This window comes from Acanthopagrus latus, chromosome 20, assembly GCF_904848185.1.
Source record: "Acanthopagrus latus isolate v.2019 chromosome 20, fAcaLat1.1, whole genome shotgun sequence".
Taxonomy (NCBI): Eukaryota; Metazoa; Chordata; class Actinopteri; order Spariformes; family Sparidae; genus Acanthopagrus; species Acanthopagrus latus.
The window spans coordinates 20,308,591-20,433,993 of record NC_051058.1 but is presented as its reverse complement, the minus strand read 5'-3'; the positions used below and the strand labels follow the sequence as shown (position 1 = coordinate 20,433,993).

Below are 125,403 nucleotides of genomic sequence, written 5' to 3'. Positions count from 1 at the left end.
GACAGTCGGGAAGAATGTGCAGCTTTGGCGCTGAAGCAGCACCAGATTCTTCATTCACCACCTTCATATATCACAGCATGCTGATATTTACACAAGCTGGGCTTTGGTGAGATTTTTTTTTATTTTTTTTTATTTCAGCTTGCAAAAACACTTTTTTCGTCTTTGCACATGACAGAAAGCTGTAATGTATAACCACCATACGTTAAAGCTTATATGAATCATGGCTCCAGCTCTGTATTAAAGTGGAGTTAAAAGGTTAAATCTGACTGCAATTTACAGAGCTGCTAATGGAAGAGTTCAACTTTTTGGCGAGTACGCATATTTGCTTTGGTGCTGAGAGGGACTTAAGAAGATTAATACCACTCTCGTGTTTGTGCGTACAGTATGAAGCTATAGCTGGGAGGCTGTTAGCCTAGCCTAGCATGAAGATTGCAAACAGAGGGAGGCAGCTAGTCTTGTCCAAAGTTCAGACATACACCAACCAGAACCTCAAAACTAACTTGTTTCTTTATTCTGTAATGTAAAAATATCTGTTTGTGGTTTCAGTGGTTGCCTTGTGTTGTCACTGGGAAGCTAACTGGCAACTAGCTGATTAAATCTTGTTCCTCAATGTTAGCTGCTAAAGGAGACTGTTTCTGCCCTAGCAGTTCTGTTCTATGGCTCAGGGGTTGTGTGCTTTGTGCTGTCATTAGCTGCTAAAAGAGTGTGTTGCAGCTAATGTAGCGGCTCTTCTATTGGACTCAGGGGTTGTGTGCTTTGTGCTGTCATTAGCTGCTAAAAGAGTGTGTTGCAGCTAATGTAGTGGCTCTTTTATTGGGCTCAGGGGTTGTGTGCTTTGTGCTAACATTAGCTGCTAAAAGAGTGTGTTGCAGCTAATGTAGCAACTCTTTTACTGGGCTTAGGAGTTGTGTGCTTTGTGCTAACATTAGCTGCTAAAAGAGTGTGTTGCAGCTAATGTAGCAGCTCTTCTATTGGACTCAGGGGTTGTGTGCTTCTGCTACACAATTAGCGGCTGAACGACAGTCTGTCACTGCTGCTGCTGGCTCAGAGAAACTGCGTCACCTACAGTTAAAAGAGTTATATACAGCACGTACCTACCCATAAAAATGAAAAATGTTGTTTATACATTTCTGTTTGAGTATATAAAAAATAAATAAGTAAATTCTTGAGCTTTAGAGGTGTTAGTAGAGGTAGTTTCTGAGTTTATGACAATCAAAAAGAAGACAGTCGTTCATCTGCCGGCCTCAGCAGCAGTGGTAATTACCCTCTGTGCTTCCACGTCTGCTGCAGGTTATATTTAGACATTTTATGGTGCTGCTGTTTGACAATTTACAACTCAGATTGAAGGGAAGGTACAGGATGCAAAGTGAGATCCTGAGTCAGCAAATTTCAGCTAGCTTCTCAAGAGACACAAAGAGACAGACAGAATGATGGTACGGTATTAAAAACCTGCAACTGTGATTTAACACATCAGTGTTTTTGCACAAATGTGCATTTTATGTAACTTATTTATCCTGCAAAGACAAAATGTTGTGCTTGCGGCGGGATGATGACCATCTTCTGTGACCTACAATCAATCTTTTCTGTGGAGGTATTTATATAAACAGCATCCTGCAGTGGTTTTCAAAACCAGAGTACTATGGTTTAAACTCTGGTTGGTTGAGTCAGGGTCTGATTTACACACATGGATGTATTATAAGATCTGGATGCTGGACCCACAGATGGAACCTGTTCAGTCTTACAAAAGTTGCTTGCAAGCCCCAAAAAAGTAGTCTTCTTTGCAGTTTGGAGAATCCTGGCATGGCCAAGTGGTGGCGCTGTATCCAGGTTTTATTATACATCCATGTTTACGCATTAGACGCTGGTATTTAGGGGTTAAATATTTTGCTTTTTTGCTGAGAGGGAGACTCAAAAATTGACACCACTCAAAATCTGTACTCTTATATGTAGCTAGAGCCAGGAGGCGATTAGCTTAGCTTAGCGCAGACTCACTTTACAGTTAAAAAGCAAAGCAGTCGGGTTTGGTTCAGCTCATCACTGAAGAAATGGTTATTTTTGTGTTGCCATTATCAAAAGATTTGCACGTATTGAAAGAAATGCTCTGTGACATCCTGTTTTTTGTGTCACACCTCTGTTGCAGTGTCTGGCAAACTGATCTGAACACTTAAAGGTGGAGCTGAAACACATCAGACCAAAACACTGGTTTTGGCTTTCAGCAATCTTTGCCCAAGTAAAGTTTGTTTCATGCAGCAAACACAAGATCGACGGTTTGGGTACATTAATTATGGGTTATGCATGAGGAAGCGTACCGAAAAGACTTTGGTGGAAACAAAGCTTAACTATTCAGTTGTGTTACAGAAGTGAGCTTTAGAGGCGGCTGATTAAAAACTCCAGACAGAGCTAGGCTAGCAGTTTCCCCCTGTTCTCAGTCTTTATGCTAAGCTAGGCTAAAATCTTTCTGGCTGCAGCTCCGTGGTTAATGCACAGACTCAAGAGTGATTTAATTCCTGTTATCTCTCTGCAAAAACTTCATCTAAAAATGTGTTTTATTAAGATGTGCTTGGTCCTGGGTGTCATGAGGGTTAAAGCACATGATGTACACGGCTCAGAGATGCTACTGTGTGTCTGTATGTGAGATAGCAGTCTGCTGTGCGTGGTGAATAATTTGTTGGGTCATTTCTCTCACTGCTAAGAAAAGCAGCTGTGGCCGGCTGGCAGGCAGCGTGCTGGTGGTGAGCGGTGTGCTGAGAGGCTCGGGCTGGTTAGCAAACAGCTTCGTGTGGTCTCTGAGGTCCGGCCAGGAGAGTTCCCACAGCTCCTGCTGCTTGGCTGCGAGGCTGTTTCGATGGGCGTACTTTCTATTTTGACGATTGTCTGAAAAAGCCTTAAGGCAAACAATGGGGATGGCTGGAGTCTGATTTACAACAGCCAGGGTTAAATCTCCTGTTTTCATTTCGCTGAAACCACATGAAGGATCAGAGTGGAAGAGGAATCCCACTTTGGACTTCGAGGCTTATCATGTCTCGGGCCGGAGCGGTACCGTCACCTCCCAGTGACCTCGAGAACGCGTCGCAGGCTGCCAGCAGACAAACAAGTTGTACTCTGAGTTCGAAGTCAAGAGAAGGAAAATACAAATCACCATCTTCAGTGCCCTTCCTCTCTCTCTCTCTCTCTCTCTCTCTCTCTCTCTCTCTCTCTCTCTCTCTCTCTCTCTCTCAAAGCCATGTTTAATCCAGCGAGTGCTATTTTATTCTCCTGCGAGATTGTTCGGCTCAACGGTGATTAATTATTTTCATTACACGCCCCGTGTACAGATATGGTTTGGAAAGAGCTGTGTGTATATGAGCGGCTGATAAATCAACGGGACGGAGCGGGGAGAGTCAGCTCTGGTGTCGTCCACGGTGGGATATACAAAGTGATGCAGAGCAGAGCCGCTGTCAATAATGAAACACTTTCAAACACGTCCAGGGTCAACGCGCCGCAGTTGATCAACATCACGGCGGCTCTTTGTAGTCGCCGCCGCCGTTGGATCCTTCGCACGTGTATGAATCATGAGGGCAGCGGGGAATGTAAGCAGGAGATGTCGTGTTTCTGATCAACACTTCAGCTTCCTCGTGTCAGTCGGTGGAGTTTTGTTTGGAAGACTAATGTGAGGTTTGAAGAGAAAACACATACAGTGTTAAAGTCAAGTTTACAGATTTGCTTGATGAAGAAGAAGAAGAAGAAGAAGAAGAAGCTTCCAGGAGCCGACGCTGAGACACGACAGCAGAAACGCCCTTTTGTCATTCACACCTTTCTTTCTGATGCAACTTTATGTTTCTTTAGGTTTTCAGGTTTCTGTTTCTCTTCTGTCTCAACACTTTGCTTTTACTCTGATTAAGTTTCAGCACAAAAAAACACATCTGAAGGCTGAAGAAAAGATCAGTTTGGCTTAAAATACGGGTTTTGCTCGTCACTAACATGGCTGAAGATGGTTTTTGACTTCCCGGATAGAAATAGCTGGAAAGAAATGTATGGAAATTGATAAGATCTCCTTAAAAAAACCTGATATTGTCTCTAGAAATATCTCGAAATGTCAGCAGGTCCCCATAAAAAAAAACAAAACAAACACCAGTCTTCTCTTCACCAGAACAGCTGGAAATTTTCAATATTCCCTTTAAAAAGACTGCAGATTTTGTCGCCACACGAACAGCTGGAAATGTCAGTTCTGTCGCCGCAAAAACTGCAGATTTTGGTAAAAATGGATTTTTAGTGTTTCTGATTCATAGAGTGATAAAAGAAAAGAGATGTCTAAAATCCCCTCTGTAGAAATCTTTTCCTCGATCGTGTTGACAAAAAGAAACAAGAATTTTGTACCTGGCTTTTGTCTTTAATGTGAACTTTATCACGCTGGTATCTGTCAGTGATTCATCCGCCGCGTCTCGGCACTAATTACATCCAGATGTGCAGCGACGCGACATGCAGATAACGATACGATCTACGTCTCCAACGCACAAACACTGATGAGTATCTGCTCTTACGCACAACTGCTGTCACAAGCGATGGATTCTTGTCGTTCTGAAGCCCGAATATTCTCACACAGGAATTTTTTTCCCCCTCCCGTCTGTTCTCGGATACACAGAACCTGACAGCTGTTCAACTGGAATAACATGCAGGAATTTGTTACGCTGAACCGTCAGAGAGTTAAACACCGATCCAGGAGTCCACAGTAACACGTCGTGGACTCAGAGGCCCTTTACTCGTCGCGTCACACCTTTGTCTTCAAACAAGTGTCACATGTAGTTAAAGAATCATCTTCTGTTGTATTTTATGTGGCAAGCATAAAACAACGTGTTTCTCCGGCTTTGTTTCTTTGATTTATGATCGTTCTCGTAAAAAAAGACGTCAGTGAAAACGCCAAAACGTCTAAAACAAAACAAAAGAGTAGGTGGAGAAGTTTGCGTATCGATTGAAACAAGATGTGACGAGCAGACACAGATCGAGCTGACGAATATCACTTCATTAAGAGTGTCGAAATCCACCGACGCAACTGGAAACAGACGAGACATCAGATCCACGTGGGAAGAAGAAGAAGAAGAAGAAGAAGAAGAGGAGACCGTCACGCTCCTGGAATTAGTGCCGAACAAACAACGTAAATATTATCGCAAACTTTCATTAATTGACAACATGAGAAATAAATAAATCACCACAAATGCTTCAGAGGTGGTCCGGCTGCAGATCAGATCCTGCAGATACAAACAAAAAAATCACATCGTCATAATTCGTATCACAATAATCACGATGTGACTTTCTGTGCGTCGTGTTCATCACGTCCTCTTCATGTTTCCACTGTTTGATGATTGACTGACACTTTATTGATCCCAGAGGAGAACGTGTTGTGTTCCAGTTGATCCTTTTATATATAAATATCTCACTACAAAGAGAGTCGGGTAAAATAAAAATAGGAAAGACGATTAAATCTAAAATGACAGAACAGAACTACTACTACTACTAGAAAGAGAAATAGTTATAAGATGTGCTAATGGTGCATTAATTAATATTTTCTCTTGTGGTTTATGGATATTCTGGTAAAATTTCCACTAAATTTGGATGAAAACTGATGTGGGAGAGTCGGACTCGAACCCTCTCGGCATGATTGTGGCCGACACATTATGAATAATTCACTCCGGCAAACAGAGTTAAAGATCACAGCCTGAAACACGCAGCCGTGTAACACTATCTCCTTATTTACTTCCACCGGCCTGAAACTGTGTTTGGAAAAAGGGAAAATGTGTCTCCGACCTGTGTGATCGAGTGCTTCACAAAACTCGTACGATGAATCACGACGAGCGAACGCAAAGGTCGAAAAACACAGTTTTTCCTCCAGTTCCATAAAGACTGCGCTCCGCTCGTCCTCCTCTGCAGTGCTGGAGGCTTTTTCTCGCAATCTGGTGAGCATCTGATTGTTATTTGGGACTCATTGTGCTGTTATCATGATAAAAAACGCAGCGACGGGGCCTAAGGGCTCTTTAAAGAAACCCAGAGAGGTCTAAATTGAGACTGTGACTGACATCGGTCACGACGAAGGCTGTAATCAGAGCTGGCTTTGTGTAGACGGAGGGACCATCCATCGCTCGCTTGAAAAAATTCTGGCACGGCCTCAGAGCTGAAGGCTTACACACAATGGGAGGACGAAGCTGTCCGCTCCGGTTACTTCAAGACCTCTCGGCTTGTGCAACGAGAATCATGTTCGACTGCAGAGTTCAGAGCTGCTGCGACACACCGGCGGCACTGGACATGTGAGCAACACTTTCTGAGATCCAGACGCTGGTGGAGTCCTCAGTTAACAACCTCACCACCGAATTAACTCTGTTCTACTCAGGAATCTTGTATCCATCCTGTTAAATCTGCTTCTGTGTTTGTTTGAAACACGCTTCAGAAATAAAATGCTGTGAGCAGAGCTGTTGTCGTGGAGGACGCGTCATCAACGGGAGGGTTGTTGTTGTTCCGATATCGATGCCAGTATTGGAAACTGCAGCGAGTATAAAAGTCTCAAGATTCAGATTTAGTGCGCAACTGGACAGTTTGTATCAACAACGAGCCACTTGTGAAACCTCAGACACATCCGTAACATCCACACACGGTATTTTAACACGCTGGTTTCAGATCGGCACTCTGTGTGTTCAGGACGTAAACACGGTATCAGAACATCTTTCAACCAAACGACCGAGTTGCACAATCCAGAGAGAGCTGCTGAACGTGACGCGTCCAAGGAAAACAGCGAGGAAACAAAATGTTTTGTTCTGTGTGCGTTTATATTTTTGGTCAGAAGTCGCCTCGCAATCATGTCAACAGGAACAGAACTGGTTCAGAATTCACTCGAAGCTGCGTTAGCAATGATTTTACATCAGGACTGTTACGTTACCAGTCATCATACTGTCGACTGTTATCAGCCAAAACTTCAACGCTAGCTTCACTACTTAACTGATGCCCCGAACGACTGAAGGCTGACTTAAAGAAACGTTCACAGTAAAACACATAAACTCTCCCTTTTGCTCGTGTGAACTTTGCGTTCCCCCTCAGTGCCACGAAGCATTTGGCTTGTTTTTAGCTCCTTGTTTTCCAGCATAAAAACCCTCTAAAACACAGATATTTTCACCAAAAACACTCAAATAAAAGTTTATATTCTACTTGCAGATTTCAGTGATAACTAGTTGAACATTCAGCGGAGCTTTTAGCAGCTTCAGAGCCAGATGTTCCCCTCCAAACAACTGGACTTACATTCATCATCCAAAGAAATGCTAACGTAGCTCCGAGTCTGCTTGATGTTTAAACAGGCAGCTGTTTGCTAGCACGTTAGCAGTTTACAAGGTGCTAAAAGTCGAATCGATTGATAGTGTGGATGTGATATTATAGTCAAAACCACATAAAGTCCCAGAAAACAATATTTTGCATTCACTCTACGTAGAACAATCACAGATGTTGTAGCTGCTCGTAGCGTGTTAGCCGAGGCTAAACTGTCAAATTTAGCTGTAAAATTATACGATTTCAACATTTACACAAGTATATGGTGTTAATTAATATATTGTAAATGCAAATAATTATCGTGGTGAGACTTTAAAAGAGTTCATAAGTCAAATCTGGTAGTTTTGACTTAATGAGACGTTCACACAGGCTGTAATAAAAGTCTCAGGGGAAAAGATGTGATGTTGTTGACGGACCGCGTTATATAATCCTCATCTCACAATGTCAGTATTCTAATTTAGACTTGTTGTGTCTGTTCACGTACGCAGCGGACCACAAAGCTCTGCAAACCCTGATTTACGGCTTGTGCAAAAGCAGATGGACCGTGAGGAGGACGTGTGTGATTATGGACGCTGCTGCCTCCCTCAAATGAACGGGTACAGGAACACGTCAAACCGGAGATATCGACCGAGATTTAAGGGATTTTCCCCCAATTTTTCCATCCTCTCCTGACTTGCCTCCACATGCCTGTCCCCCCTTAAGAAAGAGGGGGGCATTTAACAAAAAAAAGAAAGGACATGTGTGATGCTAATGAGGTCTAATCCCATCTTTCCTGCCTCCACCAGACTTGTTTATTCTCCCTCAAGAGGGCAGTGTTTGAGTGAGAGAGCCTCCATCTGTCAGCACTCGTCAGATCACCGGGGCCGAGAGAGCGACGCCAAGAAACTCAGAGGAGAGCGAACATGCAGCCCTCGGTCCGGATTATTATTTTATTTAAACCAGAGAGATGATCGGACTCTGCTGTAAATCATTTGGCAAAAAAAAAAAAAAAAAGGAAAGTTTCAGTCCTGTGCAGAACACATGAAGGTGCTGAAGGAGTAAATGAAGGTCGGTGGATCTGATCCGATCCGATCGGTTTGATCGCCTCCACTGAGAGCTGTGACGATGGATAATTAATGTGAGAAATGAATGATTAAGGGGAAGATGGAGGAGGAGGAGGAGGAGGAGGAGGAGGAGGAGGCAGTGGAACAACTTCATCGAGTCCAAAGTAAACCTCCTCAGCTCCCAACGACGCCTGAATACTTCAGAGACACGTCATGCAGCGGAAGTCGTTAGAAGGAGAGACGAAGCATTTTGTTCTCTTCATTACAACAACAACAACAAAAACAACAACAACAACAACAACAACAACACATCAGCTGACTCACTCAGCACCACAACATGTGTCCTCTCCTCTCCTCTCCTCTCCTCTCCTCTCCTCTCTCCTTCTTCACTGGTATCCTCCTCTCCTCATCACCTCCTTTTTCTTCTCCTCTCACTTCCTTTCCTCTCTCTGTTTCCTCACTCGCCTTTTTCCTCCATCTTCCTTCTCCTCCCTTCCTTTTTATTTCTCCCACATTTTCTTTTCTTTCCATCTCTCCTCTTTCCTCTTCTTTCCTTCTCTCCTTCTCTCTACGCTTCCTCTCCTCTTTCTTCCTTTCACCTTATTTTTTCCTCCTTTCCCTTATACAGTGACTTTCTCTTTCTTTCCTTCCCTTGTTTCCCTTCCCCTTGGCTTTTCCTTTCCTTTCCTTTCCTTTCCCACCTTCTCCTCTACTTTCTCTCGTCTCTTCTTTTCTCACTTCCTTTTTGTCCTTTCCTTTTATTTCCTCCTCTCCTCTCTTTTCCTTTCTCCTTTACTTCTCCTCTCATTTATTCTCCTTTCCTGTCTCTCATTTCTCGCCTCTATTCTTTCCTCCTCTTTCTCCACTATTTTGTCTTTCCTCCTCCTCTTCTTTTCCTTTCCTCTCTCTCTTCTCCTCTCACTTCTTCCTCTTCTCTTTTTGTCTCCCCTCTTTCCTTTTTTCTCCTCTCATCTTCCTTTCCTTTCCCTTGCCCTTTACTTCTCCCCTCATTTCTTCCCCTTTCCTCTTTTCCTCTTCTCTTACCCTCCCTTCCTTTCTTGTCCCTTTTTTTTAATTTCCTCCTCTCCTCTTTTTGGTCTGTTCTCTTTCCTTTCCCCTTCCCCTCCCTTCCTTTCCTTTCAATTTCTCTCTCTTCTCTCTCCTCCACCTCCTGTTCTTTTTTATTTCCTCCTCTCCTCTTTTATTTCCCCCATCCTTTCTTTTCCTCCTCTCCTCCCCTCGCCCTCTCCTCTCCTCTCCTCTCCTCCTCTCCTCTCCTCCTCCCCTCCTCCAGTTTCTCAATGAATCTCTCAGGTCGGACCCTCCCACTCTGTGTAAGCTCTTAATTGTCAGTCTTGACGGAAACTCTCGTAGCTTTAAATACCGTGTGCGCCTCTTCCACCGAGGATCTCACCAGCGTCTCTCAGTCTTCCTCTCTCTCTCTCTATCTCTCTCTCTCTGTCTGTCTTCTCCTCCTTCCTCTCCTTCCTCCTCCTCGTGCACCTTTTTGGCTCTCCCTCCTCGCGGTCACCTCTCAGCAGCATGCAGGTGTCTGTGGCGCTCCTCGTCTCCAGCTCGGCGCTCCTGCTGCTGCAGGGATGCTGCACGGCCGTGAAGGGATGGAAGGTACTGAAGAACGACGCCACGGAGATTTTACCGGAGTACAGAGAGGAGACGCGGAGTCCGCAGGAGGCGATCACGCAGGCGACCAACGGCAGCAACAACATCAACACGAACAGTATGAACAACAGGGCGAAGAGCGGCGGGAGGACGGCGAGCACGGTGTCATACAGTAAGTGTTGGAACAACAAATACAGGTGAAATTTCATCCTGAGGAATACGATTGTTTAGTATTTAGATTATTATTCAAGTCAAACTAGATTTTTTTTTAAAAATGCGTAATTTCACGGAGGCCTGGTGCGTAAAAGTGTGGAGACGTGCGTAAAAATGCGTAAAACGGTTAAAATTAGGTGTTTATGTCACGTTTAAAGTCAAAACACAAAAGAGATGTGAGTAAAATCTCGTGAGAATTTATCATTTATACACGTAAAAACTTGTATTTTATTATTATTTTTTTGGTGCTAAGATCATATTTTCCTTTTTGGGGGATTTTGGTTGTGCGTCAAACCACAAGCGTCTTTATTTGATACCTCCAGAAATTAAATCCGACAAGTGACCTTGTTATGGAAATCTGTCTCTATTCTAAAGAGGTAAATTATTCACCCATCTTGTTTTTTCCAATTCTTAAAAAAAAAAAAAAAAAAATCCAATATAATCCTTTCCAAATTTTGCCCAAATTCGTGGATCTGACTTCCAGCTCCCTTTTTTAAATTTCCACACTGGCTCCCTGATTAAAAGCAGCATCTGCTGTGTGGGAAGTTGTGTTTTCTTGCTTCATCCTCAGTCGAGGGTGATGAGAGCGGCACAGACGCGCATTCTTGCGGTTTCTCCCCCCAACAGCCTCCACAAAGTGAAGTGGAGCATTCAGAGAGACAAGAGGGCTTTTTTTTTGTTTCACATTGTCTTCCAGGTTGTTTCCTGCTCTCCTTATACTATTAGTCAGGCTCTACTTGGGCCATAACGATTTGATTGCAACAACATGTCTCCCAAATAGAAAGAAAAAACTCCACAGTGGGGGCTTGACTTCTTCTTCTTCTTTTTTTTTTTGGTGGGAAATTGCTTTTTAAATGCAACATTGCCTTTGAGAATGATTTCCACCTGTGGCCCTGCGAAGGTTTCCCATCCTCTCGCTCATGTTCCCACAATTTTCACTTAATCATCGCTGATCAGAGAAGATGAGGATTGATCAGATTAGAGGATCAACAGCTGACGGGAGGAATTAGCCAGTCGAGATCCGTTAGTGTGACTGATTTTTGTCTCTGGAGGAGAAAACAAACTCAAACGTTTTGAAGTAACTTTTATCCGGCTCCTAAAAAGGGGTGGAAAAAAAACAAAAAACCCCCCTCATCCCCTTGTTTTCACACGGATCGGAAAGCATGCGTGTTGCATTTCACACAGAAATCTCCTGGATTATTCTCCTCATCCATCTCTCGGTTTTCATCCTGGGACGGCTCCTCTGGGTCTCAGTGGGGTCACGGCAGAGCTCCGACCACCGCCTGGCCTCCCTCCAGCCCTTCACCTCCCACCGCCTGCAGGAGAGACGAGCAGCTCAGGCAACTTTACAGTAGTCTGCTGGGGTGTTTTTTTTGTTGTTTTGTTTCCAGGCCACCATCATTAGTAATGATTTTTTCAGCTTGACAGTGGAGGGGAAAACAGGAAATGTAAAAGGTCGTACCGCTCATTGGAGCTGACTTTTTTTTGGGTGGTAATTTGGTGCAAACCGCCTGCCCAGCGCGCTGCAGACACTGTGTACCGCTGCGGTCCCTCCAGCCACAGAATAACACCAGATCAGGTTCTCCAGGGGGAGGGAAAAAAAAAAAAAAAAAGGAAGTCACCTCACATAAATCCTTTTGTTCAGCCTTTTTTTTTTTTTTTTTTTGCAAAGAAAGCCACAGAGGAAAACAGATCCCTCTCTGAGTGTATCATTTCTTAACCGACAGTTTCTTTTACACGCTGCTTGAAGCAAAAAAAAAAAAAAAAAAAAAAGGAAAGAAAGAAAGAAAGAAAGAAACACAACACAGGACGATAACTCAGGCGCACGGCTGTTAAAAAAAACATGGGATTACAGGCTCAGATCAGTCTGGCAGATGTCCAGCTTGTGCAGAATCGTACAGTTGCAGAGCTGCCTTAAAATAACCAGACAGCTATTTACTCCTCCATCACCACATACGTTTCCTGAGGGCCGCCGCTGTGTGCCAGCTTTTCCCTTCCAGCTCAGACCTCCATTAGGTTTGATTGAGCTGTTTAATGGCCCTCTGGTCTGGATTTGCTATCAGCTGATTGCTGCCAGCTGGATTTTCTTTTGTCAGGACCCGTCGTCGGCTAATGATCGGACCGCGAATCAAATGCAGAAACTCTGATCAGATCTCGGGCTTAATGTGCAAATTGTTGCATTAAAGGTTCATTCTGTAGTGTTGGAGAAGAGGAAGATCTTCACTGGCTGGTATTTTTTTTATGCCTAAATAAACTAAACAAACAAGCTCCTCTGAATAAACTGAATATACAAACTGAAGGACGACACAATTTCATACTGTTTTACTTTGTTTATATGTGGCGGACCCTGCCAACTCTCTAGCTTTAAACAGTGTTCTAGGACCTTATTTTCCTCTGAGAACAGTTTGTTTATTCAGTTATGGAAATGGTATCATGGAGTCATTACCTCAGTCATATTGTAAACATGTATACTTTCTGTATTTCTTAATTTCTTTAACTGAATAAACAAGCTGTTCTTATGCTGTGTGAAGCTCATGAAGATCGTTCTCTTCCGATGACGTGTTGACCTTTTACGTTGAATCTATAAAGCTGATGTTTTTCGGCTGCACTTCTGTGTTTGAAAATGTTCTGAGTCCACGTTGAGACAAAGCAGAATCAGAGAAATCAGCACAGACCGAGTCCGACGCAGCTGCAGCACCGAAGCAGTTAACCTGCTGTGTGTCCACTCCGTCGGGGCGGCGGCACTTCAAAGTGTGTGTTTTGGGCCGAAGCCACGAGTGTAACTGTGATATCCTGCTCTTCCACCCAGGTGCGTCGGAGCTGAGCTGCAGGGAGCTGCGTTCCACACGTTACATCACCGACGGATCGTGCCGCAGCGCCAAACCCGTCAAGGAGCTGGTGTGCTCGGGCCAGTGCATGCCCTCGCACCTCATGCCCAACTCCATCGCCCGCGGGAAGTGGTGGCGGAGCAACGGCTCGGAATACCGCTGCATCCCCGCTCACTCCCGGACGAGGAGGGTGCAGCTGCAGTGTCCCAACAACAACAGCACTCGGACTTACAAAATCCGCGTGGTCACCTCCTGCAAGTGCAAGCGCTTCAGGCCCCACCACAACCAATCGGAGGCCAAGGAGGTTCCGAAGAGGCAACGCACGAAGAAGAACAGTCGTTTGTCTCAAGACCGGAACAAGAACAACACGCCGTTGATTGGCAACTCGTACTGATGCTCCTCTCCTCACCAAAGCGCACTCACACACACATGCACATGCTACATAACACACCGACCAACATATCTCCTTCGAGCAGGGAGGAGACGCAATAAGAAAATACAAAGAGCGAATTCATAAGCTAATTGCTGGGCTGGTTTTACGTCATCAGTCTTTTTTTTTTTGTTTTTGTTTTTTTTTTGTTTTTGTCGGCATATTTGTGAACTTTGCGTACTTGCATGACAAAAATGACGGTCAGGAGACGAGTGTCTGATCATCCCAGCAGCTCAAAACCTCCCTGAACTTGTGTCTCAAACAGATTTCATGTAAGCATAATGAGAAGTCCTCCCCGAGGCCTCGAGCCCATCTGTACAAACATCCAGCGGATGCAACGCTGCAACGCACCGCAGCCCTGTTTAAAGCTGAAAAGGTGCGTCTTCGCTCCAAAGTGGTTGTAATCCGTCTCCTTTCGGCCGTGTGTGGAGGAGACGGCGGCGGCTCTGGGGGCTCTGACGGCGGGATGTCGACAGGTTTCTGAGAGGCCCTGGCTCGTACGGCGGTCCAGGCATCGCTCTGACAGCCCGTTAAGAGGCTTCACTCGTCACGACAGCGCTCCAGGCCTGTCAGTTACAGTAGCGCCTTTCCCACGACATATACAGCGAAAGAGAAATGGCGGGTGAAAGCAGTTTTGTGAGGACCAACACCACTCGGGCACTGAGGAGTCCTGTGACCCCTCTTTAATTACCAGATGAGTCCATTCCCAGTCATAAAAGCATTTCCTCTAGACAGAGTCGGTTCCTGTTTGCTGGAATCGCACACAAGAAAAGTGCACATGTGTGTAGGAGGCATCAGAAAATGTGTGCGTGGTTGTCTTGTTACCTAGGGGCAGAGCGCTCTCCAGCTCGCCCACACCGGAATTCTTTTGTACCGGGCCAAATAGAGCAGCGATCGACCATCCGCAGCCAAAAAAAACAATCCATCGTGCAGGATTTCAAGACACCTCCAGTCCCCTTCACTCTCTGCTCACATTCTGTAAATAGCTCCAGCAGGAAAGATGGGAATAAAAATAACACAGTCAAAACAATAATCCAAAAGTTTTTAACCTGATAGAATCGGGGGCAGGAAGAGGAAGTGGTGATGCCCAGTTTGTCCGTCGGTCGACCTCCTTCCTCGGACGGGACTTGAAACCTCCACGAAGAAGGGAAAAAAAAAAAAAAAAAAAAAATCTCTCACCATGTTTCCACTTATTGTCAGCACCCCGCTGTTTTTCCGCTCGTATTGCTTCCTGATTTTTTCGGTTGTCTAAACTGTACTGACAAATGTTTGCTTCTTTTTCCGACTGTGTGTTTGAAATAGCAACTGGAAGTGGGGTTTGTGGTGTAAGCTGAGAGTCGTGATGCATAACGTGACTGTACATATCATACCTGTGTGGTCTCCTGCGGTGGTGCCCCCCCCCCACCACCCAGCTCAATGACGGGGCGGTAAAGAGAAGCAGGCTGTTTCCTACAGACACAAAGAAGGACTGTTATAAAGAATGAACTGCATATTTATTTTTTATTTCCACATTTAAATTATTTATGCAACTTTTTTTTTTTTTGTAGTAAATGATAGCCATTATTGTCATATAGTATGATAGAGACTTTGGAAATGAAATACTGTACAGTACATGAATAAAGTAAAGGAAGATATATTTGAAAGAGCCGGCGTACTTGTTATTATTCTTACACGGATGTTTGACACTTTAAACCCACCAGACGTTTAAGAAATGGTTTATAACATGGACGGAGTTTATAGAGTCACACAAACAAATTTGAACAAAAGTTGCATTTCTTTGCAATTTTCAGGAAATGCAGTTTTCTGGCGATCGAGCTATAAGATGATTAAAAGTCTGTAATCTCAGAAAACTCTGAAAAAGTGTGTGATTGCTGCTTCTGTATCAACCACACAGACACGTTTCCTCTCTGGTGACTGATGTGTTATTAATAGTTTCAGTTGCAGTTCACACACTTTTAAAGAAAGTGTAGCTTTCTGGCGATCGATCTACACGATGATTAAAAGTCTGTAAACTGTAAATTTGTCAGAAAAGTCTGAGAAAAGTGTGTGATTGCTGCTTCTGCATCAACCACACACACACTTTTTCCTCTCTTGTGATCGATTGATTGCTCATGGAGAACTCCCGAGAAAAGTTTGTGATTGATGAAGCAATCACAAACTTTTCTGATTGATGTGTACGCTATCTGAAGTTCCATAAATGGTAAATTCTCCACCAAACTCTTTGCTAGCAAAGTAAGTTCAATTATATTTGTGCTGTAACACCATCTAGAGATGGATCACATCATATTTCACAGCAGTGTTGGAAATTTACAATGATATTCTAGATTTGTGGGAATCGAATTTCGCACTAGAGATACAGCAGCGTTTTGTTCTCTCCTCCTCCTGCAGCAGTGTGTACATTCAGTACGTACAAGTTTATGTACATTTAACTTAAATTGCATTTCCTTTGCTGCATCAATCACGCAAACACTTTCCCCCGATCGGTGATTGATGTGTGAATAAAGGGTTTCAATAACGGTGTTTTTTTTTTTTTAAACTCACCTTTTACCGTCCTGCTCTCATGGAGGACTCGTGAACCAAGTTTCATTTTCTTAAAAACAACAATGTTACACTCTTGTTGAATGCGGCTGTATTGACGACATACCCCGATTTAGTTTCAGTCAAATTTATTTTTAAGAGTTATGGCTCTTTAACTGCAACAGGCCGTGGCTTCAAAGTGTAGATTATAACCAAATGTTGAGCAATACAAAAATAACTATCTCATAAATTTAGTTTGGGGTTATTTTATGTATCAAATTTGGATGAAATATATGCGAATAGAGGCAAACATTTGATTTAAAAAATATGTATTGATAGACGTTATTACTGTTGGCAAATGATGTACCTTCATAAACAGTGAACATGTAATTATCTCAGCTTACAAGCACTTTAATAAATATTAAATATAGCACTTAGATATGAGTTTAAAGGTCCAATTTAAACTCAACAAAGCAGATCTTTGAGTCAAATTCTGACGCTTTGGGATCTGAAGAGCTGAGACTTTGTACAAACTGGACCTTTTAAATAAAGTATGACTGCGTTGCCTTTACAGCATGTACTCGTGTGGGAAATCTCTAAATTTGGATGTCTGACATCTGTGCAAAGAAATTAAGGCAACAAGGAATTTCATGTCCATCGCCGTTTTGGACTGTGCTCAAAAAAAAAGAAGAAGATGAAGAAGACGACGACGACGACGACAAATCGCCGCTCTTGAGATTTCTGCCCAGTCGCAGCATCAACAGTTCTGTTTATGAGGTCGGATCGGAGCCGCAGTCATCATTCAACATCATTCCTCTCCGCCTCTCCTCCCTGCAGGCTTCAGGCTTGATCCACTGCGAGTCTGGGAGTTCACAACGCATCCCAATTCGCTTTATTTGAGAGCTCTGCGGATGCTTGTCATATCTGGAGCACGAAGTACTACCGCAGCGCTCGCTGAACCTCGCCTCGGACTTTTATGCAATCCAGGCACAGAAAACGTTCTCGGCAAAAATGAGGTGTTTACGCGGAGATTTATCTGCAGTGTGATTCTTAATTACCGGGACAAGAGCTCCCTTAATTAACTTAGCGTAAACACAAAACAGAAAGATCTCTGTGGAAACTGCAGGCCGAGCGCTCGTCTTTAGTCGTGCCAGTGGAGAACAGTAGATATTAGGTTTCACGACGTCATCCGTAATGTGCAGTCATTATGTCATTTTCAAGTCCTGTTTTCCAGGAGAGAACAGACATGCCAAGCTTCCACTCAGGCAAAAGAGCGTGGAACGGCTTTTTCCTGAGAAAGTCAAGAACACATACGTCAGAGCGTCGCCTAAAGATATCGACGCTGACAAAGCATCTGCCCCGCGTTACTGTGCGCACACACGGCGACCTGCAGGTGACCCTCACCGGCCGGGGGAATACTGCGGTGCACGAGGAGTCAGGGATGATCTATTCCCAACAAACGCATCGAGTCCACGACACGTCGTTCAGGCCTCGATGTCATCAATGAACTTTTGGATACCAGGTGCAGGAGTCCCCGGAGGTCCCCCCCCCCCCGCTCTGTGTAGGAAACCGGACTCGATGAGGTACGTACAACACCACCAGGTCCCAAACTGACTCATGACCTCTGTGAGGAATATTTATAGAACCGACACACTGACCACAAGGAATAAACACTTCCTTTGTTTTAATGTGGGGAAAGAAATAATAAGACGGCACCGTTCTCTGTGCAAACTCTTTAAACCTTATCGTTCAATTTGGAGGTTTCTTCAAGTTCCTTCCTTGAAAATCGACGTTTAAGTATCAGGTCCAAACGTTCTTGTCTTCTGGCTGAACCGATGGCTTCACCTGTTGCTAATGTAACTGCTAACCACAAAAAAATGAACAATGGACGCCAGCTGCAGTACCTGAGGTGATTTATGGAGTTTCATGATGAGCAGATAGCGGCGGCTTTGTTTCTAAAATAACCGCTTACTGCTGCCAAATGTCGGCTTTGCTGCCGTTGGGTAGTTTGCTCCATTAGACGTGCAGGTACACTGAAAATTTTAAAAAAGTTGGATTTACTTAAAATAAGAAAAAGGCAGGAAACTGATTACACCAGAATAACCAAGTAAAGTAGACAATTACATTTAAGTTGTACGAGTTTAAAAGTTATTATCAGTCTACTTTTAGTCCACCCCGGCGTGCCAACAGCCAAACCACCAAAATCGCCTCGGTACTGTCGTCCCTCCCATCAGAACTGGACTTTGTGTTCTTGGAAGCTGTGTTGCTCGGTCCTGGTTCTGGGTTTGTTCACTACTGGGAGCCGTCAGTCCACAGAGTCGGACAAATAGCGCTGATAGTTTGGGAGGTGCAGGCGTGTGATTGTCTGCTGTTAAACGCAGAACAATATCTGTGACGGATCGCTCCTTAACGGCCCGTTTTACAGGAAACACACAACTATTCTGACAACCAAGCTGACAGAGAGAAGACACAGATGAGCTCGAACTTAACCTTCGTTACCGTCCAACTTATTTTCAATCCCTCTCTCGTGACATGTTGCTCTGATTATGCTCCGGTTAGGTGTAGGCACAAAATCCACTTGGTAAGGGTCCGGAAAACACAACTCTTTGTTGCCACAAACACAGCTGGAAGTCGTCCTGAGGTCTCATTAAAAATATCCAGTGGTGTCACACAAATGTTAAAACGCAGACGCAAACAGCGGTCACTGGCTTGGCAGCCTCGTCGCTATGACTCCACAATGATCCCCTTCTACATTCTTGACATTAAAGACCGGTCACAAACATGCAACGCGAAGGTGATATGAAGAACTTTGTGTCACATTTCGTCCTGGCGATCTCGTCTTGAGGATTTCTTTAGATATTCACTGTTTCTGTTCAAACCTCTTCGTCCTCTCAGCGCCGTGAGTCTCCTTCAAACTCTACCGACTGAAAAAAAAAAAAAGGACCTGCCTGGATTAAAAGTTGGGATACCGCTCCAAAAAAATGCATGTTTTTTTTTCGGTTCCCTCCTTTTGATCTCACAATAATGGCTCATCAAAATATCTCGTTTCAGCTTTGTGCGTTTGCGAGACTTATTGTTTAGCACGTTTAGCCAGAAAGTTTTCAAGAAGGCAGCCACTTGAAGGGCTTAAGCTCTGTCAACACAGACGTAACTGATGTTCTGCCAAACGCAGAAGAGACAGTCGAATAAAATAGTTTGTTTATCATCTGCAAATAAAGAGATTGTTTGACTGATGAGTGTTTTTGCCAGTGGTATCTGTCTCGCATAAGCAGGCGAGTCTCTCTCTGTCGACTTGCAGAGAGCAGCAGTGGAAACTGACTTGAGGTGACATTCATAGCATGTGAGGCACTTTGACTCACATGCCAGAAACTAACCCCTATAAAAGTGTTTAAAGTGCTGTGTTTCTGGTCAGCTGCCTGTGCAGTTGGATTGCTTGACACTGTTGCGGGCTGTCCAAGACGTTTATTGAGATGGAATATATATCGGCCGAACACAAAACATTCAGGCCTTCGTCGAGGATTACATGAAATCAAAATGCTTCTACACCCCGGTAGTTTCACCTCCGCTCCTTCGAGCCAGTCTCTTCCAGGAGCGGATATTATTGCTCAAGTCAAACACATGTGGACGATGACGGATGTACTCGGAGACGGATGTTTGTGCTCCTCCAACCACTCCCTTATCAGGTCATGAGCGCTAATAGCTTAAAACCAAATGGAAACCAGAAGACGTGTCTGGCGGCCTACAGGACTGAGGAACGAGGAAAGTTCAACTAATTTTGTGTTCCTGCAACGATGTGGGGCTTTGGAAGGTGGATTGTGTTTCCCACGGGCCGAGAGTGTAATTCTCAGCGGGGAGGGGGGAAGAGAGAAAGCTTGGGGTTCCGACCCAAAGACGTCCTCTGATGTTCACCTCCGCCGCATCTCAGAGAGTTGTCGTTTTCGTAATTCACAGTTTCCGAGCGCGCCTGTGACGAAGCAGACCACCTGTACGTCTGTTAAAAAAAAAAAAAAAAAAGACGCAGAAGTTGGCGACACTCTTCCAGAGATGGACGGTAGCACTGCACGGGTCAGGGGCTTCCACTGAGCCATGTAAGCCTCGGTCTCTCAGCTGAGGCCAGGCATGCAGAGAGGCGAGCCAACCATATGGGCTCAGGACAACAGGAGGTGCAGGGGATAGGAAACAGGGCTGTCAACAAACAATTCTAAACAACCACAGCAAGCCCCAAGGTTCTGGAGGCAGAATGCATTTCCTTGCCTAATCACCACCTTATGGGCTCTGCATCTTGTAGAAAGGTCAACAAAAATTTCACTTCAGCGACGTGTTGTAACAGGAAAAAAAGAGGTGTCAGCTTATCCAGAAGGATTCAGACTTTTAAAAGCTGCTAGACTGTGTCGTAGGTGTGTGTGTTGTGTTGTGTGATTGAGGGGGCACGTAAAGGCCAAGCCAACGCGTGTAGCATCAGGAGTTTACACGACCTGTCAGCCGCTAATTAGCTTGAGGTCGATGGAAGTGGCGACTCGAGGGAGGCTGACGCGAGCAAGGTCGATTCCCCCCAACATCCAAAAGCAATTAAAACGTCTGTACGCGGTTGACGTGTCGTAAACTGTTAGAACGGTGAAAACAGCAAATCTTCATTTAGAAAGCAGTTATACGGCTTGTACGGTGAAGAGATCTCCTCCTGCCAATCCTGACAGCCCCTCTGGGTTCAGTTACAGAAGTGAGAAAACATCATTCAGAGTCAGGCTGACATTTATAAATAACCACGAACTGGAGCGGAGCATTTTTCTCAGCATCGTGTCATGCGGTTTGCTCCATATGTCGAGATATGGATGGCAATTTATAGTTTATATGTATAAGTCCTGATTTCAGGGCCTTCTAACAAACAACATTTCCCATAATTCCTTGACTTTTTTGTAGGAAAAAAACGACAGCTCAACAAAAAGTCCAGCTTAGGCGGTTAAAACATGTCTGTAATGACAGCAGGACAGAGATGAGCAAGTGATATGAATTTTTAGAAAGCTGAAATTATAAAAAGCTTTGGTGGATTTTGTGCAAAACCAAGTTATGATGATGTGAAAAGTTGTAATTCTTCTCATCAACTCTGCAAAAATCATAATGGTTTGAAGGTGTGACATGTAAGAATTAGCATCTTCTTGAATATATACTTACAACAAACAGGTGGCAGCATATCACCTGAATAACCGCTTTAAACGCTGCCAGCTTCATCTGCTGTTAGCGAGTTAGCACAGTTAGCCATGCAGCTAGCAGGCTGGGAGCTCGAGCTACCGAGAGTATGTTGGTGTTTACATTGTTAGCACAGGTGTTTTGGAGCAGAATGCTAACATCTCTACTACACAGTATGTCACAATGTCAATACTGTGTAAAATTACTATATTAACTGATTTTTGGCCACTAAGGGAGAGAAAGACTTATTATGGCTAACATGCTAGCGATGAATTAGCCTACCTACTAGCACATCCAGAAGACATGCCATTTGCAGTCCGTCTTGTCCGTCTTGACACCCATCGAATGTCAGTCTTATCTTTACTTTTTATCCCTGGTTTTATTCCGGCAACTTAGAAAAACAAATCTAGCTTGTTGGAGAAGTTGCTAACGTTGACTATTTGTCTGTAGCGAGCTAGCTAAATGTTCCCCTTTAGTTAACGCCGGAGAGCTAGCATGCTCTGGGTTTGTATTTTATTTGGAGAAGCCGGACGTAGTTTAACGTCACTCATGAAGACTGATGACCAAGAATAATGAGACAGAAATGTCTAAAAGCTGAAGAGAAACGAAGGTGTTTAATCTCAGAAAGTCCGGTAGCGTTAGCGCTTCTCTGCTAATATCCAGCAGTTAGCTTCTGCCACGTGTTGAGGTCCGTTTTAGTATCGACAAGACTGCTTTCTGTTTAAAAAAAAATGATTTAAATGAAATGTTAATGGATGAAATATCTTTAAATTAAGACTGACAGAAGAAAACCACAGAAAAAAAAAAACACAGTTTGCGGAGCTTCGACAGTTACAACAAACCCCGTCGATCTTCCACACATTTAATCAATTTGCTTAAAAATCATTCAAATGAGCTGACTCACTTCACCCCTCGCTGTCTACTGATCATTCTCCAAAGACAGCGAAACCAGTTGACAGGCCCGCCGCGTCCTCCCAGGGCGGAGCACAAAATGGCTTCGAGGTACCGAAAATTGCTGCTTCTCATCATGTCTAAAAAATGTCTGTTTTGTTCTGTGACATTAAGGAGTTTTCTATCAGCAGCCATGTCATCTCCAGATGGTGCTGGAGCAGCCCAGATGAATTTACTGAGCAACGGGTCGGAGTTGTCTTTTCAATTTCAGCTGCACACACTGGCACATGGACCCTAACCTGCACACACACACACACACACACACACACACACATATGCACACAATATCGCATTGGAGGCTCACACATGCTCACATAAAACTGGCGGTCACCCAAAGCACTTGAGCGAACGCATGTTTCCAATAAGGCGAGCTAATTCAGCAGGCATTTCTCGAAAAATACAGCGGAGTGGAGGGGGATCGTTAAAGCCAGCGTCCTTTAAGAGCGCAGAGAAACAATTAAATGTGCTGCGGATGATTTTTAAACGGGAGCAAAGTATTTGTGTGGGTGGTAGACATGGCAAGTCTGGGGTTATGCAGCCCATGAGAAACAGATTTATGACAGGCAGTAGTCAGTCTCTAACCAAAACCTCCCCTCGCCTCTCCGATCATTAAATACAGAGTGAATCAAACCAATTTTACTTGATGTCATCGTCGCCGACCACAATGATGCTGATTGTATTAATGTGGCGGTGCCAGCCAGACCATGACTAGCGATCCGTCCCCTCCCTTCGCCTGCTCTCACAGCTGATTCTGATCATGACGGCGCTCTCTGGACAGGAGCTCGCCGATGACAACAGCGTCTCTGTCCCGTCAGAATTAGATTAATTTCTGTGACATTGTTTCACCACGCTGGCTTAGAGGAGCTGAGCCGTGAGTCAGCGAGGAGGATATCATATCTACTGCAGCCTATCTTGGAGAAAAAAAACAACAAAAAAACAACCCACAGACACCATGCTCAGTTCACTGGCATTGCAAAATAGTGCTTGTGCAGGATTGAGAAGTAAACAGTGGCGTATTCTCGGTCCTAGAACAACAAACTGGAGTTTCTTCCCGGAGGGCTTATGGCTACTTCCACAGACAGGCCGGTGCCTTTGTGCTTGTTTGTATGTTTATGTCATAGTTCCTCAGCTGAGGAGGTTAGTTTAGGGCACAAGCGTAGCATTACATCGCCTCATCTCTCAACCCTGAACTTGATAATATTCCTCTGAAAGAAGTAAATCAGCAAATTCAGCTCCCCCCCCCACATGGAAGCTGTTTTATTTTCAAGGCCTGCTGCTGATTAATCAGGCGTCGGTTTCTTTTTTTTTTTTTTTCACTCTGACCCCCATTGGACCAGCTCAACGCAATCAGCTCCAAGTGCAGAGGAAATTGCTTCCTATCCCGTGTGGCCGTGGGTGCGCGACCCAGAGGAGGCTCAGCCAGATATCGCCACAATCTCCTCCAGCTTAGGAGAGTTTAAGATCAGGATCAATTCAGCTCTGCAGCCCTTATCAGATGTCAAAGAGCCTCTGGAACTGTAGGCCCAACTCAGTGTCCCAGTCCTGACCCAGGGCTGGAAAGAAGGTCTCCTTGAAAGTACGTTGTTTCATTGTGGTCAAATCAAGTTGTTTAGTGAAACAGATGCTTGTGGGAGGACCCGTCACCCCTTAACCCGAAAAAGTTATATTTTCCTTTTCCTTTTTTCGTTTAAAGCACAATATGTAGCTTCTGCCATGAGGGGTCTCTCAATCAAAACTAAAGATGTTGTTGTTCCCCAGACTCGTTCCCCATAAGCTCGTCATCGTGAAAGAAGTGTCTCCAAAACATATAGCATCCATTTTTGTTTCGCAGCACAACCCCTTAGAAATGACTTGTTTCACTGTCAGAATCTGGTCCGATAAGATTTGGAAAGTCTAGAAGAGCCGCATTTATTTTATCCAAGATAGCCGATGGCTAAACTGGAAGTTAGCCCACTCGAACAGCGGCCTCTAGTGCGCACAAGCCATCCACAACGTAGAAGATCTGGGTTGTTTTATGATCTGGAAGACGAGGCTTCATGGCTTCATGTAGGAACGTAATATCCATGGGTGGAGGGAAAAGCTGCTGAGAGTTTGGTGCGGAGCTTCTGGAGGAGTAAACACCAGGAGTCTTGTTGCATTCTGCTCCCATCCTGAGCTCACAGATTATCTTCACTCCTATTTATCAACCCGACTGCAGCAGTGATCCACAGACCTCATTTGTTGGGCTATGTGGTTTAAATTCTGAGTTTAAAGTCTTAAGAACAAAAGTCAGAGCTCAATTTTAACATTTTCTTTACAGTGGATGTTATCCTCTCCTCAATACGCTGCTGGATTTCCCTACCCCGGAAGTATCGACAGCTAATTCTTGGAAACACTGTGGATGATGTAAGAACAAGTAATATTTAGATGTTTTATTGCTGAATTCCTTCATATTATATCTTTAAATAGTCGCTCGTCAGCCCACACTTTCCTCATTGAAAGCCGGGCGTGACGATTGAAAGCTTTAATCATGGAAACTCTTCTTCTTCTTCTTCTTCTTCTTCTTCTTCTTCTTCTTCTTCTTCTTCTCAGGGAAATGTGTGGTGTGGGAGCAGAGTAGTCTGATTCTGGGGCGTGGGCCGGATTATTGCTGTTATGACAGCTAAAGCTAATTGTTCGAGAAACAGTCGTATGAGAAAGTGTCTCTCGCTGTGACTCACGCTCCACCATCTGTCTCTCAGCGAACTTCTTTTTCCATTTAGAACATTAAGTGTTTGCATCATCTCCAAATTCTCGCTGAGATCAGTAGAAGCCCGGGCCCACGCTCAAGAATAACACACAGCGTCTTTTTTTTTTTTTTGCTGTTTATGATGATATATCACTCTCGACCCCTTTGACATCTGCAGTGAAGTGCTTCTAAATACTGAGGGCGACGATCTCTTCCTGCCTCTCAGCCGGATTCACAGGGCCTGGGTTTCACTCGAGCTCGGAGAGGCCTTGGATTCGTTTCGTGTCGTTATCACAGTGTGCTGAGATCGCTTCCTTAGTCAGCGAATCTGACCCAGCAGGAAGGAACGCGGGGCAAACACGGGGTTCGTTCTCTACCTCCGCCGGAGAGGAATAGACGAGGAGAGAGTTGATTCACGCAGCAGATGCCTCTGGGTCCTCTCGCGGACAGGCGAAAGGAGAAGAATATAGATAATTAACCGCATTACAAAAAACCCATCTCAGGCTACTGTGTGTGGCGCCTCGATCGCAGGACGTCAGGGAGCGGCTCTTTAAAAGGGAAATCTCACGCCGTATAATCGACTTTGGCGGGAAGCTCTCACGTCTGCACCGTTCTGGAGATTGATTCCAACAAATCTGAATAACACTGCGGTGCCAAATGAAATATGGCTGCCAGACAGCAAGGCCAAACACCTTCTTGAAAGATGGCTGCATCAATGAGGATGAGGTTTTTATGACACGATCGATCATATTTTGGAGCTGCTTGCCAAGGACAAATCACATTCAGAGATACGTCTAATAAATAAAGCCTGATTGCTGTTTCGTCGACAATTAATCACCCGGCGCGGTCGCTGTGTTTTCTCTCCAATCTGTGATATAAATGTTCTGTCTGGTTTCGAACTCAGTCTCTCTCAGGCTGGACGGCGATGAAACACTCATCGAAGCGTTCGACTGAAACGAAAAGAAAAAACACATAAGCAAAGTGCCGAAGAATTTACAATTCCAGTCATACTTTTCTGATTAGCTCAAAGTGTTTGGAAATCTCGAACCCTCCGACGTTGAAAACAAAAGTTGTTTTTTTTTTTTTTTTTATGTGAGAGGAATTCCAGCAGTGGAGAGCCACTTGTGCACACTAGTGTGTGGTTCCTTAAAGGCACCACACTTGTAAACTCTTGTTGCCGCCAACAGTCCAGACCCCCGTCAGGCTCTTTAACCAGACTCCAGGTCTGAGATGGCTCAGGTCACAGTTTGAGGCACCGGTGGGCCACCCAGGACCAGCACACCACCCGTACTGGCCAAAAGTATGTAGAGACCTCTCAGTTGAGGTCTAATGCTGCAACATCTGTAGACTAAAGCGTGCAAAGCAGCAGAGTTCAGCGCCACCCGGCACTGTTTGGGATGAGCTGGAACACCAGCAGTGGTACCGGGCCTCGTGAATGTGCTTGCGGCAGAATGGGAGCAAATCATTGTGGAAAAAACCTTCCCCATAAAAACCCGATCACACGTATAAATCAGTGAAATATCGCCGCAAAAACATTTCGTTTTAAAGGATCAGTGTGGATTTGGTCTTTGGTGAGTTTTAACTCGTAAATCAGTGCCCTTGACCCGGCAAGCCATCTGGACAGAGCTGGCTCGAGAGGAAACAGAACCGGAGCGTCCAAGATGGAAGAAGCAAGCAGTTAGCGAGCTCGTTACCAGAGATTTTCTCCCTTTTTCAAAAACCCTTTACAGACTAAAATGAGGACATAAAAAGAACGTGATGGAGAAAATGGAAAAGAATCTCAGTACGCAGTACTCCAGTAACTTTCTAATTCTTTCTATTTTCTCTGCAGTGACGCAGAGAAACTTCAATGTTTTTAGGGCCACCTTGAAATATTTCCATCCATTTTTTGTGGCGTGAAAGTGTGTTTTGTTAATGAGCCCAGAGGACCCTTCTGACGGTTTTTCAGTGGATCAAAATCGACTATTTCTCTCGGGAGGTCGGACATTTTCTGTCCTTGAACGTGGCGACCAGAACGGGTGTCTTAAGCCTCGCCACGATGTTTTCTCACCCTAAACAAGTAGTTGTTGTGCATGAACCTAACCGGAAAGAAGAAGAAATAAACGTACTTAGCAAACATTTATTCTGCAGAGTTGCCCCATCAGCTGACCACCAGAGCTGTTACCGTGTCATCAGGGGAAGTGAACATCTCAGTAGAAACAATTAAAAGGATTTCAGGGAGCGTTTCCTTTGTTGCTGACATTCTTCTTTATGTGGAAGCCTCCAACCGTTGACCCGCTCCTATCAGCCCACTCGGTGCCACCGCGGAGAATGTCGCAGGTCAACAACCCTCCAGAGATCTGGATCAGCAGCCGCGTGGACGCTGATGGACGTGATCGGAACAGCAGACCGGCTCGGGTTCGTTCTGGTGGTCTGCCTCGCTTCCACCTCTGGAATGTCCATATTACAAACTGCAATCACTTCCTATCTGCAGAGGAGCTGTTACAAGCGTGTAGTTCATTTCAATGTCAGATGTCTTTTTTTTTTTTTTTCTTCCCCCACCATGTAATGACATTCACTGCGCCGTGTGCGGACGGACGGGGAGAACGCTTTCTGCTCCCATAAATAAGTCCGAGTTAGGCTCCGGCCTGTTTCATCCATCACTGGTCTGGAGCTGTGTTTGTAGAGCAGGAGGGAGCGAGGAGGAGGAGGAGGAGGAGGAGGAGGAGGAGGGAGGGGATCCAGATTCATCCGTGTTCCCAGCAGCCGTTCCCCTGTGGGAACTTCACACAGCCATTAAACACCTCATGGCAGCCCGTTAGCTTTCGGGCCAGCTGAGCCGAGGAGAGAGCCGCGGTCCCACAAGCTCTCGTCCCGTCCCCGCGGACGTGTCAACAGGTTTTTCATTTAAAGTTTTAGTGCACATCTCGGTCACATAAGTCTGCTGATATAGGAGAAATGGAGGCGCATAGATCGTCAGACGTACACAGAGTCACACGGGTGTTAATGCAGGATGTGGAATACCGTGAAGTCGGTAAAAATGCTAAAAATAATTGCACGGACGGCTAATTTGACATCGTCAGTGAGCTGGCTCAGGATCGTAATGAGGCTATTGAGGAGAATTACGGTACAGCTGAACTGAACTTCAGAGCAGGTGTTCAGAAATGATCCAGCATCGACTCCGATGGCTGTTTGAACTCAGTTTTATTGTCCGCCGAACGCAAATTGACAGCTTTTAACAGCGAAACGTGGAATTGGTTTACAACAGTTCAGGCGTTCAAATATTTATCGCATTAAATCAAAATCGCCTTGATAAAAAAATAACGTTACACAATCAGCGGCTCTGCTCGAAAGCTTTGAGCCTTTTTTTTTCAGCCCGCATCTCGACGGTTATCGTGAGGTCATCGCAGAGTCCGCTGGATCCATGACGACGGCGATCCTCCGATAAACACAGATGACTTTTGAGATGTCAGCAGGTTGCTGAAACGAAAGGGGGATGCGATGGCGTCTAACGTGCCCTTAAGTCACCCTCGGGAGGGAGAGGAGGTGGTTTTTATGAGGGAGTGGAGCGCAGGTGTTGAAACTGACGGACTGCGCTGTAGATTCCCAAGCTTTTTAAAAGCGTGCATCTGGCCTAATAAAGCCCTCGCCAGTCCTAATGCGAGGGCAGGACCCAGATATGAGAGTGTTTGGTTATCATCACTTTTCACTTTATTAAGCATCTAAATGAAAAACATAATCACAAGCAAACCAAACAAACATTTTCTCCGTGCTACAAAATCCCAGTTAAATTCCCGTCAGCTCGAGGAGGCCTCCCCCTCCTCCTCCTCCTCCTCGACTCCTCGTTTGATCTCACCTCGCTCTGATTAATTAAAGGAGAATGCCGCAGACTGTCGGTGTCTCCATGGTGTTTCACGCAGCCATCCCAGAGAGTCACGTCGGATCATCGAGGCATTGTGTTGTTGAGCAAGACTGAAGAGGTGGCTGCTTCCAGCACTCCTTAAAACCACACTCCACATGCCAGGGATTCCTCCTGACCGCACCGCTGGGCAGAGGCAGATGCTTGATTGATGAATAGACTTCACTAAGTGTGTTTTCTTCATCAAACAACTGCAGCGTCTTTGAACTTCCTGACATTTATTATTGTGGTGATTTTTTTTTTTTTTTTTTACTTTTCAGCACCAGGCCATGAAGTTATACAGTCTGTAAAAAAGCTGATTTACACCCGTGACGAGTGTGTTTATCTCTGTTTTTACAACTGCTTTTATAACGGCTTTTATCTACCTGCCTGTCCAGAGACCACTTTCTAACATGTCACTCTTTACAAAGGTAAAGGTTTAATAAATAATATACATCGGCTATAAGCCATTAATGGGGTTGCCAGGTTGTGAACAAAACCTTAAGTTAAATGTAGATATTAGGATACTTTAGTGTTTTACTTGTTTATTCTGGGACGTATCTATATCTTTATTTGGAGTTTTGTGTATATTTTTGTTCCCTAAAAAATAATGCGACACATCTAGTTTTACTTTTATTGCCTAAATGCATCCCAACATCCCAGCCTCATTCTGTGTAGTATAAATCATTAATCAACCATCGATTCGAAGTATTTGGTAAAGGTTCAAAATGTCATTGATCTCCCTCTTGAATCACTCGTCGCACTGAAGGGAATGAAAACACTTTGCCTGCTCGGTGAGGGAGTGAGCCTGTCTGCAGGATGGACTGCCCGATCCTGAAGTATCTCTCTGGGCTCCATCATGCAGCGTGACAGTAAGGACATGGCCCTGGACCGGTGACAGCACCCATAAGTCTCCATCGGGGCCCCAGGCCGGCTGTCTCATGACTCTGTGCAGGTGCCTCCTGTTCCTGACGGAGTCGCCAGCCAGTCAGCCCCTAAATGGCTCTTCTCCTCCTCCTCCTCCTCCGCCTCTTATTCTCCTTAAGCTGAAGTCCATCACGTCACTCAGCAAGATGTTCCCCAGCCGCGGCGGGGCTTAGTGTACGACGCCATGTTTAGTCATTAGCGAGCGGGAGATCTTGCGAGCCGGGGCCGGACGGCGTATCAAATGTCACATCTGACAACAACTAGAGAGAGGAGCCGCATGTGTGTGTGTGTGTGTGTGTGTGTGTGTGTGTGTGTGAGCGAAGGATCAAAGAAGAAACTCGTAGTGTTAAATTACACTGCGGTGATCGAGAGGACGACGCTGAAACAGAGATACACTCGTAAAACGGGAGAGATTTAAAAAACAGTCGGTGGTCTCCTGAAAGATGCTGCCGCTCCGAGCTGTCAGGGAAAGTTTGACAGTTTGGGACGTGAGATAAGAAGAGTGATACCAAGCTCACATTTCTATGTTAAATTAACCTTTATAGTTTTAGCCAGAAGCAGTTAGCTTAGCTTAGCATAAAGACTAAAAGGAAGTCCAAAAATCCAGCCTCTTTAATTTGTACAAAAACCCTCAGTGTGCAAACTAGTTGTGGTTTACGGAGCTAGCAAATGAGCTAACTGTCATTTAGCTTGTGCCTAGTGTATTAGCTGTTAGCCTGCCAGCTACACTGTAGGCCAGTTGACCATCAAGTCCTATACAGTCAGTTTTAGTCAACAACCATTAGCTTAGCTTAGCATAAAGAGTGGGCTCAGGGGGAAACAGCTAGCCACTAGAGCTAATTTGTTAAAACAAACAAACCAACAAACAGAAAGAAAATGTTGAACCCGTCTTTTAAAACAAAAACCACGATGTTGATGTGCAAAAAAAATCCTGATGAAAGTGGCAACAATAAAAACAAAAGAGTAACTACGATTAAATCAAATATAAAAGGCGAAGTAAACGGAGGCTAAATGACTTTTCCAGTGTCTGTTTTCTTTCTCCTTCGTGTGTGTGGCCTGTGACCCATTTACCATCCCGCCTCCGTCATTTGATTGATATTTGATCACCTGGCAGTGACGGGCGTGCTGGTGAGCCCTCGGTGTACCCGACACTCTTTTCCGTATTGCTGTCAGCTGTCTGACGAATAAACGATCGCTCTCTCACTCGATGCCTCCACAGCTGCGATTTTCTCCGAAACAGCAGGGCTGCGATTAAAAGTAAATAACTCGACAAACAATTAGCGTGTTTCATAGCTTTCCAAACACCAGGCATGACACACACACACACACACACACACACACACACACACTTATAAAGGCACTGGCATGGCATTTGTCTGCGTGAGCCAACTGGGCTCAGGTTGTTGCTGCAATTCGGTTTGTTAGGAAACAGACTAAACACTCGGCAGACAAACAGCCGAAGGTCCCACTGAGTCTGTAAAGACCTGCTCAGAAAATCACAGCTTTTCCCAAAAAATGCTAACAACACGAGGAGGTTCTGGGTACTTACATAGCTGCAGCATGAGAGAACAAACCGCTGCTAATTAGCAAGTAATGTTGATGACCCGACGGAGAAACGAGACGAGAGGCTGAAAATAGCTGATGTTCAGTATGGCGTTATTTATTTCAGCCTATAAAGTTTTTACTGGACTGTGAAACAGCGAAAATAGTATTTGATTGTGATCACAAGTCAGAAAAGGGCATATTTTATTATAATGATATAAAAATATAATTACATTTTTAGGTACATAGTGACCTGACTCCAGACCAGGTGTTTCAGGTAGTGTAGTAGCATAAATTACCTCTTTAAAAGATCAAGAAGGCCACAGATTGTTATAAATAAAATAAATCTCCATCTTAGTTTTGTGTTGAACCGCTCAGCACAAATGGCCGCCAACACAAGAGCAGCTCGATGATGTTTAAGCGACGGGTTTTGTGAGCATTCAACGAGACAGCATCGTTTACATGAGCCATTAAAATGTGACAAACCGCAGCTTTCTTTACTTGGGAATATTATCCTTTGAACTGACGAACATCAGATGTGTGATTCATGACACATTTGTCTCTCTCTGTTCACTTCCATCCAAACTTTTCCCGAAATAAAGCCCAATGGAGCAAACCAGAACTCCAGCTCTACTTCTTTGTGCTGGTGTCCTTATCACTGTTCTTTCTGTCCTCTGTTTTGTGTGACTCCATGTCAATATGAGTGCAGTTTACATCTCATTGATCTCTGGGGTGTAAATAGAGGTCGATCAGTCACAAGTCAAAGGAACGGCTCACAGGTTTTTCTACAAACATGTTCTGTATTTGAGATATGTCTTGTTCCGCTCTGCTGGGAGGATATTTTTGCTCTCGAGCCAGCTGCAATCCAAATATTTTCTGAGAGATTTCATTGCCCAGAGGCATATCTCTGCTAAATCACCAAACCCCCGGCGGACTAAATTAGCACAATTTAACAAATCTTCGCTGTAATTACACATATTTGCATTACGTACTGGCCCTCGAACGGCAACGGAACCATAGATCTAGTTGAAATACTACATGCAAAAGATCGTTGCGGCCAAAAACCAGCTGACATACGCGGCGAACATTTGACTTCACGTTACAAGTTCAACGAGCGCGGGGTGGAAAGCAACATGCTGCAGGATTCCACTGATGTTTGCGCCATTAAAAACATGCGTCCTCTGGTGAATAACAACAGAGCGCCGTCCAAATGGGCTGTCGTGTCGAAACCTTAGCTCACCGAGGGGAGAAAGAAAAAACTTTTTTTTGCAAGTTAATGTCTTCCTTTTGGAACAACTATCACACAACGTATCTGTGTCTTGAGAAATACAGTGCCATCTGACTCCTGTTGTATCTACAGTACCAGTGAACAGAAAAAAAAAAAAGAAAAAAAAAAGGCGAGAGCGGGATGAACTCGGGGATGGGTCAGATGAGTTTATGTGTTTTTTAACGGTGGTCATCAGTAGGCGCTGTAATATCCATTATGGGATCCACTGTGGACAAATAGAGCGGGGTGTCTCCGAGGTGCTGATTGAGTCGGCAGATGGAGTTTAAATTATGATGAAAAGGCATCAGCAAGGTTGACCCCCCTCCATCTACGCTTAATCTGCAGCCAAGGAGAGATTTTATTTTCCTTGCAAGATCGGGGAAAAAAAAAACGGCCGGGGAATCATTCTGCTAAACCCCTCGGTTGGCAGGCTGCGTCTCGGAGTGGTTCAGCATCTGTTGCTTTATTTTCCGATGGAACTCTCAGCTCTTTTTTTTCTTCTTCTTCTTCTTCTTCTTCGCCTAAATGATTTCTTGCACCATGTGAAATTGATTAACGCTTTGTAATAGCAGGACTTTAGCTTTAACTTTTCTGAAAACGTCCCACATCTTGAGTCCAGTTTATTTTTTTTTCATGAAACGCTTTGGCAACCATCAGAAAACAATCCTGAGGTGCTATCAGTGTAATGGAGTTTGTTTAAATAATAGCTGGTCCTGGTACGAGACGGCCTGTTCCTGGTAGTAAAGTTTAGTCTGGTATCGCGGCAATTAAATAAAGGAGTCGTAAAAACTGAGAAATGATTAAACCCCGTTAATAAAATAAGAAGAGACAAATTTAGACAGGGCATTAATATAAGACAGCTGGTCCACTGAACACTATTTCACTCACCACCAAAGTTCACACAATCTTCTAAATTTGTTACTTTAATAACTGTTTTTTTTGGGTAACACTTTATATTAAAGTACACGTGTCAGGCTAACTGTTAACTAGTTGCTTTTTAGCATCATTATTCTGCGTGAACATGTTCTGTAACTACACATTTTCCCTCGATTAACCGTCTAATTACTGCTTTCTGATGGTGAGGAAGTCCTTGTTGGTGACTTTTTGGCTGATATCTGACGTCCCTCAGATAAGCAAATTATACAATCAGTGCACGAGAAGAGGAAAGGGAAACGGAAGGGAAAGTGTCCAGAGATCGACTTTAGCGTTGACTTTATTCTTTTTTTTCAGACATATCCTGAATAAAAAGTGGTCTCAAAGATCCCTGCTTTATCGTAACGTTGTCCTGTACATCTACTGTTTGCTGTTTTAATCGTTAGCTGCCGCCTGTTGTTTTTGTGATTTGTTCATGTGCAGCTTTTTGGCTGAGAAACAACAGTTGCTGTTAGTTATTTGTCGATGGTTTGGTGTGTTTAGGCCTTTAATCAGAGGTTAAAATCATTTTTCTTGGCTGCACTGATCAATTTTCTGATTTGCTATCATATCATGACTTCTTCTTTTAGCCTCGTGGAAAGGAAACATCTACAAAACACATTTATAGGTTCTTATTTTAGTTATGATCTCTGTTCTGCACAGTGGTGCATATTTGATTAGATAATGCCTCATTTACATATTTTAACATAAGATGTGCGATGTATCTATTTACACTCAATTACCGGTTGAGTCTCTCTTTGATAAAACTTCATAAATATGGTTATGCATGCAGAATTTGGCACGTATGCAAATATGCTTCCAATACATATGTTTATAAGCAACCAGTCAACAGTTAAGATGTGTATCCTGATAACTTTTGCAGATCTTTAAGCTAACTAAAAGATAAAGAGACCAAAAAGGACCAACAACCCTTCCCCTCCCCGGCCGTGGTAACAGCACCGGTCGGTGGTCACAACTGGGGGATGACAAAACTCTTTTCACATCCACAACTTGACTCAGGAGAAAAAAAACAACCCAAAAGAGCAGAAACCATTTCCGATCCTGCACAGTCAGTTGCAGTGAAGCCTGACCTCTTTCCCTGTGACTCCATCATGCACCTGTGCAGGCGAGGACCTCGGGGACGCTCCCTGCTCCAACCATGCACGGGGCCCGGGGCCTCCCTGTCGTGCCTGATGTATGTCGGAGTGTCCCGGGGTCCTCTCCCCGTAGGTGCGGGTCTCCCTCCAGAGGCCCGATTAAAACGGCCTCGCTCTCTCAGCTGTGTTTGCCGCTTGTCAAACAGTCTGGTTTACGGGCTTCATTAGCGGAGGAGGTGGGTTACATATGGGGAGTGTGTTTTACTGCCACTGGCTGTCTGTAAAGTCCAGAGATCACGACTTGTCTGACACTCAGTAAATCAGCAGCGCTCTCTCACACATTTCTGTACAGTCGTGGAAAACACAAGAGCAGACCGGTTGAGAAAGAGAAAGAGGAGAAGAGAGAGAACGAACACAAGACGTGAAAAAAAAAAATGCTTAAAAGTTCTGCCAATACAAAACACAATAATGAAAGATTTCATGACATGTAATCAATGCCTGACTGTGTTTATGGGAACCGGAGCTCAATAATTAATTCAATCTGATTTCTCTCTGCAGCTCCGAGTCTTGAGGGTGTCCTGGTGAATGTCTCAGGTTATGCTCTGTGTTGCAGGACATTTGCATGTGTGAAGCCAGAAGTTTGAAGCTTTTTTTTTTTGTATATTTGCAAATGTTGTGTAATCGTACAAGAAAAAGTCTTTGCAAACTTGTGTAGAGGCAGTTTCACAGTAGAGTAAAGTATTAATAGCAAAAAATCATCTTCTGCACACTGGGAACACTTTTAAATAGTTAAATTAATTGGATACATGACGCTCAACTGGCTTGTTATTAAGATTTTTCTGTTTGATTCTTGATTATAGTTTCACTCAAATGCATTGAGCTGAATATCCAACATGTTGTAAGACACACAAGAACTGTCCTTGGTATAAAAATGTGTCTTTTGTATGTTTAAAGACTATTATTACCTTTTCAACTGAATTAAATAACTTATAATGAAGAAGACGGCAAATATGCATATAAAGAAAGTATAACATACATAATCTAAGAATATGGGCAATATGAAACCTGTTGATGAAACTCAACACCCAAGCAACACTTAACCTTAAGCTTCGCATCCTGTGAGAAACATTAGTGGATGACAGAAAGTTGTGGGACACTCAGTATCCACCGGAGTCTGTGGATGACATGTTAAAATCAGGTGATAATGGTTTCACAGCGTGTTTGGAGCATTGAGACGATACTGATGACACTCGCTGACATGTAAGACAAAAGAGAAGAAGAGGAGGTGCTGATATTTTTAAATTATGGCTGCTCTAGATTTACTCCTACGCTGTGATGAAACATTTGATTTAATAGTTTAAACACTGGATGCAACAGAAATCAGCACATAATATGTTTTAACAGTATAAAACAGTAGATTTGTAGGTGTAGGTGTAGGAGTTTTGAGCCATCTGAATGTAACTAAGTACATTTACTCAAGTACAAGTTTGACATATTTGTACTTTACTAGAGTATGTCCATTTTCTGCTATGTTATACTTTCACTTGACCACATTTTTTTCTAGTAACTTTGCAGAATACATGCAAAAGTAGTTCTATAGTACATTTTTAGCAATTTGATACAAAAAAGGGTTCTTCTAATTAGAAAATGCTAAATAAAGTTCAGATAATCAGTCCACCGCTGATATACAGTATATAAATACATGTAAATATATGTGTAAGTTACTTTTACTTGTGTTTTTGATACTACTACTGCCAAAAAGTTACTTTTTTAATGAAAGTATACGTAATCTCAGATACTTTTACTCGAGTACTATTTGAATGGGTGACTTTCACTTTTACCAAATTAATATTTTAACACAATATCTACCAGTTTTACTCAGGTACGAGTTCAGAGTACTTCAGACAGAGCAGGTGAGTCACCTGATGTCATGGCAGGAGGTGAAGAAACAAAGATGGCGGACAGGCCCGCAGAGTGACGTCAGACAGAAGCTAATCTGAGCAGCTGGGAGTGAGGGACATTAGCTGTGAAGACACTGTCCGCACTTTTCCAACCTAATTTCGGTTAATTTGGCCGGACATAAGCGCTAATGTGCGCGAGGTCCGTATATCTGTGATTGTTAGCGTAAGTAAGGATGCTAACCGCGCAGCTAATATGCTAATTACGTAGCTAAATGGGCGGTAACGGCCGGCGTTCGCTAGTTAGCTTGTGCGGCTACTAGCTAAAACCATGGACGAGTTGGATCTTGGACCAGACGCCTCAAATGTCAGACAGAACCTGCAGGGACCGGGAGAAACTGGGATGAAGACAGTGTTGGACCGCTCAGGTGCTGTCAGAGAACATTTGGGTTTCACTGATGATGAAGATTTCAGCCTCTGCTGCCAGATGGACTTAAAGATTACTGTAAGTTTGTTTCTTTACTTTCTGTGAAAGGGCATTGGTACTCTCTCTAAGTACCCAGAAGTTATATGTGTTAAAATAAAGACAACATGTTATAATATGACTTTGTTGAAACTGAAAGTCACCCATACAAATAGTGCAGTAGATATAATCTAAGTATCTGATGTTAAATGTGCTTAGGTATCAAGAGTACTATTATTTGCATGTTACATACAAACGATTACTGATCAGTTGATTTATAAACATGTACAGTTAGTCCAAAGTAACTAGTGATACAAAGTAAGTAGTAACTAAAATGAATAATTCCAAACAAATAATTGTAGTGGAGATAAAAGTACAGTATTTGCCTCAAAGCATAAATATTCAAGTAAAACAGAAGTACCTCAAAATTTAGTAGAGCACTTGAGTAAATGTACATACGGGCCACCACTGGCAGTAAGAAGTTACTACATTTATTTGACAGCTGGAGTTATGAGTTATTTTACTAATTAAGATTTTGCACACAAAACGTATGAAGAACTCATGAAATGTGACTCATTTTTACAAATTAAACTACCAAAACTTGAGGCTAAAATGATCTGTGGCTATATCGACATTACTTATTTCTGATAATCAGGAACATTTAATGATTTCAACTGAAAAGTAGACTTGATAAGTGTTGGTTTTGGTCTGTTGGTAGATCATTTGAAGAGGACATCTTGGGCTTTTGGGATTTGTGATGAAGTGGTCTAATTTGGGTTATTTGTGTTTTTATTTTTGGTTGTTAACAAATTAAGATGACAAAATATTATTTGATTGAGCTGTCAGCAAACACGGCTTTGTCTTACATCGTACAGGGGCCGGTATTTAACTGTGAATTCAGGTTAGATAGGTTGTTTTGTTAATTCTGTCAGTTTTCTGTCTGTTTCTGTTCGGCCAGGCTGTGACCATATTGATGGGTACCTTGAGTTACAACCGCGTCATTCCAGTCTTACATCAGTTTGTGGTGTCTTGGACAAAGAACAGGGTGTCGAGTTGCTACACATTAAAATTCAATGACTGAGTGCTTATCATGTAAAGTCCCACGGCCACAAATCTTATATTTTGAATTATTTCACCATATTGGCCAGAAATCTGTGTTCTTACCGCGTATTTCGCCTGAATCAGTAAGACATAAGAGCATCTAATGCCAGTGAGTGAATACATATGGGAGCAAATTTGTTCCATCTCTTGGAGATTTAGTTCGAGGTAACCTTATATTTTCTGAGCATTTCTTGCGGGGAGTTGAGACGGAGACTAAGGAGTCGTAAGAAAACCCTCATCTATTCTACTTAATGCAGACTGACTATTAGCTGTGCCTGTCATATTTATTCTCACCCAATCAGGCCACTTGCACTTATTGATGTGCTGGAAAATGGTGATGCACACTTTCAGGCCTCTGCCAGACATGGCAAACGTGCTGCTCTGTGGTGGTGAAAGCAGTTATGTTTCCCAAGACGTATTTCAATTTAATGATGCAGGGAAAACGAGGGCTTTCCCTAGGGCTTACTTTTTGACTATTCCTATTTTTCAAGCAATTTCACCTGTCCACAGCTGGTCTCAGATCGCAAAATGATGTTGTGTTGAAGCGTGACATTGATGTCTTTTACGGTTTCAGGACTTTGTTGTGGAAAACTGGGAAACAAATGACTTCACTCTCAACTGAGGCATTGAAATACCTGTATGTGGGCGTGCTGTCACTGTGGGCCTTTTAGTACTTGGCAGCGAGCAGGCAAGCTAGCAAATCTGGCAACTTTTGTGCTTCTTTGGCAGTTTTCATCATCTACTTTCCTGGTGGTCTTCAGCTTGCAAAGTCAATGCATTCAGATGCGTAAGTGCTCATAGAAAGAGCTGGCAGGGAGGCAAAGCTGGCAAAGTGGCTGTGAGAGTGTGTGTGGCACATCGCATGCAGGTACATGAGTGTGTGAATGGTGGTGGTGGTGGAGAAGGTGTGGAGTGTGGGAGCAGACAGCTCTGTCCTGAATATAAAGTCTAAACGCTCACGGAGGACGAGGCGATGGCCGCCAAACGTACATCTGAGGTGACGCTTCATATAAGAGAGGCAACGAGCGTTTAATCTCCTTCTCTCTCCTTGAAAAAGAGCAGCTCCCTCTTTCGCCGAGTTCCCAAAAAAAACACTGCATTCTCCAACAGCGCAGATGGGGGTTGAATAATTCATGGCAACACAGGCAAAGTGTCCTCATGCTGCAGTTCTATAAAAATAATCCCATAACATCATCACACTCACCCCATAGCTCGCGGCGCTCATACAAGGCAGCTGGGAGAGGTTGACTGGCCTTTAAGCCTCATGACTCAGACTTCATTCAGTGGGCCTCCTCTGCTCTTTGTGGGGAAAAGTTTGCATGGAAGAGAGAGGCATTTTATTAAAAAGCAGCCCAGATCTTGGGTTATTTTGACAATCCAAAGATGTAGATGTGCTGCTGCAGCATGACCACATTTATGAGAATGCTTGGCTTTAAACAAAAATGAACAAAAATAAGTGTCTGCAGCTGTGCAAGTTGCTCCACGAGGCTGTGGATCTACTGAGACACATCGATGTTATGAGCTTGGTTCTCACTAATAATGAGCATTCAAGTGTTTGATTTGAACTCAGTAACTTGTTTTTTAAATGATAAATATAAAAATAACTTTTACATTTTTATGAAGGGATGCAGTGCTGTTGCTGTTATCTTTGAAAGTCTGCACAGATCCATGAAGCAAAAATTATAGATTTATACTTTTTCAGTCAGAAATCATTCGATCTAACATCACAGGCGTAATCTTCCATTGCCTCTGCATTGTGTCAGCACTGGAGTAGGTCTGGCGGCACCAATTCTCGTTCTGGTATGGTCTGCCGCCTGGCCTGTTTGCTCTACCTACAAGCCAAGAGACACTGCAGACACGAATGCCACGACAGCCAAAGAAGTCGCCGCAGCCACTGATGCAACTACAGGCCCCAATCTGCAGAGGCTGATGAGAGTGTCATTAGTTTTGCAGATATTTGCTCACCAACCAAAGTATGAGATAAACTAATGTGCTGAGCTGATGATGATGCTTCATGAGAAGTCAGAGGATCACTGAAAACATCGGATCTCATCCTGCAGTGTACATGAATCAGGGGATCAGCAGTTTCATTAAGATTTATTGTCTGGGAACTGCAAACATTTGTTCAAAATTTCATAACGATCATCCATCCATTAGTTGTTGAGATACATCAGTCTCAACCAAGGTAGTAAACCGACGGATGACATTCCTCGAACCATGCCAGCACTGAATCTGTGTGAGTACAAGCAGAGAAGCAAGATAAATGCTACATGTCGGCAGAGAGGAGATGTACAGCGTGTTTCCTGAAGCGAATGTGTCTGAGCTCAGCTTCCAAGGGGGCAGCTTACTTATTTTGGCTGTTTTTTGTTTCGCCTTGGCAGGAGCAGCGTTAACAGTGGTCCACCCCTTCCTTTAGTGCACTTCCAAAGTCAAGTTGAACAATTTCATTAAAACAGCACTTTGCCGTCCTGGGAGACGGATCGGGAGACAGTTGATGTGGCCGAAAAAAAGCAGGAACTGATGATAAAAGGATGTAAAAAGCGGCCAGGGGGGAGGAAAGAATAAAAGGAGGTGAAGACTGGCTCGGTCCGATATTTCACCCGCATTGACAGAAGAGTTGTGTTTAATGCAGTGAGTACGGTGAAGCTGGCTTTGACTTTTTTGCTCACACCTCCTTTCTGAGAGGTGAGAGGACGACAAACTGACATCTCGTGGCCGGTTGCCAAACGTCTCCCCCCTCAGGAGTGATGTGATCTCCCCCACAGAGGATATTAACAGTGACCCCTCATGTTCATAATGTGACCCACGGACAACCTCTCTGTTCTGCCTGCTCGGTTTGTTCCAACTCTGTTCGCTGTTGTCAATTTATTCAAGGTTTCCCAACGTGGTTACGATAACATGAACCCCAACAAGACATTTACATTGTGATAATGTTACAGGCCAATTGCCTCTGAGCAATACTATTTAAATGCATGTGTAGTCAAGAGCATGAAATCATAGGCTACAGTCAGTCAGTGTTTAAGCCTGTTTATTAGTGTTTCTACGCACCGTAGAATTATTGGTGTAATGCTTATGTTTAAAATGAAACATAACCTCTGATAGAAACCTTTAGCTTGATTTAAACTGTGATCTGCATTTGTCATCAGCAGAATAGTCCAAACAGATCACACCACCATAAGAAATAACTATCATTTGCGAAACAAATGATTATTTCTCCAGGCGTGCATTCCTGAGAGCACTACTTGTAATTAAACTCTGCATCTATTGATAAAAATACTTCAAAAGTGTCTCTGCTGCCAGTGTTTTCACAAACAGGCAGCATGGTGGTGTGAAAAAGTGGCTTTACGAGCACATAAAAGCGGATACTGTTACAGCGCACTGGCTTGTGGTCAAAATCTCTTAAATTGCTAAAACAACAGTTGGGTTCTGTGGGTTTTTTTTTAAAGTCACTCCTTTCTCTTGCTTGAACTCGGGTCAGAAGAAAACCGTGGCACACTATGGTTGAACTTAAGCCTCTGAAAGGAGTGCAGCTCCAAGCAAGGCAATTTATGCAAAATGGTTGCGGTTGAACATGATATTTTCTATTTCATTAGTGCAGTTTAGTAATGTAAACCTGCAGAGAGGTCCTCATGGACAACTTAACAACCACCGTGACCATGATATTTAGTCATACTTCAAGTGGAATCTGTAGATTGCTAATAGAGACCATATTTATCTTCAGAATTGTAATTATTGTTGGGAAAGATAGGGACGCACTGGGGAATGATGTTGTATATCTGCACAAGTACAGTGATTGAACTAATGCTCTTTATTTCGGTAACAGACCGGAGCTCATCCCAGATTTCACGTGCATATAAACACACACTCGTTCCGCGGCCACATCCGTGCGTTCTTGCCCCATGGGCCAGGGTGAGTCTCTTTCTCTTTGTTCTAGCGCAGCGCCTGATTGGAAACATCAAGCGTAATTTCCTAATTGGGCCGTCCTAACCACTTTCATCTGTGGGATGCGAGGCGAGCAGGTACAGCCGTAATCTAATAACCATGAACAAGCGGTCCGCCCCAACAGACACATGCAGCGGAGGATGTTCATCCTGTGAGTCAGGCTTTTCCATGGAAGAATCGAGTTATCATCACCAGCGTCATCGCTGCCTCTCCCTCCAGCGCTGCATGGCCTGCAGCAGATCTAGTCCATCCGCCAGTCTGTGCCGTACCTGCTGCAGGCACCTGCGTTATAAGCATGCGATGCTGTTGTTGTTGTGCTGCTTCGTGTGGATGCACATTTGGGATATTGTCGGTGTAAATCATGGATATGTTGAAACTGTACATTTCTTTAGGTTGCAAGTTTATTTTCCCATTTTATGCTATGTTAATGGGATGCTTATGGTCTGGTTGGGTTTAGGCAGAAAAGACACTTGGTTAGATTTAGGACAAGAGAATGTTTTTGGCTTAAAATACCTGGTTCAGTTGCCACAAACAGGGCTGGAGAAGTCCCAGCATCTAATTTTATGTGGTTTTTGTGATCACAAACACAGCTGCAAATTGTGCCAAAGTCTCTCAAGAAATTTCCAATTGTGGCACGCTTAAAAATGTTGAAAAGCAGTTTTGAACCTCGGGATCACTGGCTCGTAAGGCTGCAGGATACTGGAAAAATAGACATTCTTGTTTTCTATGAGGAAGAAATTCAATATGACCAAATAACCCCAATAATTGCCTTGTTTTAAGCAAAAAAAGCATCATGATTTAGAAATGTATCTGTGTAGTCTCTAAGTGGGTTATTGTGAGGATTGTTTCCTTCTCAAACGCGTCTCACTACTGCGTGTTAGCATTTTCGTAAGCAAATTTTTTAGGGAAACAGATGAGAAACTTCGAAAAGTTCCTGGATGAGATGATCTGACAGTCATTATTACAACATTGGACAAATATTTTTATTTCAATATTAAACAGATTAGGAATGTCATAACTACAAAATGTAGAAAAACTATCCAGAAAGTTATAAAAGCCTGTTAGATTAATGTCAGCGACAGGCCAGAGTTTTCTACCAGCCTCTGTGGACATCTCATATAAATGTTGCTTTGGCGTAAGTATTTCTTGATGAACTCCAAACTTTCAGTTCACAACCTCCTCTGGGACAAACAAAAATGCTCATGCAAATAAATCAGGCTACATCGAACGCTTTGATAAATGAATGTAAACAAATGCAAGTCAGATGTGGGGAAAGGCAGCGCGGCCGTCCGCAGAGGGCCCTAACATCATCACTGCAGTAAAAAGCCGATGCCGGATTCTAAATAGCAACTTTAGAATTGTCAGTATATACTCACAACCTGATTGAGTCATCTCTCTTTGGGGCCGTAGCTTCATATGGCACACATGTTATGCACTTACAGAGGGCCTCATACATCGATCAAATCTGAGATCAGAGTGTGATTGTGCCTGTGTGTGCGTCTGTGTTTGTGCGTGTGTCAAGGTGTCTCTGTGTACCGAGCTGTGCAGCGTACATGTGCGAAACATACGCAACCGTATGAGAAAAGAAATAAACCGTCCCGTGGGCATTAGAGGAATGCAGATGGTAAAGAATAGAGAGGAGGGGAGGGGAGGTGTATGTGCAGCTTTTTACCCCCCTCGTGGTGGTTAATAGATGAAGATAGCTGGAATGGGTGGAGTCTTTAATGGCTTATCACAGGGCTCCATCTCTGGGCTCTGCCGCGCTGACGTCCCTTGGGACAGTCTTACGACCTGAGGTCAAGGCCGAACCAATAAACCTTCACTATCTCTACTTCCCTCATACCCCTGTCGCACCATCCCTTCATCCCTCCATCACCCAGTCTCACACTCATCATCCCCCTGGCTCTCTAAATAAGGGCATGTTGAGTCTATCAGCAGTCGGGAGCATTTAGGAGACCTTCTACTTACAAATCAAGAGGGAGTGAAAGGAAAAGAGTTTTCATCTGATAAAAGAAGATTGTAGCAGAAATTCCTCAATTGGTTGTTTTTAGATTTGGAGTCTGGGCAGATTGTCAGTCAGATGATTGTTTTCAAAATACATACACATGAGCATACAAACACGTGGTACAGAGCCACATGAATAAAACTTTACGTTTTATTCTTAACTACTCTCCTGCTTGTTATCAGTTTTTGGCTGGATTCTTTCACATGTGCCTCTGCTCTTGTTGTCTGGTGGTACAGCTGCGGATACATCTGTGTTGCCAGACAGCAGCAGAGCAACTGGTTCATAACATAATGTTTTATGTTGGCCTCGCAACCAGGACATATCTCTCTGTTCTCATGAAGATATTATATCACAGGGGAAAGTGGATAACTTTAGTTATGGCTTTTCATCGATATCCTAAAGAGGAACGGCAGCGCACATCTATCTTCTAGCGTTCTGGACAGTAGCACAGGAGGTGAGCGTGTGGGAGATCTGCAGTCTGGCTGAAAGACGTTTGTAGTTTTGACGGCTGATTGATGGATGGAGACAAAGATGAGAGAGTGAGTGAGGAGGATAAACGTAGTGACCAGATTCCTCAGCTGCCACCCGGTGCTAGCATAGCAACATGGACGTGACCCACTGGGAAACAAGCATGTTTAAAATGTATACATGCACAAATGTGTAGATGAACAACATCATTTACTCACAGCAGATTACAGTATGAAGGACATTCGGTGTAAATATTTGGAGTGGCTGTCACGTCGGTCACTGGCTGTTTGAGTGTACCTGCAGGGTTTATGTGCGTTGGGAATTGTTCCACTCTGACAGATGGAGCTTTTAGTTCCGTTTTTTAATGTGCGCCGGGTTAATAAATTCAAGCTGCGTTATGGAGCTTTACCGTCCGTCCCTTGTGCATGCCAGTATACGCTCTGTCCTCATCCATGCATCAACTAAATGCAGCGCTTTATGTCTAAATCACCATGATGCCTAGTCCCCTGCTTCAGTGTAGGGGCTTTAGGTTGATTCTGTGTTGTTCTGAGGCTTAATGGCAGAAAATGTAGTAAATGCAGGTCCAAATGAAAACCAGGACCTATTGTCAGTGTGCATTACATGTCAGCCTCCTGCTTCACCTCTCTCATTGGTCGCAGAGAGCCAGTAAACTGCCCAGAGACCTAGGGCCCTTCCTAGAAATGCTGTTGAACCATCACAATCCTCCCAAAGTGTTTGCATTCAAAGTATTACTGGTCAGCCCCCATCAATTACATTCTTGGCAGTCGCCGGCAGCGGAGCCACATTTATTTAAGGGTGGTGCCCGGTTGAGATGCTTACACGGGCTTTGAGGAGGGCTTTTAAAGATTTCAAGGTACAAGGGGGTGTTTTTACTTTGAACTAGCCCTTTTATCATTTCAGCTTAACGTCCATTGGAATGCTGTAGACATCAGTTGTGATAGATACTCTACCCAGAAAGGCTGTGCTCTCTTTTTTTTGACATCTTAAAATGATTACCGGGGTTAAAGAGGCTCTTTAACATTAAAAGAAGGACTGGGCGTGCAGAAGGCCTCCCAGGAAACTGGCACATGGCTTCACGCTGTGGGAGTCTGGCACATCAGTTGTTGCTGCTCATGCTCTGCATTAATTCTTGTAATCAGGGCAGCTGAGAGCCAGCTTTTACAGCTGATGTCATGCCACACAACAGTGCACATAAACACAGTGTCACTTCACACTCACTGATGTCGAATAAATAGCTAACAACGCCTCTGGTCTGTGCAAAAAAAAACAAAAAACCTCAGAGACGAAGAGTGAAGTAGACAACAGCAGTGAGCAGTCTCTGCTGACCGTGAACAATAACCCTGTCGCCTCTTAAAAGTCTGGATGCCATCTGATCCTCTTTTCTGTTTCTCTTCATTCTCCAAGACAACACCTAGGACACGATGCCTGATTTGTGTCTCTCTCATCCACTCACAGAATTAGAAATGTTCCCGCAGCCCGTTCCATGTGCCTGTTGTGCTGCAAGTTGTATACCTTCACTTCCTACACACCTGAATCACATTTTCCTGTGTTTGTTCTCCTTGACCCGCCCCGGTGATGAATAAACAGTCTACCGTCCCTGCCCTGGGTTAGGCGTCCTTGCCTGGATGACTTCCTCTGCTTCTTCATCCCTGTGTGTATGTGTGTGTGTGTGTGTGTGTGTGTGTTTGCTTTCGCCTGTGTGTGAACAGATGTTTGTATATATATGTGCACGTGTTCTGTCGCTGCTGAGTATCTCTGGAAATGCACCTTACCTTGTAAAATGTATCTGCACAAAAGAGTACAGACTTCTGCAACCATTTGGGAAGTGTAGTTGCAGTGTGTCTGTAAAGAGTTATATCATGTGTGGTGTTACTTCTCACAACCTGAACTTTTAAGAACATTTGAAACTGAGAAGTTTTGGCTGTTTGTCATTAAAAAGTGTGTGGTGCACAGACTGCATCATTTTTCTGTGCAGTTTGTTGTAGGTGGTTGTCCGACAGATAGCAAGTGGTGCTGATATTGTTAATTTTATTCAGGCTGAATCAGGACTCTGACATTAAAAAAAACAAACAAAAAAAACATGTTACATATTAATTTATTTATATCACATTCATTTAATTCAGAAACCCAGTTTTGTTTGTCGCATCTATGAACTTTGTGTTAACATTTGTAAACACTGTGTGTGTGGATGTGTGTTGAAGGCCACCTGTCTGGCATGCTTCAGTGTGAGAAGGTTATGTTCTGTAACCTTAAACTAATTCACACTCCTGAAATCCTCAGCTCGAGAAAGAGAAGGAGTTTGTCTTTGTCTCTTGTTCACAGTACATGTTTCTTAAGAAAAACTCGAAATGTCACCACTGCTTCTGGAAGGCATTGTAACTGCCTGAGAGCCGCGACAGGCACACTGCTTCCAAATGTGACTGTCATAGATATTTTTCTCAAGATGGGTCGACCTTCCACCCCGTGACTACCCCAAAATGTATTCTTTATTGTCTCTGATCAGTTTTTCTGTCCCGAAGACAGCAGGAATGCTATGTCGATCAATTGCAGTCATGCATTCATCACACATTTTGGGCTGTGTTAAGACGTCTGTTTGGCATCTCTCACAGAAAGCATGAATTTGGCTTTTGTCCACTGATTCCATCTCTTTCTGAATGATCTCCTTCCACGAGCAGTCAGAAAGGCCTGACTGTGCTCATGCCTATGTGTGCATGTAGATGCAGGAGGTGCTAGTGGGCTGTACAGAGTGTAATGAGCAAAGAGGATTTAGAGATCCCTGTGCTTTTGAGAGGCAGCTAGCCATGAACATCAGCCAAAACAAACCCATATGCAGGTCGCACACTGGAAGTTCTTTTGTCATGGATCTGTGATCACTTCTTCATCAAGCCTGTGTTTACGTTGGTGCAACTCCAGCCTCTAATTGAGTTAATGGTACAATAGTTTTCACCTTACCGTTTCTTTCAGTCGATCCCTGGTGATGTTTCGCCTCATTGGAAAAGCTGGATGTGAGCTCTACTAAATCTTTATCCCCTTTCCATCTTATAAAAAAAAAAAATAACCCACACCTGCAGTTTCACCTATGGACCGCTCAAGTGATTTACCATGAGATGGTGAGATGAGGGGCCAAGAAAAAGCTTTTTAATTTGTATGTAAATTATCACAAATCATGGTTGGTTTTGGCTCTTGGTTGGAAGCAGATTTAATGGATGATCATGACATAATTTTCACACACTCACACTGCTGAAATCGACCCTGTGACAAAATGTCCCTGAAATGAACTGATTGGGTTCCAAAAAAAGAGATGTTTTCATATTACACCACAGAGGAGTCGTTATTCTCCACATCACAGATGTCTTGTCCAAAGAACAGAAAGTATCTCATCTTTTTATTTTATACTGACAGATCTCTCTGTTGACTCACTTAAGAGGTCATCCAAAGCTTCGTGTCCATAAATCTTAGATGACGGCTGCGTCTCTCAGAAGCTCAGCAGTGTCAAGACATTGAGCCCCTGTTAAAGCAAGATAAAAGCAAAAACCCAACCCCTCTCTCATTGTGTTTATTAACCAAACAAACCGCACGGCTTAAGTCAGCCTTGCTGTGCTCTCGGATACACGACCAAATTAAGGAACTCAGATTATTAATGATTCAACAACAGTGCCACCCCAGCAGATAATGGTCTTGCCTACGCTTTTAAAGACTCGTAAATATTTTGTTTGCCGACGCAAAGATGGAATCACCTTCCGGCTTCTTATCAACACATTCTGTGGGAACTTAGAGGGATGAATTTGGTTCTCCCCGCTGTCCCAGCTAAAGGAATGTGATTCTGTTTAATTAGGGACTATGAGTGGGTTCATGGGAAGCCCCCCATTTTTAATTACTGGTCCCCATGGCTCCCCGGGCTGTCTCTAGCTGGTTGGGGGTCAATGCTACAAGGCCCAAGTCATAGTGCCATGCTGCCAGAGGTTACCAGGGCCAGCTGGTTCTCAGACAGCGTGTGAGTCTGTGTATGTGTGTTTGTGTTTGTGCCAAGTCCAATATTCTTCTTACCCCATCAAGACCCTTGTCAGTGGATGGCATGTTACAGGCCTGCTCAGAACATATTTTCAGCATATTTGTAAACCTAAATGCCTTCAAACATTTGAACTAGCAGACATGAGAGGTCGACTACCAAACCAGCGTCTGCAAGATTAGTTGAAAGAGCGATTCCACATGAACTTCCAAATATTTTCAAGTATATTCTTCTAATATGGTCCAGCTCTCGTATGTTTACGCCACCGCCCAAGTAAACACCAGAAACTATTTGGCCATGTCACATGATTAGAAGCCATTTCTCGGATTCAAATACTAACTTTGATCTAATTGAAGACAAAGGCTTTGGTTAAGTGCGGTCTGTAATCCAGCAGTTATGAATGGCTTATTTTACAAGAACAGATATAACCACAGACACATATGGTAAGGAACTGCCCATTGTGCAGGAAACGTCTCATGTCTCTGACCCATGGACTCCACTCGTTACTTATAATGATGTTGAAGTGGGAAAATAAAAACAAATTGAGCATGTCACAAAATGGAGTGCAGTTACAAGCATGTTCTGTCTGTTTCAACTACTTCTGCGGCTGCTTAAAGGTTTGAAAACAGGCTTGTGACCAGAGAGACACCAGTTAGAGCCCCGGGACATGTAAATAAACTCAATTGCCTCCAAATGTTTTTCTAGGGGACAATCAGTAGAAAGCTGTGGTTGCAGTAAGGTTTTTATTATATCAACCCCAATTTTTGAGCAATGCCATTTAGTGGATTTGCAGTAGTTTTCAGTTGCTTCATCGGTTCTGTCATTTGTCAAGCAAAAATATCAAACATTTTCATGTTTCCAGCTTCTCAAATGTTCAGATTTGCTGCTTTTCCTTGTTATGTATGACAGTAAATGAAGAGTTTTTGGATTGTTGGTGGGTTAATCACTTTGGGCTTCAGGAAATTCTGATGAGTATTTTTCACAACTTTTCTACATTTTATATCGAATGATCGATTGATTGAATAATTGTAAGAATATTCATTAGTTGCAGCTCTAAAGCAGATAGACGAGTCGCTCGTTGTTTCAGAAGTTCAGGCCTTCCTCAGAACCCAGTGGCTACCGTCAGACAACAAATAAGCCTTCATGGGCAACGGCCAGTGTTTGCAGATATCTTGATAGCAGTCATTCAGGCAAAGTCTTCCTCTTCATGCACTGTTAATTGTTTACAATCTGATGAGATGTGTGAATGGAGCTGTAGTTAAAAGATTAAGTCTATGACTTCTGCATATGCACATAGAGAAATTGAAGAAACTAAAGGAAGCTAAATCCTTGTTAAAATATAGGTGATGGATGCTAGTAAGTGGTGTGCAACATTTTTAACCAGAAAATGTTCTCCTCCTGATTGATGAAAGTGAGACTGAAATTAGACAATAGTCAGTTTAAAAGTGCTATTTGTAAGAAAAGTTGATTGTGAGTGTCATTTCCAACTCGTCAGGTACTGACGCATTGTGGTGGTGGCCACCCCGACCTACAATCCTGATGCATCAGTATTTGATGTGTTGGGAACGAGACTGAGAAATCAACTTTTCTTACAAAGTAACACCTGTAAAATCGATAAAACAAACAGCCTAAAGACACTACAATGGTCCCCAGTCAGGTGATAATTTACTGTTTGTCTTTACAAGTGACCTCTTTCACTTTCCCTTTAGTCATTTAATTAATTGCTATTACAAGCATATTGATTAAAGCAGCTTTAATGTAAAATCAGTCAGTAAAATACTTGATATTTAAAGTTCAAGCTTTCCCTCAAAAGTGATTTGTTCATCAGCCTTTCAGACACATGACTTGATGTGTTTGAGGCCAATTAAGTGTAACTTAGCATGAGTGACACCAGTAGCAGTAGGTTGGTGGGAACAGATGATCAGAGGTCAAAAGGTCTGGGCGTTCAAACATATTGACGATGCAGCTATTTGACCTGACAATACACCCATCAATCACCTCCTCACCGGTGAACAAGCGCTATGTCAAAGGCATTTAAAGACATGGTGACACTTGAACCTTCCTCAAAATAAAGCTCACTTACACTCACAATAGAGGTTTGATTGATTGGGATGTAATGAGGTACAAGTAGTTTAAGCTAGTTGAGGAAACACTTTTCAGTTTTACATCAAGCAACAAACCTTACAACACACTGAAACAGAACTTCTGGTATATTTTGTCATTTTGGAAACGGTTTGGTAGATATCCTCAGTTGGCGGCCGCGACACAGGCTACAATAGCTGCAAAGTAATCTTTAACATCAACCATCAAAGTACGTCTACTAAAAGTGCTTGTTTTTGCCACTGACAGGCTAAGACTATTACTCCATCGGTCTTAAAAAACATTACAGAAATGATCCCTACAGAGATGAACCTTTTCGTTTAACCAGAAACAGCTGCTGTGCCGCTCTCGCCAAATCCTCAATTTACAGAAACGATTATTTGATCATCATATAACTGACTGGATTCAAACTCGACGACAATCAGAAACAAAATAAAACTCTCCAAAACCATCTTGTTTTGTGTTTCCACTGTTCCAACAACCACCAACTCTGGTTTGGTAAAAAAAAAAAAAAAAAAGACAAAAAACAAAGATGAGTCACCCAGATAGATGTTAAAATTGGAAGAGTATCTAGACAGAGGTCAGACATCAGAGAATCAACAGGGGAAAACTCCGTGTAGAGCCAAACTACTTTCACATTGAGTGAATTTTGGGTTTATTTCAAACTAAAGTTGGATATTGTCGGAAAGACTAAACAAGATGGTTTCTGTGAGTTGTATGTTGTTTCTTCTGAGTTCAACTGAAGAGTGTTTCACAACAATGAAATTACTGTTTCTGTAAATGATGTCTGGTGGATTTGGCGAGAGCGACTTGGTGTCTGCTTCTGGTGAAACAGAAAGGATTTTACTCTTTGACGAAGCGGTCTATCTCTGTAAGGGATCCTTTCCATTTTGTTGTCAGACACTTAGAATAACAATCTGAGCCTGTTAGTGGCAAAAACAAACACTTTGATGGTTGAGGTTGCCCACAAGGATGGAGTTATTGCAGCCCATGTCACAGTTCCTTGCCGAATTGCTCAACAAAACCAATTCAAAAACATTTTGTACCTGTTAGTCATTTACACACCAAAACATGTAAACACGGGGCTCAGGTCTGAAGATTCCAAAATTCAGCTTCAACAAATTAGATCTTAGTTCTTGAAAATTTTCCACCAGGAATGTATCATCTGTGTGTTGGTGAATGTGATCAGAGCAGAAATGAGCCCTTAAATGTTCCGTGTTGTAAACAAAAACATCATCTTCCCACAGGCAGACAGGAAAAACAAAGGAAGTGAAAGAGAAATGAGCGGAGGGATAAAGCTGAAGTGCTGACTGCATCCTATGTTTCTGTACGATTTCCTCCCCAGACACGTTCTCACACACACAAACACAACAGGACAACCTGTTCTAAAAGAGCCATTGACCTTCTGCGTGAAAGCCTCCAATAACAAAACAAGACATCAATAAGCTGAAAAACGATACTTTGAAAGCGGAAATCACCTCGGCGCATGGAATAGCCCCAGAATGGCTGTTTAGAGCACAATCGCCATAATACTGTAAAGGAGGGGATGTGCTTCTGTATTGTGTTGGCCAACAATGGCTGACTGTAAACTCACAGCCACACCGCCCTATGGATTTAGCAGCTCCTCACGGGGTTGAGCTATTGTCCTGGTCCCGAAAAGCATTTCTTTGTGGCTGAGGGCCAATGTGTGTCAGGTAACAGGTGCTGAAGATAACTGAGATATGAGAAAGAGAGCGGCAGAGAATGAAAGAGAGAGTGAGGACGAGACAGAGGTGTAAACCCGTTTCTTTCTTCCTTTAAAAAAATGTATATTTTGATTCCTCTTCAATGTGGGCGTAGCAGGGTTTAATCTGTTCCTCTAGTTCACAAAAGGGCTGTCGCAGTGGCATGATACCTCCATACACTGAGCTGCACTGAAGCATTCAAGAGCTCTGGAAACATCTCACAATACCCAGAACCAACAACACAACACAACAAGCCTCTCTCTTCCCTCTCTTCCCCTACTTCAGCTCCCTCTCAATAAATCAGGAAACCTTACTGCATATGTCAAATCTATCTCTTCGTGCCAACTTTAATATTAAATTCGCACTACTCTTCCAAATTAAAGCAACATTCATCCTTTTATTTTATTAATAATGGACAAAATGATTATGTGTGATGTCAAAAGTGTCAAATCTGAAGTCATGCTCAGCTCTGAAGTGTTTTATAGCTACATTTAACTGTATTTTGATCTTCGTCCTGCAAGCTCAGATGTCATCAACCATGTTTCCAGACACAGCTGGCTCTGATGAACACATTGTACATGACCTGGCCACCGACAAATGCCAAACAGAGAAATTGAGGGAATAGCTTGTGAAGAAATTAGGAAATTTAGCAGCTAAAAAAAAATGTTTCTCTCAGTTACTGTTTGAGATAAAGAACAGAGCTTGTTCATCAGGAGGCCGTAAACACGGCTCCATAAGAATGCTGATGTTTTCCCGATAAGCAGTTTGCTGTCATAAGTTTCTAAGATGAAAAGTAGCCCAAAAAAACCCCAAACAGTTTTAAAGCAGTCAAATATTTTGTCTGCACAATTTACACATATTTCCAAATTACAGATTTGAATGGAAATCCGTAATATTCAGGAAGGTATTGGCGAAAGGTACCTGACGTTATGTTTCCACTGCAGCCACTGACTGTAAAAAGATGAATGACATGACAGCTCCCAAAAACTGAAGTATAAACATCTCAATCTTTCCCTGGTGGCTAGCTGTTGAGTAAGTCATAAATCCCTTCCTCTCCATGTTAGCAAATGAGACATGTGCCAAAGTACACATCAAATAATTCTTTCCCAAAAATGGTTTCTGTCATTTTAGGTACATCTGAAATATTGTAGGCTCATTTTTGTACTGTGGGAGGTAGTGGAGACACATTGTGCATCTTTATATATGACTTAGGGTTCGGATACAAAGATGGTAAATTATTCATTGTCTTACTTGTGTTGTTGTCTCACATTGTTGGAGGTGCAAATCTGTGTAGCTGAATGAAGCTGTCCTCAAACAACCTGGCAATGTTTTTGTTTCCCTCTAGTGATATTACACACTGTGGTTGTATGATAGCTGCATAGATTTTAAAATATCAGGTCAGTTTTACACCAGTCCGTGTTAATGTCAATCAGGGTGTTTTCACCTTACCTTGAGGTGTTTATTTGACATCAATGAACATAAATACACACCAGAAGCATTAAAGCACTGCATAAACCCACAACTGTCATGATGGTGTGCCAATGAGACAGGATGAAAATCAACACAACTGTCAGATCAACAAGTTACATGTCGGTGTGTATGACTTCATGTGAACAGAAAGCGAACCAGAACTTAAATGGAACAAGTTTATAATTTTTCCCCCTTGCTCCGCACCAGGTGAACCTGACTACAGGTGTGAAAACATACTTAGAATACACTGACTCTGGTTTGAAAATACTTCATTAGCATTGTCAGTCAGAAAGGTAGTGAGCTGTTACACAGAACAATTAGGCTGAATGTAAAGTTAATGTGCCAGTCTGACAACACTCCACCATGCTGACGGAAAAAAACGTATATGTTTCAACAAAAGCAGCTTGTAGAGTTCAGCTTTGACAGCGAACTGGAACTTCAGAAGTCTGCACACAAGCCGCATGGAGCAAATATGAACCTCCAAGGACCTCTCTCCAAACCACCTGGCCCAGAACAGATGTCTCACCCAGGGACAGAAGAGAGCCTGGTCTGGTCCAGTGTGGTCAGGTCTGGCACGGACTGGGCTGAAAGGAAGAAGGTGCAGGTAACACGGGTAATGATCCTGTCTGCATTTGGAAAATGATGTGCAGGACTTTCGTGGATCTGCCCGTTCAGCTCACACCCTATCATTCATGCCTGAGTGGTTGATCGGGATCCAAGAGGGTACGTCCAGCGGGATGCCCTGGAGGAAATGAGGTCATTGGAACAGATCGTGTGGAGTAAATGAAGCAAACCATGCCGATCCAACTCTTTCGCCTCTGCGTTTGACCTGTTATTCCTTTCAACTGGAGCTCAGTTTTTATGGTGAGAGATGACTTCATTGATATACATCCTGGTTGTCTTTGAACGCCTACGCCTACCGTGGACGCGCACCCCGCCAGAGGTCTCATGCTCAAACAAAGCTCCTACACATATGTCCATTTTAAGATACTCCGAGGTCTGGTGAGCACGCTCCCATCATCCTCAGTCCTGTCCAGCGTCCAAGCAACAAGCTCAGCGAAGAGGGATGGCTGGGAGAAAAGAAGAACAAGTGAGGTTTATATGCTCTTTGTTTTTTTTTTATTAGTCAGTACACAGTGGAGAGCATCAGGGAAGATGATTGAAGAAGAGAAAAATAAGAAAAAAGCGTGAGTCCAGCATTTTACATCACACAGAAACAGTGTGCACCTCAGCCTGTTGATCCTCCAGTGCACCCCGAAGTGAGGGAATTTGGAGGAAGGGTAAAAAGAGCTTGTGTCTTCATGCCAAGCATTACGTCTTGCCTTAGTCAACCAACCCCTGAGCCTTCAGTCTTGGCTTCATGGCCTCAAAAGAAGACAGCCACTTAAACAGATGATTTTTATTTTCAACGCGACCGCAGAACACTGCAAGAGGAAAACAGACAAAACAACCTTCAAATGACACAAGGATGTTAGATTTCAGATCAAAATCTGCAGAAAGAACACACACACATACACACACATACACACACAGACACACAAGGATTTCCTGTATCGTCATTTATTTGTGTGTTTGTTTTCCAAGTCCGCATCAACAGTATGCTCTTCGCTATCATTGGGCTTTGATGCTCTTTCATGTCTGGAGACACAAATGCTTTTCTTTTATTAGAACTGGCAGTGAGCGCTGGTGGTTTGCGCTGTCTCTCTGAACGGAAAATGTTAGACACAAATGTCGCCAATTTTAGGGCCAGGGTCACTTGTGGTATTTATGAGCATGATGAAGAAAAGCTACAAATCAAAAACAAAAGATCACAGTTCATATAGTGCACCTTTTTTTCTACTACATTATATTGAACTTACTTGAAGCTACATTAGGCAATATTTGACCAATAATTAGTCCAGTAATTGCTGGACTTTCAGCTTTGATTTGGTCCAAAAATGCCAGAAAAATTCCTGTGGTTTACAATACTTCATTCTCTTCATTTACTTATTTTTGCTCTCTGATGTTTAACGCCTGTCAAGTAGTGTGTTCTCTGATTGTCTGACTGTAGAGGAAAAAACATCATGTAAAACAATATTTTAAAATGATGAGCTGTTTGAGTGGAACCACTCGAAGTGTGATGAACCAAAACAATACATAAGAAATGGCTAAAAACTGGGAAAAGCTGCAGATTTGGTTGTTGATTCTCAGTGGAATTGGCAGTAATAGAAAATGATTCAAATATCAGTTTTAAAGAATACATCAAATTTGAGGTGCAGAGCTTAAAACAACAGAGCCTTAATGTATAAATGGCTTCTCAGGTTCTTATTGCGAACATGTTAACAATCAGCAATCAACAACACGGACATGGGCATGTATCATTTATTTACTTTGGCTCTTTGTTTGTAGTTTTTATATTGTGGTTGGGGAAGTTGTTGAGAGTCATTCAATGCAAACAATAAATCAACCGTGCTGGAAAAAAAAAAAAAAAAAAAAAAACTATGAAAAACTGCAGAGCTGAGTGCTCATTCTCAGAGGGATTGATGAATCACATAGCAGGGACTGACTTTATTAAAAATACAAGCAATAAAAACAAACAATCGATTAAAACGTCTAAAAAGTATTGATGTAGATGTTATGCAGATACGCTGTATGCTGCAGATATAAATCTTCAATAGAGTGTGGTTGAGAAATCCTAGCAGGCTCTTCCTCACATGTGTTCTGCAGAGTCCCTCACTGGCTTTGTAGAAGTAACAAAGCACGATTGCTCTTGACATAGATAGGGCGCACGTTGGAGCGCGTTCAAAACATGCTATATCCAACAAATATGTTCGCCTGCAGTACGTGAGCGAGTTTGTGGTATGGGAACAATTGCTCTTTAAGAACCCCCTGCTTACTGTCATGCGAGGCCGGCTACATTGAAATAACAAAATGCCCTAAATGACTCTAAACCTAGTAATGTATTTTTTTGGAGCAAGCAACAAACCAAAGTAAAATGATAATAGCTGGGTACATGTGATCTAAAGGTGCTTTAGCCTTAAGCAAAACAACTGTTTAGACACAGTGTGAGTGCTTCTAGTAAAACATATATAGAGTTTCTTTAAAGGGCTCTGTGTCTGTAGGAAGTGCGTGAAAGAGTATACTTGAGCTCCTTTATATGCAGAGGCACAAAGAAAAGCCATCACTTCGACAAAATATGTCATGAAACGGAAGGCCCCACCCATGCTTTACCTGAGCCCCATTGAAAGAAAGCGTGCAGAACAGGATATCATTACTAATAAAGAGGAAACAAGGCTTAACCAGTGCCAACAACCTGCTATTAAAGATGTGAATACCTCATTGTGTTGGTGGTCTAAGGCTGAATCTTAAAATAACAGGGTTTTACATGGTCTTCGCTCCCCTAGGCGGTGAGTTGTAGCCACACTTGCCTTTCAAAGATTTTTTTTTTTAAACTTTCCTTGTAATCGAGGGCCTCATTCACATGCTTCCTCACAGAAAGGTATAAAAAAAGGAGGGTTGGCACTCTTGTACTCCTCGATTAGTATTCTGAGAGGCAGACAAAGCAGAATTAATAGCCTTTGACACATTTAACTTCCTTTCCAGGATCCAGTTTGATTGGTGGGGAGGTTTTGTGTGGGTGATGATAAGAATGCCGGAGGGCAGGCTGACATTGCAGGTCCCCCGACAACTGATTTCATTAGTAATGTCTGGCGAGAAAGGTATTAACCTGAGTCCTCTTCTCTTAAAGTCCTCGTCTTCTTCTCTCAGGGGCAGAAAAGAACAAATTCCAACGCATTTATCACCTTAAAGTGAAAGCCAAAAGGAGAAATTGGGGAAAAGGGTTTTTTGCGAGGAGGGCCAAGCTTGATGAATCAAACACTTTTCCTGCTCGCTGTGCATCAGGGTGGTTATTCCTCCAGTCTGAACTATGAAAACGATCCCGTCCCTGCGGCTGCTGTGTGTGACTTACAGTATTTCATCACAGTCTGGTCTGCGAAATGATCAGGGCTGATCAGTAGTGATGTATGACGAAGATACGCAGGCAAGATGAGTTGTTTTACTCCCATCTACTGATAAATAACAGCTGCAGGGGAAAACAAACTCTGTACATCTGTTGAGGAGTCGATTCAAGCATTTCTACTTGTGGGAAACTCTGGCTGCATAACAAATTACATGGAGTAACTATTTTTTTTGGCTCATTCTACATTTTTACACACAATATATTTGAGTTTAACTACTTTTAGGGCAACAAACGCAGCCATGCAGCTGTTACCAATGAATATAACGGCACTTGTGAATACCATCATTATCTTTGCACGTTATTTGTCACATAGATATGTCACTAATAGGATCTCATGAAATGTAAAAGTAGCTGATTTGTTAATTTTTAACCACCCACAATTCCCCAACCCTCCTTCACTCAAGGAAATTCAAGATAAAACTGACAGAACCGCGAGATTCACAGAACAAAAATTTACACACAAAATCCTAGTGGAGAAAATTTAAAGCAAAAGTCCAGAACATGTGTTTTGATTTAGATTTACATTTTTTTTTGTTATTGCCTGTGCCCTCAGATTGGATTTGAATGGATACGTTTGCTCAAAAAATACACTATTACAGTGGTGCATCACAGTGCTGCTTTTAATAATCGCTGTGGTCGCGGATATGTCAGATGCTGATTTTGAAATGCCCGCGGGAGCAATGAACATGAGTCCATTCTTGATTAAAAGCTCTGTTTTTGCCGTCTTTTTTCTCCCAACTGTTGTCTATCATCTCATCTCTCGTCTGTGTGTTTAATCTGCCTGGCTTGAATCTCTAAGTTTAATGTGATACACAAATTCGACTGGCTGAGTAGTGTAGTGATTAACAACACATGCAATTGGCCTGTGAGTACACTGGGCCACCGTTGCTGTAAAGACTAGAAACACTGTGCCAGTTAAAATAGAGTCGCTTGGTCAAACTGCAATACTTTATATGAATAAGATCTAGTCTGGGTCTGGATAAGATGGTGTGCAATGTCAAAACATCATCATGGTCTGTGTCACTGAAGTGAAATCGCTGAACTTCAATCTGAATGGTGGGACCCTTTTTTTGACATATAATCAGTTGAAAACAGTACAAAGACAGTACTTTTAATGTTTAACCTCATAAACTTAATTGATTTTATTACTGGGAATTAAATGCCACCATCACGTTTCAAACAAGTGTGGACAGGAGCAACAAAAGACTGTAAAAAGCTCCAAAGACACCTGTTTGTTCATTGATGACAGGTGATGGTATAATGATTGGGTATGAAAGCTGAATTCTCGGAAGGCTCAGTCGATCACAAGCAAGGACGGGGCTGGGATCCTACAAAGGATATTATTTAATGGGCTCAGGAACTATTTGTGTAAGCTTTGTCGGTAACCACGGTTTGTTATAAAATTATTAAATTCTGGTTTTGTTTATGTTTGACGCAGGGGTTGTATGAAAAATGATTAAAAGAGGAATCCTTTTGATGCCTGAACTCATGACATCAGTATTTCTGAAATTCTGACTACAGTACCGTATAAAAATGTGTGCAACATTTCAATGGAAACACAACTTTTGTCTACTCTGACTCCCAGCTTCTCCTCTCCTCTCCTCTCCTCTCCTCTAACTCCTTCTCCTCTGTTCCCAGTCAGCCATTTATAAACACTCCTCCCGCTCGGCCGGTGAACGCAGCCCGAGACGAATCACGCTACGTATAAACAGGAAAGCTAGTGAATAGACCTGACCTCCCTGCGTTTTACATGCCAGCCACCATGCTGTCTGTCAGTCAAGCGCTGCTTGGCCCATAAAGAGCCCATAGTATGCGTGTGATGTTTATAGTGTTATATTCCTGTGTTTGATCCTCACATGTCCTGGCTTTTATAATGTTTTTATTCACATAACTTTCTCCCACTGCATTAGCGAGGCGAGGAGCGTGTGAGAATGACTGTGGGAGAGTGTAATCGCTCTTGACAGAGGAATATCTGTCACAAGGGAATAACAGCTCTGTGGTCAGATTCACTGTGAGAGGAAAGTTCTCAGTATTAGATGGGAGGATTTGCATGGGAGTGTGTAGTTTCCACCAAAAGATGCTGACTTTGAGGGTACACACGCAGCACGCTTTAATTCCCGGCGTTATTTTTCGCTGCCAAGCGCTGCGGCGAGAGATTCATAATTTTAATCAGAATTTCCAAACTTCTGCTGAGGACACAACAAACATGAAGTGAGACAAATTTCCAGTCATTCCCACAGTGTGATGATTTTCCATAGGAATGTATGTTGCCCTCGTGTAAAGGGCGGATACACTCACTGGTGCACATAAATCTGAGGTAATGCTCACCATGAAGGGTGGATGCAGACAAATCGTCATCATATCCACAAAATACAATCGCTCACCGGTGTGTTTGTTTATTTTTGATTTCCATACGATTAGTCAGATTTTTTTTGTCATGGCAAGGAAATGGATTATTATTATTCAGGCCAAATATTTAATGTTCCCATTATTTGAGCAGGCGCATAAACAAATGCGTCATCAGCAATTCATTGCGCGTACAATAACACACAGGCTGTTTCCCACAGTGGGGCCCGGCCTGGCAGCGGGGCCCGCCTCTGCCTCGGAGCTGCTGGGACGGAGCCAGCTCAGGGGTTCAGACCACCACAGCACTGACACACACACACACACACACACACACACACACACACACACACACACACAGAACCTGCGCACAGCTGTGGTCACTGAAGACACATGTGCCACTTCTGCTTTGCATCATGTGCGCAGGGTGTTGGTACCACTGGTATTTCCTGCATTTGGACTTTGAAATGTACCTTTTTTATTTGATTTAAACTAAAACTATGAAGTTAGGCATGAGGCATGGGGACTAGGCTACAAAACCGTGTAGGCTTTGTGATTGATGGGTCATTAAATATTTTATTACCGTATCAATCTCCAACAATGACCACCAGGACTCACAATAACAATGGTGACGCTTATCTCCTCCAGCACAAAGATCTGGCAGAGTTTATCCCAGACCTCCTGTTCTCTGAAACACATAACTTTTTCACTATTGCATCCAAAAAAAAACCTGCAGTGCAACCTGTTTAGTAGCTGAGATTAGAAAGATTGTGTGTTGACTCAGTTCTGTGGCGTGTTTCAAGGCTTTTGTGTTGTGGTGTTGCACTGGACCATGTTACATGGAAATGAGTTTGTTATGTCTGATTCCAGGAGAAATTAATGAGCTAGATTAAGTAGTAACAGCTTGAGCAGTGTGATAACAGTAGTGATAGTGATTTTTAACCATGCTAGTGTGACAGCATCAACAATATGAAATATCTCAACACACAGGGGAAGGTCTGCCATGACACTTAGAGCTGCAATGAGTAGTCGATTAATTGAATAGTCGATTGAAGGAAGATTTGTAGACCACTATTTTAACAATTATTTGATTCAGTCATGTTTCAAGCTAAAATTTAAAACATTTTCTGGCTCCAACTTCTTTAATGTGAGAATTTGCTGCTTTTCTTGGTCATTTCTGATAATAAATAAACATTGTTTGGGTTTTGCACTGCAGGTTGGTCCATTAGATAAATTTTAAGATGCCACTTTGAGTTCTTCCAAGGTCCCGATCTGTCCTTTTATTCAGGTCCACATCAAACAGTAATGGGATCTTTTCTTGGCCAGAAGACCCAATTTCTATCCAGGTTTCATGGACATCCGTTCAGTAGTTTTTGTGTAATCCTGCCGATAAACCAATCAACAAACAAACAGACCAAGTTGGATGTTTTTGTTTTGAACAATGTGCAATGCGGACAGAAATATCTGAGAGGAAGACAGCAAATGTTTTCAAGTTGCTGGTAATGATCAATAAACTAACTTTAAATTGGTCATATCTTAATTTTCTGAAAATATTGTGCTGCTGGGTTGTTTTTTGGTAAAACTAATTGCATCATTCCGTGTTCAAGCTCTTCATTGACTAACCAGAAGGTCATGACCGGCACTTTCGGTCTCGGTCATCATTACAGCTCCTGGGAGTCGTACAGAGGAGGCTGATGTCACCATATGGGGCCTCCGACACATTCCTGGATCGGACCAAAACCTCCAGCAAAGTCAAATGACATACGACTGCTCTCTCAATGCACGCAAATGTGACTGGCTTCATTTACACACTCAGCATAAACCTGACGTGTTACCCATAGGACTGGGGCTGTATTGACATGGTTACACACATCTGTTTTTAAGCATTTTGTGGCACAAATGTGGTCTCTTAATAACATCCTACATTTTAATGCGGTTTCCCATTTATTTTCTGAGCGATGAGAAGCTCATACATGCGACATTTTGCGTCAAATAATACTTGGATCTGAGCAATTAAAAAGCACACATCATCTGATATACTGCCATTAGAACAACCTAATTTGTGGAATAAAACCACTTTGAATGAGACATTTCCTTCTCTGGACCACAAAGAGTTAAAAGTCAGCCTTGCGTAAATAAACCCCAGTTAAGACAACAAATTAAATATCAGATGTGTGTCACCTAAATGGAGGGAAAAAAAGAGATTTGAGTCAGCAGAGCAGCCATGGTGGAGCCATTGTATCCTGTGTCATCAAGATTAACAGCTACACTACAGCGGCGAAGTGGCCTCTGGGATGGGGGGAAGTGTGTTGCAAACTTACTGTAGGATCTCAATTCATTTCGTGGGAGCCTTTCCAGAGTGCAGCGAGATCACTTCTTCATTCTTATGGCCTGACACGCTGCGCTCACACCGAAGGAAATCTGAAATCTGAGTGAAAAATATCGAACGGTTGACTCTAAATCAAATAATGTGTGAATGGGACACGTCCGCCGGCAGTAAAGCAGTTTGGCAGCAGTTCGATGAGATGTACTTAATCGCTTGTTAACATGATCCTAGCAAAGGTGTGGCTGAGTGATTGTTTCAGCAGCCTTTAATCTTCAGGAGACAAGGCAGTGTATTTATAAATGTCTGTAATGTGTGCGTGCATGTACAGTATTCCTGTGGTTGCTTCTGTGTGTGTGTGTGTGTGTTGGTGGTTCGGGGAAAAATACTCATGTTCTGATCTGATCCGAGATATTTCCTTTTAGCTGGGTTGCTATTTACAGAACTACTGTAATGACTCAGAGTGCAAACGCCAGCGAGCATGCCGATACCCATCTCCAGAGCCTGGCGCACGGCCAAGTCTGAGTGTTTGACTGGGTGCAGACATGCAGCTTGACCTCCGAATAACATTACAGTGTTATTATCTGGATTACAGGGCAATGAGCAGATAGACAATGAGCATTTGTTTGTTTGTTTTTAGTATTTCATGCAGTGTTTAATGTGACATGTGCAGTCCTGCATGAGGAACAAGTAGTACATTTATAGATGAGTCAATCTGGTGGCTTAGTGTTACACAGTAGTTTTAAGGAAAGTACTTATTCGCTCTCTTGCTGAGAGTTTCATTACGTCTGAACTGCGTGCGACACAAGCAAGTGTTAGCAACAGAATCTTCTTGGTTTGTTGTTTTCCATTGTGGTGTCCTGCACAATGCCACGCCGTTCCTGTCGTTTAAAATTTGACATGGACCAGTTGATTTATTAAGCTGAAGGAGTTTTTAGCTGTACAGTAATTATAAGGGCTATATTGTAGAAAACTGGACTGAAGAAGCCTCTGAAAAAATGAGCTGAGAAGAGGAAAATGAAATTTTCTTTGTCTTGTCATGACACTGTGCCTATGATCTGTTTAGGTTTAGGTACAAATACCACTTGGTTAGGGTTAGGAAAACATGATGATTTGGCCTGTTTTGGTTGGTTCTATAACAGATGTTTGACAGCCGGCTTTGATGTCTCATAAATGGCTATAAATATCCCCAGGTGTCGGCTGTTTGCTTGCCTTGTTGGCAGCAATAACACCACCTCCGTCTCCTTCCACCCTCCCTATCTTAGTGTAACAACTGGAAATGTGGGGGAAACTGCTAAAAGAAGCTTACCGCTTACTAGCACCTTTAAAGCTGACTAATAATCATGTTTTATCTTACTTGTTAAATCTGTGCACAACATGAAGTATAGTGATGTAAGCTGGTGGTTGTTTGGGGGCTTATTAGGCGGACTACTCCTTTGCGAGGATCATTGACTGGCAGCCAGCGAAGCTTTAGAGGTGCCGGTAGGAAGATATTTTAATGTCAAGACAGAACCCCACTAGCTGTAAGCTCATGTTTCCTGTCTTAATGCTACGCTAAGCTAAGAAAGAGAGGGGCACCGACCCTATCATCTAACTCTCAACAAGAAAGTGAATAAGTGTGTTTCCTAAAATGTCAGAACCGTTCCCTCATGCTCGGTCAACCCACAAGTTATTTATTTGGCCCCTCTTGAAGCAACAATGAACTACCACAGCACTTAAGAGCGCACAGAAGGAGCTTTTAGATCAATTCTTCCAAACCCGCTCCTTAAAAATAGCATCCAACTGTACTCACGCACACATTGTGCACACATCCAGTCAGACACACTCACACACACACCTTCCTTTGAGCTCATCAATCATCCTTTTTCCACAGGAGTGTCCTCCAGGATTGAGTCTTAATGTCTGTTATGAAATCTGGACCATGTGTTGTGAACCAATATTAGTTTACAGTCCCTGGGCCTTTCAGCCTAGTTTGGTCCCGTGCCTAAGTACTTCTCAAAATCAGATCCATTTATAATGCAGTGGTGCATGAACATTTGCTTTCCCTTAAAGGCCCAGGCTAGATTCGAAACAGCATCATTAAAATCACCCTGCCGGCTTTGTTACAGCATGCGTCATTGTGCTGAAGGCATTCTGTGACTGACTGACTGACCCAGGCTTTAGGTTTAAAGTGGGACTTTAGAGCTGTTTACAAACACAGGAATAAAACATATCTTTTGTTTTGAATTACCACTGGAAGCTGAAAGTTTCTAAAAGAGCTCATTTTCCACCATAAAATCATCGATCATAAAAACGTTTGCGCAATTCTTCAACTCAAGATAAAACCCATACTGCGGCTTTGATGCTGCAAATATTTATATGAAGATGCAATGTCACTTTCTCACCCCTCCCTCCATCTTTGTGATTGTTTTCAACCCCAGCGGAGGGTCCAATGGGTCATAGCCTCAAACCAAAATCCAGAAATTGTGACAGTGATTGGGGAGAAGGTGTGGGAGTCATGAGGGCCTCCGCTGGGTGTGAAGTTGTGGTTGACTGAGCTGACAGGAGGGAGAGTTTTCCCCCAAATTTGCATTATTTATCTGGATTTCTGCATCGTTAACACATGCTCTAGCAGCTGCTTCATGCATAACAAGTTTTTTTTTAAAGTTGGGATGGAGGGTTAGATGAGTTTGAAACCAATATTTCTCATGTATGTGTGTGCACGAAGAATAACACTGAACAAAAGTGAAAGAAAGATTGCAGAGTGGAAGAGAAGAGGCACAAATCAGACAAATGCATCAGTGTACACAAACATATCCATAAAATTCCAACCATATCATTTCCATTTTTTTCCTTCCCACAAAAAATTATTTAAAATAAGTTTTTTTTTGTATTGAAAATGGTACAGTCAAGTTTTATACTTGACTATACTAGTCTGATTATAACCTTGGCTAAGGAGGTTCTGTTTTGGCCTGTATTTGCAAGCAGGATTACACAACAACTACTTAAAGGATTTCAATGAAACTAGGAATTAGGACGGGTCTCAGCCCAGAACAGACCCCTTCAATTTTTGGTGCAGAGCCAGCAGTTTCAAGTTTTTTTTTTGCGAGATAGGCTGTGTTTCAACAATTTCATTAATTTCACATGGAAAGAAAGCACGGATCATACCCAAAATAATCATATGTAGGTGTCGGGTATCTCAAAGTAAAATCTGAATGTTAAGGATTTAATTTTTTTTTACAGTGTAATGATTACTTGGAAAGAGAGGTTCTTTATCACGTATGTACATGTCAAGTGGTTGTAATCACAGGAATGGGGTGACGTCGTGTTTCTGGTTATTCAGGTATGCATGAATAAGCGTCTGCACGTACTCTGTGTGTGTGAGTGTTTCTACCCCACCTCAAGGCCATGTTCGTATCCACCCTGTGGGGTTTTCCTGCACACACCCCTCCCTGACGCCGCACCCAGGAGACAAGACGAGAGAGCAAAGGAGGGTCCCTGCCTGACAGCACCAGGGAATGACTCCCTCCAAATGCTATGCAGGGTGACATCTGCAAACCATAACAAGCCCTTAAAACGCCCCCAAAAATGTGATACAAAGAGCAGGGCCACGGCCTTCTTCTGCTCTCATAATGAGGCCACGGGATAAGCATCTTCACAGCGAAGCAGGAGGAAAGAAGAAGGAGTTCAGCTTTGTTTTGCGCAGATTAATTTATAAGACGTCACTTTTTTTGCTAAACATTTATATTACAACTCAGTGCGTGTAATTACAACGCGTCACATACAGCGTAAGCATCATTGTGTGTGTTGAGTGATTCAGCATGTTTCTCCTGAATCATCCCAATCAACACCTTTAACCTGGATGTTGTTTATCAATATAATTTCAAACTGCTGCTCTTTTGCACGCTTGCTGACCTCAGAGGAAACGCACCCTGCTGCATGATGTCCCCCAACCCCCACCCTCCAACCCCCAGCCCCTCAAATTGTTCCCATTGTGTGGGTGCGTCGAGTCATGGCAAATTTTGGGCCGGGTCGGTCCTTAAATAGAGGCTGGCTCCTTCAAGGATCAACTCCATCAGACGCCAAAGCAGCCCGAGGACTTACTGGCTCACAACCGCAACATTTAAACTTCCAGACCACTTTAACCCATTTATCTGTTTACTGAAAAAAATAACTGATAAAGATCCACTGGACCTGGTTTCCTCTGACAAAAAAATCTGAATACCTGAATCAGTCCTGAGAAATTTCAGAGGTGTGACTAACATTGAAAGCTGTAGGGACACTTGGTATCAGCTTTCACAAAGTGTCTGATAGAAAGTTTAGGAAAGATCTAGAATATCTGATATTAAAAGGACTCAAATCTGTGCAAACTAACCCTGCAGATGAGGGCTTATAAAAGCATATGGGCTGTCATCCCCTGTCGAAGACACTGTGATATTCAATCAGACTGAACTTGGATAAAGCTTGCTCGTCTGACCCAGAGAGGGAGTCGACCAGATGTCTTATCTCTGTTAAGTCAGTCGAGGATCGGTGTCAGAAATGCCAGCACGCTCCACCAAAGCCCCCTGGCCATTCCCCGATGCAACCCTACCTCGATGGCCGACTTACGGACAGCTGAGGAGAAGCTCCACCGCTCAGACTTCACCTTGGCTTCCTCTCTCATTTCCTTCTCTGTTGAACACATGTAATTGCGGTGTACTTTTCCCCCTTTTCCTTCTCTGGCGAACAGGGAAAGCCCTGTGGATTCATAGGCATTGAACCCTAATTGGGCTAATGGCGGTGGTATATCTAAATTACCTCCCTCCATCCATGAGGGTTGCTGTGTTTATGTCTGCTGCCTTGGGTAAACCCCCACCCTGTCCTGTCATTTATCGGGGCACTTGTTTGTTGTAGAATGCAGCTCCACTGCAGATCGTTATCAGCGTGGCCAACTGACCTGTCTGGCCCATTCAGACGGTAAAACAGAACCTGTATTTTGTAACCGCTGTTAAACCGCAGAGGTCTCTCCCTCAAGAGTTATCTTTTGAATGGGCAATTTAATCAAAACAGCCATTTAATGTTGTTGACTGTGGATGTTATATATGATTGAAATAACCTGGAACAGTCATTGACCATGAAAATACATAACCTGCACATGATGAAGAAATCAACTGTCGTGGAGATTTAAAGGTGTAGTTTGGTGTACTTCCTGAGAGTGACATGAAAATGTCCTCTCTGTACCACCGAAACAAAGACCCTCTCTGGTTTTAACATAGTGGGAAGAGAAAACCAGCATATTTCCGCCCTAGTTTGTGATTTTGGATCGCATGTCAGCGTTTCAACATAGCGTCCACAACCGAGTTGGCGGTCCATGTGATTTTTTACAGATGTGTTGGGCAGCATTTTCAAAACAATAGCATATCGTGGCAATAACACTGATTTACGTGGTTGAACTTGTCCTGTGCTTGTAGGGAAGGCACTCCTAGACCTTGTTGTCCCCTCAGTTTGCAGAGATATCTGGTTGTTTCTTTTCTTCTCTGACTTGGCTGCCTTTTAAAATCTCTCTGTGTTGTGTCCCACACATAATAAAGGTGCAACAGTCCCGCCGTGAACAGATTAGTAAAAAGGGCTATAGTGAGACCCTGGCAACACTTGCAGCAGTGGTAACAGCTCAGTTCTATGGATGGCAGCGTTGCTTGGTAGGTTGGTCCGCCACTTTTGGTAGAGACTGAAATATGATTTCAGTGATTTTCTGGCTTTCCCTCTATTCACACCAGCAGGTTGTCATTTTTGGTTTTTAGTAAAATGCATTATAACTACTGGATTGCTATAAAATCCTTTTTTGATCCTTTGATTTATCATCCAGCATTATAAACTCAAGTTTAATTTGTCCACTACTCATAGCTTAAAACCTTTAGACCATTGACATTCCCAACAGCCTCAGCTATGGTTGTTCAGTGCTTATCGACAATTGTTATCATGTAATGAACATTGCAAGTGGTAGCACCAAGTGGTGAGTCTGTTATTATTAGTGACTGAAACAGTTGTCAAAACTATGAAAATAAGCTTCAAAACATAATAATCTGAAATATTCCTTTAAATTGAACTTACATGCTTCTTTGTCTTCAGGCACAATTACTGAAATTTTTAACACCTGGCAGGAGTGAGTGCGGTTTAAATGATGTATTATTTCTTTTATGCAGCGCTGCTTTTCCCGCGTGTGATTAGATCATATTTGTTAGACTGAAAGCCAAAAGACAAAGACGGCCTTAATGCCAAGGTCTGTTTTAAAAAACAGGCTGTACAGGCAGTCATGGTACAGCATTCATCTGCTCTGACATCCTCTGTACGTTTCATGACATGTTTTTGTTCTCCTGCAGAGTAAATTGAGCAGAAAAAAACAGTGGAAGGGTAAAAATGTGTCGAGCAGACTCCCCCAGTTCCCATCGAACAGAAGTCGTGTTTATAAACCAGCACTCTGAATACTAACCCAAATAACACTTCCGACCCCAACGGGAATGAAAACAAAGCCAGGAGAGGGAATCACAGCTCTGTTCGTCGTTGGCCAGGAAAAACCACTGCTTCTCCCTCATAACTCCTGCCACTGTGGAGGAGTAGCTGCACTGACAGATGGGATGTGTAGGCCCGCATCAGCAGACCCTCGTTAGGCTGCAGAGTCACATCCTCCTGCAGTGCCTGCCGGTGACCTGAGGTGACCCCTGGCTGCCCCTCCTCTCCACAGGATCCATGTGAACCTACTCAGCCTGCATGAATCCCACCAAGAGTGGTGCTGAGGGAGACGAACAGGGATTTGTGTTTTATTTTGTCTCAGTGGCATTCACACAACACAATCCTACTTCCTCTTTTGCTGCTACTTTGGGAAGACAAAGGAAATATACGACGGCCGGCGTCCCTTTTCCTGCCCGGGTCCCGTCTATCGACAGACACTGGAGCTGCCTGTCCTCCACAACACAGATTCAGCGAGACGGCCAGCGCCATTTGGATAACGCATTAGATTCTGCTCTGCTATCCATAGTAGTGAAAGAGTGAAAGCTGTGATTTCAACAGATGATTTAGCCTGTCATCACATTTTGATGAAGAGGAGGGGATACAAGATGAGACAGAAGAAGATAAGACGACTGGATAGGTGGGAGGATGAGAGAACTGGAGTGATGAAAGGAGACAAGAAGAGACTTAACCAGATGAGATAAGAGGAGATAAGACAAGTTAAGACAAGATGGGAAGAGACAAGAAGTAGGGAAAGTAGATGTGAGGAGAGGAGTACACGGAAGAAGAGACGGAGAGGAAGGAAGAAGAGATGAGACAAAGGGAAACGAGACGAGAAGAGAGGAAAGGAAAGGAGAATAGAGTAGTGAAGTGATAAAAGACAAGAAAAGGAGACAAAACAAGATGAGAGGAAACAGGCAGGGAAAGGAAACCAGAGAGAAGGAGGCGAGACAAGGTGAGAGGAAACAAAGCAAGGACAAGTGAAAGTGTTGGGGAAAAAAGACAGGGAGGAAGGAAGAGAAGACAAGAGGAATAGAAACAAAAGGAGGCAAGAGAAGGAGACAAAACAAGAGGAGGCAGGAGGAGAGGTGATGAGGTTATGAGAGGTGACTAGAGGATGGGAAACCAGGCCAGAGAAAAGGAGACAAGGGGATAGAAAGGTAAGAGGAGAAAAGGAGACCAGATGAGAGGAGGTAAAATGAGGAGATGAAAACTAGTTCAGGATTCTTGGTGCTGATCACCGATTGATGTGAGGAGGAAAGTGGACACAACATGAGATGAGAGGAGACAAAAGAAGAGATGATGAGAGGGAGGGACAGGAGAACAGGGAGAGGGAGAGGAAAGATGAGTTAATTAGAGAGGAAGACATGAGAGAACAAGACTGTATGAAAGACAAGCGTACAAAAAACTAACCAAGAGGAGGACAAGGCGAGAGGAGACAATGAGAGGAGGTAAAAAGGGAAACAATGAGATGAAAAAACTGGGGAGGAGATGAGGCCATATAAGAGGAGAGAAGATAAGAAGAAACAAGATAAAGAAAAAGATGAGAGCAGCCTTGACTAGAAAAGAAAAGAAAATATGAGATGAGACAAAAGGTGACAAGGCTAGAAGAGGTGAGAGGAGGTGAGGAGAGACGCCTGAAGGAGAGACTGTCTTGCCTCCTAGTTTGCCTCCTTCCCCCGTCATTTCCTCGCTCCCCTGCGCTCGCCCAGGTCCAGGTCTTCTGGAGCCGAAAGGTCGGCCCCCAGAACCTGCGAGGTCCGCGGGAGAAAAAGGTGATTGAAACCATGTGAGATGAAGCAAGCTCTGGAATCAGCTTTCCGTATGAGCTAACCCCTCGAAACCTTAGCGGACAAAAATCTGGAGAGGATGAAGAGGTCCCAGCGAGCCGCCGGAGTGTAAATACAGACACAAACAGAAGAAGAAAAAACAATAACCCTATATGCTGGAGTAAACTCACTTGTGTACTGAACACAGGTGCCAGTACACAAACGTTATACACAGACACTTGTCACAAATGATAAGTTGACTACAAGGAAATTTGATCAAAGAAACATTACCAGCAGACTCTGGTATCAGTTTTACTCCCTTGTGCACTGTCACGTCATCACGCCTTTCCCTTGGCACATTTGTGCCTGCATTTTAAAAACACAACAGACGTCAGATGCTATATTTACATATTTGGAAATGGTGACACGTAATGTCGAGTGTTAGGAATGTGACGGTTTCCAAGAGGTTCCCGACGAACCGGAACACCGCAGGATTTCTTTAGACGCTGTGTTGCTTTAGGAGGAGAATCCATCTCTGAGAAGAATGTGTCGCTGCACATGATCGTGTGTGAGATTCATGGAGGTTTTCAGATCTTTCACTCTCTCTCAAACAGACACACGCTGCCCGAACTCCTTTTGTTTATTTGTTTTGGGTGTAACTCTGAAACCATGGTGCCGGGCCACACATCGCTTCAGTTTCAAATGACAGTCAGACATACCAATCCTTACAGTGTCTCCCTCCTCTTTCTCTCTGTTCTCATTGTCTGTTGCTCTTTTCCTCTCCTTTCACTCCCCTCCTAACACACCCACGTATACAAACACTCACAAACACACACACACAAACACACACGCACTGACAAATGAGAACTGGCTTTGCTGGAGCTGGCGAAACACCACAGCAGCTCTGCTAATCACACGCAGGCAGCGCTCTCTGTGAACTCAACTGTTCCAGTGGTGTGGCCAAACTCCCATCTCCATCGCCACCTTCCTTCTCCTGCCGCGTCATGCAAAATAAACGCCCTGCCATCGATACCAAGGGCTGAGGCGAAGCAGGGAGGGATGGTTTCATCTCCAATAAGTTCTCTGAGCCCTCACGATTTTCTCTGGGTGGCTGGTGCTTATCAGTTACAGTTCTCGTCCGTCACAGTGTCCTACCATATGTGTCTCGCAGTTTTGGTAAGTTGCATGAATTTATCACTCATAACTTAATGAAAGGAAAAGTCAACCAAAAATGAAAGTTATTACAGTTATTGTCTACTCACCCTCATGCCGATGGAAAGTCAGGTGAAGTTACGTCGTCCACAAGTGATTATTAAGCTTCACAGCAAAACAGCGTCGGAGCATTCTCGTTGAAGTTAACAGCAAGCCAGCTGGGTCGGGTACAAAAGCTCAACCTGGCTGTAAAATGAAATTACCCAATAGCAGTGACCAGCAGTGTCACTTCGAAGTAATGACATTTATTTAAAAAAAAAAAAAATCTCTTCATGATTCAAATTAAACACTTTCTTTGTCTCCCTGGCGCAAAAGGTAGTATAACTTATGACCAAAGTAACAACAGGACAACAGAAAACATCAGCATTAGCCATCCAAAAAGTTTATTATTTAACCATCCAGCAGCTAAGAAGTCCGATATTCCTTCTCCAAAACTCCTGAGGGAAATATGTTGGTCTTTAGCTGAGTCCCTCCACTGATTTCCCTACATAGTATTCACACTGCATTTCGACTAGCCCTAGGTTAAATGTCCATAAGAACACGGATTTTCAGGGGATAACTCTGCAAACTCTGAGCTAGCCTTGCTCGGGAGCCGGGCAGCCCGAGGCTAAAGACACACTAAGTGCACTGTGAAAAGTCCTTTTATCTGTCTCCCATTCAGTGCTGGGAAAATACTTTACAGTCGATTTTTCATAATCGTTTTTGCCAGAAATTCAAAACAATGAGCTCAACAAATGCCAAAACATTTCAAGCTGAGGGGAACTACAGTGCCAGGTGATAATTCACTGTGGGTTCATCACTATGAGACCTTGTGGTTTTGGAGATATTAACTGACCGTTAACAGCAAGCTTAGCCCCGGTGACTGACACAGTCCAACCCCACAGCATAGCTTTTATTCCTAAATGTTTAACAGTGAGAAGACACCACATATATAGAAGACAACTTGGACTTACTGCCAAGACCAATCTCTTCACTGTTATTCTATATAACACACTACTCATAATAAGTGACTGTTTAACACTGATCTCCCAGCTCAAACAATGAACGTCTTATTGCTTGACTTTCAGGTGTCAAATTTCCATCTCGTCACATGGATTTGTTTGGCCTTCAGTGCCGAGTCTGCCTTTTCACACAGAACAAAGTGGTCAGACACCGACCACTTCCATCAGACACCAACAGATACTTGGGTGGCAGCTGGTCGTTGTGGTGTACCACCATGTAACCAGCCCAGGTTACACAAACCATATCTGTGGTGGAGTAATCAATCCCCCAGGTAACCGCCCCCCCCCCCTCATCCCCAACCAGAGGATTAGTTCAAGATGGGTTGCATCAATTTAGGCTCTTTTAAAGTGGTCGGCCTTTGGTTAACCACGACACAACATGTGGTGCAGTCCCCCCCTCTCTCTTCAGCACGGGGAAGCCAAGGACCGCAGGGCTGTGGCTGAGTGTTCCTGGGAGAAAGAGGAGAAATTCTGACACACTGGCCGATGTTTCACAGAGGGGTGCGTATGTGTTCGTTTCAGTATCATGGTCATGGTAAGCAAACAGTTCGATGCGCTTCTTCGTAAGGCGAGTTTCTATTTTTAAGGATGAGGAATTCCTTCAGAAGAGCGGCACGTGTAGTACAGAACTTTAAAGTACACATCACTGCTCTTTGTTTCCTTGAACTGAAGACAAAGTTGAACTATTCCAGATTTCATCCTCTTAATGATGCTTTTTATGTGAGAAACTTAATGTAGCCTCCTGCTGATGCTGTAAAGGCTACAGTATTTTTCGCATACAGTATAATGAGCCCTCTGCAGCCCCCCTGAGAAACACTGTGTCCTGTAATGGGTTCAGTAGAAGTCAATGATTTCCCCCTCAGTCTTGGCATGAACAGAGGGCACACAGGAATGTGTCTCTATGTCTCTGCCTGTTCATGTATTCCTGTGGGTATTCCTTGTGTGTCAGCGTGGAGGTGGAGCCGTTCTAAGTTCGGAAGGGAAGTCAGGGTGAACTCACTGCTAAGAAGGAAAAGTCTCCCTATCAGAGGAAAACAAGCGCGATTGGAAGTCAGCAATTACCGCGTTGGAGATAACGAAATGGGCGAGATAAGGGAGCCACGATTTAGCTCAATAGGCAAATCCCCCCTAGGCTTCTGTGAATGCAGCTCCACACGCACAGCACACGCAGACGACATGAAGAGGCCTTCCTATGACATTTATTCATTCAGAGATATCATGGTGAATTAACATATCTCATAGTTAGCATCACCAGGAGTTCATGTCAGCTTGACCCGAGACTGAGGAAGCACTTTGGTGGAACTTGGAACTCTGATAACGGGAATAAATAACAGAAACGTTAGTCATGTGGTCCAACAAAAAACAATTTGGAAGCCACACCAGATCACACCACTGACTCCTACTGGTTGGAGGAAAGAGTCTGAGTTTGTGATAGAGGGTGATAACAGGAATAGAAATGACTGGCGACACTATTGTGTGAATGACATGGTGTTTATGAATGACACTGGTTATTAAGCCACAAAATTATAAGGCTGTATTCAGTTGAATCATATTCTATTAATGATCATCCCTTGATTAGTGTATAAGAGTGAGATAAATATCCATAAAAAGGTCATTTTTGGTAAAAATGTAGTTTTTTTGAACAGGTGAAGTCATCACCATGTAGAGGCTCCAATCCAGCCTGGTGACCTGGAAGAGGACAGGCTACTCAAGGTTTTTAGTTTGACGCTGTAGTGACCCCTCTGACGTCTTGACTCTTGGTCACAAATGGGATTCAAACTTCAGTCAACAGAGGCGAGGTGCTGCGAGTGACCCACCCAACCACTCCAGCCAGCTCCTAACTTTAATTTTCTCATTGTTTTTTAACTTCTGCAGTCACTACAGAGTCAAACTCAGATGCATTTGGGCCACTGACCAGGCTGCTCTATTTGAAGCTCTGGCAGTGAGAAAACCCTGCAGATATTGGACGGTTGAATGCTTGTTGGGCATCATGCTTTGGCAGGCATTAATTGACTGCCATAGTTGACACACCCTACATGCAATCCAGACAAAAGCGGTTAGGGCACGGGCACCGGGATGTGCCAGTCCAGGGTGTAAATATGATACAGAATAATATGGTGACATGCAGAAACGTGCATCCAGACGCTGTTGGTGTGTGTTGCCTTTAAGACTGCACACCGCATCATTACATGAATGAGCAAATCATAATTTATCAGATAAACAGTTCTCAATAACCTGACGAAATCCAGTTATTAGTGTGTAGTTAGTGTTTTGCACTGAGAGCTAGCTATTAAAGCAGCCTATACTTTGTGTTTAATGTATAAAAAGGGCATCAAAAGTCAACAGAACCGGACTGTAATGATGCTGCTGCAGTGGGCCAGAAAGCAACTTTTCTGTGAAGTCTCATTTTTCCTGGTAATTGCTTTGCTTGCTGTAAAAATACAGACATGCTCAGGAAGGGCTGTTTATGGGTGTTTCAATAGCAATCTTAACTCCACTGTGAAATCTGATTTTAATCTCAAAAGCTTGTTTTAAACGTCTCCTCAGTTGTTCAAACATTATTTTTGATATTGATCGCTTCTTAGCATAATATTGTTAAGCCTGGTGAGACCGCCTCACCTATTGTGCAACACTGTTAGTTTTGAGAACGTGCCACATGGATTTTTCCAAATATTTAGGCTCGTGTATTAAATTGTTTGTATTACGTTGTGTATTATTTAATAAAAACATTTCGACAAACACATGCACAGTTATCCAGTTGGACAGCAAAGTGTGTGTGTAGCTGTGATTATAATACTTAGCCGGGTTTCTTTGTGCAGAACTTTAGTCTACGTCTGCGTCACACACTGAGTTTCTGTTGGCGTCCTGCCTCTGCGCTCTGCCAGAATAACCACACACTTTATCTCTTGCTCTTCTTCTTCTGCGCTCCCCCTCTACTTTCTTCTTCTTGTCTCTCAGCCTGAATGCCAGCCCCTTAATCAAAGACAAGAATGTCTCTAATGTAAAAGAAGTCTCGCAAACAAACAGGAGTTGTTGTCATTATATTCCCTCTCTGGCCGGGCTTTCAAAGTCACAGAGTTGCTCCTATACTTATCTGTGATTTTATCGTTGTTTTTTTCTTGATGTTTACGTCTTCAGTGAGGTCAAGCTCAGGGGGGAAGGTTCTGATCTGCCTTTTATGACGAGATCTGGCCTTGCATTTTGGCCGGCAAGTGTGCTAGTGAGGAACGCAGACAAGCTTTTAAAACAGCTTGCCATTTTCCTCCCAGCAATGACATCGTTGACAAGCTGAGCATAATTCAAAACACAATAAATCAAAGTGGATTTTAATGGGATTACGATAAGAGGGAAAAAAAAAAAAAAAATCTCGATTCTCAGGCCCGCTGTGAGTTATAGACTGTCTTTTTTCACCAAGAGCAACGGTCTCAATCCTGAATCTGTATAAACAATCATCGGGAAAATTAGCCCTACTCAAGCATATAAGGTATCGGTCAAGGCTGTGAGCACCATATGTTTTCAAGCGATGCTGAATAGCAGCAGTATTACGACCCGAGTCGCAATGTAAAGAAGTGTGCTTTCGACATGATGCAGCTGCAACAGATTCACATAACAGACAAACACCTGCTAATATCTTCGGCGAGCCAGCGGAGGCTTTTCATTGCACACAAATAGCAATAAAGGGATTCACGGCCTCGCAAAATCATGACGCATGTCGAGCTGACATCTGAGCATCTGAAACATGATTGGGTCATAATTTCTTTACAGCCTGCAGAGGCTGTTACTATGTTCAGACACCTTCTGCTGCTTTTCTGCGGATCCATGTGGGCTTTGTTGAGCTTCCATCGCCGTGATGGACTTAAGTCTGCACTCTATAGAGGTAATCCACTCTGATCTGGCAGAGCAGAGAGTATTCGGTACTGTGAGGTATATCTGTCTCACAAAATGATGAATTCTTGCAGTAATATTTTAGTGGAGAAATCTGTAGAAATCATAACAGGTCAAGACATCGAGCTCAAAGTCGTTTAAAGTGTGTCCCAGCTGATACTCCTTTTTCCGTCTTATCTCTGTCTTTCCATCTTAGAGCAAACGATTGTATGATGACTTAACAAGGAGGGAGCAGAAGCTATCCAAACACTGCGAAACCAAACAAATGCATCATAGCCTGAGAATATTTTTAGATGATATACAAACAACAAATAGTGACCAAGGGTGACATGTTTCTGCATCTAAACAACTCTTGAAGATATCACACGCAAGATTTCTGTGTTAAAAAACAACACAATCTTTTTAGATGTTTTCTTGAGTTGTGTACCTACATTCTCCCAGATGTTTACAACCATGTTAAAACACAGAGAAATCTGTAAATTCACTCAAGGCCATGGTGCGTTTCATTTGGCCGCCTGTTGCTATAACTTCAGAGAGAGTCAAAGAGTGAAGTCGGTGAACAAGACGAAACGTGAATAAAACTTTGAAACATTGCCTCGTGTCAGAGAGATTTCCCAACATCCTCTTATGAAAACAACTGAATAAGTGGATTGCGAGCGACTCCAAACACAACATGACTGTAGAAACATAACAGGCACACCACACTTTTGTTGTATGCTCGCTGTTTGGTTAGGTTTAAGCAAGAAAACAACTTAATTAGATTTAGGAAAACATTGAGGTTTGGGTCCAAATAACTACAGTATTTTTGTTATTTTAGCAACTTCAGTTACAAATGTACCTATGTTGTTCATGTAACTCAAAGCTGCTGTTAGAAAAGAAGTTGACTTTCACTCCCAACTCATCAAGTACTGATGCTTTTAGACCTGACCTTCAAACAGGAACTTTTTACTATGTTAGTAAATGAAAATAATTGTTGACTTGTGGTTTCACGTTGTACATGAACAGCAGTGAAAGTCTTGTGCTTGTTAGGCCCAACCACCCGTTCCCAACCGTCCTATGTGGACTTTCTTGCTCTGTATACCACTTTGCCTGACTTATTCCTTTGCTAGTTTAATAATTACTGTGGTCACAAGAAGTCACCACCTAAAGTCTCATCTATGCTCCTTTTTACATATGTAAATAGATACGTCTGTTTCAAATGATTTAACCATTGCTGCCCATACACTTCCATGAATCCTCCAGGTTGGCATGGATGTTTAGCAATACGACCGCTTGAGGGGGCTGCTTAAGGTCAAGTCGGTCTCGCACAGACCTCCATTCTTCCTTCACCTCCTCTCAGGTCACATTTGATTCCCGTCCAACCCCGTTGTTGTTTCAAATAATCTCTTCTCAAAAAGTTCCCCCATTTTGTAAAACGTCTTCCGCCTGTCTCGTGTCTCACTTGAACTATCCCGCTACGCTGCCAACTGGAGGTGCTGCTCCGTTAGTCCGTAAGCTTTCAGAAAACAAGTATGAATGCAGACATAATGTGAGTACAGACAGAAGGCTGCGTCCGAATCTGTATCTGGTATCAAACATTGAGCATAAAGGAGCCTTAACAAGAAATGTCAGTGTAGGTCGTAATAACCTGCTAAACACAGTCAGAAGAAAGTTCCCACGTCTCAAGCTACTAATGTTTTTGTTATGATTGAGAGTGACGAGTGAAGGATGACCTTTATTCATTGTCTACAGTACAGATACAGCTTGTTCAATACAACCGCAAACATGTAATAAAAGTAACCTTTAGTAAACTTCAGTAACTCAGTCTTCTCCTGCTTGCTCCCTCAGCCTCGTCAGTGGACCCCATATGATTCACCCATATTTGACTCCTTGTTCCTTGCGTGATTACATAAACAGACAACAATATAAACACCCCAACACACACAGGAAATACAGGGCATCCGCCTGACAACTAATCACCCTTAATTGTGTGCTAATAGTGAAAGCAATGCATGCGGAGGGGAAAGGAGGAGCACAGTGGGAAAGGGGGGGAAAAAGAAAATAAACATTGGCAATAGGAAGGGGAAAAGGGCAATTTCAACCGAAAAAATATTAATGTAATCAAGGCAAATTAGTAAGTTTGGGATAACATTCCTGTGGCACGGTGTGTTTATTCTGCAAGCCAGTAATGGAAAGTAGGTAGAGTCGGGAGAAGGCGAGGGAGTAGCTGGACTTACCCACCGAACTGTGCGAATGCTCGCACTGTAATAACCGTTATTTTCTAAACTCTACGCCACGCAGTTGTTCCTTTTCTGCTTTATCAGGAGGGAGTTCCGGCAAAATTTGTCAAATTCAGGACAAACAGCCGACAAGCTTCATTGAGAACTGTTTAGTTGCTGTGACTGTCGTGCCCATTCAGATGCAATGGTGTAGAGGAGGGTGAGACCACATCCTGTTTTGGTTGTTTGCGTGTCCCTGTGTGTGGACATGCATAACACTCACTCTGTCAGAGGGTAGTCGTGCATTCAGGTCGTCATTATCTTGAATTGAAAAAAAAATCTTGCAAAATTTATTGACATGCGATTTCATTTTCAGAAAGGCAGGATTGGCAAAGTCTTTTTTTCTTATGGCATATTATAACAATATGAAAACCAGCTCTAGTTGCAAGCACTGGTTGTTGTTGTGTCCCATGGAGACAGGAACTCTGATAACACACAGATAGCAGAGGGGAGGAAGATGCTGCCTGAATTAGCACCTAATGGCGGGCTTGTACCATCAGACTAGTGAGTTGGTGCACAAACCTTTGTGAGTACAGTTTGTGTGCGTGGTGTGTGTGGATGTGGGCGTCTCAGTCAGTTTTATGTCTCCCTTGTTAGCAGCGGCTGAGTGATGAGCGGCGGGGAGGCCACAGAAACACTGTGATGCTTAACCAAACAAGATGTGCTTTAGGGCTTGAACTGTGCACCGTCCCTCATCTAAAACACGAGAGCACAAAGCTGTCAGACGGACTCGTAACGCACACCTCCCGCTCCTCGATTACATATGCACTCGTGAGCACACGTGCAAACACACCAGTGACTCCTGTTTATTGAGTCGGATGTTAAATTGTCCTCTGGCGAGGGAGCACAGAGGTTCCCGAGCGTTGAATCAGACTGTGCCTCGTGTGAAAGATATCCAAACACACGTCCAAGTTGGCTCGGGGGACGTTCCTGGAAGAGCTTGACCAGGCCACATCACAGATCGATCCGAGGCTCTGCCTGTCCAAGAGCTACAACAGTCCTCCTGAGTGCTGAAATGAAAAGAGGCACTGAAGTCCTCTATGAAATTCACTGGATTTCTATTTGTACAGAAGTCTTAAGAGGCACCTGTGGGCATATTTGTTTTACTGAATATTAAAATCATTTCATTCTGCCTGGTTAACATGGCTGGAGATTCTGTAGATACACTTAGTATCTGTGGAAAAACATGATTGATGAGCTGGATTTCAGCAGAGAATATCTATTTTCTCCGTAGGTGGGAGCGAGGGTGGTTCAGGTTAGGTGGCTGAACATGAGGTGGAGTACGCAGTCACACAGCTCCCACTTGTGGTTGGACAAAACACAACTTTCCCCCGTCCAGATACCTCAGGCCTTCACTCGAGAGATGCATTAAAAGCTCTGTTGCCCCTCAGCACAACACAAACTCCAAAACAAATGACAGCGATCGAACGAAATCACACGCACCATCACTCTGTGTAAATCAGGACTCCAGCTGGGAGGGGGGGGAGCCCATTTTGGGGGAATAAACCTCAATAAATGTTTCACAATGTGTCCGTTTCAGTCGGCAGGGCCTCGTTGTCAAACAGCATAAACAAATATGACGTAACCGGACTGGTGTAAAGCACGAAAGTAACTCGTCTGTGAATAATGAGTGGTCATGGTCTCGGTTGGTTTGCCGTCGATTGGAGGCAGATGTGGGAGAAAAAACAGCAACGCACGGGTGGCGTTATCTGGGTCAGCCTCACATGGAGAGAGACAAGTCAATCCAAACAGAGGGGTCCTCTCCGAAGCATCGCGTGACCCTCACCCGAGTCATGTTTCGTCACTGTGGGGTCTCCCAACGGCAAAAAAACGGGAATATTGGGTGTCATACAGAGGACGTGTGGGTCAAGGCTGGGACTATATTTAGACAGTTTGTTCTTTTTCATTACAACTCTTATTACATCTTCATGAAGGAAACCATATGTAGAAACTGTAAAACACAGAAGTTAGGACAATTTAAAACAACCCAACACCAGTATTTTATATATATATATATCCTGGATTGCACAAAAAATTGAAGCATAATTTAGGAAAACATTTTTTTCATTGCAACTATACATATTTTAATTAATCTTTGCATATGCACAGTATTTCACAATGCTTTTTATTAAACAGAAGTAGAAATATAGAATATAAAATGGCAGATACATCAGAATATCCCAGATGAAAAGAAAACTAATGTTAACAAACATGATACCACTGCTGTAGACAAAACATCAACTCATGAACTTGAAAAATAGATGAAAGAGAAGGAAAGGCGAAATGAGGACAATGTATAACTTCTCCACAGAAATTTTGAGGAATCAACTAATCCTTAATGTAAATGTATATAAAAGTTTTATTTATTTAAATTACATTAAACTTAAAACATCTAGGTTTTATTTTCAGACCACTTTAGAATGAGTTCTCATGAAAATAGTTGGATAAATAAACCGTACGGAGCTCAGTCGACTTAATGAAATAAGATTCCAAAGAAACGTGATCAGCACACTTTAGAGAGCTAAAACCTCCTTTTTATAGCTTACAGACAAAATACATGATGAAAACTTTCTGTGAGTCTTTAAAACATTTTTAGATAAGTCTTAATTGTTTGTTTTCACTATAATGAAAATCTGATGTTGGATCAAAGTAAATTCTTCCTGTGAAATGAAAAAATAACTCTTCGAACTGGGGAAATGGAAAAGGAGATAAAGTTTGTTTGTAATGATGTCTGATGTGACTTTGCAGTGCTGCCGAGGCAATATTCTGATTTGGCAAACCAGATGTCTCGAGCAAAAATTTATGAGAAAATCGATATAAATCACTGTTAATGCCGTGTGCTGTCTCTTAGTATCTATGCTCTCTTTTGTAATGTGAGTGCGACGGGCAGCGTAACATCTGATTAAGGGAACGTGGGATCATTCTGCTCCATTTTGCATCTTAACAATACAACACAAAATAATGTTTGTCGTGTCCCACCACTAAATTCTACTTTCGGCCCCTCCAGGGGAAAAGTCTGGGCACCGGTGTTTTCAGATTATAAATCATGTGTGTTTCTAAAGTTTATGACCAAGTCTCGAGGTTATTAACAGTTGGTTTCACATAAAAAAGAAAACACTTCAAACAAGACTTTGAGCTAATTATTCAACCGTAGTTAAGTTAACTCAAATATTTATGGCCGCAGTTGTTTAAACACCCCCAACATTATTTACGTTATTTACAGTACAGCACAGATTTAAACTGACTTCATCCTATACAGACATTTTTCATACCATAAAAAACAGCTCCACGTGTATCCTCAGGACTTCTTTCATAGAAAAAAAAAGTCCTACAAAAATAAATAAGCCATTACAAGTTCACACTTTGCTGAAACCATACCCTTCATAAATAACAAGGACTTTGTTACGTCATGTTTAATGTACCGGCCAAGGGTCACTGACAGAACAGTGAAACTCTACAGTGACTTCAGCAAGTTCACAACCGCTGCTTGTACTCTACATGAAAAAACTTCTACATGAAACGACACCAAGCGGTTGTTGTTCTAATAATAGCTTTAAATAAATGTGGCGACACCTGCCAAGCAGATGTGGGTGTGGTTAATGACAATATGGGCCGATTTTAACGGGTGGAATGATAACGACGTGGTCCATAAACCCATCTTTACTGCCCCACCTGTGTTGGTTGTCGTCAGAATTTTACTTCATGTTTTCAGTGTGCTGGGCTTCACTACAAAGAGAGTTTATCTTGTCTGGTTTTTACCACATCAGGAACTATTTGTGTTGCCAACTAAAGTTGGACATTATTCAAAAGAACAAAAATTACTTGAAAGTCAGTTTATGGAGTAGCTTTCTTTGATGAATAACTTGGTGTACCTCTTTATAACTGCTATAGATTAAAGATTAAACTAGTTGTATTTAAATGTGAAAGTAATTTTGCATAACAAAATAATCAATCATAAGAAAGTATTACTGCAGTTTTAAATAATGAACCACAAATTGTGTTGGAATAGTCTCAGGACAAAGTGATCTGTAAAAATGTTCTACTCTTTAAATGGAGAAACAAATTTTAGCTTGTATGAGGATATGATTGGGTATACTTAAGCTCCAGTTTGTAAGATTAATGGTAATAATATGCTTCCATCGGAGTATAATCACCTGAAACTAATAATTAAGGTATTTTAGTTTCAGTGGAAAGAGGCGTTTATATCTACAGAGGAAGTTTGTCCCTGCAGTCCCCCATGTTGCACCACCATGTTTCTACAGTAGCCTAGAACGAACAACCCAAACACTGGCTCTAAAGAGAACCTTTCCCGTTTCTCAGTTCAGATTATTAAGTTTGCCTCAATCTGCAGCCTCACTGCTAGATGTTTAAATCAATGTTTATGTCAACAGTTGGTCAAATTATACAGTACGGAACGAGAAACTTGCCACTTGTAGTTGTAATCCCAGGGAAAGTTAATACCCAGCTCTGCAGAATGTCTTAGCGTTTTTCAGTCTCATTTGTTTTGAAATGATTGATATGATGATACAGTTAGATTTAGGAAAAGATTGTGGTTTGGGTAAAAAAAAAAAAGAACAAACAGACTAAAACATCAGGAAGGTGAATTAAAATAATCATAGACCAAACGCACTTTACCAAACCTTTACCTGAATTCCTCTTTTGTTACTGCAGCCTCACAGTAAACTTAAAAAGAGCTTGTAATAAGCTTGTTCAGACGACCTATGTGGTATTTTATGGTGATATTCCCCACCAGAAAAACCATTAACAGTTTCTCTGTGCTGAAGAGAAGTGAGAGTTCTTTTACGACCGTTTGCTGCACTATGAACTTTTATTCATTCGTCTTATTAATCGATCATTTCTGTTGCATACTGCAAAAAAAAAGTATCGTTTCCTTCCCAAAAAGTTTCTAGTTTCATTCATACTGAAGAATTTTTCAAATAGCGATGCATTATTACGTCTGCCAGTTTCAATTACAATCACATCGAAGTTTCAGCATCCAGCTGTGGAATGAGAGGTTGAGATCCTCAGCAGAGCTCATCTGGCCCGAAAGAATTGTCAGTTTCTTTTCCGGTTTCCTTGTGCGCTTTGCTTTTTGCTTGAAATGCATTTTTGGGAAATTGTTCAAGGGTCACTGTTCATGGCGTCGGTAAACGCAGCCTCAAATGTTTCTGTTGGCATGGATGAGCATGTCAACAGGAGTTTGGCAGGACAAGAAGAGTCTGCAAGATTCAGGCGCAACTTGTGAATCCACAAGACCGAGGCACCGCGGTGCACCTGACCTGCAGGAGACGGAGGACGAGAGTTCTACGTTTAACTACTCATTTTTTTTCTCTTTTTGACATCCCGCCATCACTCTCGCTCCCTGTGGGGAGCAGAAAGGTCACAGCGAAGCCTTTCTTCTGGCTCGGGTTCTGCAACACGCGGTTCTGGCCTCCAGAAGAACTCCTTTCTCTCTGGCACATGTTAAGGCGCTCCATCATCTCTCTCTTTCTTATACTCTCTCATACTCTCTCTTTGCTGTCAGATCTGTCTTCACAGGGACTTGTAAAATTACCTGGCAGGAACAAGTCAAAGCGCTGGACAGGACCAGTGTCTCCAGTGTCCCACAAACTTTTACAAACTTTTTTGTTTCATTAAAATGAAGAGTTCACTGAAAAGAGGTCCGCGTTTCTGTGCCAAAGGTCAATTATTTCTGAAAATCTCTGCAGTTACAAGGCGATTCAATATAAATTTATCCGATTCCAAACTTCTCTGAACACTGGGTATTAAATTTAATTTTCTAAACATGTTGAAGCTATTGTGGCCTAATTGGTGTACATTTTTTATTTCATGTTCTTGGACGAGATTGAGTCTTCGCCATTGGTTCTGAGTATATAAGGTTTGCTCACTTTGCTCGCTTGTAGAGACACAAATGGACAGCTGGTGCTTTAAGCCATTAGTTTAATGTGGAATAAATGAATCTGTGATGCAATCTCAGTCCACAGCACGATAAGCTATATTTCATGGTACTGGACACACAGAAAAATGATTTTATGCGGTGCCTATTCTTCAGAACCTTTCCAAAAATAACATGTTTCATTCTTTTACTCGCTGTTTGCTGCAAAGGTGGATGGTAGCAAACAGTTGCATCAGTTACAGAGTAACATTGACATTCATTTGTAGTTGTGTTTGTGTAAACGTGATGAAAGTACATCCAGTATTCACTGTCTTGTTTTTTTGTGGTCTATAACAACTCCTCGGTTCTCACTTCTTACTTTATAGCTGCACCTAAAAACATTAAATTTCCGCGCTGGCCTGGCTGCTTTCCGCCTCTAAATAACTGAAACACAGGAGGGAGTGACCCGCCATGCTTTTAGCAGAAACTATAAAATACTTGACAGAGGACAGCAGAATATGTCATGATGTTTAATGTCTCGTTTGTTGTCTACGCACACTCTTTAAAATATATGTTCACAAGTTGAAGCCATATCAATTTAACGGCCATAATTTGGCTGTTTGATGTTTTAATGTCACAGCCACTCATCAGTTTGAAATGTGTTGCATGTCCTTGCACCAAGGAGACGGACATGAATACAAAGGACAATAACGTACAGCAAACACATGCAGATATACAGACACATTATCACATTAGCAGGTGGAAGAAGAACTCAGATCCTTTGGATCAAGCATAGATAACGTACAAAAAAAACAAACTGCATTTAAAGTACAAACATGGAGAATTTTATATAAATGTGCTGAGCTGTCCTGTCTCTTAGATACAATGAGACAGGAGGTTTTATTTTAAGGGAAAATGCTGTACAGTAAAAAGCAGGAAAGAAAGTAGATGTGTGCAAATATTAATATATATATGACACTCAACTAAGCTACAAACAAACTACAAACTGTTGATTGCTTGTGCTAAATTTTAAAAGTTGACTTTGATTTAAAAAAAAAAAAAAAGTCAGGAAACCGACTGCCTCAGAATTACCTAGCAAAGTACACTATTACATTTAAGTTTTACTTGCTAAAAGTTTAACAACTTGGTCATTTTTGGTTCTCTCAATTTTTTCAATTTTTCAATTAATCTCACTGTGTCAGATTTTTAAATTAAAAATCACAAGTCCAGCATTTAAAAGGGTAAGTATAAGCGAAATATATCCAGGTATCATAAGTAAAAGTTATCATAATGCAGAATGACCTCTGTAAGTATAACATTATTGTACTGTAAATTACACTGACAGGGTATTTTTTAATACTACTGGTAAGTTCAGTTGTATTACTATATTTCATTGCAGAATAAAAGATAGTATTTGCTTGTGCTGAGTGGGAGGAAAGTGACTGAGCTCCTCCAGCAGCAGGTAGAGGGCGGTGTTGTATAAAACCTTGTCGAGCACACGATGACGCTCTCATCTGTGTAAATGTATTGGTGCTCTTGTCCGCTGGCCCTTGAGCTGTCAGCAGGTTCAAACAGGCCTTAAGCAGGTTTAGATTTATATATAACAGAGTGACTGGGTCTTTACCGCAGTGTAGAATTAGCCTGCAGATGCGTCCACTACAGCAGTAATGTGCATAAATGGTGATTAAGAGCACGTGGAGAGAACGAGCTGGCTGTGAAGCTGAAGTACCATGACAACACTTGTTATGTGTGTGTTGTACATCTGCAACAAATGATCTGACGTGTGAGTTTAACAGGGATGTGAACGTGAGAGTGAATTCTTAGGTGCAACCTCAAGAGGAAGAAATGGGGAAACACCTCGATTAGAAGTTAAACATATCTGGTTAACTTTTAACAAACTTGTTAGATATATTTACATGCCATTAAATGTACCAAAACATTATTAATGATAAATGTAGGCATTCATTCATATGACAGAGGTGAATATTTGTATTGAAATGTATGGAACAGTATTGAAAAAAGAAGGTATAGAAATGTGGAAATACACTGGGGAAAAATGTGAAATGTTGATAGATTTATTATTTATAATTTATTTATAATTTATAAAGAATTTGGGAAATTAAATGGGAAGTTAAATAAAGAAGATAGATAATACAAAGGAAAAGAAATAAAACATAAATATACATTTATGTCTGAATATATTAATGATTACCTACGTGTATTTTTACTTTTCTTTTTGGTGCATTCAATGGCACATGAAATAGTTTTTTCGCTTGCTTTACACAAGTCTTCATTAGAAGAACACTCTTGTGAGGCTATAAATACAGTGATATGGTTTGATCACATGAAATGTCTAGCAGTAATGCATTTTAAATAAACAGCTAACACTGTCTGAAGCTCAGCTCCCACTTGAACCCTTTCACATGATCTCATGGGGAAGCAGACGTAAACAAAGTGGAGCTTAGTGTGATCCAACAACATTCTGTAGTAACATGTTGCGGTGAGAGAAAGAAATCAAAATAAAGCAGATTGTTTTTTCTTTTCCTCAGCAAAACCTGAGGAGGTGATATTTTAGGGTTTTGTCAACAGTTGTATGCTAGCTAACATTAGCCTCAGGGGCTACAGTGTTTACTGTTGTGGTCTGTTTCGGAAAGTAAAGATGTAATGATACAGATATCAAATCATAGCATATCAACCATATCTGGCCCAATGAGTCTGTGAACAGTTCAGGATGCTTAAGACTGGATTGATAAACCTCTCACATTACTAACCAACCTGTGCTGAACAGCAAGTTTTCAACGGGAACTACACTAGTATACATAAACGGAATATAATCAATAATAAACAGCAAACATGTATGAAAACAGAGAGCAATGACACGTCTGGTGAAACAGTCTGCTGCATTTCACTCTTTTTACATTGCAGCAGGTTCTGGACCTCAGAAACTGACATTTCCCGAGGTGACCCAACCGATTTCTCCTCCTAAATAACTGAAACACAGGAGGGAGCGACAGGCCATTATTTTAGCTGAAACACTAAAATGCTTCACAGACGTCGGACAACAGAATACATCACTATGTTTAATGTGTTTTTCCTTGTGTGGGCTTAACCTTTAAAATGCATTTTTCAAAAGGTGAAAACAGCCGTGGTGTGATTGTCATTTTAATGTCACAATCATTCACAAGTTCGAACCGTGGCAACATTTTTTATTAGACTCATATATTGTAAAGCCAGCAGTAAAAATGTGAGGTTTTATTTAAGAGGCGTCATTAGAATGTCATTAAATGTCATATATTGTTGCTGGATTTCCAGTTTTGAATTTCATGTCTTTTGCATTGTAAAATTCTCACGTTTCCACTATAAAAAATATAGTTTTTTATTCAAGAGACTCTTACGGTTGGTCAGTAACTAACATTTTGAATGCCATGCTCAAGGGTGAGTCTAAAAAAAACAAACACAGGAAAGATGATTACCGTTAATGTCTTTGGCAGTCGGCGCTGTAACGAGCCCCGTACACAGAGTCGTATTTCCTCGGACCTGTTTGGCAGTTGTCTCTCATTTCGTGGTTGCAGAACATCGCTGAGAGAGCCCCCGGGGGAGCCGACGGTTGGATTAGATACATGAGAGAGCCACCCAGGCTTCATCATCACATTACACAACACTCAGTGAGCGACGTCTGGTTCAGCTCAAGTCAAAGTGAAAGTGATGGAGACCATTTTCCCCCCGTCCAGGAGGGATGTTGCATGGAGGAGTGTAGGGGGTGACGGTGGTGGTGGTGGTGGATGGGGGGGGATTGATTGTGGTTGCAGCACGGCCATGGGAAGAGGAACATGGAAAAATCTTGGAAATGAAGCATGTCCATCCACAGAGGTGACAAGCAAACTAAACAGGAGTTTGGAGGACAGGATGATGATTTTGGAAACCACGATCTGACCCACTGCCCATCTCTTACGTACGACACCCACACACACGGACACACACAGAGAAATAACATGCGCTAAGACAGAAACAAGAGGGGAGAGAAAAATGTACTCAGTGACAGAGTAAATCCCAGAATTTAAAGTTGAAAAGTAAATGCAGAGATGTCGTTTAGATTTACTGAAGTATGATCAACTTAATATATAATAACACAGCTGAAGCTCAGGACCAACTTGAACCCTTTCACATGATCTCATGGGGAAGCAGACGTAAACAAAATGGAACTTAGTTTGATGCAGCAACTTACTGTTGTAACATGTTGTGGTGAGAGAAAAACAAAAAAAAGCAGTTTGTGTTTTTTCTTTTCTCCAGCAAGAGCTGAAGGGAGAGTTTACGTCTTTGTTAACAGTTGTATGCTAGCTAACGTTAGCCTCAGGGGCTACAATGTTTACTGTTTCCTAGCAGCACTGTCAGCTGTTCAGGGATTCTCCTCTTCCTCCCAGAATTTGAAATGTATTGTTATTTTGATTTATTGGCATGTGATCAACTAAATCACAGTATTGTGGGGGCCGAAACACTAAAATATCCCATGATCCCAAACAAAAATGTGCCATATAGTGATAAATGTCGATATCAGGAAAACGATAATGCATTAAAGATAGAATGTGCATTAAAATGTTTAAAAATGACCAGACCTTTGTTCTACATTATCTTAAATGTTTCCAACAGTTTGCAAGTCGAGTTGTTGGCCAAGTGAGAAAGAGATGGTGTTTCAACATTGACCAGTGTTTACCCACTGCTGGTTTTGATGCCACACAGGGACATTTCCCGGCAACAATAACAGATATTCAATCCACATTTGTTGCAACAAAATCAGATGTTTTTAACAAGATTTTTCTTGTTTTTCTTCTACATGTTTGTTGTGACAGAACCAAAACCCAGTCTTTTTCTAACCCTTAACAAGTGTTTTATGTGCCTCAACCTAACCGGACCATAGGATATCATGGATACACCAGTTTGGAGTGGAATGGCTGTTTTCATTCTTTGTGCTCAGCCCCTTCATACCAATGTTTTCTTTCTCAAGGAAAGTTTAAAGTTGCATTAAAATTACCTGAAGTAAGGAGATGCTCAAACATCACACCGTACCACAGGATCGGGGGGCACACACCTTCGTCTTCTTCCTCACTTCCACCCTGTCAAATTACCAGCGTGTTCTTCGGCGAGCGAGCCGCGGCGGTGTCGGGGAGCTTGATTGAAGGGCTTCCGAGAATTCTCTGGCTTTGTTGTGCAGCTTCCCCGGAGCAGCAGCCGGAGGTAATGGCTTTAGCAGGGGCAGGTACACAAAGCTCCAGTGGCCACAAACCGGAGCTGGACAAACTTTACTGTTGACATCTGGAATTTCTTTCCTCCCTTTCCTTTTTATTTTCTTCCTCCTCTTCTTCCTTTTTTCCCCCCCGGTTTGATTGAGGGCTGACTCACTCGGTACAGTATCCATCATCGTAAAAGCGTCAGCCAGCTAAATATAGGCATTTTTGTTTTCGTGTGCCTGCTCTGGCACTGCCTGTTTTACCACACATGATATCATGCCCTCCGCTGCTGTTGGCTTGACCGCCTGCTGAACCCCTCTTCAGTTTCACTGCTGTATGTACACATGGGGTAATTATCATAATGGAGGCTGTCACTGGCAATTTACCTCACATCACAGATACTTTGTGTCTTATCATAACCTCGTCTGCTGCGGCTTTGACGGTGGCAGACAGTGCATTAACCCTCACATTACTCTGACTGAAACCCCAAAAGCTGTAGCGCTCACACATTGTCATCATACAGCGGTTAATGTCACTGGCAATCCATAACGTGCTTTGGCTTGTCTGGGCTGAATGTGCCGCTCTTATTGTTTTTTTCCACTGCAGTGATCATGTCTGTAATTCAGCACTTAAACGCATCTCGTATTTTAGAAAATGACGCTATTTTTCAGCTGAAGTCGTGTAAAGTATCCGGTTATTGTGGTCTGGAGTTTGACTTCAGGCCTTTTAGTCCTATTGTTTGCCGTCTCTTTCTCATGTTTCCGAGCACTCTTCGCTACAGAGCTCGACGGTTGCCCGACCACTTTCTGAACAGTTACGGTTTCAGAAAGTGCATTTCCCCACTTATTCACTGAATTGAGGTTTCTGAAAATCCTTACGTAAAGACTTTTAAGCCTGGAACTGAGCCGACCATCTATGAGATGAATTATGACCATAAAACACTGGATTTGGAACACATTTGAAAAAGTAAATAAAAATTGTTCCAGTGTGCAGGATATAGTGGTATTTTGGGGTTGTGGTTGTAACCAGCCGAACACCGTTTGCCTCATCCTCCCAAATGGTGGCAACTAAAAACATAGAAAACACAAAAGAACGTCTGCAGAGCCGGTGTTTGGTTTGTCCGTTCTGGGCTACTGTAGAAACAGGACTTCTGTAGATATTAAAGCCTCATTCTAAGGTGGAAGAAACACAGCGATTCTTAATTTAAAGTGATTAAACTAATGAAAACGTAAATTATGAATATTATTCTGCATTTTTGCCAAAACATCCCCCTTTAACATAGCAAAGATCCTTGACTTGAATGTCTAATTTGTGAGATAGTTGATTTTTCAGTGTCCGGCCTTCAATCCAAAGCGTTTTGACGATTTGGGACTCAACAATCAACTATGTTACAAACTGAACCTTTTGAATTATCTAAAACCAACCTGGGCATATACAGCTGTTTCATTCTTGATTCACAACTTTGTCGGCTTGCACTTGGTGTCTCGTCACTTCTAACTTCAAACCAACAAAGATGATTTTTTTTGTTTTTCGTGATTGTGTTTGTGTCCCACGTGTAACCAAAGATGAACGTAGATTATTTTAATCCAAACCCTGATCTTTTCCTAAAACCAAACTGCACCTGAGAAAATGTCTTTTTTTTTTTTTTTAAATACCAAAAAGATAAATGTATTTAGTCTAGACGATAAAAACGTCTGACCACACACAGGATCCATTCATCCAGCATGTCTTCCTGTGACTGGTGTGTTTGTCCATCTTTATAATATATGACATGACTCCCTGAAGCCTCTCCAGCAGAAAACCTCTCATATAACCGCACAGAGGGTCTTACAAGGCTGTTCCTTTCCATGTGCAAAGATCTGAGGTCACATACGTGCAGCTTATTGAAAAACAACATGCACTCGGGGCTGAGGCGGCCGTGGAACAAGTTCTTAAATCATCAAAGTTTGAAGTGAGATACGATATTGCACATTGTACAGTTCTTCACCTGCAGTGTCAAGGATTTGCACCAACATAAACGCACACATAAACACAAACCTCCACAGAAAGGTAAACAGGATGCTGCTGTTCAGACATCCTCCCTCCCTCCCTCCCTCCCATTTAGAGGAATCACACGTAAATACATGTATCACAGCAAACCTGCACCTACTGCAGGGAAATGATGTGTGTGAGGCCGTCTCTACACCCTTTATGTGATGTTCCTTCCTGTTTTTGTGTTTTCTGTCTGGGGTGTGTGCTTTCCTTTCTTGCATATATGTACTTTAACCTCTACATTTTTTTTTTTTTTTGTCCATGCTTACAGGCTGCGCTGTGCACACATGTGTTCTTGCGTTCGTCTTCCCTCGCGTGTGAACAGCTCCGTTCCTCTGCACAGCTCAAACTCCCCACGCTGAGCATTAGGGAGTTGGTGCCCCTGCGCCTCGGGAGTGTAAACCCCAAAGAGTCTGTCCAGTGATTGAGGAAATGTTTGGCTGCAGTGATTTTGCTCCCTTTTGAGGTGTTTGTTGGCCAAGGCTGATCCTGACAACCCTCCAGAGAGCGCGCTCAGTAGGCCTCTTCAAAGAGTCCCAGCTCCCCGAGCAGGAAGTCCAGCCCTGCGCTGCTTGGAAACGAGATGAGGCAGACAGGAAGGAAGGTAATCCATGAACACGCAATGGCGCTACTGTCCACACAGCAACACAAGCGCACACACACGTACAGGCATATCCGATCAGTCCCTCCTGACACCCACAAAAAACCGGGGGTGTTCCTCGGACCTCACAGACATCTAGCTTGATTTATCTCGTGTTCGGTGCGTTTAAATAGCCAAGGTGATCACAAGCAGCTCGGCGTGGATGATTCTGGTTTCCTGTGGTGCAGATTTGTCTTTGTGTCTAAAGGTCAGAGCAGAAAACAGCTTTGCAGCCGTGTGGCCAGATTCTACAACCCTGACTCATAAAAAAGTTGGACAGTGTGTAAAATACAAATAAAAGTGCAACAGCTAGTGTTCCTGAGCCCATGTAGTAAAAACACGTCACAACGCCTCCTTGATACCCAATCATGACACTGTCAAGGTGAAATTTGAATTATTTGACATAAATATGTTGTTATTTTCATTTTTTAAGTGTCACCAGAATGTAGGATCCCCAGAACATTTGTTTTTTTGAAATCCTTCATATTTTTAAGGTCACTAAGTTGGCAGGTTTTCAGAAAAGCTGTATGGAGCCATTTTATGTCCTTGTCTTTTACGTTTTAAAAAAAAGTCTTCATCTGTTTTGTCTTTGTGAGTAAATTTGTGAGTTTTTCTTTTTGGGTGAACCTTTAACCTGTTTTTCTCAGCTTTGTGTTGCTGCTGTCCCAACTTGTTTGAAACGTGTTGCTTGCAGAATAAACACATAGCTACAAAAATCGATGTTGTTGATGGGGGTAAAACATTACATATTTTGTCTTTGTGGTGTTTTTAAATGAGAAAATGTCAAAAAGGATACAAAAATGATCACATTCTGGTTTATTTTTGTCTATTTTTACACAGCATCCCAACTTTTTCTGGAGTCAGGATTGTAAGAAAGGCTAAAATTTGAAAAAAAGAATTGGTGTGCATGCTCAGATCTGATGGATGGGAGGTTACTATTTTGATCCATATTGATTTATTTGTCTCTGGCAAAAGTACAAAAGCACAGAAGGTGGAAGTATCTGATCTTTGCATCCCGCTGCTCGGCTGTTCTGCACAGCACCTGCCCTTCAGAATAAGATTCACGACGAGCTTTTCATTTCACGGACATCTCGAATAAGATAAACAACCTGGGATTTAAAGGTTAAAATTACAGAAGCCACTAATCCAATCACTGCGTTGAATGAAAATAAATACTTCTGACAGTTCGTCCGTGAGGAGATGAACCGACTCCTCAGTGACTGATAGTTTGGGTTTATTTCCGCTGTTCCAAGTGAAAACCACTAGAGAGCAGTCTTCAATTGATTTTCCATGGATGAAGTATTGACTCATCCTGTGGCTCCGAGCTGAGTGAGAATGTGGCTGGAACCAGAAGTCTGATGTTGTTGCCAGTAAAATCAGTAGCCCTGCTTCCACAGTCTGACCCAGGCCTCATATTATACACCATGTGGTAATACTGTGGCAGCGGGGAAATTAGTTTCTGCGGTGGAGCATCGGTGAGGTAAAGATTAGCTGTTTTCATTGTTGTAACGTGACACAACATGGAAGCAGGAGACCTATAATATAAGACACGACGGCATGTTTGGGGTCAGCTCACTGACAATATGAGAAATTTCACTCAATCAGTGCAGAACAAGAAGAACAATTACTCTTCAAACCACCACGGTCTGTCAGGAGGTCGCTCCCAGTTCAAGTGCTTCACATAGTTTTAAAACTTTTGCCATTAAGCAAGTTAAAACCTTCACAGCTGTTGTATAAAAACATCAGGAGGAAGATTTTAATGTTGACTCTAACTCAGTGAAAGTTTCATCCAGAGGCTATCATCCATTTCTGCCATCGGTGAAGTAAACTTAAGATCCTATTTGTAAAAAAATAAAGGATTGTAGGTCAGGTGGGACACGTTTTATTCCAGTAAAAAGAAACAGGCTCCAGTAACCTTTCATACCTTTCCTGGCTATGACTAAGAATTATCACCCAACTCTGCCATTCGTCACATCTATGGAGCATTTTAGTGTCTTTGAGCTTGTTGTTTTGATTCTATTGATTACTACTCAACTGTTTTGGTTCACTCTAATCACTCTCTTCATGAAAACAGCTCTGACAAACCCACTAAACACATTATGACCATGACTGAAAGAAGGGTGAATATTTGTCTTAATTCATCAGGTGCAACAAATTGGCTCATTCATGCTCGCTTTACATATGAAAATTAATACGTCTGTTTCAAACAATATAACTGTCACTGCCAGCATGCTTCAATGAGTCCTTTCATTGGACTGTGACCGAAGGCTTTTTCAGAAAACGTGCAGAAATACAGATGAAATTAACGCAGAGTACCGACAAAATGCTCCGTCGGTGTGCGTATGCAGCGTTAATAAAATGAACCTTAATGCGTTTGTTGTATAAAACTTGCCCAGCTTGTTTCTGCTTCATCCAAGCAGCCAAAAAGTCGGTTATTAAAGAATATCTGCATTAGACATTAATCTCAAAGCCCCACTGTTTCATCGAAATGTCATTTTAATTTGTTTACTTTAAGAACGATCCAAAGTCTGTAATTTCAGACAGATACGTTGTGGTATAAACTGGTTTCAGCCTGTAGGATAATCTCTGAAAAAAAAAAAAAAAATCGGACTGTGGAAAACTGGTAAACAACTTCACAATGCGAGATGATGAGAGGTCGAAGCCTGAGAGAGCTATAATATTCCCTCACAATAGCAAGAAACTGTTGCCAACACCTGATTCCAATCATATGTGATCATATGTGATTATTAGCACCTGTGGTCGTTCCCCCCTCAACTTACACAACCTCACACACACACACACACACACACACACACACGTATTATACTCTCAGACAATAGGATTTTTGAAGAACAATCAGCAGATATTTTGGAGATTATTCGCAGTTTTGGGTATAATATTGGAACAGAAACAGTTCGTATGATGGATGGTTCAGACACGCAGACATTTTATATTTATATCTGAAGCCAAGTCTTTGCAAACACACAACCATTAGCAGAAAAATGCTGAGAGATGTGTTACTGTAGCCAGACATTACCCAAACTGAGCCGTGGGCACATATACTGTTACTGCTCATTATTTGCTAGTTTTCGTTAATTGATTAATACAGATTTCATTCGCTGGTTTTCCCGACGCGATGTCTGTGTGGTGACGTAATGTAATGAACTCCGAGGGTTGTTTATTAAAGAGTTGTCCTGATGTGGGTCCAGTTAGTCCTGCTGGAATTCACAGTGCTGCCTGTTTATATCAATGCGTGCAGGCTAAATAACACAAGGTTCAACAGCATCACAAAGTAAATCCCCCAGAACAATCACAGAGTGTTGGCTTTGTATTATTTGTGTCTAAAGAAAACTGTCCACTGCATGTATATGTGCATGAATATATACTTTTATAGACTTTTCAGGGTTTTTTCAGCTGGTAAAATCCACCCAAGTCGTACAAATAGTCGCCCCAAGAGTCAAAAACTGGTTGACACTGTTCACATCATGCAGTGACTCCAACAATAGTTTAAATATACGATCAATGCTATTTTTTGTTTGTTAAAGGTAATATTAGACGGGTAAACACATATTAGATGCAGGTTGTTTGAGGCTTAATTTGTCACATTAACATAACACGTACATATTATGCTAATACCAGATAAAAATACAGAGGAATATACAAAAACATACACATTATACTAAAAGTAACTGTGGGTGGAAGTTAAAGATTGACAGTGCAGTTTTTAGAAGGAGGTAGTTGTAGCAAAGGTTATTCAACACAGCACTTCAATAATCTGCATTTCATCTCTTTTGTATACATTAGTAGCATCAATATAAATTCCTTTAACACAGATCAAATATGACAAATTCATCTTGTACATGAGATTGTTAAAATATTCAGTTGTCAGCTAAAAGTGTAGTTATTCTTATGGGGTTTTGGTTAAGCGAAAGTTTGTGTCATTGTTGAATTCAAGTACACAAACTGGTCATAGTGATGAACTCTCTGAGCTATTAACCATCTTTTATCTCTTTGTTTTGGACCTACAACCCTCTAAACTGTACCTGAGTTTCCATCATATAATTTTATGCACAACAAAAGTTTGGTGTTTAATCTTCACAACAAAAAAGTTTTTAATTTGTTCTGATGTGTTTTTTTAATCAGAGACGGAAACACCTTTTCCTTTGTTCCTGATGTATTGGACTCACATGACTGATCATCTGTTTCAGCTTCTTTCTATCAAAAAAGATTCACATTTCCAGATCTCGTTCCCTCGTAAATCGCCTGTTTTTGTTTCTTCTTTTTCAGATATTTCCCTCAGGAGCGGGTGGAGGCTGAGCTGAAAAAGAACGATAAATACTGGACTCAGGTTTGCCAGGTAGCCCGAGACGAGACCTCAAATAAATGCTAATGTTGCTCTGTGTCTGCTGTTTGTTAACACGTTCACCACATCAACTTTATAAGGTGATAATATGTGTTGCACTGCTACCAAGTACGAACATTTGATGTGGCCAAAATTGTAAAAGAAGAAATGCCTCTTTTTTCCTCGCAGGGGCCTTTTATTCGAGACGTTTTCACAGTCAGACGCGCTGGCAGCATCCTTCTCTCTTTTTGGCTTTCCGAAACCTCAAAATCCAGCCCATTTGTCAGACCGTCACTGAGCCAACACGGCTAATGACTGTAGGTAATACTGTTGGCAACCTGCAGAATAAAAAGCACACCATCCATTTCACCAACATCTCTCAGTGCCTGCGGCTGTTTATACCATCCATTACGCATTATAAACTGTTACTGAGACAGTTTAGGCACCGTAACCACTTCCAGCTACTCCTTTAAAACATCACACATTTCATGCTAGGAGCTGTACATGATAGTTTTTGCATTTTCTAATAACACATCCTGTGGCTCTAATGCACCATTTGCTTTATCAGAGTAAGCTTTGCAGATGCCAAGCCTACAGTGAGCTCATGAAACATGATGCAATCAGAATAATGTGGCCTGCAGGAGTGAGAGAAACCAGTAGTCTTGTTTATTGGCTCCTATCAGTCAGTCAGCTGGGCGGCAGACACGATCTCAGTGGCACTGATGCTGATGTTACACAACGACTGAGCCATCTGGCACGATACCACAGAGGATTTCACCAAGTATTTCATATTAACATTGTCTTATTATGTTGTGTGTAACTAAACAAGCCTCTTTGCTTCTTTTATCCTTTTATTTTCAGGTCCCCCCCCCCCCCAGCCTCTTCTCCTCCAGGGACAGTAGCAGAGATAAGAGGCTCCCACAGTCCAGTAGGACCCAGGTGAACGTGGGGTCACGGGGGGTCACGCTGTCAGACACGGGAGACTGATGGAGGACCCTAATCCTGCCGGTGACACGAAGATGGATCAGATGAAAACACTCACACACTCACACACGGTCACACACACATTCATGCAGAAATGCAGACTTAGAATTACAAGAATAAGGCAACACAGCAACATTTTACAAAACGTACATTATGTGTGCAAACAAAACTCTCTGACTCTTTATATTTATTTTACTCTCTGACTTTTTTATTCTTCTTCCCCCACACACACACACTCACACACACAAACACACACTCACACACACAAACACACACACACACACACACACAGAGGCAGCGGCAGACTGACAGAAACAGGTTGTCGGCAGGGTGAGGGGAGATGTGACTCATGTCCAGCTCATTTATCTGCAATCTGTGGTGTGTATGACTGAGCGCGAGTCCACATACTCCCAGAGTTTCTCAAACAAACACTCTCACTCGCTTAGAAATACAGCTGCAGAAACACTCAAACACACACACACACACCCCCACCTACACACGCGTTACTACTGTGTGAAATATTCTGCAACAAACTGTAAAAGATCTGGTTTCATCTGTAAAAAAAACCCCACTGTTATAGTGTCATTTCCTGATTTTCAACAAATCCCATGAGGAATACAAATTCCCCTAAACTCATCTGCTGTGAGTAAGAAAACAATTCTTTAAAAACAGCTCACAAACATATAGGTTTGTTTTGATTTCAGGTTCAAAGAGTTCATAACAGACCTGGACACTGTGGTAGTGAACAGCTTTTTACTAAAACAAAAAGTAAACAGTGTATTTTTAGTGCATTTAGTTGTTAGCGACCAGGCTAGTCTGCTACCTTTTCTGTTAGATCACCTGTAGCTCGGAGAACTTTTCCCATCTGCAGTAAATTTCTTTATCAAATGAAATCATGTAAAATCCATTGAACAGAAAACAGAAGGAGATTTAAAGATCGGGCCGGATCTGTGCGCAGGTAGACGATGCACGTGCCGATGGCCTCCTTGCCACTAGGGGGCGTCATCAACTGCCTGCATTAGATAATGTCTAAAATCTAAAAACACATCTTTGATTTAACGCTTTTATTTTACTGGTTATATATTCAGATATCTTGATATACGTGTAAAGAAAAAGTATTTCAGCAGTTTTACCTTATCATAAGTCATTAGGAAGCATCTGTAAATGTTAAGTTTAGCTAGCGTAATCTATAAATTTGATCTGGCCCTGGTCAGAGAGATATTAAGATGAGCACCAGCATGTTCATGACTGGCCAGTGTGTTAGCGATTATCCTGCCAACTACGTCACCCCGACTCGAGAGCCGAATATATCCAACGTCCGTGGATTACTTTGTCTCTTAATACCAACTGAAACCTTCCTCTGGACTTTATTTCACATTCACAGAGAAACACACAAACACCCTTCATCTTCATCTGTGACACACACACACACACACACACACACACACACACACACACACACACTCTCAGTATATTTTCACAGCACACACACACACTCTCTAATTTACACTGACACACAGATGGCCCCTGCTCTGACCACAAATGTAGTGTAACCTCTGCTCCCTGCAGTGCGGCCCGGGCTCAGACTGCCAGTAAAAGCGAGGGATGCTTCATGGCTCAACAATTTGCTGGGTAAATGGAAAGGGGGTTTGGTGCGTGACCTCAAACACTCTCCTTTTTTTTCTGTCTCTTTTACTCTATCGGACTTTCTGTCTTTCGTTTTGTCCACCACTATTTATGTTGGCTTTCACTTAATCTGATTCTTTCTGTCATTTGTTATTTTCTTTCTTTCATTCACCTTCACTGCAGTCGACGGATCCCTAAAACTTATTTGTCTCTTTGTTTTGTCCTCACAGATTACAATTTCTGGCTTTTAAATTCTCTCCTGAAATTACAAAACTACCTTTTTTTTTAATTCCCTCTTCTGTATCTCTATATCTTGCCTTCTTCTCTTTCCATCCATGGAGGTGTGATCCGCCGCCGTCTGAGCGGTCAGGAGCAAAGTGAGGACACAAACCTCAGCTCACAAATATGAGCAGTATGAAGAAAAACTGCATTTCTGTAAAGTGTGGTTCAGTGGGTTTATTGGGTAACGGATACGCTGAGATTGAGGCCAATTTTTTTTGGGTTTAGCCAAAAAGGTCTTAATGGTATTAGAGACATTACTTCATGGAGGAAGTGGCTTCCATCGTGAGCGAGCAGCCTGCAGAGATTAAAGATCAGTGATCAGAAAATTAAATAATTACATCTCTGTCGATCCAAACGCGGTTAAAATTACAGTCGCTGCGGCAACAAAGAAGAAATCTTAAACAGAATATTTGTCTGATTTCTAGTTGAAACGATCTCATTACTAAATAAACGGGACTTGTTTATGGACAGTTTTCACTTGTTCCATTGGCAGATATTTAAAAAAAAAAAAAACTTTTTACAAGCAAGAAACACCTTGTATTCATTGGCTTTTTTTCCAGTGTGCACATACAAAAAAAAAAAAAAACCCACACACACAACCCGCAGTCGCAGTGTTTGCTCAGAGAAAGTATCAGCTTGTGTTTTTTGAAATATGGCTCTGAAATTTCATATTGTGTTTCACTAAAGTGAGAAAACCTCAAGAGGTGTGAGAGCCTGCACAGCCTATATCAAATCCAGTCCTGCTATCACCTCAAAGAAAAGTCCAGCCAGGTGGATTTGGGTGTGTAGCATTAATGTCCACACACACACACACACACACACAGAGTCGTAAAAACAGAGGGAGAAAAAAGGACTTTTTGGATTGGAGAGGACAGGCGGGGATCAGGGGTGCAGAGGGAAATGGTTCGGGTTAACTTTCCACTAAAGGGTGTCAAAAAAGGAACTAAATTGGGTGTCAGAAAGCGCTAAGGAGCTGAAATAAGTCCGGGTCCCCCCCCCCTCCCCCCCAGCTCTCATGTGGGTGGGTGCTCGCTTTATATTTTACAGACAATGTCCCTTTAAAAAAAGCCCCGCGTCTGGAAAGCCCATTAGATGTGCATATAAAATTTCCCCCGTGATTAATAGTTGATGAGGCAGGGTTGGTTGGAGGGTACTACCAACATGTGGCCGGCAGGGCTCCTCCTCTGCAATCTCACGTTACACTCCATAAACTTGCCACTCTTTCCCACCTATACATTTAAAAAAAGGAGGAGGGCTCACTTGTCAAGAATGCCTTAGAAGAGTTGTGAAAACAGCCAGCCCGAGGAGGGGAGTCATGCAGTTGCGGACGCAGCTCTCCCGCCGAGCCACAAGCCAGTCAGATCAGTCGGGGAGAAGAGGGTGTGTGAGAGCAGGACGAGAGGGGGAAAGTGTGTGAGAGTGTGTCAGGACCAGAGGCTCCGAAGGACGTCACGCACGCTCCCAGAGAGACGGGGAAGCACGCTGTCACAGGAAGGCGTCTATCCTCACGCGCTCTGGGCTGTGGAAGAGTCAACAGCCTCTGACAGAAGGTGGATGCAGTGAGACCACGATGAGCGTTTAGTGGATTTTTCTCAAGACACACATTCAGACTTGAGCCGCTTCTCGTGAGGTGGAGGTTCGACTCCTCTGCAGACTCGTAATAAGACGCTAGTCAAGATTGTGTGAAGTGTTCCCGGCATTAATGGATCAGCCAGCCAGCAGCTGCATGCGGAGCGCCCACCCCAGCAGCCCGATCTGGGGCTGCATGAGGAACCCTCACTCAGGGGTGCCTGGACCCAACCTGCAGTACCAGCAGGCCCCCTTCTCCCTCCACCAGAAGCCCGAGTTCCTGGCCTACACAGACTTCACCAGCTCCTGCCTGGTGCCGACTGCGCCTCACGCCGCCTACCCCCGCGACGACCGACCGTACCAAGAGAGCCAGGGGGGCTACCAGAGAGCCGACTGGCAGTTCAACCCCTGCGAGACGCGGCTGAGGGCGCCCGAGGCCTGCCCGCCCGTCGTCGCCCCTGTAGTGGTGGGCGGCGGTGGAGGTGGAGGGCCTGAGCTGGACAGTGTAGGTGGAGACAGGCTGCCAGGCGCCGTGCCCGGGTGTCTGGAGGGAGAGTACTCACCGCAGAGCGTGGCGTCGGCCGACTCGGACAAGAAGAGCTCCACTAAGAGGAAGAGGGATGTCACAGGTGAGTCAGTGGGATGGATGGGAGTCGGCTGGGGTGTGTGAAATATAGCATCCAGAAACTCACAGAGGAGGCTTAGAAAAGGAACAACACACTGATAAAATGCACATTTGGGAGCATTAAATATGATAGTGGACATTCCTCTATTTCTACTGTACACTGGTGTATATGAAATAAAGAAAAGATGAGGAGGAAACATGGAAACCTGCCAGGGGAAGCAGCACTCTTGATCTGGCTTAGAATCAAAATGTGAAATTGATTCTAACCACATGGTTTGAGTCGCCAAACATCTGCACACAGGTGTAAAAAAAAAAAAAAAAAAGAAACACAAATTCTCTGTTTCCTCACTGAATTCATCTTAAAGCTGCGCTCTCACCACATCGCTATGCGAAAGGTGAGTAGGTGAGAAGACTTTTGTGTTCAGGACACACGCTTTAAGTAGCAGTTGTATCCTCTGATTGTTCCAGGACCTCCAAAAGGCTAAAATGATTAACGGGGACGCGTGAACGTTTGATTGCGCTCCCGTATCCGCTGGAAATGGACTATTGTTTTATAACAGCGTGAGCACATTAAGGGGAAAAGTGCTTTAAGGCATCACAGGTGCTTCAGACTGCATTTGGTATCATTTAATAAAAATGTAGAAGCCTCAAAAGTGAATTAAGTTTGAATTAAGTGAATCAAGTTCTTTTGTAAATCAGCAAATTGATTTTAGAGAAAAAGAAAGTGGTAATGTAAAGTTATTTTTTTTTGTTTTCTCAGCTGCTTCATCAAACAACAGCGAGCCAAAATAATATAAAAATACTCACAGCAATGTCCTTAAATATCCTCACAGCTGTAAGCTTTTGGATTATAGTGCAATTCATCCCCCCGCGTCATATTTCACACTTTGCTAACAGGAAGCAAAAGAAGTAACCGATATCTGTGACCAACTAATACCTTAAAGTTGACGTTAACAACCGGAGCAACAGGCTGACGGAAGTGTTTATATTTAAACTGAATCTAAAGGTGTAAAAAGTCTTAATGTGCAGAATTTCACCCCGACAGACTGAAAATAAAACCGCGTCCAACACATCTGGAACGTTCACGTTTCATCTGTGGGAACCTGCTCGGCCTGTTTGCTCTGTTTCCATCACACGCAGGATGATTTACGCAACGAGACTGCAAAGAATTCAGAAAAGTTTATAATAAATAGGGGATGTTTTTCTACTTTGGAAAAATTTGGACGCCTCAAAAGAAAACTGTGAAAGACTTCAAGAAGGTTTTTTTTTTTTTTTTTTTTTGTTAATGAGGTTTGATTGCAGGAAGAAAACAAATCTTAATGTAAACTCTAATCTACTTAGTTAGTCACAGTGACTCCTCTGATATTGTGAATGGACTTTAAGTGCTTCAGTCTCATTATCTTCTTCATCAGACTTAATCAACCATGGCTGATTATTAGAAGCATGAATAATTATTTGGAACAGCTACACGACCGACGTCTGCAGAGGATGGTGGGGGCGTTCGGACCCCCGCTCCTCCTCCGCTCCCCTCTGCTTCTTACCTTATTGTAACCTCCACTCACTACACTGAAAACATGCCAGACCACGTCTGGTAAACTCACTCTGCCTGCGAGCCCACTTTTTACATTCTTATCCATTGACATTTTCCTGTCGTTAAGCCGTAACACAATCTCCCACTGAGCGCATGCAACATGTCTGACCACTACATCAGCTCTTGGTTTCAGAGGAGAGACGTTCAGTCTTCAGTCCTGCGTCGACTCGCTGGTGGTGGAAGAGCATATATTAGGAAAATGTCCTGAGGGCACCGAGCTGCTGTGCAGTCTGTTTTTACAGATATGGAAATGCGGCGACGACTCCAAGACCATGAACTCCAACTGGTGTCTGATATCGACTTTAATCCAAAGTTTGACCAGTAATTCTGTTGAAAATACAGAACAAGCCGCTTTAGTCTCTGTTGTTATTATTAAATAGAGTAATCTGAAGTTTCATATAAATTAATGATGAAAACAAATGAATAAAAGTTCAGATTTATCATAAAATAAAACACTTTTAGTAGCAAAATATAAACACTTATTAATATACTAATTTAAAATATTTAAAATGAGGATTATTTAAAATTCTGCTGATTTTGCTACACATTATGGAATTTATTTATAATTAATTATTTATTTATTTGTCTCTAATTGTAACTGCTTTTGTGAAGCATCCATAACTAAGTACAGTTAATAAATATCTCATGTTACAGCCAGTAGTGTTGGAAAAATAACTCAAAGGTCGTACCTGAGTAAAAATAAAGATATGTAGTAAGAATATTACTTTGGTAAAAGTGACCGTCACCATATAGTAAGTAAAAGTCTCAAAGTATCAAAAGTAAAAGTAACATTTTACATGTATAACTACACTAAATGCTAAAAAAAACAACAAAATAGAAACAACAAAAAAATGCAGAAATTAGAAACACTCAAGTAATTTTTAATGCCTCAAGATTGCACTCAACTACATTACTCAGGTGTTAAGTTTCATTCCATCACTGAGTCTTTTATAAAGCATTTATTAACACAATTATTCATTTGCCATCAAGCACACATCACCTGTCTATACCCAGTAATTAACACTTAAATATAAGCTTATATCAGCTCACAAGTGCATCATAATGTGCTACACACTATTTATTAATTGATTATTTATTACATGTGCTAAATAATGAGTTTTAAATAAAGTTTTAAACATACTTACTGACTCACACATTTTCAGCTCCCTTAAAACAATCAGTCATTTACAGCAGCTTTAATTCAGTCCTGATGAAGACAAACCATCCGCCCCATTTATTACAGCTTACGAATGATGAATAATAAGGTTTATTTTAAATATAAAACATCCTCGCTCACTGTGAAATCCTGACATCCATCACACCACGTGCAGTAATTCGCTTTCTGCTTTCTTTAATTCAGACTTGATGAAGACAAATCTTTTGCTCCATCAACCCAAAACACACCGAAGTATGAAAACATCCCCATTCATTGTTAAATCTCACTTTCACACATAATCTGCGATCAATCACACGTGCAGCTTTCACTTAAAACAATCACTCATTAACAGCAGCTTTAATTCCGTCCTGATGAAGACAAACTCGTGTAAACTTTTTGCACCGTCCAACCACAAAAAAAAAAAAAAAAAAGGCACCAAATGTTGTTTGTGTTAGAAGCCCTGCTGGGTGCAGAAGCCTTCTCCCTGCAAGTTTACGGTCTCAGGCTGTGCTGGATATTTATTGGGGGCCTGTTTAGTGGGAACCAGTATGAGTTCTGCCAGGTGTTCAGTCCAACCAAACCTGCTCCACACAGCTCCGGACCAGACCAGACCCGGCGAGGCCGAGCAGCGCCGGCACGCTCTGGGTCAGCGCGTCATTAATGACACTTAGACAACAATACGACAGGGTTTTTTTGTGTGTTTTTTGGCGCGACACATAGACACACACATGCTCACACACACACACACACACACACACGTCCTGGTGTGCCCAGTCACATCTGGTCCAGGTACTGCAGACCATTCCACATCTTGGCTCGCTGCTCTGGCGAGCGCCGAGCAGAACTTCTCACTTTTGACAAATTAGAACCATTTTCTAAAGATTACATCAGCTGCCGGTGTCGCTACCAATGCACAATTATAACCCGAAGTCTCCCCTTTTTAATACGCAAGAGGGGTTTTTACTGAGAGTTAGATCAACTAGCTTTCATTTTTATTCATTGTGGTAAATGAGGTTTATAATTCTGCTATTTCCGAGGATATTGAAGGCAAAGAGCTCCATAAATCTGAGCAATAAACGGCATAAACTCTTCTGAGGGCTTCGGATAATACCGGACCCCGCCGCAGTCATAGAGATATCTCGGGCTTTTCCTTGACGCAGTTGGCTGTCATGTAGAGATGAGTTAATGCGAGTGCTCCGGAGGGAAATCTCCTGACACACACTCACCCACGTAGACCTGGACACATCCGCACCTTTGTTCTTTTGTTAGAGGCTTTAACGATGTTCCGCTGCATTCCTCCCCTAACTCAGTCCCTCTGTGGCCGGTCTGGTGGCCCCCTGCCCTGCTCCGATGTGCTCTCACACACAGAACCAAGAGTCAAATGTTCAAAATGCACGACTTCAGCGTGGCAGAAGGCAAGGAGAGCAATCACAGAAATGTACGTGGATTTCTCTGCGCACAGACGCTGCAGGTGGACTCATAAGCTCGGGTCAGGGTGGTCTCTTTTTAAAGCGCTGGTTTAAGTGTTTACTATATGAGGGGCCTCCCACTTAAGGGTCTTTGGAGTTGCGGTTTGTTGGTCGGAAAGGTCCTTCAGGTCTGGTTAATAGTCGACGAGAGGCTGGTCAGCAAATGAGTGCAGAGCTAATTCAAATCAGATCAGCTCTGGGTGCTTGAATCACCAATTAAGACCTGTAATGTAGAGAGAATATCTCCTAACATATCTACCTTTATATAATATATGCATAACTCCCCTTAAACTTCACAAAACAAACTTTTTGTTTCCCTTCAGATATCCAGGAGTCCAGTTTTAAGGTGGACTCCAGCTGCAAGGCCCGGAAAGAGCGCACAGCGTTCACCAAGGAGCAGCTGAGAGAGCTGGAGGCCGAGTTCACCCACCACAACTACCTGACCAGGCTGCGCCGCTACGAGATCGCCGTCAATCTGGACCTCACAGAGAGACAGGTACACCGGGATTTCCCCCTCACCTATAATCTACCTAATCTGTCCCTCCAGATCAACTCCCCTTTTATTTATGAATCAAATCTTATCTATATAGAAACGGTTTTTATACTTATTTCTGCAGATTCAAAGGTGAAAACAAATATCTGATCCCACAAATCACCTCTAAAAAAAAGTCTGTTAGAAACATTAATATTGCAAAAACTCAAACATACGGAAAGAGAGCAGAATGATCGTCTGACTACGATGTTACTCGTTTCCCACCGTCAGACTTTTCTTGTGGCAAAATAACTCAGATACCTCGAATGGTCATTTCATCTCCACGTAGAAATAGAAATAGAAATAGAAATCCAAATCCAAATAGAAAATCTGAGAAAATGAATAAAACAAATAAACCTTCAAACACATTAATCAAACTGTGCGACATTTTAAATATCTCTCATTCTACTATATAATAACAAGATAGTTGCATTTAAATCTGAATTAAAAGCATTTTCTTCACAATATTTCCTGTGGTGGAATGTAACTAAGTAAAGTCACTCTATCTAGTATTTCCATTTTATTCTACATGATACTTTTCACTCCTTTACATTTCAGAGGAAAAGGTTGTTTTTTTTCTTTTCAGCACATTGACAGTATCCTCACTTAAAGTATCTGATATTAAATGTACTTAATCATCAAAAGTAAAACTGTGTCACGCATACGATGGAAATACACAAGTTAATACCTCAGAATCGTACTTTAGTAACTGTACTTTGCTACATTCCATCACTGCTTTTTACATATTGATGAACCACAACGTTAAAATGAATTTGTTAGGAATTAAAACCGGAATATAATCTTGTATGACACTTTGAGAGTAGTTCTACTTGTAATAGAGTATTTTTAGACGCTGGTATTTCTACTTTGACGTGAGAAGAGGATCTGAGTACGTCTTCCCCCGCTGAACACTCGTCATCCTGTGGTTGCGGCAGAATGTCGTGCAGATTTAATGAGTGGGCGGCGGCTCCAGACTTGATGAAATGGGCCGAACATGTGTGGATGCTGCTGGATTAGACCCCAGTCTGCCTGTCAGGCCCAGTGTCCCAGCTCCTCCTAATGAGGCCACGGTGCCACAGTGACCACACATACTGCCGTCTGCTGCTAAATCTATTTCCCAGACCTCTGCTACACACACACACACACACACACACACACACACACACACACACACACACACACACACACAGCCAGGTTCCATCTTCACTCTGAGCTCCCACTGCAACTTTTCCAACTCATCCTACATGCTCTGGCGTTCTGCCGTCCTTTCAATCAGTCACGACGAGCAGAGAAACTCGGGGAGACGAGGAGGCTCCAGAATGTGGGAAGAGATTCATCTGAATCCTCGGATGAACAGTGGGATGTGCAGAGGTCACCCAAAACTTCACTGCCCTGAAATTCTTAGTCTAAAATGGAGAAATAGATCCCCGAGCTGCTGCAGTCGGTCACAGATTGAGTTTAGTTCAACACTCTGTGTTCAATCATTACGATTATGAAAATGGTCCCATATTAAACGTCTCATATGATGCTGGTCAGTCCAAAAAGCTCAGCCTGCTCTGATTGGTCAGCTCTCACAGGCCTGAGCAGGCTCCGCCCACCATGTTTCAGCATCAGCTCTCTCAGTGTTTTTGCAGCCGCGGCCATGCGGAGGGCGATGGCGGTACAGGTGTGACATCACAACCTCACAGATGTCCTGACGGCTTATTTAAAGGCACAGCGTCTGAATTTCAGGCTGCATTCCTCCATTGACTGAACATTTAGACACTTTGGAAACATTCATCACACTAACAACCTGTGAATCTAAAGCATCATATATCCTCTTCCACTGTGCAACATTATCCTCCACTGTGACAAACAACACTTGAATTACCGAACTTTCAACACAACTTTGACACAATACTTGTATAAAAAAAGACAATTGACTCCTGATGCAAAAGGAAAAAAAAGTTTAAGGTTCACAAAATATGACAATTCTTGTCTTCTTATTATTAACAGTCATTGAACTCAGAACACATTTCTAATAATCACGGTATCCAAGTGTCTAATTGTTGATATTTTTGACGACCATACAACAAATGTGTGTTATTCCACAGCTGAAAGTAGTCCCTTACCTTTTTTTAAATAAACCAAATGTTGGCGACTCGTTTTAAAGATGAAAGTCTTAAGGAACGATTCGACCAGGTGCAGCAGAGAGGCTAAATAGTTTTTCTGGTATTTGTTAACAATAAGATTCATTCTCAGGTCATAAAACATGAATATCTCTTTATCTGCTCCATCAGTAATCAATTGATAAAAAACCCCCTATAACTTTTATTTGTCTGGGTGTTTTAGAGCAGTGAATTATGGTCCATCACATCAACAACTGCTTCCCCCCTCACTCGTCTTCCTGCCTCATTTTCCCTGTAATCCTATGGAATCTCAGGAAGTGTGTGTTTTCACCGCTATTCTTGGCCGGACAGTAAAAGTATGATATCATTCTCATTCCAGCGCAGTGCGAATGACACAGATGAGCACTCTCCACACTCTGAGTACATCCTGTGTAGGCTGACATCCTGATTGTTGACTCTCTTGACCCGGCTGTCTATACGATACTCTCCTGCCTGCGTTTTCAGAGATTTTCTGTGCCAGGACCTGACAATCCACCCTCCTTCATGCAAGGCCAACGCAAACCGAGCCAGCGTAGACCGTGCTGGGAGATTTGTGGGGGATTATTTGTCTGTTTTTCTGCTGACCATGTTGTAAATTGTAGTGAAAAATTGCAAAACAGAAAGTAAAGCCACAGTGATCCTGTTTCAAGTTCAAATACGGTAAAAGAGATATTCTGCTCAGTGTCTGTCTGAGTTTTATCTAGTATAAATACTTTTTTACTACTTCTTGGACAGACAGCTGAATTTACAGTTTCAATGGTGATAAACTATCAGAGCTGCAACCAGTAGATAGGATTATTTTCTCAATTAAATGCCTTTAAACCCAAAAATGTTCACTTTACTTTTAGAGAAAACCTGCAAATATCTATATTTGAGAGGATAGAACCAGAATTGGGGGCAATTTTGCATGAAGATAATATTTAAGTAATCAGCATCAAAGTGTACAGAAACATTATATTAGCCCAAATGTTTCCAACACAGTATATTCAAGGAAACTGTGCTTTTCATTTGGTTGCATGTCACTGTAACCTCCAGGTGAGAGAAGAAGAGAGTCGGGAAACTTAAAGCAACGTCAGTAAAACTAAAACATTATCTTCAGATCGATTTCCATCAGGAGTGGTGGTTGTCTTTAATCCCTCAAGTTTGACCGAGGGATCATTTGTGTTTATTCCTCCCAAAAAGACAGATTACTTCACAATTAATTCACCTGAAATATGTCTGTCTTTAGTTTATATTTCACTTTGTATTTTTCTCCATGTATGCTGATGACACTGCCTAAATATTTTAACCCAATTCCATATCAAATCAAGATAGTATTTAAACTTGGTCACTCATTTAATAGATTTATGGTTTGGTTAATGTCAGAAAATGATGAAAAATGTCAGGATGATGTCATCAAATGTCTTGTTTACCGTCACAGAAAAGAAAGGAAACCAGAAAATACTCACGTCTAAGAAGCTGGAAGCAGAGAATTAGTTTTGATCGGTTATCAAAAATCGATTGATTGTCTAATGTATCATTTCCTTTGTGTCTCCACAACAGGTGAAAGTGTGGTTCCAGAACAGGAGGATGAAGTGGAAGAGAGTGAAGGGCGGACAGTCGTCTTCGCCCAACGACCTGGAAAACGACGACATGGACTCGGCCGCCTCGCCCAGCTCCGAATGAACGGAGGCGGTCGGACGCTGACAGACGGGTGCTCGACTGGACGCCAAGCTAACGCAGCACAATGCAACCCTTCGACCATTTCTTTGGAAAGCTGCAGGAATCAAACTTTTTGTTTTGTTTTGTTTTAAATCCCCCCCTGGAAGAAATCACTGAGCATCTCCAGATCCTTGCTGTTGTAAATAGTTGATTTATGTCCATAATGAACTGCATTTTGATCCGCTATTGATAGGTAATGTGTCGAAGAGTCCTCCTCGTGTTGCAGCGACTGTGTTTAAATATTAGAGATGATACTTGTAGGTCATTGTAGATCAGTGACAGAGTCCAGACAGCAGCTCTGAGGCCCAGCGATGACACATCAGAGCCTGACGTGATTGTGTTTGAGTGCATCCCTCTTTGGTTCCAGTATTGTAATCATGGCCTTTGACGCTTGACTACAACCACCTGGGAAAACTCAGACTGCACACGTGTTGCCAAGCCATAAGTGCCTCCGAATCAGATGGTTTGTTTTTTTTCATTTGTCAGTTTCTTTTTCTCCTAGATGTTTTTTTTTTTCTGTTTTTTACTATTCTTTTTTATACATGTTGAAAGTTATTGATAAAACACAGATGTTGCCTGTTTCTGCAAATAGAATAAATCATCTGCTGCAAAACGGGGAAAAATATCTTCATAATTTCTTCCAACCGCAAAACAGCTGAGTTAAGATCGGACAGTCGATCGATCTGAAGCCTTGGCTCGTGGTTTGATCACGCGTGGATCCTTCAGGTCAGACGTGACACTCCCTTGACAACCAAATAATAACTGAGTCGAGGTTTGCTCACCTTTTTCCTTTCATGTTAGCGACTGACATAAAGGGTAATAAATCGTGTGTGTGTGTTTGTGTGTGGTTCCAGAGATACATCACTCATATCTCAGACCATTTATTAGTCAGGGATTTAAAAACAGGTATGCTTGTTGAGCTCATCGACGGCTGTTTCCTGTTTGGAAAGACAGCGAATCGTAGCTGTGGAGGCGTCATCAAAAAATGGCTTCATCATCTTTTTGTGCCAGAGCCAGACAGAGAACAAGACTGAAGCAGCTGTGGAGGTTTTTCTGAGTCAACATAATAAAATTACAACTTTAAAATGCCAACATGAGCAATGGACCAAATGATGGGGGGGGGTCAAAACTCATCAACTCACAGAGAAATACCTGAAAACTCCTGTCAGGCCCCTCCTCTCGCCTGACAACGTAAAAAACAAAACAAAAAAATAATCTCAACATCATCACTGAAACATAAAAATTCTATAAAATACCAAAAGACTCTGCTGCATAAACAAGTCCATTGTAAAGTTCTTCCTATCTTTTTGTTTTAGCTGAGTTTCAAGGTCTCTCTGGATAGATTGCGGTGGATTCAGATCACCTGTGTGCACGATGTGGACACCGGCTCCTAATTAAAGAGTGAAAGCAGCTTGGGGCACTTTCCTCTCTCAGCCAATCAAGGTGTGAAGACGCCGTCAGGTGAAGGCTTAAGAGAGGCGGAGTCGCTCTGATTCTGTTTCTTACTTGAGAGATCGTCACTGTTGGTTAGGCGTCCTGCATCAGAGCCGTGCTTCAGATTTTGTTTATCTTAACCCCTTGATATACAAGCTTGTCCACATGTTCCAGTTTAATCACACTGGAGACTTGAGGTGGAAAAAAGTACATTTCAGTTTCATTATTCCCGGCTCGCTCTCTTCGCAGCGACAGAATCTTATCAGGTTCGCTGTGTAATCTGGGTGTTCAGGTTTGAACACCGGCCACGTTTTACACCAAATCCCTTCCGATGATGCCATAATTATCTTCATTAATATCTCGCATGTAGGTCGGATATCCCGCCGGGGGGGGTTCAGACCAGAACCAGCACTCATCAACGCCCACCTAGATCCTGTCTGCAGCTCCTTAATCCTTAAGAATGTTTTCCTAATGGCAAGTGGTCTCCTTCAGCAGGCCCGCCGCAGATCAGCCTGATTGGTCTGAGGTGACCTGACGGAGCTATAAGTAGATCTGTGTGTGTGTGTGTGTGTGTGTGTGTGTGTGTGTGTTGCTTTTTTACACACCCCATCACTTGTCTTTCCAGTCGGCTCACAAAGGGCCATTAACCTGACAAAGGTGGAGTCAGGCTCCAGAAAAGCTGAAAGTATTTGGCCCCAGCTCCGCTATTTTCAACGGAAGCATCTGGATGGGGCCAATTTGATCTCAACCTGAGTGGAACCTCGACAAACCCACGCACGGGGCCCCCAGGACCAGAGGAGGGAGGGAGGGAGGGAGGGAGGGGAGGTTGAAAAAAGAAAAAAGAGAAGAGAGCTCGCTGGCTGCTGACCACTTGCGTATGATGGAAAAGGGAAATAATAGGTGGGTATGGGTGAAAAGACGGCTTCTCAAGTACAGGATGTTGTTGTAGCAGGTAGCCAGTCATCCAATTTCCTGCTTCCCAAAGAAAACAAGAGCCCGAGCAGAGGAGTCCCCAGACTTACAATGGTGGGCCTATGCTCAGACTCCGGCCAACCAAACAAAGCCTACAGAGGTTACTGCCCTTTCTGCTGGTCTGCAGGGACCGGAGCTGGAGGAGGGGGTGGTTGTTCCCCACACACACACACACACACACACACACACACACACTGTCGGGGTCAAGTGTTACTGTACGTCTGACCTCTGTGGGCCCCCGCTGCAGCTGCTGGGGGTGGAATAACTCCAAGTCGGTCCTGTGCCCGGTTCCCCCCCCCCGCACTCAGCCTCTATTAGGCTCTATTATTGTATTAGTGGTAATAGTAGTCAAAATAAACCGTGTCCAATTGTAATGATAGTATTAATATCAGCAGTGTAAACTAATGAAACTGGAATGTTGTTCTTTCACCATAGAGGCTCCTTTTAAAAGGCGCAGGGGTGGTCAAATTTATGGATTAGATTTAATTGGTGGTGTTGTGATTGTGGGATGTTCGACCTGCCAAAACTCCCGAGAATGGAGGAAGAGAACTCGGGGTTTTCCTTTTCACTTCTTCTAACCACGGCAGTAGCTCCGAACATCCTGTTCTCTCTCTCTCTTTTCTTGTTTTTTTTTTTTTTTTTATTGATTTAGGATAAATTCAAACAGGTTGAAGAAACCACATTTCTAAGAATATCACTCTGTAGATGAAACAGGACGAGTAGAAATATAGAGCAATCATGTGAGGGAGATTTTCATATGGAAGAGAACCAGAGAGAACCAGGATGTGGCATCGTTACGTATTACGTTACAGCTCAGAACCAGGATGAATCCAAGCTTGAATGAAATGTGGGAAGTTTTAGTCGTCGCATGTGATAATGCAGCTCAGAAGAGATAGAAGGGAGAAAAATATTGTGGGGTGACAAAAAAAAAAACAAAGCGAGGGAACGAAAGTGAGGTAACTGGTACGTCCTGAGTTTACCCCTGTTTAGCAGGTACTGGACCAGATCTCGGTCCAAAGGATCCAGTCCCTAAACCTACAAGGTGTTGCTTTCAATAAGGGTTGAACTCAGGACTTGCGAGGGGACATAAAGTGGTCATAAAAACTTTAGCATGCTCTGTAAAAAATGAATGTATTTTACTTTGAAATTATTTTGTTGTCCCGTCTGTTGCATGAGTTTCAGTGAGGTTGAGCGTTTCTTCATACCTGTGCAGGTGCAAAACATGGATGCTGCGATGACGTGGTCGCTGTCACGTGTCTAAAAAGACCGGAGAATAAAAAACAATATCACTCTCCGCCGCTCGAGTCTCACCGTCACTCAGAATTTAAGGCAGCGGCCACCAGAAATAAGGACGGACTCGATGCCAGCGTCGTCTCCGGAGCTGTGATTATAAAAGCAGACTCAGCTGCAGGAAACATTCTTGAAATAACTCCTCGTCTTTTTGAATACAAGCGAAGAGCGTTACGAAAACATTGGTCAGAGTTCGCAGCCGACGGTGACTTCACCCTCGGCGCTCGGCAGCAGAAACCAACACGCGGAGGTTTTCTGCCACGAAAAGCACAGATTGCCAAACGCTCTGGAGTGGACCGCGTCATCGGACGAAGGCGAGCTGTGGTTACACGAGCAGCTGTGAGCGCCGTCTTTTTAAAAAAACATTTCCAGTTGTTTTGTTTGCTGCGTCTACAGTCGACCTCAGACCGTTCACAAGTATTGACGTTGGCAACGCGGTCTATAAATACAGGTAGTTACAAGTGACAAACATGATTCATGCGACTATATTTTAATCCAGCATCCCAATGCAGCATGAGCCAAAAAGGTTGAATGAGTATTTAAACATGTGACGTTGTATTTTTAACATGTATTTGTAGACTTTGCGACATCGTGAGTCATTGCGTAGTGTTTTTCCTCTGTGGGTTTCCAAACATGGATCAGTGTTTGAGGGCTTTAAGCTCATGGAACTGTACATGTAGATGCAAATGTTCATGTGTTTGGTCACTTTTCTTCCTTTTCTTTCCAGACAGTTTCCCCAGCTGTCACGCTGATAACCATTAGAACTGAGACTGGCCCTCAGTAGAGTGTATACCTCCACCAGGGCCCAACAGCCCCTCTTTTTATACTCACTCATAGATGCTAATTATGTCCGATACTTGAAGATCCATACATCGTTTACTAAGAAACAAACAAACATGGCAAGAAAACAGCCATACAGGGAATAAATTCCTGGACCTGTCTCTTTATCTGGATCCACACCAAAAGTTAACTGGGTCTATTCTGGGCTGAGACTCGTCCTCCGCCCAAGTTTGGTGGAAATCCGTTGGGTAGTTTTTGTGTAATCCTGGTCACAAACCAACAATGTACAGACACAAGGGGAAAACACAACCTCTTTGACCCCAGTCCTCTATTTCAGCTTAGTTCTTCTCATATATTTAGTTTTTTTTTTACACAAAATCTGACTTTTGATTATTTACTCCCTCATAAAAAGTTATATTAAAACATATTGATCACCAAAAAGTGAATCTGTTTTGAGTTTATTCAATCTCATGATTATAGAAACGAAACGTTTTTGCATCTCAAAGTTCTCAAAGTAATTTCTGAAGTGTTTCTATTTCAAAACAAAACAAGAGACATGTAAGCGTGGGATCGTGGGAGTCATTCTGAAAGAACCAACAATGCTGATGAAAATCTATCTAACATGAAATTTTCATGGACGAGGAAACATTTAAAAGTTTTATTCACATCATGTTTAGTTCACTGACTTCCCTCCTCACTCTCTGAATCTCTCTCAGAAGTCAAAGCGACCGGCGATCAAATGAATCCTTGAACAAACTGACTGATTTCTCTGAGTTTGAACGCTGTTGGCGACAGTCCACAACTCAACAAAATATGAGAAACGTTGGTTTGTTTTTTTGACGTTTTGATGCAGAAACATCTCGAAGTGGAGAACTTTACTTGGAAAAAGATTATTAGTTGATAAAACCAAAACCTTCTCGATGTCGTTAAAAAAAATGTACTGGAGTTTTTTCCCCTTTTTACATGTGTTTCCATTTTGACTGAAAGGAAAGTTGGAAGGAGAGAGTGAAGGAGTGACATGCTGCAAGAATCATCAGCTTAACTTGATCCTTTTAAGACTTCGGTACATGTCGAGCGTCGTCAACCTGCCCCAGCAGTCCTCCGTGCATTTATTTTGAAAACCCCCGCGCTGCTCCGACTCCGGCTCCAGCGGCTACTTGGCGGGAAAAAAAAACTCTTGATGGATCGCCGGAGGTGTGAAGGTCAGCGCTACCAGAGGCGAGCGTAGAAATTAAAGCATGTCGTCCCCCCCGCCGGGCCCTGCGCTGTGCCACGGGAGCTCCATCTGCACGTTGTTATTGTGTACTGAGACGGCGGCGGCGTCACTTCAAAGACGCCGTCTGCAGAAACTCTGACGGGCCGATGTGGACGGAAACCGCATCATGATGGGATCATATAGTGGAGGAGGAGGGGGAGGAAGGAGGGCGACTTGTCCGACGTGACCTCAGGAATACTCAGCAGAACCGTTTTCAGCCTCTGTCTCTTGTTAATTCTCATCTTCTCAAGTCCGTCATGAACGTCTCTGTCTCACCTCGCCGACGGCTGCAGAAGACCAGAGGAAGCTGGGTTCTGTCAGACGAAACGGACCCCGGAGAGACTTAATGTTACACGACTGTTCTCCCGCCTTCCTCTCCGAGATCCCTCATCCAGTTACCTGAAAAGCGACCCGTCTCTTTTCTTTTCATCCCGTCTGTTGTTTTAAAAACCACCTGAGAATCTGTTTTCTCTGCTTCGGCCCTCCTCTTGTCGTGTTTTTTTTTTTTTTTTGAGCCTCTCTCTTGAACACGCGAGACAGAAACCGGCCGAACAGCGAGAAATGGAGGCGGAAATATGCGATGTCTTCCGCACATCCTCCCAAGACGGCCGTTTGTGTTGATGGAGGCGCACCAGGAGCATGTGTTTGCATGTTTTGCATGTGTGTGAGTCGGCCGGTGTACCTGTGGGTGACCGAACGAGCCTGGCGAGTGTGCAGCGGACGCTGGACACTCATGCAGCCGGCCTCTGCTCATCCTCCCCCCGCTCGTCCAAACCTCTCGGCCTCTCGTCTCCGGTGATTAGCGGCTCCTGCAGGAGTTATAAATCTTCCATTTCCATTGCACAATCAGTCAAGGCGGGCCAAAGTTGAGGCGCTGCACGACATTAAATTATCTGAGACTTCCTACAAAGGCTCCTCTTGGATGTTGCGTTTTCAGGCGACGTGGATCCCAGAACCTCCCGGACCTCGAGGACTCGCAGGTCTATGGCTCCCTCTGGTTGGTACTCGGGGGGGTCCAGCAGCAGTTTGACTCTGCAAACCATCACACAGAGGAGCACTCAATCACGCTGTTCGCTGAGCAGAGTGAACATAGAGGGCCTTGTTCAGCGGAGAAGCACACAGCGAGGACACACAGCGTGAAGGCAGGAGAGAGTGTCCGGTTCAAAGACGACAACAAGAACCAGAGGAAAACAATCACAGTCCACGTCGTGTTTGTGACGCTGCAGGACACCGTCGGCCTTCCAGTAGCAACTCCAGTAACTTTTATAGAAGTTTAGGCTAAAAAAAGAGCTGAATCAAAGATAAACCACTTCTGATCTGCTGTGAGCTTTTTCTTCCTTTAAGGCCTCGACGGCACCAAACCAGAAACTCATCTGATAAACGATGACTTTCCATCTCGCTCGAGGGACGCAGATCTCCTACGAGTCTAAACGTCACCGGGACACAAAATCCTTTTGTAGAAGTTCGACTTGTGGAGGAGCTGATTTCTTGTGCTCATCGTTCAACCGCAGATATTTTCCAAGACTGGTTTGATGCTTCAGCCCGAAGTACTGTTTTAAAGTTGGTTGCGAATGTGAACAGTGTACATTCAGACCTGATGTACTGACCTCCGCACTGATTTGAAAATAAATATTCAAATATTGGTATGAAATAGCTTCAGCAGTGCCGGTCACACCAGCCGAGAGCGTTGTTGACTCTTGCAAACGGACACGTTTAAGTCACCGTTCACCAAAAACACTGCAGGAGAGTTGAAGACCTGCCATTTCATTAGCTACATTCATTAAACTACAACTCGCTGAGATTAAAGAAAGTCCACCTCGTTAATAAATATGTCCTGTTATTAGGACACAGGATCCACTCTGAGGCCTCCAGTGCTGAAGTAACACAGTCTGCATGATCTGTAATCCTCCCCAGAACCAGAACCGGGACAGTTTATGAAGGTCACATTTCAGAACGATCATAAACTTGATCTCCATATTTATGTCACATCGCTGCAGCTTACCTGAGAACTAGAACATAAAAACACATCGATCAAGAACATCAACAGCTTCTCAATCTCTCTGCTGAACAGAAAACCAATCCTGCGTCTAGAACCTCCAACCCTCTGGTGCGACCCGTCACACACAAGAGCTCATTCAGCCGTCGTGACCCGGCCTCCATTCATCCTCCAGCCTCACAGGTTCTCCCCCCCGTCCTGACAAGCCCCGGCTGGAGAAACGGTCCTGCAGGCAGCGGAGGAGTCGTCCATCAACACGAGAGTTACCGGAGAGCACTGGGATCGTTCTGCTGTCGTACAGGTGTCATGGCTGCCAGACAGCCGGACCAGGGAACACAAAGACGGCCATGTCTCTCGACCATGAGTTCGGTTTCTGGTTTCAGAGGCATCTAAAGATCGACAAGTGCAAAAGCAACAAGGTGTTACAAGTGACTGGAGATCATCTTCGTTCCACACTTTGATCCAGTTGTACTGATGACAGTGGAGGACTCGGGATGTTTTCGGGGCACCAGCCTGCAGAAAGTCGTGATATATTTATAGTGAAGAGAGGAAAGTTCACCAGGCGTTTTGAACCCACCGCTCTCGCTGCCTTCCAGGATGGATTCTTGGGCTCGTGTCACCTGATCTCATGGATCCAGCTGCACCACCAGGTCACCTCACCGCTCCCATCAGCCTCATTTTCAGATGCAGCAGGCAGCTCTTGTCTTGTCCCTCCCTTAAAAAGCTCTTATAAATCCAAACACAGAGACAAATTTAGCACAAGAGGCTGTCGGGTTTTGTAACGATGAAATATGAGCCGCTTCACATCGTTCGTATATTACGTCAGGCGCAGGATCCAAAGAGCCTTTTGTGCGAGTGCGACAGGGAAGACGTTCAACGCTCTCGGGCCGATCAATAAATAGCAGGTTACTGACCATCAGCCGCACGTTTACTGCCCCCAGTAAATTCCAGAGGTTTGGGTTTCCATTCAAAAACTTTCAGACTTAAGATGGTGAAGGGTTTTTTTTTTTTTTAAGTACAGGTGTTGCAATAAAAAAAAGATGAACGGGATCCAACAATGAGGAGCCTGGATGAGGTAACAGCATCAGAAAAGTGCATCGTCGCAGCAGCAACACCAGCAGGTCAGAGGGTTTCCAGCTGAAAACTGAAAGGCTGCGCTTCGGAAAAAAACTATATTCACATCATGGTGTTTTTTTTTAAAAAAATGTGAATGAACGTTACAGCTAAACTCGGTCTGGAGCTGCAGAGAACATCTGTTAGTAACGTCGGTGACCACATGTTAATGCTAAATTCATTTTCAAATCGTTTTAAAATGTCCCAGACATCTGGTGCTGAAGAAAAGAAAGAAAGAGGGAAAAAAAAGAGAAAAATATCTGCACAAATATTTGCAAATAGTATTTCATCCAGCGTGCAGACGTAGCCACACAGTGAGCGGCTGAAGCTACGCAGACGCTCGGCTCTCTGTCCTCGCTGCGTTTTTTAATGATCTGTGGAGCGACCGCGAGCCAGCGGCGTGTGTGACCGTGTTCACCTGTGCCAGCACACTTGGCCTGGCCCGCGTCCAGACCCGCTTTGAGCAGAACCAGAAGTGGGCTCAGCCGTTCGCTGAAAACCAGGATTCTTTAAATCTCCTCATCCATCCAGTGCAACACCACCCACCCATCCATCTATCCGGGCTACCCATCTCTCCACCCGACTCCCATCGGACCCTCGAGTCTGGACTGTAGCGTGACAGCGTGTGTGTTTGCCTGCATTGCGTCTCTGCAGGTACGTGTGTGTGTGTGTGTGTGTGTGTGTGTGTGTGTGTGTCGGAGCCTGGCGTTTGTTATTCTCCCTACAGTCTCGCTGTCTTTCATCAGGGCCCGTCCTGCAGCCCACAGACTCTCAGTATACAGTTTCACAGTCTCGGGCCCCCGTCTGCTTGCAGCACGTGGGTGGATGATTTCTAACACATGGGAACCTTGGGGAGCCCACGCAACGCTGGAACAATAGAGGACCTGTCAGTGTCGGGGCACTGGAAGAGGACGAGACGGCAGGCGGTGATGATGTCAGAATCATTCACACCCACCCACGCTCCACCCGCCCTCCTTCTTGGACCTCGTGCACTCAGACGGGAGCGTCTGCAAGTGTAAAGAAAAATAAGCTTATTGCATGATGGGAAATCAGATATCTCCCGTAATCTCGTAGTGTACCTGCGGACGAGCGTGCAGATGTATTTAAAGTTGATGTTGACGACCACGTCGGTCTCGACTGAAACTTTTTGATGGATGGACACAAAAGTTGGTTCCCACATTCATGGTTGACTCTGCTGAACGTTTGACTTTTCATCTAGTGTGGATGGACAAACAATTTGAACAATGTCAGACAACTTTAGCGCTCCCGTCATTGTGAACATCTGCAGAACTGGACTTTCCCTTCAGCTTCAAGCCTCCAGGACTTTGAATCCAATCGGACACAGAGGCCAAACTGTGTCGCTAGAACGTCATGTGACTTTTCCCCACATTGTGAAAGAAATCTCTGTCAAACACTGCAAACACTTTTGGAGCGTCACAGCTAATTTCACAATCAGAATTTGAGAGAATCAGTCTAATAACTTCTGGAAAGTCTAGACGAGCTTCGTGATTACATTTTTTAGCCGCTCGACTGTCAGATGAGGGAAGATGCCGGTAATTTTACACCCAGGTAGTCAAACATTTTCCCCCTCATGAGCAAAAACTGTCATTGTCTTGTTGTTTTTTTGTCATTTCCTGTTTTATTTTGGTAATCACATCTTCCATCTCACTTTCTACTTCCTCCCTTTGTCTGTTTCATCTCCCCACCTGTGTTCCTGTGTATTTCAGCCTGTGTTTTCTTCCGACTCTCCATTGGTCGTCTGTATATCTCACCTGTCCCCGCCCACCTTGTGTTGAGCTTGTGTCTTTCTGGTTTGTTTAGCCAGCTTTGCTTCTGCAGTAGAGCCCAGCAGTCACGATTCTACCGTCTCTGCATGTGTTGTAATTGAGTCAGCAGTTTGTTGTGCCATCCATTCCTACAACGTATCTATGAACTAAGACCTGGTTCGTTTAATGCCAGAATTGACCTTTTTAAATCCAATATTCAGGCTCTTCTGTGTCTGCCAGACTGATTTGTGTTTATGTCTGTATACAGGCCTGAAGCATGCACTCATGTATGTGTGAGTATGTGTGTTGCGCCCCCAACGAGCCAAATCCCACTCAAAGCCCCGAGGATTAGCCCTCTCTGAGCAGCCGTTCTCCAGCTGCAGACCTCTTGCACGCCCAGCGGATAGCGATCTGACTTCCTGTGACACCTCCACCTCCCTGAAAGCGAGAACCAGCTCCGTGCGCCTCCGGCTGACAGTCATGCATGTTAGCACGTTGGCAGAAAGAGCCGGTCGCTGTATATATTCCTCTTGTTTCTGCCTCTTGAACAGGGAACCAAAAGGACAAACATTGGCGTAAATCCTCCCTATTGTCTCGAGGCAAGAATCTACCCGGCGTGTCAGCCAGAAAAATAACACAATATGGTCGAAAAAGGCGAGGAGGGACGGCGTGTAAGGAGAGGAGTCGCTGATTGTTTCGGAGGTTTGAAAGTCGGGGAGAGGGAAAGCAGGGCAGTTCCCAGTGGTCGTCTGGAGCACACGCCAAGCACCGAGAGTGAGGAAAGCAATCCATCAGTGGAGGTCCACGGGAGGAAGAGAAGAGGGGAGGAGGGGGGGAGGACGCAACACTGGGCCAAACCATAACAATATGTGTGTGTGGCCATTGTTAGCAGTCCAGGGTCATTGTGTGGCGCTGGTAGCCTCCACACCCTCTGACTTCAGTGGGAGTCAGCCCCCTCAGATACTCCCAAGAGGAGGGCAGCGGGCCGGACCGGTGGGAATGAACATTCAGCAGCAACGTGCCAAGAAACGGGAATGTTTGAAGGAAAAGGAAAACAATGTTGTGATTCTTTAGGCCTTTACGCGCCTCGACAAACATGCCAAATGCTCCCCGTGTGGATACGTCGAGTCAAAACTATTCACGTCGGCAGCAACGCGAGATCGTGTCAGTGATTTATTACTTAATCATGTTGATCAGTGTCTGGTAGCTGCGCTCATACATACACGTTTTAGACATATAACATCGTTATGACGTGATGAGTTTTGTTTGCAGTCATCTCCTACGTCACGTAAACTGTTACAGAGCTGAGTTTTGTATTTAAGACATTCTGTGTAGGTTCATAGGTTGCTACGTTCAATCGTGGTGCTAAAGGTCAGAAAAATCAACACTGACCTGACTTTATTTATCTTTTAAAAGTAGTCGCTGCCTTCATTTAATCCCACTGACAAAGAAACTGTGATCCACACTCTTGAACATATACAGAAATGTTGGAGTTCCTCAAGGCAGCACCCTGTTTCCCCCAATCAGACCTTTACAAAAACATCCTGATTGACTTTGTTTTGTTTTTGTGGACTTATTTTATTGTAAAGCAGCCATACATTTTGTTTTATTAATCACTGGATCAGTCAAGTGAGGCCACAGAAGCCGAGTGGAGTCCATACGACAGTCTCTCTGACGCGTCGTGTTGTTCTTGTCTTGGTAAACTGACAGGTTGTTATGCCGCCTGCAGGCTCTCTGCCTCTAACCTAAACAACCCCGGGATTACCCCCATGTTTGTTTGACTGTTTACTCTGGGCAGAGCTGATCTCTTCCCCTCCCCCCGCCGGCGGCAACACGAGCCATTACTGCAGACCATCTGTGGACGCGGGTCAGTGTTGACCTACCGCTCTCCAAACACCGCTGAGCCCCATCCAGAGGGACTCGAACATGGCCGACAAGGAACGATGCTAATGTGGTCGGGAGTATCTTGTTACTGTTTTGTGAAAAAAAAAAGTGTTTTTGCGCCGTTTTTAACTCAACAAAATGAGGAATCACTACACGTGGCAGTGAGAGATCTCAGAGGAACAATTAGCGGGTGTTGTGTTGATGGGAACATGTTTTTAATGTCCTGGTGAGGCGATGAAATACGATCCAGGACGTCCAGTTTGAGTTCTTGATCCAGTGTTTTGGATCAACAGTGATCTGACAGGATTTTTAGTTCAGCGGAATAAAATGTTGTCTCTACAAAACCGCGTCACATTTTCAAATTTGTATGATTCAAACTGATCAAGTCAACGTTTCTACAATACGTTTCAGATTATATGTGTATGTTATGCCACATGTTAGAGGTGGAGGAGGAGGGGTGGTGCTGTTGTGACAGCTGTGAAGCCAGAGACCACTGTTCAGGATGGATAGATAGATAGATAGAACTTTGTTTTCTTTTGATACTACAGGATGAAAGCGTTGTGTTTGTTAAAGCAAACCATGCACCCTGACCTCCTTCCTCTCTGGACTGTGTCGCTCTTTATTCTACGTCACCCGACTTCCTCCTTTGCAGCTACAATAATTCGTCCGGCCACTAGAGGTCGCCACTTACAAGAGAAGTCGACCTATAAGGTTGTTTTTCTGATGAGGAACTGGATGGCGCTGCTTTGCTTTCTTGCCGGTCAGCGCTGTGTATTATTGGTGGATTGTTTCTGCATCGGTCCAATCAAATGAATGTTGCGTTTTTTTTTTTTTCCCACACGTTGCTGTTGTCCGTCTGGAGATTTTTGGCCCTGGACCAACACGTTGCTTCTGTCTGTAACGTAAGGCCCGTCTTATACTTTGGCTCCCGAGGCGCAACACAACGACAGCTTTGAAGAAAATCTGCCGGGGACGTGAGCTCTGTAATGTATCTGAGGAAGTCTTCAGAAAAGTATGTCCATTTTGTAGTTACAGCTTGGAATTAATCTCTTAAGGTCTCAACACTTCCTACTGTCAGACTGCCCCGAATTTTATGGCCGTTTAACACCACATCAAAAAGAGTGGCAAACAAACCAAACGCACGCTACGATCTCTGGGCACCAGCTGGTGTGAAACCAACAGCCTGTATCCTTTCCATTAATCCCGTCCCACGGCGCACAGGAACTCTCTCAGGGACCGTCCAAAAACCCCTTCACCTTTCAGCGAAACACCTGGTGGAGCCGGTGGCCAAACACGCCACCTCCCCGCGATACATCATCATCATCATCACCAGCTTTCATAACCCCACGGTTAGTCTTCATCACTCCGTCCTCTTCCATCATCTAGTTTCCACTGCCGACTCGCCGCGGGTCTGTACACACAAACATTCGCAGACAGGAAAGCTACCCTTACACCGATTACATTCAGGTCCGCCTGTCTGAGGGGAAGTCTCAGCATCCACAAGTGTCGGCCGCCTTGGCTGTAAACCAATTCCTGCCAGGCTATCACCTTTCAGCCCCCCGGTCCCTGAGTTATTACAGCGCGGCTGTTTTGCAGCAGCCAGAGCCCAGCGTGGTCTGGCCCGGCTCGGCTCGGCCCGGCCCGGCACTGAGCCTCCTCGCCCCCTCCGCCTCCCCCCACACATCTCCAACCAAACAGTGTGCTGAGGGCTTCCGCCGCAGGTGTCTGAGACTTTCTCCTCCTCCTCCTGTCAATCCCTCTCCTCTTTGACGAGAGCTTTAATTCCCCCCGTCCTCTCGCTCCCTCCCACGCTCCTTCTCTCACTCGCTCCTTCTTTCTCTGGGTTAGTCGGCTCACACGGGCAGCCCAGATTGTTCTCATTTAGTTCAGGGCTCGCTATCTCACTGCAGACCCCGGGGCTCGCATGCTGTCCGTCTCCCTGTCACACACACACACACACACACACACACACACTCCTCTCTTCATCAATCCTGCTCTTGGTTTTACAAGTCGCAGCAGCTGGTTCGGCTGCTAAATCTCCGGGGATTTGGGATAGTTAAAAAGATAAAGCTCGAGGAAGGTGACAGAGGGAAAGTTCAAGGCTCAACACCAAAGTCACATTACAAAGGTTGGTGTTGGTGTGTGATGTGTGGTGCTGGGTGGAGGCTGGAAACAAAGTGAGACTTGTTCCCACCTTCTCTGCAAAAAAAACCCCAACAAAAAACGATGCAGCCCAAACCCTTCTTTTCACACCGCCGCTGT

At 43.1% G+C, this 125,403-nt stretch overlaps 2 protein-coding genes across 2 annotated transcripts; both read left to right on the top strand.

Annotated features, from left to right (window-relative positions):
• The first annotated feature begins 9,497 nt into the window (after window positions 1–9,497).
• Window positions 9,498–14,589, top strand: sost (sclerostin). Its single transcript, XM_037081934.1, has 2 exons — window positions 9,498–10,119; window positions 12,970–14,589. Exons 1-2 carry the CDS (start codon window positions 9,870–9,872, stop codon window positions 13,380–13,382), a joined length of 663 nt encoding a protein of 220 aa, XP_036937829.1. The 5' UTR covers window positions 9,498–9,869; the 3' UTR covers window positions 13,383–14,589.
• Window positions 14,590–36,317: 21,728 nt separating this feature from the next.
• Window positions 36,318–111,283, top strand: meox1 (mesenchyme homeobox 1). Its single transcript, XM_037081933.1, has 9 exons — window positions 36,318–36,802; window positions 92,259–92,591; window positions 96,915–96,984; window positions 97,159–97,286; window positions 97,831–99,585; window positions 100,549–100,642; window positions 101,109–102,059; window positions 106,595–106,767; window positions 110,493–111,283. Exons 7-9 carry the CDS (start codon window positions 101,564–101,566, stop codon window positions 110,613–110,615), a joined length of 792 nt encoding a protein of 263 aa, XP_036937828.1. The 5' UTR covers window positions 36,318–36,802; window positions 92,259–92,591; window positions 96,915–96,984; window positions 97,159–97,286; window positions 97,831–99,585; window positions 100,549–100,642; window positions 101,109–101,563; the 3' UTR covers window positions 110,616–111,283.
• The last annotated feature ends 14,120 nt before the right edge of the window (window positions 111,284–125,403 follow it).

Excerpts from the sequence above, each read along its gene's own strand:
- sost (XM_037081934.1), top strand. The coding sequence starts at position 9,870 with ATGCAGGTGTCTGTGGCGCTCCTCGTCTCCAGCTCGGCGCTCCTGCTG. Across the intron at positions 10,120-12,969 it reads GGCGAGCACGGTGTCATACA|GTGCGTCGGAGCTGAGCTGC; the intron begins GTAAGTGTTGGA and ends TCTTCCACCCAG.
- meox1 (XM_037081933.1), top strand. The coding sequence starts at position 101,564 with ATGGATCAGCCAGCCAGCAGCTGCATGCGGAGCGCCCACCCCAGCAGC. Across the intron at positions 102,060-106,594 it reads GAGGAAGAGGGATGTCACAG|ATATCCAGGAGTCCAGTTTT; the intron begins GTGAGTCAGTGG and ends GTTTCCCTTCAG. Across the intron at positions 106,768-110,492 it reads TGGACCTCACAGAGAGACAG|GTGAAAGTGTGGTTCCAGAA; the intron begins GTACACCGGGAT and ends TCTCCACAACAG.